This window comes from Hypomesus transpacificus, chromosome 11 (genome assembly GCF_021917145.1).
Source record: "Hypomesus transpacificus isolate Combined female chromosome 11, fHypTra1, whole genome shotgun sequence".
Taxonomy (NCBI): Eukaryota; Metazoa; Chordata; class Actinopteri; order Osmeriformes; family Osmeridae; genus Hypomesus; species Hypomesus transpacificus.
In genome coordinates, this window is record NC_061070.1 from 4,023,214 (window position 1) to 4,130,677 (window position 107,464).

At 46.6% G+C, this 107,464-nt stretch overlaps 7 protein-coding genes, 1 long non-coding RNA gene and 1 other non-coding gene across 16 annotated transcripts; 6 read left to right on the forward strand and 3 right to left on the reverse strand.

The window, feature by feature from the left end:
* Positions 1 to 15,287: 15,287 nt before the first annotated feature.
* Positions 15,288 to 21,119, forward strand: LOC124474201 (Hermansky-Pudlak syndrome 6 protein homolog). The gene has a single exon (XM_047030143.1). The coding sequence runs from the start codon at positions 15,686 to 15,688 to the stop codon at positions 18,527 to 18,529; it is 2,844 nt and encodes a 947-aa protein (XP_046886099.1). The 5' UTR covers positions 15,288 to 15,685; the 3' UTR covers positions 18,530 to 21,119.
* Positions 21,120 to 22,853: 1,734 nt separating this feature from the next.
* On the reverse strand, positions 22,854 to 43,146 carry prom2 (prominin 2). Its single transcript, XM_047030145.1, has 26 exons — positions 42,895 to 43,146; positions 39,305 to 39,380; positions 38,893 to 39,161; positions 37,218 to 37,586; positions 34,352 to 34,413; positions 33,777 to 33,982; positions 33,228 to 33,348; positions 31,165 to 31,228; positions 30,668 to 30,757; positions 30,276 to 30,472; positions 28,983 to 29,057; positions 28,097 to 28,160; positions 27,779 to 27,935; positions 27,455 to 27,607; positions 27,041 to 27,164; positions 26,700 to 26,788; positions 26,440 to 26,524; positions 26,146 to 26,289; positions 25,918 to 25,986; positions 25,633 to 25,725; positions 25,246 to 25,299; positions 24,962 to 25,042; positions 24,373 to 24,441; positions 24,151 to 24,240; positions 23,795 to 23,907; positions 22,854 to 23,618 (listed from the first exon to the last, which is right to left on the reverse strand). Exons 4-26 carry the CDS (start codon positions 37,480 to 37,482, stop codon positions 23,567 to 23,569), a joined length of 2,517 nt encoding a protein of 838 aa, XP_046886101.1. The 5' UTR covers positions 37,483 to 37,586; positions 38,893 to 39,161; positions 39,305 to 39,380; positions 42,895 to 43,146; the 3' UTR covers positions 22,854 to 23,566.
* Positions 43,147 to 43,863: 717 nt separating this feature from the next.
* Positions 43,864 to 64,932, reverse strand: ldb1a (LIM domain binding 1a). 6 transcript variants are annotated; one of them, XM_047030155.1, is made up of 12 exons: positions 64,840 to 64,932; positions 61,934 to 62,041; positions 52,232 to 52,334; positions 51,682 to 51,726; positions 51,492 to 51,567; positions 51,114 to 51,216; positions 50,501 to 50,673; positions 50,117 to 50,239; positions 49,893 to 49,970; positions 49,312 to 49,435; positions 48,903 to 49,045; positions 46,105 to 47,081 (listed from the first exon to the last, which is right to left on the reverse strand). In XM_047030155.1, the coding sequence occupies exons 2-12, from the start codon at positions 61,959 to 61,961 to the stop codon at positions 46,848 to 46,850; spliced, it is 1,230 nt and encodes a 409-aa protein (XP_046886111.1). In that variant the 5' UTR covers positions 61,962 to 62,041; positions 64,840 to 64,932; the 3' UTR covers positions 46,105 to 46,847. The 6 variants fall into 6 exon arrangements, with proteins under 6 accessions (XP_046886114.1, XP_046886115.1, XP_046886111.1 ...); XM_047030158.1 differs by lacking the exons at positions 46,105 to 47,081; positions 64,840 to 64,932 and adding an exon at positions 43,864 to 46,098 and having other exon boundaries at positions 61,934 to 62,119; XM_047030159.1 differs by lacking the exons at positions 46,105 to 47,081; positions 64,840 to 64,932 and adding an exon at positions 43,864 to 46,098 and having other exon boundaries at positions 48,909 to 49,045; positions 61,934 to 62,117.
* Positions 59,277 to 64,946, forward strand: LOC124474214. The gene is made up of 4 exons (XR_006956795.1): positions 59,277 to 60,267; positions 63,347 to 63,499; positions 64,267 to 64,408; positions 64,865 to 64,946. It is a non-coding gene; the product is annotated as an uncharacterized LOC124474214 (long non-coding RNA).
* A 1,175-nt stretch (positions 64,947 to 66,121) lies between these two features.
* pprc1 (PPARG related coactivator 1) lies at positions 66,122 to 79,745 on the forward strand. Its single transcript, XM_047030142.1, has 14 exons — positions 66,122 to 66,279; positions 69,856 to 69,981; positions 70,304 to 70,453; positions 70,828 to 70,908; positions 71,093 to 73,160; positions 73,264 to 73,317; positions 74,722 to 74,782; positions 75,032 to 75,099; positions 75,210 to 75,939; positions 76,114 to 76,287; positions 77,829 to 77,907; positions 78,024 to 78,145; positions 78,677 to 78,828; positions 79,206 to 79,745. The coding sequence occupies exons 1-14, from the start codon at positions 66,199 to 66,201 to the stop codon at positions 79,304 to 79,306; spliced, it is 4,047 nt and encodes a 1,348-aa protein (XP_046886098.1). The 5' UTR covers positions 66,122 to 66,198; the 3' UTR covers positions 79,307 to 79,745.
* Positions 78,321 to 78,460, forward strand: LOC124474320. Its single transcript, XR_006956808.1, has one exon. It is a non-coding gene; the product is annotated as a small nucleolar RNA SNORA50 (small nucleolar RNA).
* An 875-nt stretch (positions 79,746 to 80,620) lies between the features above and the next one.
* Positions 80,621 to 95,940, forward strand: oga (O-GlcNAcase). Its single transcript, XM_047030144.1, has 18 exons — positions 80,621 to 81,210; positions 81,648 to 81,699; positions 82,051 to 82,148; positions 82,574 to 82,704; positions 82,912 to 83,083; positions 83,234 to 83,332; positions 83,642 to 83,926; positions 84,506 to 84,664; positions 84,823 to 85,016; positions 85,232 to 85,486; positions 85,775 to 85,978; positions 86,650 to 86,824; positions 90,428 to 90,513; positions 91,727 to 91,831; positions 92,410 to 92,501; positions 92,605 to 92,797; positions 93,082 to 93,241; positions 93,405 to 95,940. The coding sequence occupies exons 1-18, from the start codon at positions 81,042 to 81,044 to the stop codon at positions 93,539 to 93,541; spliced, it is 2,766 nt and encodes a 921-aa protein (XP_046886100.1). The 5' UTR covers positions 80,621 to 81,041; the 3' UTR covers positions 93,542 to 95,940.
* Positions 95,941 to 96,678: 738 nt separating this feature from the next.
* Positions 96,679 to 99,055, forward strand: npm3 (nucleophosmin/nucleoplasmin, 3). The gene is made up of 5 exons (XM_047030169.1): positions 96,679 to 96,849; positions 97,119 to 97,204; positions 97,361 to 97,480; positions 97,663 to 97,756; positions 98,074 to 99,055. Exons 1-5 carry the CDS (start codon positions 96,777 to 96,779, stop codon positions 98,172 to 98,174), a joined length of 474 nt encoding a protein of 157 aa, XP_046886125.1. The 5' UTR covers positions 96,679 to 96,776; the 3' UTR covers positions 98,175 to 99,055.
* LOC124474210 (sideroflexin-2-like) lies at positions 99,051 to 104,190 on the reverse strand. Of its 3 annotated transcripts, XM_047030163.1 has the most exons (13): positions 103,839 to 104,190; positions 103,567 to 103,612; positions 103,304 to 103,468; positions 102,904 to 103,074; positions 102,635 to 102,733; positions 102,371 to 102,446; positions 101,831 to 101,916; positions 101,691 to 101,751; positions 101,461 to 101,527; positions 101,318 to 101,367; positions 100,263 to 100,312; positions 100,089 to 100,136; positions 99,054 to 99,993 (listed from the first exon to the last, which is right to left on the reverse strand). In XM_047030163.1, exons 3-13 carry the CDS (start codon positions 103,456 to 103,458, stop codon positions 99,894 to 99,896), a joined length of 963 nt encoding a protein of 320 aa, XP_046886119.1. In that variant the 5' UTR covers positions 103,459 to 103,468; positions 103,567 to 103,612; positions 103,839 to 104,190; the 3' UTR covers positions 99,054 to 99,893. The 3 variants fall into 3 exon arrangements, with proteins under 3 accessions (XP_046886120.1, XP_046886119.1, XP_046886117.1); XM_047030164.1 differs by lacking the exon at positions 103,567 to 103,612 and having other exon boundaries at positions 99,051 to 99,993; XM_047030161.1 differs by lacking the exon at positions 103,567 to 103,612 and having other exon boundaries at positions 103,304 to 103,463.
* Between the last annotated feature and the right edge of the window lie 3,274 nt (positions 104,191 to 107,464).

Consider the following 107,464-nt stretch of genomic DNA (forward strand, 5'->3'; position numbering starts at 1 on the left):
TGAATGGTCCAATTCCAGGGCCGTGGCCTCTCGCCGGAGGTCTTCAAAGGTCAAGTTTGGATCATGACGAAGCTGCAGTCGCAAGCTCTGGCGGATGTTGGTGTTACAGAGCCCCATGAGGAACTGGTCCCGCAACAGGGTGTCTCCACCGCCAAGGCCATGGTTGCGCCGTCCTTGTAGCCGGGTGAACAGCTCGCGCATCTGTAACACAAAAGAACGGAGTGATTGTCTGGGCCCTTGCCTACATGTGAAAAACTGGGCCCTCAGAGTGGCCACCGGGGTGTGGTCGCCATAGAGCCCGGCCAAGAAGTCGAACACAGCATTTGAGTTGTTGCGTCGGTCTTCTGGTGCTGCTTGGACTTCACGTTTGGCCTCGCCCTCGAGAGACCCCAGTACAAACTGCAACCTCTGATGTTCACTCAGCCCCTGCAAGCCGGCCAGGTATTCAGTCTGGGACTTCCATTCTTGCAGACTTAGTTCCGACCCTTTTCCTCCAAACCTCTGTGCCCATGGTGCTCCCATGAAGACAGGCATCACTTGGGGGCGTGCTGCGGGTGCCTCGTCATCCACCATTTTGGAGGGTTACGGTTGCTCAACTCAAAGGAGATCCTGCCGACTACGCCAGTGGGACCGGATGCCCTTTGGCCTCTGCAACGCCCCAGCAACCTTCCAGCGGCTGATGCAGCGATGTCTGGGCGGGCAGTTGGTCGACTCCACCCTGGTATACCTGGATGATGTCATAGTGTTCTCCCCAGATTTCTCCTCCCACCTGAACCATCTGGAACAAGTGCTGCAGGCCATGGAGAAGTACGGCCTAAAACTACGGCCGGAGAAGTGCCAGCTGTTCCAGAAGGAGGTTAAGTTCCTGGGCCATCGCGTCAGTTCCAAAGGAATCTCCCCCGACCCAGAAAAACTATCGGCGGTACAAGACTGGGAACCTCCTAAGACCATCCGACAGGTGAGGTCCTTCCTGGGCTTTGTGGGATAATACAGGCGCTTCATTAAGGATTTTTCTAAAATCGCTAAACCCCTGAATGGACTCTTGGTAGGCACAGGACGCTCTCGTGGTCGGGGATCCCCCTCCGTGGCCTGGAACCCCGAGTGCGATACAGCTTTTCAAAGACTCAAGCAAGAGCTGTTGCAGTCCCCCATCCTTGCATATGCAGACTTCTCACAACCCTTTATCCTCTATACTGATGCCAGTAACGCAGGGTTGGGCGCCGTACTGGCCCAGCAGCAACAAGGAGTAGAGCGGGTCATCGCATATGCAAGCCGAAGTCTCCATCCAGCTGAGCGGAACGACTCCCGCTACAGCTCTTTTAATATAGAACTCCTAGCCATGAAGTGGGCCTTAAGTGAAAAGTTTAAAGATTACTTATGGGGCGCAAAGGTCAAGGTGGTGACTGATAATAACCCCCTTGTCCACCTACAGACAGCCAAACTTGGGGCCGTAGAACAGCGGTGGGTGGCCCAACTGGCCAACTACGACTACCAGATCCACTATCGACCGGGTAAGGAACACACTAATGCTGATGTGCTTTCTAGGCTCCCGGTTACGGGTGGGACTGATCCAGCCACAACCACTCCCGTTGAGCCTGAAGACGGGCTACTGGTAGGAGTGGTAGAGGCACCAGGATCAAGCCGCGAGTTGGTCCCCGCCAGTTGGGGTTGGGACCCAAACCGATGGGAGGAGCTGCAGGGGAAAGATGACGACATGGTGGCAGTTCGGACCTACCTGAACCAGAACTCCTTACCCTCGGCGGCAGAGAGGAAGGCCCAAACTCCAACTGTGAGGCAACTCCTAAGTCACTGGAGCAAACTCAGTGTGCGTGAAGGGGTGGTTTGTCGTTCTGTTCATGACTCTGTAACCCACGACACCATGTTTCAGGTAGTAGTGCCACAGACCCAGGTACAATCCCTCCTACAAGCCTACCACACACAGATGGGTCACCAAGGCCAGGAAAGGACCTTGTCCCTGCTGAGGAGGAACTTTTACTGGCCGAAGATGGAGGAGTCCGTGGAGGCATTCATTCGGGGCTGTCCACGCTGTATGCTTTTCAAAGCAAGACCAAACACCAAAGCCCCCTTAGTCCCCATACTGTCTCAGGCTCCCCTCCACACCGTGAGTATGGACTTTCTAACACTGAGTCGGCCAACGGATCGTTACCAGAACATCCTGGTGGTGACCGACTTGTTTACCAAGTACGCTTGGGCCATCCCCACCACCGACCAGACCGCCACCACCACTGCCAGGGTCCTTTGGGGCGCGGTGTTCCAACCTTTTGGTTGTCCAGAGATCCTCCACTCTGACCAGGGTCCGAATTTCGAATCCAAAGTAATCCGAGAGCTGTGTCAGCTTTATGGCTGCCGAAAGACCCATACCACACCATATCACTCCCAGGGTAACGGAGGATGCGAGAGGTTCAACCAGACCCTGCTGAGCCTTTTGGGAACCTTGGAAGTGGAACAACACAGTAGGTGGGTGGACCATCTCCCTTTCCTAATGCAGGCCTATAACAACAGTGTACATAGTACCACAGGCTATGCCCCCGCCTACCTGATGTTTGGGAGGCATGTGCGCCTACCCGTTGACCTGCTCCTTGGGACGGCGCCAAGGGACGGACCCCAGAGTACAACAGAATGGGTGAGTAAACACCATCAACAGCTTCATGATGCCTACAGACGGGTCGCTGAGCATTTAGGTGCTGCGGCTGTCAAGAACAAACGCCTGTACGACCGGACAGCCCAAGACGCTCCCCTGCTGTCGGGCGAGCGTGTGCTGGTTCGGGACTGCCGACGACAAGGGAAAGGCAAGTTGAGCGACCGGTGGGAGGCCATGCCCTATGTGGTATGTAACCAACGACCTGACCGCCCTGTCTACACGGTGCGGCCTGAAGGAAGGCCAGGCCCTGACCGGGTATTACATCGTAACCTGCTGCGTCCCTGTCCAAATTACCCAGCACCGAGGCAAGATACACCCGTGAGACCAGCAACCCCGAGACCACCTGGGATGGGGTGGGCCGTGGTACCAGCAAGACCTAGACCGACCACAGACGAAGCGGATCCCCCACCACAGGCCAGACGCTCCCAACGGGACACACAGGGACAGCCCCCTGCGAGGTACGGCAACTGGGTCTCATAAGATGGGGTCTAGGGACTAGAACCCAATAGTGGGGGAGGATGTCACGGGGACCATATTCAGTACCGTATTAAACCAACTAGCTGCAGGTGTGCAGCAGGGAAGCACCCAGCTGGTCGCAATTAACCGGGGGATTGGGAGGGTTTTTAAACTCAGATCACCGTCAATCAAGGAGCGTTGGGGACTGGAAGGAGAACTGAAACTGGAGGCGGAGAGAGGACTGGAAGCGGAGAGAAGGACTGGAAGCAGAGAGAGAGGACTGGAAGCAGAGAGAGAGGACTGGAAGCAGAGAGAGAGGACTGGGGGAGCAAGGGACTGCAACACAGCGCGCACAGAGACGGACTTTCGCCGAAGCTGAGTACCGTGAATTCTACGCAGTCAAGCTTGTGGAACGTGCTGCCCGGACTGCTCGGCCTATTGATACACCTGAGTTTGAGGTTTTATCCACAGTTGTGTTACGCTTGCACACGTGAGTTTGATGTGTGGTGTGCCCATGTTCCACTGTTTTACAGATTTTGCCGTTCATGCACTAGTTGGAGCACCCTGCAGTCCCGGGTGGGCGATAGGATTATGTCCAGTGTGCGCAGAATAATCAATCGGACTATTCCAGCAGTCTCCGGATAACCCCCCTTCCCCCTGCTGGAGGAGGCCAGTATCAGCGGCCACCAGAGGAACCAGGCTACCTTATCTCCTGCCAGAGCCTCTTGAGGCGATCAACAACAAGGACTTCCTTTTCTTTTTTATTTCTTTTACCAATAAACCTAATACATTTTATACCTCGATTCTACGAGTTTTGGCATCTTTTGAGTGGGAGATACGTTTTGCTCCTCAGAGTAAGAGTAGACTAAGTGGAGGCACCAGCGCTCCCACCTGTGACATTTACATTTATTCATTTAGCAGACGCTTTTATCTAAAGCGACTTCCAAGAGAGAGCTTTACAAAGTGCATAGGTCACTGATAATAACAACAAGATAGCCCCACAGCATTGCGGGTAGTCAAAAACAAGAAGTACATTTTCTGAACAACCAAAAAATAGTGCTAAAGGGAAGAAACCATAAGAGCATGTAGTTAAACAAGTTAAATTACACAACATTAATCTCTAAGTGCAGGTGTACCTGTAGGAAAGCAATAAAAATAGGATTAACTAAAATAGAATACAACAGTTTAAACCAGCTACCACTAACCAACAAGAGCAACAGTCTAAGCAAGAGTCATTGTGATCCTTGAGGAAACTAGCGTTGGGTTCAGCAAACCATTCCTAAGTACCATTGTACTCCCGGAACAAGTGCGTGCCTTTACTGTGTCGTGAATCCTTCGGCCTGCCTTCCTTCAGAATAACCCTCCCTATCACCCATTTATGTAAACACATCCCTTCACTATCCTGAGGCTACTGAAACAAAATGTTGTTCTTATCTTACTGTAAAGTGAAATTTAATGACAATAAAGGTGACTGAATTGAACTGAAACAGCTGATTCTGACTTACTTTGGTCTTCCAATAAAAAGGGACACTGACTGGTGAGTCTATTCTCTTTCTCTCTGTCTTTCTTTTTCTGTCTCTCACTTGCTGTCTGTGTTTTTCTGTCCTCTTCTATCTGTCCTTAAATGCCTCATTCCCTTGACTCACACCTGTCCCCTATCTCCCTATCTTCTCTTTTCCCCTTCTCACTCCCTCTCCCTTTCTCTCTCCATCTCTCCTTCTTTCCCTCTCACCCTACATCTCTCTCACTCCCTGTCTCCCTCTCTTCCTCCTTCCCCTTTCTCCCTCCCTTTCTCCCTCTTTCCCTCCCTCTTTTTCTCTCCCCATCCCTCCCTCTAAGTGCTCTAGGGTGAGATCCACAGGCCTTAGGCATCGATTGTGTTCAGAGGACTAATGGCCATGACACAGGCTGAACAGGGAGATAGAGGAAGGAGAGAGAAGGGAGAGAGAGAGAAGGGAGAGAGAGATTGAAGGAGTGGAGGAGAATGAGGGGAGAGAGGAACAGAACATATTAAAAGAGAAGAGAAAGTGAGGAGAACATTGAGTTAGACAGAAAGAGAGGGAAAGGCTTTAGTTAAACACCCAAGGTAAAGTGGGAACAGAGGAGAGAGATTACATAAGAAGACGAGAGCGAGAGAGAGAGATGTAGGGGATGGTTCATTTACTGTAGGAACTCCCAGAGCAGAACGTAATGGTTATCAAAATCCCCTTCATGCACTTACTCAAACACACAGGAAGGAAGTATGGCTGGATGTTGAGACCTGTCTAGAGGCTCGAGAATCTGTCTTTATCTCCGCTACGTAAACATCTCCCAGGGACGTCTTCTTTGTTATCCTCTCTCTTTATGTTTCTATCTTCCTCCTTCCCACCCACTTCAGCCCTCTTCCTCCCCCTCCTCTCTTACTCCCACCCTCCGCTCTTTCTCCCCTCTACCTCCCACTCTCTTCTCTTCCTCCCCTCTACCTTCGACCCTCTCCTCTTTTCCTCCCCCTTCCTCTCTCCCTCCACCGTCTTCTCTTCCTCCCACTCTCCTCTCTTCCCTCCTCCCTCCCTCACTCCACCCCCCCCCCCCTTTTCTTCTGATCCAGACAAGTTACCGCCCACAGGAAACAACTCCACTCCACCAGTAAGCATGCTTCACCCGCTCTCTCCTACCTGTGCTCTTCAACCAATTAGGAGGGGTTCAGTTTCAGTCAGTCCCCCACATAGAACAACCCCTCTTCAGCCCTAAACCTACACTGTGCGTGTGTCTGTGTTTGTGTGTGCTTGTATGTATGTGCATAGGTGGTTTCAGATACTGGCCATTCAATTAATGAGTTCTGAAATCATTAAATGTTTGTCCAGAATTAGAACAATAACTAACTCTCGTTCTATAATCTAGATGGAATATGGTTCTAATGATGTAGAACCAGTCCCTCAGTATAAATATCTCCCACCCACACCATTGTAATGTATTTTCTATGGCTGACTGGCTAAAGCAATTTTTCAAGTGCTTATCACTTCAAGTGCTTATCACTTCAGTTTTGCATTAATGAGTTTAAGTACCCTAAAAAACCACAGACAGGGTGGAGTGGGTGAAGGGGGGACAAAACTGATGTGTATGACCTCTCTTTCTCTCTTTTTCTTTCTCTCTTATGTCTTTCTGTCGCTCCACTCTCACTCCCCTCCCCTCTTTCCCTCTCTCCCTCATCCTCTCTCTCTCACCACCTTTTCATTTTTTCCTTCTCGCCCTCTCTCTCCCCTCCCTCTCTTTCCCTCTCTCCCTCATCTTCTCTCTCTCCCCTCCCTCTCTTTCCCTCCCTCCCCTTCCTCTCTCTCTCTCTCTCTCTCTTTCTCTCTAAGACCGTGCAAATTAGCAGGGGTCCCACACTCTCCAGAGGGCCCCTGGCTACAGCACATGGAACACAGTGTGTAGAACAACACCTGGGGAGCCCATTCATCATGTAAAGGCCAGGTGTGTCAGAGGCAACAGCACGCGTTACAGAGCGACCTCCACCGTTAACAGGCAGACCAGCTCCCAGCAAGCCTCCTTCCCCTCTCCCTCTGTCTGATGAGGTCATAAGAGTGAGACGACACTGCCACTGGGGTCTGGATGGAAGGATAATACAAGATGGCAGCTCCTCTAACGGCTGCGATACAATGATTTATCTTTATTTAATAGGATGTGAATATTGCATGGTGCCATAGAGGGCTAAACTTGATCCTTGACAGGCGATGAGTGTGTGTGTGTGTGTGTGTGCACGGTTGTGAGCACGTGTCTGCTTGCGTGCAAAGCTCTATGTGTGTGTGTGTGTCAGAATAATAAAGCATTCTGTTTGCAGCTGAGCAGTATGAAGCAGCTAACGCTATGTCTTCAGAAATAGAAGTGTTTAGGCAGAGGGCCTGTACTGGGGAGAGGAGAGACTCATGCTCCCCTCTAAACTGTTCCACCATCCTCATCATTCTTCGTCACTACGTAATTCTCTTAAACTCTTTCCTCTCGCTCCAACTCATGCTTTTCCCTCCATTCTCTCCTCCCCCCTTCACTCGCTCATGTTACTTCATTAGACTCTACAATTTTCTAAAGGCTTCTCTGGATCGTTAAATCTTTCAGCAGCTTGAAAACACAGATGATCATGAAAAATGGATGTTGACTTAAACAGCTCTCCCCCCAAAAAATGTCTTGGTCAAAGCAGAGCTACTAAACTTTTTAAAAACTCAATTTGCCCTTCCTCTTCGGGGGTCTGAAGGTAGGATTTTATGCATGGTGGACCTTTGCCAGGGAGGTGGATGGTGGAGGGTTGGACAGTGGAGATGGATGAAGGTCATCACAGGGTCACATTACGTGAAAAAACGCAGATGTATTGTGGTCTGAGTGATGGAGGAGAGAAGAGGAGAAGAGAGGGGAGAAGAGAAGAGGGGAGAAGGGAGCGGAGGGATCTATGTGAGGACATGGAGATGTTACAGTAACCTCTTCATCTACTTGACCTCTGATCAGCCTAGTGGCTGGGTGTGCACGTGTTGTCTATGTTGTCTACCACTCCAGGCAGACAGTGGGTTTACCTGGAGGCTCCTTGACAACCACATAATACTGTTCTATCAACAGGACTGGATAAGAGAGAGGAGAGTGGGACAGAGAGAGAGAGAGGAGAGAGAGAGAGAGAATGAGAGAGAAAGAGAAACAGCTGTTGGTTGACCGTGTTTCCATCTCAAACACACAGCCTCATTTCACATTATGGGATTTAATGTTTAAAAGTGTAACAGCATCCAAGCAACACGTATTACACACACCACTGAGGAGTGTGCGAAATACCCGTCCATATTTGGGGGAGTCCCCATCTCACGATTGTTGCACAATACCGATCAAAATTTTCTCAATATGCAGTAGGCAAGGACAGACTGGGAGTAAAAATAGGCCCTGGACTTTGATTCCAGACTGGCCCACCAGAACCGGCCCCCTTATACGCCACCACAGTACCCTGCTAATGCATGTACATTCTGGGTTTGATGTGATGCTAGTAGGGAGTTCCACAGTTAATGCGAGCAAAATATTTTGGCTGATTTCAGCGAAAAATAGTTTTTGGAGCTTTATGTAAAATATACATGGCGCTACCGATGGCCAGTCCGCTACTGGGCGTAGGTATAAAATAGTACCTATTTCAAGGATGCATGCCAAGACTATTACCTAGTACATGACAACACACACATGCACACCCTTTTTTTATAATCTGATATGCTATTATTCTAGTATTCTAGTATTATTCTATATGGTAATCTATATTCGTAAAGCAACACTGACATAAGAGGTTGCATTAGCTAAAGTTGTTTGGATGCACGTTGTTTTATAACAAGGAGGCAAAGTTGTGCATTAGAATGCAGACATGACAAATAATTGGCACCAACCTGGCGCATTTACAAGAGCAATTAACTGAATAAATGCCAGGTATAGCCTATCGGAGACAGTTGCGGTCTTTCCATGCGTCCACGTGCTTTGTTGACCAACCAGCCGGCAAGTCACTTGTGCTAGCAGTAGTAGCAGCTAACGTTACCTCAGCACCTGCTGCATCTTCGGAACACTCGGCCTCAACTAAACGTTGTTCTTCTGTGGAATCACTGGGTGGGAGATGATCCTTTGTTCTGGTAGTGAGTGCTAGCTGCAACAGCATTTTTATTCGGTACCTCTTCTTCATCTCTTAGTGCCAACTTTTTGGATGTGAACCCAAAGTGTGTGAATGATACACTCTGCTTTCGATTGCTGGCCTTTGACTTCTCAAGCTTTGATTTGGCGCACATCGCTAACTATACGTACACAGGACTGGCTGGCTCCGCTTGGCCCAAAAAATTGTACTGGACATGGTGAGATTAAAAACATTTTTGTGACCATTAGTGACAATATTAATTTATTACGAAAAAAATTGAGACCCCCTTCAAATTTTGCTTTTGAGGCTTTCAGGGGGGCTCATGGGGTAATCAGGGGGGTCGAGCCCCCCCCCCCCGTATTTCGCACAATGCCACTGAGGTTCAACAGTGTGATCCTACCTAATGAACCATCAATAAGAATGTTGCACACAGAGAGGAGGATCCAGACCATAATGTGCTGTCTGTCACACAAGTTTGTTGCGTCACCACTCTCCAGGTGGAATATAGGGCAGGCTTAAATCGTATCCATGGTAGCAATGATCAACACTTTGATCGTACAAATACATGCACACACACCTTGTTTTCAGACAAGCTTTGAGCTCCTGTCACAGTCTGAATTCAACAGCAAGCCTGAAAGGCTTGAGTGACAGCACCAAGGTGCTTTGCAGAACAGCTGCGGTGAGGTGAAGCAGTAGGCATAGAGGGAAGCCAAACCAGGCTCTCTTGCGGAGGGGAAACAGATGCGATTTCACACCTGAAGAAGAGAAACCTTATCGGATGGGTTTATCTGCAATTATGGCTGAACCTGATGAGGAGAGGGGAAGGTGAGGGGGATTGGTGTGCTGGCGGGGGCATAGAATGAGAGAGAGAGAGAGAGAGAGAGAGAGAGAGAGGGGCAGACAGCATTGCTTGTGTCTGCAGCTCTCTGAAGGAAAGAGACAGAGAGGTGGGATGAGCAGGGAATCCTCAAGAGACAAAATCCTGTCCTTTGATCTTAGGTGAGGCTCCAGGTCTGGATAACACACACACACTTACTAGCATGCACACACAAACAGAAACACACACATACACATAGACACACACCCTCACACACACAAACATACACCCACACTAAGGATGCCAAGCTCCACACACTGCTCCACACTGTCCAGTACACTGCTAACTTCAGGGATGGCAGAATCCGCTGGTAAAGATTACATACATCAGACCTACAGACACCCCTGTGTACGCTGTGATCACAGCTTGTATTAAAGACTGAGTGTTATTGTCCTTATCTCCCCTGTGAGTGTACTGCCCACCTGTGGATGTTGGGGGTATTACACTGTGTTTGTGCGACTGGGTGTGCACCGTGTGAATGGGGATACAGACAGACAACAGCATCTGAAAACAGCCGTGTGTTAAGGGCCATGAAGCGGATTAATAAAGCGGTGTAATGTGAGAGCTAATTCTGTTTACTCTGGGAAGTACTGTTTGGGTCATTGAGACAGACATTACAGCTAAATGGACTGGGGCAGGAGCAGCCAATGGTAAATGATCTGCTGGGAGCTCAGGCCAGTGAAGCAGGACGACCATTACGAGAAGGCCAATCAGAGTTCAGAGTCAGACTAATGTCATGACAGCTGCGACAGCCTGTCAATTATTTTCTCTAATGACATCAAATGCTTCCCAGAATAATCGGAATAATTTGATTCTCTGTAGGTTAGGGATGGGTTAAGGTGTGGATATAACTTTCTGTTCAACATGTCAGTTTAACCTATTTTTTCTTTACCAATTTAAATTGATCCTTTTCTCCTCTCCCCTTTGCTTTTCTTTTCTCCTCTCTTCTCCTCTGCTCTTCTCCCCCTTCACTCTCCTCCTCCCTCTTTTCACTTCCCCTTTCCTTCCTTCTCCTATTCTCTTTTTTTCTCTTCCCCCCTCCCCTCTCATCTGCTCTCTATTCCTCTCCATCTTCTCTCTTCTTTAGACCACCAGTATTGAGACAGCTTGAGAACCACTACACTACCATTCTAACTCATAATACAGTGCCATTCTAACTTATTATACACTCATTATACATACACTCAGTCTTTAGACATGAGCGCAGTGACAGTAACTCGCACACTCACGCACACATAAACAACAAGTGCAGAGTAAACTTCAGGGCTTTGTCAATATCCCCACCATCGTCTGTAATTACACAGCCCGGCAACACACTCAGATGCATACCCACACACATACAGATGAATGCACACAGTCGCTCACTCACAAACAGATGCATGCACACACACACACACTCTCACACAGAGACACAGACACCCACAGTCAACACTAATTGCATTGAATCTGTTTAAGTGTGAGGTCATTCATCACAATAATGTATCTGTAAATAATCCAGACCTATTATTCTAAAACCCATTTCACACTCAGGGGCCAGTTATTGAGTACTAAATATAGAGCAATTAGTACCTCAGACATCATCTATGACACCACTTGCTCCTGAATAAAATCTGAATAAAAAATGTGCACAAACACTTTCATACTTTTAAATGCACACAAAAAAGTTGAAGAGAAATCGTTAGTTACGACACTAACATAAGTGAAGATTTCTATCTGAAATGTCTATTTCTTTGTAAATTCATAATGACAAGGACATAGTGGAAGTTGGTAGGGAGAGGGTGTGGGGGGTGGTTTGAGAAAAACACCCTCAATGCGCCACTGAGCACTTTCCATTGAAACCAAAGGGGTGCCATCTTGAAACAGCTTTGATTCTTGGTATACTTAATAGGTCTGTCTATGCCTCCTTCTCTTCGTCTTCCACCACCTCCTGTGCACCAGTAAGATGCTGGAAAGATGTGGTGACTAAAGAAAGCTCAATGTTGCCCTCTTCTGGCAAAACCTTTTCTATAATATTGAATGATCTGTGTTGTGGAAGTCATACACTTGTTTGCCACCAGTTGGAACAATACACACCTCTTTACACACACAGACACACACACACCTTGTCTCAAACATTTCATTGTCCAGATGTCACTGCCACTCTGAATATTGGATTTTCTTTTTTTGGATGACATACACACACATGCACATACTTACATATCACAGAATACCAATAAGGAAATGTAATACGTTTTTCATGAAACCATGATTGACATTGACTTAATTTACATGTGGGGGTTGGATATGATTGCTACAAACCAGTGTTCCTATAGAGAATGTGTGCAGTGCCTTTTGTGTTATGTGTTCTGTTTTTATTATTGTTTCTAGTCTTAGTCAGTTACTGAACATCTCTTTATTAGTGCAAATTTTGTTTATTTTATTAATCAAATAAAATTCTCTCTCAATTTTCAATTAAATTCTATCCTTTTTTGGCATGAGTTAGTGAACATTGTTGCTAAATCCATATAAGATTGAACATATCAAAATGATAATACATTTAGGTTTGTTAAAATAAAGACAAATAATAGTAATTATAACAGCAATTAATTACAACTCCCACTGTTGCTACATTTTCACCCAAAATGCTGCATGTCTTTGCCTTGTCAAATTAATTAAACCCTATAATTTTAGAAGCAAATTGTGGGAAGTAACATTTTATAGTATTTTTTTACATTTTGGCAATGTAGGAGTTTCAATTTCATCTGAACTACAGTGTCTACACATCCTTTGTTCTTCAGCCAACCGTGTCTTTTTTGGTGACCTTTGTCTATTGCCAGGGTATGGGCACTGACTCTGTACATCGTTAAGATATTTATTTTCTTGAAGTTTTTACGTTTAAGTAGCCTGACGTTGTCATACTCATAATTCTAGTCAGAATATGAGTCTGAATATGAGTCTGAGTCTGATGTGACTACGGGGCGTGTTTCAACCGAACTCGTAAAACAAATGCCTCTTTGCTCAATTGGATAGACCTACAACCATATCAGAGCAACGTAATATGTTGTTTGTTGAAAACAAATTTAACCTAAGGGCTCTTTCGTGACGTTGTTGATTACGTTCCTGTTGATCATTTGTCCATCATCGTATAAAGTCCGCCCTGGCAATTTCATTGGTCCGTCCAGATCTTAGTAGGTCTATCCAATTGAGCGAAGAGGCATTTGTTTTACGAGTTCGGTTGAAACACGCCCCGTAGTCACATCCCAACGGAGAGTTTTCAGACTCATATTCTGACTAGAATTATGAGTATGACAACGTCAGGCTACTCCAGACGCAACTTCCCGACCCAATTTTTTTGTGGGCGGGGAGAAGTTGGGCTGGCAGCCAGGCTAACATTTAAGATGTTCAGCTAATTAAATTTATATATTTTGGGGGGCATTTCTGGGTAGGCCAAGTACAGTGTTACAAAATTCTAAATGTAAAATTTCAGTTGGACTTTTGTCCCATGCTATAGGAAGTGTATAGGGCCCTCACAATTTCACTGCCATTGAGTCAAATATTTTAGTCACAAATCTGAGGGAAGGATTATAAATACATATAGATTTCTTAATAGCATAGAATGCTCTTCTTTAAAGGGGCAATTGACTGCAAAACCGATTTTACCTTGTCATAGTTGAATAACGACAGTTCGGTGGGTAAACTGAACATACCGTGAATATCAAAGTCCATTGACACCTCTTTCCTATTCAAATCTCAAAAAGAAAAAATGTGGCTGTAAAACGCTAGCTTTTCAACAAAGCCACCGGTCCTACGTAGGACCGGTGATCGCCCTCTTATTGGCTCTTGTCTGTACCTTTGTCACGCCCCAGAATTTACATCCAGACCAGCCCGAGGTAGCGTCTATCTCCGATACTAGTTCAGCTGCGAGCTGCTCTGTGTAGGCTACTTATAAGGAATTACAAAGAAGAAAGTTTTGAATTATAACAAGGATATCGAAAATGGACCACGGTCGTAAATGCTGTGTTCCAGGCTGTACAGGGAAGGCTAACACTCACAGTCTTCCCAAGGAGCCAAACATTCAACAGGCATGGCTGCTGTTGTCTATGAGAAGATCCTGGCGAAGTTCGACACTCAATCATTCATTTGCTCTGAACATTTCACCCAAGACAGTTTTGACAACCTTGGACAATTTCAAGCAGGATTTGTTAGGAAGCTGAACCTGGAAAGAGGTGCTGTTCCGACCGTATGCTCATTGCAACCGCAAGCTATAAAGACAGTATGATGTTGTGCTAACAGTTATTAGCAATGCTAACGTTTCCTGTGTATAGCATACCAGGTAGAATGCTAAATACGTTTCTACACACATCAAATGACTCTAGCTAGACTAGCTGTAGTAGTCGGCATTAGAAGGGAAGCTTCCGAAAAAATAGCCAGAAAACGAACAGCAATCTGGCTTATTGCTAACGCCTGTCTAAATAATCTATTTGAAAGAACTGGAGAAAGGCAGGTTATAGATACAGGATACATTAGCATTGCTAGTAACTGTTACTAGTAACACCTAGACTCTAAGCATGTAAACAAGTTTAGCTTGCTAGTTAACGCAAGAGCATAGGTAGAATGTGTGATAATTTAGCCTAGTTTATTGGCAATGGGGCTTACGTTGATTCATGTTCCTGACTGTGTTTCATTCAAATAAATAACCTGTGTAATGAAAATCTACAATCCAAGATGCATGTTTGTCCAGATCTTTGTCATGTTATTTTACAGCAAGATATCTAGAGCTAGCCTAGCTAGCTAACTGAAGCCGAGTAGAATCACGATATGGGTTGGTTGCTAAGCTGTAGCCTAACGTTCTACCCACCTAACCTAAGTCAATCCAGTTTGCTTCAACAACAGAAGTGGAAACAAGTAATGTTATCATTTCAAATGATATATAGTCAATCTGTTGAAAACAGTGTTGTGTAGAAACAATAGATTTATTTGCGCGTTTTTATTTCAAGTCTCCAACTTCGGTGTTTCAGCGAGTGCTGCTGTTGGCCGTGTTGCGTTTTTGCTCCCAGCTTCACTCGTTGATAACCAACCAATCAGCGCGCAGCTTATCTAAATATTAATGAGCATACCATAAAAGGAGAAAAGCTTTAGTTTTTTCCCGGGAACATTTCAGAGGATCTGTCAGAGGGCATAGAACAGCACCCGGGCCATTTTCAACCCAACCAATGTTACATACCCTATTCGGAGACCTTAAGGAACAGTGTGAAATACGACCCCAAAAACCCAGTCAATTGCCCCTTTAAGTACTCTCTCACTTACTCACTCTTTCTCTCAATTCAATTCAATGTGCTTTATTGGCATGAATCTTCAGGTGGCACATTGTTTTGGCAACAATGTTCCCAAAGCGGTCCACAGTAAAGGTACAACATATGAATTTATAAACATATCATCAAACTTAATATCATAAATCACAAACAAGCAGTATATAATAATGCCAATTACATTGGCATCTCTCTCCCTCTCTCAAAGCCAGTTCTGGACAGCTACAATCTGTTACAACAATGTAATGAAATTAGACAATAGAAGCTCTTTCTACCCCACTTACGTTATTGGGATCACAAGTTTGCATCAAATGAATTGAAGCTGAAAACGGGAAAAAGCGACACCAGCACTTTTGCCTTCGTGAAAACAAAACCACGCCCTTTCTACAAACCCCTCCCCTTTCAAATTCTCGGTATCCGGAAATTAGCAAACTCGTGATGTCAGGAGTCTTCTTTACCAAGTAGCTATGGGGATGACCAAATTGTATTCCAAAACTGAAAATATAACTGAAAGTATCTCTACTTTGTCAGCTAGCTTTATAGCAAGTTTTTAATCGACAGATATGGAACCTGCAACACGGACGGTGATTTTGACAGCCAGCATGGATTACTAAACCTGCTTTTGGGGCGCTGGAGATGCCAGCGGTCCAGCTCCTTTCCGAGGTCCGAGTTGAGATTCGCCCCTAGGCTAGATACGCTAACGGTAGCTATGTTTCCTTAGCTAGCGAACGGATGGTATTTTGCTATCATCTGTTTGCTTATCACATCTACCAAGCTTTGTAGACATGACGCAACTTGTGTTAGAGCAGGTGACTGACTTTGGGGACTTTACAAGAGGAACGGATTTAACCGAGTTCCTAAAACCAACTAAATCTAATGGTTGTTGGAATAACAGTCTGTCAGATGTTCGTGTCAGCCCTGACGGACGTCACATTCACATCATCCTCCGGAGACCTAAAGTCGGTCTCATGACTTACGACAAGTATCAAAGACCTCAGCTGATCCAGAGCCAAAAGCATTTGGATTTAGGCCTTACACGGACTTCGCCGATTGTGGATGTTGTGTATTTGGACTACAGCAGAAAGAGAGACGGGGGAGTTGTAGCAGTGGTCTTCGAGAATGGAAAAGCGGACTTCTGGAAATTCCTGGAGTGCAAAGGGGGCTGGCATCTCCTGCAGACATCGGACTTGTGCAACAGCCCCCGGGCTAAAGTGGTGTCAGTCTCCGCCTGCTCTAACTTCATCGTCTGGTGCGAAGAGAGGCCCCCTTCGGAAAGCTCTTCGACCTTCAACGCCACAAGGAGCAACTTCAGGTACTGCATATGTAAACGTTCTTACGAGGTGGATGAAGGTGCTGTAAATTTGGGGGGGGTGAAAATTTCTCTTCATAACAACCCGTGTTACCAGTTGGTCAGCACCAATGACAATGTATACCTGCTTCCGAACTGCACGGCGAAATGCACTGCTCCCAGCATCTCGAAATTCTTCCTGTCTTGGTTCCCACAACATGACACGTTTAGGGTTAGCACCACGTGCAAAGGAACACTTCTGAGAAAAGACTGTCCTTTACCAAAAGAATCAGACTTCAAGAGATTGATAATGGACTGTGTCGGCTATTTATCGTCTCTCAACCCGCCCGAGATCTATGGCTTCTCTCCTACCGGTTGTGGGGGATTGTTGCTGTTGCTCAGCACTGGCAGGGTTTGCCTGCTCCAGAGAGATGGGGTTATGAGGGAAGTCTATAAACTAGCAGACAACTGCCTGGCCAATAGTGACACCCACAACAGCCTAAACCTCTACCAGGACACGCTGGCTCTCACGGTAGGCAGGACCCTGTATTTGATTGACACAAAGTGTGGCAGGGAGTTGGAGAAGATCGCACTGAGGAGGGAGGGGCTACTGTACATCAACCAGGGAGACAAGCATGCCCCACACTTCCTATCGGAGACTGGGCTGTTTGTAGTGATGCTCCGGGAGTCGAACCCCCCCAAGGGTCCTGACGCCGACCCTAGGCAGAGGCCCTCTTCCCTGGGTGCGGTGGAGAGCATCCGCCCCGGGGCCCTCCTGGTGGAGGCCGTGTTTGAGGAGGCCTGTAGCTACTATCAGCAAAGGAGTCTTGGCAGCACCCAGCTGACCGTAGAAAAGCTGAAGAAAGGTGGCATGTTTCAGGCGCCCACCTCCCTGGCTTCCATCCTCAGGGACTACCTCCATGGAGGGGCTGGAGGCGGGGGCCAGGAGGCAGCAGAGGCACCCTGGGGGACTGGAGGAGTAGGCGGAGGAGGGCAGGACAAGCTGCGTGTCTCCCTGGACGCAGAGCTCAAGGCTCTGGTCTCCCTGGAGGAGGTGAAGAGGAGCGTGGTGAGGGGCAGCGAGGAGGAGGTCGAGGTGCTGTTGGAGACCCTGGTGCAGCAGGAGGTGGGGAGACTGCTCTCCTCCCCGGAGCTGGACAGAGACGCTCTCCTCTACCTCAACTCCATCTTCAGCCTGTTCCCACGCCAGGCCTGGAAGGCCACGCAGTCCGCCCTGCAGCTATGCTGCAACGGAGAGGGCTCTCTGTCCTGTAGGGCGCCCCCGGAGGTCTGGAAGACCATGCTAACCCCCCTCCAGAACCCCAGCACACCTGCCAACCTGCCCTGTGCCAACGGCCAGCCAGGTCTTAAACCCAACCTCTCTCGCTCAAACCTTAAACTGAGCCCCAGCCCTAAGCCTCCCGCAGCCAACCTCACCCTGGCCGTGTTCGAGCTCCTGTGCCGGTCGGTCTTCCTCTTCCAGCCCAGCTGGCTCCCCAGGTTCCTGGAGCTGGCCTTGCAGCAGCAGGGCTCCGCCGGGCTGGGCCTGGGCCTGGCCTCCTCCTCCTGGAGCTACTCAGGAGCTGGGAGAGGGGCAGAGAGCGGGGAGAGCGTGCCCCTCTACAAACGGGCCCTGTCGGTGCTGCCCTCCTCTGAGAAAGACCAGGACCTGGAGGTGGACCTGCTCCTGGTCAGCGGGCGTCCCAACGCCGTCCTCCAGGCCCTGCGGATCCTGATGGGCCGGCGCCAGTGGGAGCGCGTCACCCAGGTGGCCCAGAGGTTCTGCCGGCAGAGCCCACTGCTCAACAAGGAGATCTTTTGTATCCTGCTGTGTGAGGTGGCCCAGCATCGAGACCTGGACCCCTACCTGGACCTGCTCTGGGCCCTGTGTCCTGAGGACCTCACGGTCACCTCCATCCTCAACATGGTCCTGAAGAACATCCCTTCTTCCTCCTCCTCGACCTCCACCCCTTTCTCCTCCTCCTCCTCCACCACCCCTCCCCCCCTCTCCTCCCCCGCCCCCGCCCAGAGCAGCCAGGTGACCGTGGGGCTGTTGAAGCCCCTGCTCTCCAGGGTTCTCCAGAGAGAGACCAAGCCCAGTCAGAGGTACGCGGACATCCTCCAGTCCCCCAGCTTCCCCCCGCCCCCGCCCCCCCGCCAGGAGAAGGGGCAACCCAGGGCCACTACGATGCCTGCGTTGCTGGACCAGCCGCAGCCTCAGGAACCTCACGATGATCTGTACAGCAACATGCCTGCTGCCCTGCTGGACCTGCCGTCTGATCCCCCCACACACAGGACCATGGTGGGGGGGAGGATGACGTCACCGCCTAACCCTGTCTAGCACACATGCACACAGACACACACACACACACGGACATAATATACACACATAATGCGCACACAGATAGACCTATCATCAGACCACGGACCTATCATCTACACACAGAAACACACTCATAATATCAGAGTGATGATGTGTCCAGAATGCAGAAACGGTAGTTCCATGTGACCCTGGGCATTGTTTGCTAGAGACAGTAGGACTGGAAGATACTGTGATTGATGTGAAGTGCTAAAGCTATTAACAACCAAAGCACAAAGAGAAAATAATGTACATTTGTTGTTCTTTATCGACAGGAGTTGGGATTTGTAACATAGTAAAAATTGTAATAACAGAGCTACAATAATATAATCTGCATTAATGCAAGTTTTTGAACATGGTTATTAATTAGTCTTGTATAAGCATACCTTACCAGAAAACTCAATGAAAACAGAAGACTCCTGCTAATGGCTGTAGAGTGACTACTAAAGTTTCCATCATTGTACATACCATACAGCAGTCCACAGTAATTTTTTATTGGACCTCCTATTGTGTAAACATGGGATGGTATTTAAGTATTAGTCTATGGCCAGGAATGACATAAAATATAGGTTGTGTGTTTGTGTCAAAGATAATCTAACAGATTGACAGACAGTGAGGATAATATATGTAACAATTATTGTGCATGGGCTAAATCTAGCTATCTATTGGTAGCAACATAATGTCCTTCATCCTATACAGGTTCTTCATGTGGTGTATTATGTGTTCTGTTGGCCAGCTCTGAACCTAGAGTGGTTCCTCTTGGGAGGTTCTTCCCTGCTGTAAGAGGAAGTACGTCCAAGGGCTGCTGTAATAGGATGATATGGCCTTTTCCTGTGTCTGTTCCTGTAAGCAGCATTTCATAGGTAGCCAGCTAACTGGGTTGCCTGGACTCCTTGGTAAAGAATAGCTTTTATTATCTGCCTGCTACCTTGCAAACCTTTAGGTATCTTCAAAGTCGTCTGGGAAGTTAGCTGGCTAACCCTAACCCTTTGTTTTGAAGGCAGTAGAGGCCTATTTGAACCCTTTGTTTGTTGGAGGGGTTAAATATTTACACCTATCGAGGCCACTTCTGGTTTTTGTGTTCCTCATAAAAGCCATTCAGTCGTCAAGATCCAATATTAACCCCCCTCCTTCCCTCCCAACTACCCTTGTCGCTATGAACACAGCCTTGGTACATTACCATGCAGAGACTTATGTTTAGCAGTGGTGCTTGGGAAAGAAGTGTGTGTGTGTGTGTGTGTGTAATGTGTTGTTAAATGTAAAAGAAGTGTTCAAGTGTGAAACCAGTTAATCATTAGTTTTTTGGTTGTGGAGGAATGTCAGCAGTCCCAAACTCAACAGTGTATACCTTTACATGTTCTTCTTATCTGCCTCCTCCTCTCCTATTCTCTCCATCCCGCTATCTCAAGCTCTCATATCTCCCTCTTTACTTTTTGTATCCCTCACCTCTTCTTCCCTTCTTGCTCTTCCTATATGTAGCCTCTCCTCCATTTCTCCTCAGTCCCACCCAGGACATTCCTACCAAACTCCCAAGCGAAGGTGACTCACAGTCCTTCTCCAAATCGAATTCAGGACTAATTCTGTTAGATCCTCATAGGGAGGGGGAAGGGGTGAGGTAGGCAGACTGGCCTTAACCAGACCACGATGCCTCAACTCTTTGTCTCTCTCTTGCACACGGACTCCTCCACACGCACACACACACACTCAAACACATACATACAGCCAGGCACGCTGTAGCAGGTCAGTCTCCCTGCGTGGTCCTGGTGAAGGTAATGACATTAGGGATGTGAGCCTCTCTGTGGTCCTACTCTCTCCATGCCCCTGTGCTCCATGTCCCGGCCCCAGAGAGAAACCACCAAATACAGATCGACCTGGGTAGTTAAGTGTCACCACGTCCTCGCATGATCGGACGGATGACCTTGAGCTTTGATCGCGATGTCTCAGTATTATTTATAGGTGCCTCGGTTGAAAGGCTTCCGCTTTTGTTTGCGAACGTTTCGCTGATGGTTTTATTTCTCTCTCCCTTTATTGATTAATGCCTCGTGTTTTGTACCATAGCAAACCGTTCATCTAATTTATTCCCTCTCATATTTCAGATTGAGATGGTATTTATGGAAAGTCTGTGTCATGAGACCTGGTACTGTCACATAGAGGCCTAAAATGTCACACAACAGCTTGTCATTTACAGACAGGCATGACATTACTGAAGTTGGCAGGCTGTCTATGTGTGTTGAAAGACTGCTTGGGTGTGTGTTTGTGGGGACATCATGTTGGCTCTGAAACAGCTGAATGACAAAGTTTGATATGTCGGTGTCATCTATGTCCCAATATCTCAGTGCCTGCTCACTTGTCCTTAAATACAAACTACTTGCTGTGGTGAATGTGTTCTTAAGAGAAAAGCTAAACTATGTCCCTCCCTGTTCAGTCAGATCTCTTCTTTTGAAGATCCTTTGCCTGGTTTGACAGTGTTGCTGCAGCATGGCCTATCACATTTGGGATATTTATGACTTACAGCATATTATGTAAATACAGCATATTATGTATTAATAAAAATCGCAAAAGTTAAACCTCACTATGGTCCCAGAGTCTTTTTAAACATGAGTCATCTTCTCGGAACTCTAGTGACTCAGTGGGTTATTTCCTTACCAAGGAGTTGGTCATCCGTTTTAGGGTGTTGACAACCAGTGAGAAGTGCATCATTTCATCGTTGCTCTGCATGTGACTGCGCCTCTCCTACACACAGCAGCAATGCTGGTGATTCCAGCTCCACCACAGTCAGCAGATCCCGACTCTGTTACTCATGTGTTCACGGTGTGTGACGACTTCATGGATACGGTGCTTGCATCAGTAGAACACAAAAATACTTGTATAGATTGTATGTAGGTGGTAGGTTATTTTGAATAGTCTCCGACCGAGCTGGAAGACAGTTTTGCTGACTTTCAGGATCCAGCTGAAACACAGACTTTCCCAGACAGACCCATATGAGCCACTGCCCTGGTTGTTACACAGACTTAGCCTAAATCATACATTAACCCAACCATGGGCAAATCCACTTATAGCTACTCACAAAACTGTGTGTGTTTGAGAGAAAGAGTTCCAGTGAAATGATTAGTGTGTGTATGAATGCACTGGCAGTACAGAGCCTGTTGTGCTGTGCTGTGTGTGTGTGTGTGTGTGTGTGTGTCAGAGAACTATGAGAAGAATGTTCAGGTCCTACCCAGGCCACAGAGTAGAGGCAGCATGTTACCCTGATGGCTTCTGGGACGTCAGTGTCACAGGACCTGGGGTGGGGCCGGGCAGGGGGCTGTGTGAGTGTTGGCTTCATGTTGAACAGATGGGTTTCTCAGAGAGGTGTGAGGGTTACAGGAACACAGCTGTGACAAATGAAGGAGGCAATAAGGATAATCCAAGGAAGAGAGAGAGGTAGGGAGAGAGAAAAAAGGGGGGGAAGAAAAAGGTAGTAAGAGAAAGGTGGAGAGAGAAAGGGAGGTAGAAAAAGGGAGCGGGAGGGAGGGAGGGAGAAATATAAGGGGGAGAGGAAGGGAGGGATAGAGAGAAGGAAGGAATGAGAGAGAGAAAGGGGGAAGAAAAAGGGAGAAAGAGCGAGAGAGAAGGAGGCATAGAAAGCGCAAGAGAGAGAAGGAAAAAGGGGGGAGAGAAAGGGCAAGTCAAATCTGCAGTGTCCTGCTGTCGTCAGTGTCAGATTCCATGCTGATAGCCATCTTCCTCCTCTGCATCTCTCTCCCTGTTACACTTCAGCCCCTTCACAGCCATCTGTGCTAAGCAGAAGTGTCTTTGCCAGCATGAAACATCATCCACCATCCAATACCCAAATCAGCTTCTCTTTCCACATCTATCTCTCTCTCTTTCTCTCTCGCTGACTCTCTCTCTATCTCTCTCGCACACACACGCACGCACACACACACATACACACACACAGACACACACATCTTTGCTGTGGAGTGTACAGATTCTTCCACTCATCTTCCGGAGGTCTGTGATGCAGGTGTTGTCGAAATGGCATCCATCGACCTCGTCCGTTTTTAGACTGCAGTCCTGTAAACAATAATCAATCTCAATGAACCACACTGAGCCTTGATCCGGCAAACTAGCCCTTTAATGAAGCTGTGACCTTGGCACACGAATGTGAACTCCAGGCAGACAGGACTGAAATAGGATAGTCACACTATGACACTGCAAAAGTGATGGGACAGCCCAAAGGCTTATTTTTTTAGATCATGTTTTTTTTTGTCCCTTTGTCTTTATAGGTGTCATGATAATAGAATCATCTCATATTTCACACAGGTTTCACAAGTCTTCAGTAGCACATTTTATTCACGGTAGTTTGACCACCAACAGCTTTCATGAATGTTTCATCATGAACTGCAATCCGCATAAAGACCCAATAAAGTGCTTTGTAACACATATACAAACATATTCTATGGTATATTCATTGTCAAGTACAAAATGTAATCATCTTTAAATCAGTCTTTGAATATTATTAAATATCATTACTTACAAAAATATTTGTTTAGAAAAAACATTCAAAAAGAAAAACTCTGATCAAGTTTGTATTCAAATACAACTGGGAAATCAGGGGGAAGCCAGTGAGACACACACATACACACACACACACACATACACACACACACACACACAACAGTCAATCCACACACACATAACATGAAATGGAAAACGGTACATTGGGTTTGGAACTTCAAACTGACCAGAGACGAACGTCGATCAGGTGACCAGAAGAAGGGACAGTTAAGTAAAACAAACTAGTGCCGTGACTAGACAATACATTCCCTGCTAACTCCACCCCTGTGCCACATCTCATAGGAATTTCAATCATTTCAAGTGAATAGTGCTTGTGTGTGTGTCTGCGTATGTGTTTGTTAGTTCATATTCATCAGTCAGTGGATACCACTGTCCTTGCCGGACTGTACCATGTCAGGGAGGGGGGTTTATAGTATTCTTTGAAAATAGTGCCAGCTATTCTCAGTCCTCGTGCCACCTTCAGTATGGTTTGACCTGGGCCCGGGGGATGTGGTTCATGGCTATGTCGTTCCTGGGAGGACAGACACACATGGTCATCAGTCAAACAGTCAGGTCAAACAGTGTTTGTGAATATGAGTGCATGTGTGTGTAATCATTTGTGTGTATGTGTGTGTGTGTGAGTCCATGTATGAGTGTATGTGTAGGTGCATGTGTGTTTGTATGAGAGTATGTTTGTATGTCACTCACTCAAAAATGTCACCTTGGTCCATCTTCCTGTAGTACTTGGCCAGTTTGATGGAGAAAATGATGCTGGGGATGAAGAAAAGCATGCACCATCCCAGGCTGAACCAGAACGCATTCTACACACACACACACACACACACACACACACACACAATAACAACAACTTAAAATACATATAGATACTGAGTGACACACCTCAATCTCACTGAGTAGCACATGTGATTGCTGGTGAATCAATATATGGTTCTGAGGCTAATGAAGATGAGGACATGTGGAGGAGGAGCAGGGGAGGCAGATGGGGGAAGAGGAGGAACAGGAGAAGCAGATGGGGGAAGAGGCGGAGGGTGAAGACGTCTTACCAGAGACTCCACCATGTAAGAGCAAACAATGACCTCTGCTGTGTCCACAGCTTGTGCAACGGGTCCACAGCGACCCACCTGCTGTGTGATCTGCAGAAAACACACACACCCAAACACACATTCAAAAACAGATACACAAAATGTGCTATAGACTATATAGTACACAAACAATACACAAACTCCAACACCAAAATGTTGGTCTACAAGCTGGCAATGACTCACCGTCATGTTGGCCCAGTCTGCGTAGGTTATAAAGTACCCCATCTGACAGTCCACAAACCTTCTACTCTCCTGGGAGAGGAAAAGGAAGGAGAGAGATGTGTGAGAGGAAAAGATAGAGAAAGATAGAGACAGGAGAGATGAAAGAAAGGGGGATAAAGTGAGTAGAGGTAAGTAATAGCAAGAGAGGGTAAATTCCTCACATTCTCTAACGACTCAAACTGAAAAATCATGAGTCACGGTAAATCAATCACCGGTCACATTTCCCTCTAGCATTCTGGGTATTGTAGTATCTGGAGAACGCACACAACACATGCAGACACAGATACATACAAGACACACACACAAAAAACATGCATACAAGCACAGATACACACACAAACACAGTTATACCCTGTAGGACTGTAGCTAGGTACAGCTAGGGCTAGTAGGCCTACATTACCAACCCTTCCCCTTTGATGGGATTTAGCTGCCACACCTTCCACAAAGGAACCAAACCATTTGACCTTAACGTACGATGCATATTATATAAATATGACATATCAGTGCAGCAGTTGTTTCCCCATGTATGCAGCTGGTACTGAGAACTCACATTCTTAATGATGAGTGAGGTGTTTGTGTTGAGGAAGTCCTGAGCAGTCCCTACTTTCCTCAGCACATTCTCCACTGTGCCCTGGAGGGTAGAACCAAAGAGACGGAGAAAGAGAAACAGCAAGTGAGAAACAGAGAGAGGGAGATGGAGCACGAGAGAGTAAGGGAGAAAGGTGGAGAGAAACAGAGAGAGCGTGAGTGAGAGTTGATGAGTGGAGTAGGAGAGCTAAATGTGCTACTTCAAGTGTGTCAGTGCTGCTGACATGGATTCAGTGTGTCACCTACATTAACTTGTGTTGCTATTGCATGGAGGGCCTGGATGGTAGAGTTCAGATTCTCCTGGAAGAGAAGATGTAATCAGGTTTAGGGTTCACACAGCCCGGAGAGACAACCATCAGTTGAACAAAGTCATGATAGGCTTCGCTAAAAGAGGCTTAGCCATGCTAATATGTGTTTGTCTAGGCTAGGCTAAACTATGCTAGCCTGGGCTGGCATAGACTAGGCTAAAATAGGATACAATTTATTAGGAAGGATTAGGATAGGATAGACTAGGATTAGAATGGATATGCTATGTATGAATAGGATTAGACTAGTTAGGCTAGGCTTGGAAAGGTTAGGCTAGGCTAAAATAGGCTAATCTAAGATAACATAAGCTTGGCTAAGTAGACTCACCAATTGTGGGATGATGGTTGTATCTATATCATTCTGGATCCTCCTCAGATCTGCTGCCTCAGTCCTCAGCTCTGCCTGTATGGTGAGGTTAGGCTACAAGACAGAGGAACACACCACATTAGCGTCCTAGATCATAGACATGACAATGGAGACATACAGTATGTCAACAATACTGCAGGACATTGTGTTTGAGGCTAATGAGAATATACCGGAATAGTCACTAATTCCAAAAAGAATCAACTTGAATATACTGTAGTCTTTGTTAGAAGCAGACCAACCAAGTACCTGCGGTGTGGCCAGAGAGTCCAGATTGTCAGCTGTTGTGTTAATGTTGATCCTAGACATGTTGTTGATCTGCAAGATATGTAAACATGCTTGAACATTTGTCGTAAACATGTTATGGTGATATAAACACACACACATACCAACATATATAGGCTGTAAATACACATTCACGCACACATGGACAATCACACATGTACAGTAAATACATACACACACACCCTCTGTTACCTGCTGAGTGACAACAAAGAAGTCTATGTCCTTGGCCATGGATGAGAAACTGCTGAGCTGAGATCTTGTCTCTGGGGTCAGCAGAGTGATGGTGGGCAGGTTGATGTCATTACCCTCAAAGTTCTGCTGGATTTGCTCTGTGTACTGTAGGAGGAGAGGAGAGGGGAGGTGAGGAGAGGTGAAGAGGATAGTTGGCCGGGTATGTTATCTTTGAGGGGTTCCATTCTATTCTATCTGTCTCACCTCACCTCTGTAGTATAAAGTATCTTGTGTTGGTGGAACAACTTGTCTTACCTTGGACACGTTGAGCAAATCGTTGAGGTTTATGAGCTCGTACAAGTGAAGGGTCGACCACAGGGGCATGTCCTGCTCACAGTCCCTACACACACACACACACACACACACACACACACACACACAAACACATATACACAAAGGAGGGGATGTCAGGCTACATGTAGATGTCTTTTCTATCAGACAATATAGATGCATTCCTGTCAATATAGATGTGTGAGTGCGCATGTGTGTGTGTGCGCGTGTGTCTTTCTACCTACTTGTAAACCTCAGTGAGAGTGAGGTTAGATTTGAGACCCAGTGTCTCTGACAGATTAAACCCAGGGATCAGGCCTGGAGTGTCAACCAGCTGTGGGGGAAACACACAGGTTACTAATGCATCTATGTCCATGTGTGTATGTGTCTGTGTGTGTGATGTGCGTGTGTGTACATGTATAATTGAGCAATATGTTCGAACAGATAGGGTAGCGGTTCAGTTTCATGTCCATGTTGCCATCTCTCTTATCAGTAAACTGTCTCTGGAATTGGAAACCTTTCTCTGGATCTTGTCCATGTTAAATTGTTGGTTTGCCAAGAACACATCTGTGTGTGTGTGTGTTACCTGCAGCAGCTTCCCGTTGTGCCAGGGCTGACAGACCAGGGTGTAGACATTGCCGCCCAGCAGGAAAAGAACCAGCACCAAGAGCATGAACAGCCAGGAGAACAGGAAGCTCAACCCTGCACCTCTGCAACCACATCCAGGTCAAGGGTCACAGGATAAAAGGTCAGTCATGAGACTTCAACAGGCCTAAACATAGTTTTATGTTTTTTAAAGTTTTTAGCAAAACTATCCAAGGAATGGAAAGTAAATAGAAAAAGCTTTTTTCATTCATTTTGATTCTATCATCCTGTATTATATTCCATGCTATCATAGTATATTAGAGTAAAACAATATAATAGTATATTATGTTATATTTCATTTTACTCTACTCAACTATATTCTATATTAAATTAATTAGTATAATTCAGGACTCACATCATGAAGAAGGAGCCCCCACATTCTGAAGTTCCGGAGCGTTCCATCGGGTCAGCCTTGGGCCTCAGACCCACTGGGCCCAGAATTAGCCCCATCAGGTTACACACCACCACCAGCAACACCAAACAACACAGGACCAAAAACACACTCCCCCTGGAGGGCACACACACACAAACAGACAAACACAGACAGACACACACACACACAGACTCTGAGTGACTAAGCATTTCTTCGCAAAATATCAGGAACTGTGAGTGTCAAACAGTAATTATTATTTCACTTGTTTTACTGTTCAACTTGATAATCCTTGTTGTTGATGTTTACCTGATGTGTTCAGCTCTCTCAGTCTCAGGTTTGTACTGGCCAACGTACTTCATTGCCTGTCCCAGTTCTTCAGCCAGGTTGTTCAGGGTGGACACAGGGATGTCACTAGTCACCTTGGAGATCTGGCTTTTAATATCCTCCAGTTGCTTTTTTACACCTGGCACACACACATACATTAGTTTGTAACACAGTACTGCATACAACAACAACAACATTTTACAATTAGTAGAGATACACAGTTCACTAAGGCAGTATTGTCAATGAAGTATTAAACATGTTGTACAGAACTACTAGATCCTGTCTCTGCAGCATACTCACTTTTGACAGCATCCTTGGTGTCATTGGTCACTCTCTGGGGAATGTTCTGGAAGAAAGTTTCTCCCTGTAACAGTAGGACAATCAGCTCTGGTCTGTACTGACGGCCTACAGACAGCTAAATCCCCCAACAGCTAACCCCCCAGACAGAAAGCTAGTCCTACAGACAGCTAACACTAAACACAGACAGCAAGTCCTAAAGACAGCTAACTCTAGACACAGAAAGCTAGTCCTACAGACAACTAACACTACAGACAGCCAAACCCCAGACAGATAGCTAGGTCCACTGACAGACAGCTAACACTACAGACAGTTAATTTTAACCCCGCAAACAGACAGCTAACCCTATAGACAGACAGCTAGGCCAACAGACAGCTAACCCCAGCCAAGCCCTACAGACATGTCATTCAGAATATTCATTACTACGTGTTCCTGTACTACAGTTTTCTGTGTGTATGCTCTGGATAAGAGCGTCTGCTAAATGACTAAATGTAAATGTATGGCCTCACTCTCTCCCTCTGGTACATATATGACAATATGGACCTTGTAGTCTTCAGCTTAAAGGTTATCAGTCCATCTGGTTTTCTTTCTATTTTTCCTCAAAGAGAAAAGCCAATCGATTGAGCATGCAGGTTCCAGCTGTTATTGGCTAATCAGTGGTTACACACATGGGCTGACCTTCTCTCTACACTGTTTATCTCTGGGTCTCATTCTGGAATGTAGGGTGATAGTGGGCGGAGGAAGAGGAGGTTATATTACATGATGCTGTGGTTATTTTAGAAAAGGAAAAATGAGATATTACGGGATTCGATACTAAGAAGACCAGTGTTTGTGTGTATGTGTGTGTGTGTGCTGAGTATGTGTGAGTGTTGTTATCAGACTCACTCACCTCCTTCACTTTAGAGTTGAGATCAGCTTTATTGACCTTATCCACAGCAGACTGCAGCTCACCTATATTAGGGGTCTGGGGCCATTCACACGCACACACACACAAACACACACACACACGCGCACACACGAACGTTACAGCTCACTTTCAATCCTGCATGTAATGTCTTTAAACTGGCAACAGGGGGCAGCAAATTCAACCTTCACCCCCCCCCTCACCACTGCACTGATTATATTCCATCCTAGTTACAGAGCTGAAAGCACAGTTACAGAGCTGAATGCACTGTCAACAATGCACCTCAGGATTTCCTGTCTTCTAAACCGTTAGTAGTTAATTGTTTCCATTCAGTAATCCAGCAGACCTATCAGATGTCTGGTCCTTCTTTGTTGGTTAGCTGTTCGACCCGTTTGACCGAGACAGGACAGTTGAGCTATTGTTTAACACAAGAGGCGGTTCCTAGCAATTTGTCATACTGTGTGTGTGTGTGTGTGTAAGTGTCTAAATGTCTGCCTGTGTGTTTGTTCATAGTTGTGGTTTTGCTGAAACAAAATCCCACCACAGTGGATATTGGTGGGGTTTTAGTTAGAGTAGGACCTAATTTGACCTCAATGAAGTAAAGTCATACTTTACTTAATACTTTACGCAATTAGGTAAAATCATACTTTACTTAATTGTATAAGGAGAGGAGTTTCCTAATTTCGTCCTTCCCATATACCTGTGTTAAATATGATCCGAAATGCTTGAAGGATGTTTAATATTACAGCCATTTCCTGCAAAATAAACACTTATATAAACTCATAAACGCAATGACCCATGAAGTAGTAGTTCTATAAAAAAATGATGGCTTGGTAGTCTCTAAGACAATGTTTATGACAGCATTATGGGTACCATGGGGGTCAGATGGCTAAGCGGTTAGGGAGTCGGGCTATTAATCAGAAGGTTGTTGGTTCAACTCCCAGCCGTGCTAAATGACCTTGTGTCCTTGGGCAAGGCACTTCACCCTACTTGCCTCGGGGAGAATGTCCCTGTACTTACTGTAAGTCGCCTTGGATAAGAGCGTCTGCTAAATAATTTAAATGTAAATGTAACTAGTATAGTACATTATAGTATAGTGTACATTATAGTATGGTATGGTATGGTATTTAGCACAGTACCACACAGCTCAATACAGTATAGATAGTATATAATGTGGTATGGTATGTAATGGGTTGGGATGGGATAGCACGCAGTAAAGTATACAGTATAGTATAGGGCATAGTGTGGTACAGTGGGGTACATGTCAGTGTTACTCACTGCCAGGGAGGTGTCCAGGTTGAGTCTCTCCAGTTCTGGCTGCGCCTCAGCACAACCAACACAGTCAGGGTTCGACAAGGTTCTGTTTAAGCGTTCCTTCACTGCGCTAACATTAGCCTGGACCACCGCCACTCTGCTCATAACCGCAGACAGAGACAAGTTCAACTGGCCCAGGAGGACGTTGGTGCTGTTGGCCACTGCACGCATACACACGCGCGCACACACACAAACAAACAAACACATGAACACACACACCGACACAAACACACACACAGAGACACTATTTAGGACAGACGTAGAGAAAAATACAGTTGACTGAAACTGAACACTATATTTATCCACCCCCCCCCCCCCCCCCCCCCCCCTTCACACACGCACACAGTGTGGCATACCTTGGGCCACATCTCTGACTGACTGCAGCGCTGCATTCAGCGGTCCCTCCAACGCTTTCTGGATCTCTTTACCAAGGAGTGGACCAATGGCTGATGGACAGATGAGAGAGCATCACTACAGTACAGTATAGTACATGCAGTATAGGACAGTACAGTACAGTATAGTACAGTACAGTATAGTATCGTATAGTATAGTATAATACAGTACGGTATAGTACAGTACAGTATAGAACAGAACAGTATAGTACAGTACAGTATAGTATTATACAGTACAGTATGGTACAGTATAGTACAGTACAGTACAGTACAGAACAGAACAGTACAGTACAGTACAGTACAGTACAGTACAGTACAGTTTATTATAGTATGGTAGAGTGTAGTATAGCTTATTATAGTATTGTATACTAAAGCATACAGTAGTGTAGTTCAGTTCATTATAGTAGAGTATGCAGACAGATAGACAGACGGTCAGACAGACAGGCCGACAGACAGCTTACCATTCAGGCTATTGGACACCTCATCAACCGTCTTGTAGCTCTCATTCAGAACATGGTCAACTTCCTGTGTAGAAAACCAGGATTATACACACACACTTAGAAGAACACACACCACGGAGCACGCAGGTGTTTAATAACACAACCCACCTCAGAGATGAATGATTGACTCACCTTTCTAATCATTCACCATGAACCCGGCGGAGAAGAGAAACTCTCTCACTCTCTCTCTCTCTTTCTCTCTGTCTTTTTCTCTCTCTCTGTCTCTCTGTTTCTCTGTCTCTCTGTCTCTCTGTCTCTCTCTCTCTCTCTCTCTCTCTCTCTCTCCCTGACTCAGTGTTCCATGTAAGATGTAAGTGAGTGTGTAGACACAGGGTGCTTCAGTGACAAGTCTTTATAAGGAAGCTGGGTGGAGGGCTGGGCTGTGTCGGGACTCTGTGGTCTCCTTCAGTACATGACTGTGCACTGGGGTGGACAGTAACGGTGTTACTGGTGGAATGCCTTTCTAAAGAACTTATTCTCGGAAGTGTACTGTTTTACATGACATCCATCCATTACTCAACTATTACAAAAAAAAGTGTCACTCTTTGTGTGTTTGTATGGGTGTGTTTTTGTGTGTATGCATGTGTGCGTGTGTGTGTGTGTGAGTGTGTATGTGTGGTTGTATATTTGTGTATTTGTCTGTGGGTGCGAAAGTGTGGTTGTGTGCTTGTCTCTTTGTGTGTGTCTGAGTGTGTAGTTGTGTATTTGTATGTGTATGTGTGCATGTGAATGTACTGTAGCATAGAGTCAAACCTTCAACACGGATAACTTCCTTTCCTGTTATGATAAAGGCCAAATTATACTTCTGCATTTTTACGGACACGCACACAGGGAGCGCCCTCTCCGTCAAGAAACTCCATGCCCTCTCCGAACCCCTCGCAGAGCTCTGCGTGCACCTCCTGATTTTCCTGACTATCCGTTCGTCCGTCATTTTACGGATACCCCTTGGCTGTGATTGGTCCGTATTAAGAACTGCTTGAGTCAGGGGCGGGGTTGCCGTGACCAACAAGAGAACAGAATCCTTTGACCGGCATTGTTGTACATTTTTACAATTCATATTTCAGCTAAACAGTAGGCTACATGTAAATCAGCATCTGAATTAAAATGTGACGAGAAATGGGCAGTGTAGTTGCTGAAAATTGACTTATTTCATTGATGAAACGGCTAATTTGTAAATTTAGCATATGTCGGCCTTCCCAACAACAAATAATCACTCGCTGAGTCCATTGATGCAGCAAGTCCAGACAACGGATAGGCCTTCAAGAAGGATCTCTCCAAGCTCCTGAGATTCAACATTATAGTGATTGCAACACTTTCTGGACGATTCTGCAGAAGTAACCATAAACGCAATTCAAATTGAGACTGAGATAACCAAACTCAGTCTCACCCCGGATTTAAAGGAATACTTTAATAAAATAACTTTTTGATCGGATTACACAGATTCGTTTACTACAGCCAAGATTTAAACAGACTCCGCTTTCGACCCACAACTTCAACACACCAGCGAACGTAAATGCGACGAGCCAAATTTCTGACTGGTAATATTGGCATGAAGTAATTGATATTGTATGTGTTTTGATTAGACCTACACGTAAAACGAACTCCCGTTAGTTCACCACTAGACATTCACGTTATTAGACAAAGGCCATGATTATTTCTTTTCCCCCTTCTTTCCATCTGACCCACTGTAGGCTATGTTTTGTTTCATGTGTTAGGCCATCAAACTCTTACTAAAACCAACAACATATTTCTATTACTGTTCATTACATTTCCATTTATTCCAATAAATCATTGTGTTTCATTTTAACTCGCGTGTTCTGATCCGTCATTTTATTTGGGATCTGCTCTACACTTAGAACAAATTCATTCCTTAAGATGGGACAAATTATTACATGTTAAACATAGGATCCCTTAATGTCCTAAAACCAATATTAAGGTGGTGCCCCATACAGGATACTTTCTAATAATAAATAAATTATTTCTATCTTAAACGAGTAGACCCCGCTATAGTACCTGTACCTTACCTTGGGAAGAGTGATGAGGTAGGTATGGAGGTTGTCCAGTGTGTTATTTATCTCGACTGTAACGTGATCCACACTGACTTTGAGGGACTCGTTGCTCCTGAACATGCAAATATTCCCAGCACTGCACACACACACAAACATACACACACATACACAAAAGAAAATAAGTTAATGAGTGCCTAACATAGTAAAATACAACATAAATTATTCATCTTTGATTTTTCTCCCACATACCCTCTCATTCTCACTCTCTCTCCCACGCCCACTCAATGTCTCTCACTTTTTCACTCTCTCTCACCCCGTGTCCCTCATTCTCTCTTCCTCGGACCCACTCTCTCCCTCTCAATTTCATTCACACACTCATTCTCGCTCCCTCTCCCTCTCCCTCTCCCTCTCCCTCTCCCTCTCCCTCTCCCTCTCCCTCTCTCCTCTCTCCCTCTCTCTCTCTCTCCCTCTCTCCCTCTCTCCCTCTCTCCCTCTCCCCCTCTCTCTCTCTCTCTCTCTCTCTCTCTCTCTCTCTCTCTCTCTCCCTTCTCTCCCCACTCTTACAGTAGGATCAGTGTAGTGATGAAGGTGCAGCAGTAGAGTCCTCGTCTGTGACAGTGGAGGCTGGATGTCTGCTGTTGGTACATGCGCCCACCACAGTTGCCACAGCAACGGCAGCATGCCATGATGAATCCAACCAGGGGCATGAGGACAATGTAGAGGATCCCGATGGCAGCACACACCAGGAAGCCCACCTCGTAGACCAGGAACTGGACACACACATGAAAAAGACAAGCCATCACAATGAGTCAGTTGTCTAGTCACACATAACACAATAGGTAGACAATGTCAAAGTCTATTCTAGGGCCAAGACATGAGTTGTGACCACAGATACTTGACACCTCTCAGGTTCACTACAGGCAGCTAGACAATAGGGAATGGGATAAACCACTGCTGGCCACCATAAACAGGGACATACACACACATGCCAGACAAAAACCCACATTCCCACAGAATGAGGATATGTTACATGGCATTTTCTCAAGTTACTTCTGTGACCTTCACACACTCACACACACACACACATACTCACACACACTGAAACAGACATACACACTGAACAACACACACACACACACCTCTTTGATGGTTTCCTGGTCAGATAAGGTGTTGGGATCCTGAACAGCTTTCAACACCAGATCTGGTAGAGAGGAGAGGGAAGGGGCGCTGTGAGATTACTTCTTCTTTGTTGTTTATCAACAACTGAACAAAGGATTAGCTGATGGTAAGGTAGAGTACACACATACAACATGTCATAAAAAGGACTGACATCATACTCTGAAGATCTGGTGTCACATTTGACATCTTCCTTCTGAACTCTTTCTCTCTCTTCCCGGTTGCTCCTCTCCCTCCCTCTCTACTTTTCCTTATCTCTCCCCCTCTCTCTTATCCCTTTCCTCTCACTCTTTCTCTTCTCTCCTCAATTTCTCTCTGCGTCTCCCTCTCTTGTTCTTCCTCTCACACTATCTCCTTATCTCCTCCATTCTACCAGCGGTCCCATCTCACGCTACAGTCCCCCGTGTCAACGTCACACCTCTACACACTCAACACCAAACACTTTACAACACTGCAGGCCTCCAACGGTTGTGGTCCATTGTTGCAATAAGGAAGTCTGCTAGTCAAGGCTATTGTTGTGGCCACCCAGGTGGTTACTGTAATTGCGTAGGGGGAAGCAACTGGTTGCTACCTCGTCAGGTTTCAGAGAAGGAGAAGCAGAAGAGAAGGCTTCTCTGTCAGATTTCTCTCCACCCTACAGTCTCATTCTCTTCCAATAACTCTCTCCATCTCTCCACTAGCAGGCTCCTTCTATGCTAATTGCATTAGAGGTGTCACTGTACTCTTCTGTGTTTACCATCACCAAACTCTCAGGACACTACTCCACACATACACAAACAAGGGTGTAGTTTATGGGGGGGGGAAGTAACCCCCACCCCCCAATATTCAAACAACAACAATGTTTAAATATTATTCATGTTGTGTTATGTTACTTCAACATCCCCACTGTTCAAACCAAATCTACTCAATCTACCTTGTACACACACCTTATATGCATACCCTCCACTCAATGGCCTCTGTTTGTGTCTCTCTCATACACACTCATGCAGTCTTTTTCCATCACACACTCCCTCACTCTCTCTCCCCCTATCTCTCTCCCACTCGCTCCTTTTCTCTCCCTACCCCTCCCTCTCTTTCTCTTCTTCCTCCTCCCCCCTCTCTCCCTCTTTCCCCCTCCTGAAGAGGGTCTTACACAGGTCACATAGAGGTGTGACACATGGGGTGTGGCCAGATACTGTGACCTGATCTGCTGTCCACCCCGAAGGACGTGGAACATCTGTAGTCCAGACAGGATCATCACGATCTAACAATCAGCAGCCTGAACTACATATCCCATCAGTCATTATTGGGTGTCATGGCATTGACTGCTGCTTGTTAATTACTGACCAAGATAAGCAAAGTTGCTTGTTTATAAATACAAAGTGTACACAAGACTTCCCAGAGACGATAGATACAATCCCAGAGATAATAGGAGGCGTTTGGGGAGATGACATCACGGTGAAGGTGAACAGAGACGGGAAGGAGGTAGACATGCTGGCAGGTTACACATGCAGGTGGCATGCAGTCTTGCTAATAAGGAAAATCAAAATCCAGTCCTCAGAACTGCTACCAGGGCAAAACGCCAGGAAGAGGGAGTGAGAAAGAGATAGATAGCAAAGAGAGAGAGAGAGGGAGAGAGAGAGAGAGAGAGAGAGAGAGAGAGAGAGAGAGAGAGAGAGAGAGAGAGAGAGAGAGAGAGAGAGAGAGAGAGAGAGAGAAAGAGAGAGAGGGGGAGACAGCAAAGAAAGAGAAGGAGAGAGAGGGGGAGAGGGAAAAGAGAAGGAGAGAAAGGAAGAGAGAAGCTTGGTAGATTTAAAACGAAGGCGTCTCTAAGTGGATCAGCTTGTACACCAACACAGGACAGAACATTTAAACAACTGTTGATAAGCTGCCACTAGCCATGAACACGAGGACTATGCTTTTAAGAAAACCTTTAACACACACAAAAAACTGTTTAGATCGGTCTAATGTGCCGGAGTCCAACCTAGGAGTGTGTTTACTCCAAATAAAGGTGTGTGTATGTGCCTGCCTAAAGGTCCTTCTCTCTTGTTTTTCCGCTTAGATCAATACCAACCAGTAAGACTCAAAGAAAAAGAAAATACTTTGTGTAACAAATACTCTGACACTTATCACATTTCTATGGACTGTTTGGGTGTTGGATATGGACACAAAATCCTGAGATATGCACTTATTCAGCACCTTAGAAAGGTGCATACCAAGTTAACCATTGACAAAGTATTTCTGTGTACACACAGTCTGCGTTAAGTCTTACACTTGGTTTCTGTTTGCGGAAAAGAATCAATTAGGTGAACTAACAGTTGACCTTTGACCCGAGGGATGGTAAACACAAGCTTGGTATTTGTCAGTGATTTACATTATGACCACAGAGTTAACCAGAGGGAAACTTTGTGAATGCTTGGACCTGCCCAGTCCCCTGTTTGCATGCAGTCAACAATCTGCACGTCATAAGTTCATAAATGGTTAGCGTTAGGGTAAGGATATATGCATGATAATAATGTGTGTAATGTTAACCTATCAACATCTTTTAATAAATACAATTCCATCTACAAGTGGACTACTCAATTAAAGGGTTATAAATTGTGGGCCTATGATTCCCATTGTAAGGGTAGAACTCTCTTTGGTTACTGTTGAATTCTTGACTCGTGATTGAACTGTGCTAGAACCATACAAATCAATTTAAGTTTCCACCTAAAAAAAGAATGTGGTTTTCCGCAAAACCTTTGGATTTTTCTTTAAAACCTTTGGTACCTTTAGAACGTTCTCGGAAACCTACGGAATCTTGTACAACCCTTTTGCCTAGGAGTAGACCAGGAGAAGAACATCACTGACCTTTAGGGAAGGGGTTGGGCTGGACGGTGTGAAGGAAGGACTGGACCACCCCCGACATGAAGCCCAAGTCTGTGTCTAGCTTCGGGGTGTCCTGGTACTGGGCATGGTTGAGGCCCATGGGGCTGGATCCGCTTGGACATGGCACTGGGCTAGGGGCAGGTTGGGCAATGCTGAGCCCCAGGAGGAGCACTCCTAGCCAGGCCTGAAACATCCTGGCGCTGGCCTCTAGCCTCCAGGACCTCCATAGATTCCTGTGCAGTCCCATGACTGCCTCTGTGGCTGGGGTGATGAGACACACTGGGGAGATGTGAGCAGGGTTGAAGAGATGCAGAGAGATCACTTCATGGCACTACCTCTTCCTGGCTGGGCCTGTAGACAGACAGACACACACACACACACAGTAGTAGTGAATGGGGTGTGGCTACTAAGTAAATCATTTGTTGAAGAGAGAGAACAGGTAAAGCTTGGTAATGTTGGTAATGTAAACAAATGTATAGTGAATGACTAAATATCAGAATGGTTGGTTCAGAGCCTGAATATAGCAGCAAAACATCCACAAACAATAAACGACCATAAAGAGTTCTGTGGTCAAGCCTGTGCCCTGGACATCTGTGAGTAAACGCCTAATATTTACAGTCAGAGACATTGCTGCAACCTTTTAGTCACGTATTTCACACTTGCCTTTTAACAGGACAGCTGACTAAGGCCCAATCAATTTACTGTAACTCAAACATTGTTTACTATCAGTACATGGGGTTGTGGGTGTATGTGAGTTTCTGGGTGGCCACAGGTACCACCATCTACTTTGTGACGAGACTAAGTCAGTCTTTTAGCTGAAACCATAACCTTGTCTGTTTATTAAGGACATGATGACACTGAGAATTCTCCCTTGGTTAGATGATAAGGTTTTTTTTTTCACTGTTATCACCACAAACAGTCTTCCCACTGACTCCCACTATCTGTAAGATATTATGCTCGGGAAATGACAGTTCTTTGTTATCCATGTATTCATAAGCAAATAAAGTTGCATTAAGAGAGAGAGGGAGAGAGAGAAAGGAACAGGGCGAGAGCGTAAAAGATAAACTATGAGCTGAAGACAACACCCCACTGCTTTGTACAGTATAAACAGACACTCAGAGAGACTTAAAAACAGAGAGAGAGAAGCAGAGGGAAGCAGACAGAAGCAGATACAGTCAGAGTCAGACACAGAGGCAGGGCAGAGAGTCAAAGATAAACTTTGAGAAGACAACAACCCACTGTTTTTTACAATATAAAACAGACACTCAGAGAGTGACTGAGGCCGAAAGAGGCAGACAGAGGCAGATCCAGTCAAAGGCAGAGGCAATGTCCAATGTAGTCTCTATCTTTGTCACAGAAAACAAACCCTCAGACGCTTCCCAGTTCCAACCTCACACAAGCAGCCCTTACCCTGGGGGTGTTTACCTAGCTAGCTAGCCCCCTCCCCTATCCACTCAATCCCTGAGAGTTTCCAACACAGGAGGAGATTAGGAAGAGAGGAGAAGAAAGAGCTGAGGGGGTAGAGAGCAGACACGTGGGAATAGAAAGGTGAGGACTCAAAACAAGGTAAGGGAAGAAGAGAAGGGTTGGGAGAGGAGTGGAAAGGTGAAAAAGAGGGAAGTACAATAAGAGGGAGAGGCAGGATAGAGAACTTTACCTTTTCTTCCTGGGGTGCAGCTGGTACAGGTGAGGCTCTGCAGTTGGAAGAGTAGAGGATAGATGCCAGGTGTGTGATTCGGCTTTCTGGTCTAGTCTGCTTCTGTGTGTGCGAGTGTGTGCGAGTGTGTGCGAGTGTGTGCGTGTATGGGTGTGCGTGGTCTAAAAAAAGTGAGTGAGGAGGATGTTGGTCCCAGGAAAAACCCCACAGGCTGTTCTATCTCTGGGAAGCTGAAATGGACTGGCTCCGTGCTTGGTGAAACACAGCCACTATGAGAAAGAGGGAGGGAACGAGGGATCAGAAGAGGGAGGTGGGAGGGTCTTAACGGAACAGAGAGAAAGAGAGAGAGAGTCATGGGAAGAGTGGAGAGAGGGAGTGGAAACTAAACAAATGAGTTGGTGCGGGTACTTACCTCGGAGAGCACTGAAGCGTACGGAAACAGCTGTCTTTTTTCTTAAATCAGCACAGTCAGAAAAGAGAGGACGGCACTGTCATACAAAAACGAAATCAGGCATTTAGAACTTTCTATTAAGTCAAAGGGTTGTCCAGCACTGTCCTTCACCATGTATTCAACACAAGGGAAGTTACATATTTTGAAACAAATGTGGCAAGAATGACAGCTCATGCTCATAGTTCCAGAAAAATTCTCATACAGTATGACCTGAGTGGTGTAGGTTTTAAGTAATCATGTTCTCATCAGGTACATTCTTTCCAACCTCGCACAGCCTTCTTCTTAGCTATGGCAATGTGTAAACATGTAAACACATAGCAAATATGCAGCACTAAATGTGTTCCAATCACTGACAGCACAGGAAGGGGGTGAAGAGGACTGGGGACTGTGTCAACTTCTGATTCCAGCAAAAACAACCATTCTGACCAAATCAAATCAAAATGTACTTGTATAGCCTTTTTTACAAGCAATGTCACAGAGGGCTTAACATATGCCGATGAAACTGCCCTTCAACCAACCCAAACCCTCAAGGAAGACAAAGAAAAACTCCCAGAAAAACTCACTAGAGGAGAAAAAATTGAAAAAACCTTGAGAGGAGAAATTCAGTGAGTGATCCCCTCCTCTAGAAACGGTTGGCGAAAGAGAGGTGCAGAACACAGGCATAACATAGTAATAATCAGGCTGACCATCAGGACAACCCTCGTCTGGACAATAATAATAATAAAAAATGTATTCACTTTGTAGACTTTTTTATCAGAAGAAACACACCTGTGTGTGTGTGTGTGGGGGGGGGGGGGTAAACCTGAGAGCCATATAAATCTACAGGGACATGCTCTACCACTGAGCTACACCCATTAACAGAACACCATGACTGAAATAACATCCAAATCTAAAATTAAAGAAACCATACACTTAAATCCAGACTGCTATGGTTCTGAGTGGGCCCAAACCATGGCCTGATTTGAGATTATATTGTAGAACACATCAATCTCCCCAGCCTCTGTCTGTTAGTTCATCGAATTGATTCTTTTCCACAAACAAAAACCAAATGAAAGACTTGACGCAGACTGTGTGTACAGAGAAATACTTAGTCAATGGTTAACTTGGTAGGCACCTTTTTAAGGTGCTAAATAAGTGCATGACTCAGAACTTCCCAGCAACTTAAAGTCAACAGGGTAGACAACCTCCCTTAGGAATATACAGCCGTCGCCAAAAGTATTGGGAGCAAACATACATTTTGTGTTTGCAAAGCTCTCTGGGCCTTAGCATAAAATGACTGCTAACATAATTTCAGTAAGTCATATCATCAGCCAGGGGAAAGTGTGAGCTAGTTCTAGCCAGGTGTAATCACTCTATCATTCTGATTGGATTTTAAGAGCAAATTGACTTCTGTAAAAGAGGGGACTAGTTGTATATATTGAAAGTTTTCGCCCCCAAAAAAGTGTAAAAAAAATTATATGTGCCTTATTGTACTCCAGTATTTTATAGAAACATGTGAATACATTTTCCTCAAATACTGAACCAGCAAACTTAACATTTGTCATTTCCAAAACTTATGGCCACGACTGTACATACAGCTCTGGAAAAAATTTAGAGATCACTCCAACTTTTCCATTCATTAAAAAAAAAAGTTGACATGGACAATTTTGAGTGAGGAACAGAAGGGTAAAATTTAAGATGCCACAGAACCCTTCTTCACTCCTTCTCAACTTAAAAAAAAAAGAAAAAAAAGGGCGCAGTGGTCTCTCCATTTTTCTCCAGAGCTGCACAGCAAGACCACAACAACAAAAAATAGTTTCACACACGCCGGACACATCTTTCCAATCCCATTACAGCGACCAGGTGCTGGGCTGGGTGAAGGCAGGCAGAGCAGCAGGAGCCTCTGCTACAGCGTGCCAACACCCAGATCAGCAGCAGATTAACTCACAGCTCAACCTCTCTGGTCAGGTCTGGTCAGCCAATACACCTGGCACAGCGCCTACTCCCCGCATCCTCCCCTGTATGTCGCTACGTGGAACTCTTGGATATATAGATATATATATATAAAATTACTTAATGCAGAACGTTCCTTGATCAGCTTTGAATGGTTGGAGTAGAAGACTGGTATCTAACGATTACATTTAGTTTAGTTTCAAATACATTGATTAAAGGTGCTGTAAAGCAAATTCCATGATTTGTTTCTCTGTACATTATATACGTGTGAAATAAGTTGCTGAAAGCATGTGCAAAGCTCTAAAACTTTGTAGCACTGAAATGTGGAGTTAGACCGTTGGACAGTTTTTCACCCGTTTTCAGCTCAGGTTTTGTTTAGGCGGGGCAGAACCCATCCTAGCTACGTCACAGCCACCTATCTACGTCAGGTCACAGACGGTTTATATAATCTGCATTCTGTTACTCAGCTGGTACGATGCAAAGTAATTAACACATACAGCACTCAGAGACTGCAGGTAGGTCTGTTCTGATATCTGCAGACATCCCAGCCTGCAGAGACCCCCCCCCCCCCTAGCATTTGCAGGTATCCGGGAGCCGCTATTGAAATGCGGGAGACTCCCGGAACTTCCGGAAGACTTGGAATGTCTGTATCCAACCCAGTCTCATCCCAACTCGTCAAATATTTGGGCTCTGCCCAAGCGTCAATATTTGACGAGTTGGGATGAGACTGGGTTGCTGTATCAGCCATTGATTTAGCTAGTTGTTGCTTCAATACATTCGAGGGGGCGGAGCTTCAGCTCTTTCAGGCGACACACACCCCCAGTATCAAGCAGAGAAGACTGATGATTTTCTCACTAATTCAAAGCCTAATTTAACATACTTGTCTTTGTGTTTTTTCATTCGAATTTGGATGTGTAGTTAACAACACATTCTTCTGTGGTGTGATGAACTTGATGTGACAAAATCATTTTCAGTTCTGCTTTACAGCCACTTTAAATGGTATATACATAAAAATGATCATCATGTTCAGAGAGACCGGTATATCTCAGCGTTGGAAGAGAGTGAATCCTCCAGTTGTAACCCTCTTTCTGGCTGCTCTGGTCCCTGTTGCCTGAAGGGCTGTAGGAAACGTGAGACAACAACAGCGTTGTCCATGGAGAGATCATTACAACCTGCAAGACAGGCCTTGACAGGCAAACAACAGCCTGTTATGGGGAGCAGAGCAATCAAAGGGTGCCTGGCAACTGGAGCTCGACATAACACTTGCTACTTCTAGTGCTCAGAATGATATTGTTGTTGTTGATGATGATGGGCAGGGTCATCGTAGGGTATTCTCTCTTGTTAGGTTGAGAGCCAGCATGTAATGGTATGATGATAAAATACAAAGACAAAGTTGTGACATTAAGACCAAAATATGTCTGGCAAATCTCATGCAACACCCTAGAAAGGTGCATTCAGACAGTATGTTTCTTTGTAAACACAAACATTATACTGTGACAGTAGGTTGGTGAACTCCACAATCATTTGCATCACTTTGCATACTCTTTCACAGCTCCAACTGGGATTAATCAAGCCAGCTTTCTCAGGCTGAAGTGTAGCGGTATGACCTCTGTACTCACCTTCAATTTTTTGTCTCCTCTTATAAATGTCTTCTCTGTCTTCCTCTCTTCTACTCAGTTCTCATCTTGTTTTCTTCTCCACCACTCAAGCTTTTCCTGCTAGTCTTCTGAAGCTGCTAGTAATCAGCCTATCACTTCAGCCCTATTTTACCTCGCCAGCCCAGTTACATCAATTAAATGCTTAACCTTTAATCTGCCCTGACACCAACTCTGCAGTGAATCTAGTGATCACTGACTACTTCTCCTCCCCTCAGACTGACTGACCGACCAATCTGACAGAATGGATATCTCTGTGAATGAACTCTGGCTTCCATCTGTCAATAATGACAAAGCAAACACTACTTCTAAAAAGGGAGCAGCAAACTCCAAGTATTCAAATGATACTGGTGATGGTGGTGTGCATGTGACATTGGATCTAAATTGAGGCCTAAGAGTTGTTTTACACGTCAGCAAAACTCTGACGTTTAAAACAACTGCTGCCATTTGGCAAAACTAGCACATGAATCACAAATTTGGGAAAGCGCTTCCTTCCTCTCACAAGCAATGCTTCAACTGTCAGATTTAGCAACACCCACCTTCCTGTCAGCTATCCTCGTCTTTGTAACCAGGGAATAGATCATCACTGTAGCAAAGTTATCAATTGTGGCTTCACGGCCATTGTCGCAGCTGTCATGCTCCTCTTTGGCGTCGTTTCATCAGCTTCGCCCACATCACATTTGCTGAGTTCCATTAATAGTCTTGACATTCAGCATTGATTTCAGTGGTTGAAATGTATTGGGTGTCATCTTGGAGAGTTAAGAAAATATATTGCGTATGGACCACTTGGGAGAAAATCCTATAATTTAAATCACATTCTGCTCTTAACAAGATTAAGGTCAATCCTATAATTCAAAGGGCTTGTAGGCAACACAGTACCCAATATCACATTTATTAAAACGCAACAACAACAAAAAACACAAACTCAGTAAATCTTTGTATATGTGAAAATTTGTCTTTATTGATACCTCACATGAATAACCAATAACAGAAAACTATCAGCAAAATAGATAAATCACTCCCTATATGGGTGATACAGGGAAATGTTATACATCTCAAACAACACCCTCAAAAGAGGGTCCAGGTGGCCATGTTGGAGTTCTGACCAGTATCCTGAAGTGCTGTGCCTCAACCGCAGAGGGAGGGAACAGACAACAACGATGGTTCAAAACAACATACAGCAGTGTGTAGGTTCAACGAGACACTCGAGGTTTAGAATGTGCATGACTCCATGACAGAGGCGATGACGATGGGCTGCTCAGTGTTCCGTGCTGCGGAGGGCGACGCCCGGTGGTAAGGCTGCGTAACTGCAGGGCCTGAATAACTGCTCTGGAAAAACGCTTTGAAAACCAAATGGAATGTTTCATCGATGTCTAACTAAAAAAACGGGGCCTAAATGATTTAAGGATATATGATGATGATTCTTTGACATCAACATGTTCTTAATATCCAAGGGTTCTGACCATGGTGATAATGAACCAGTTGTATAGAACACCAAGTCAGTGCTTGCCATTGTGTCCACCTCAGAATACTGAACAACCCAGCAGCACCTCTCCTTGTGACAAAGACATCAAGGAGACTGTACACAGGAAAAAGGGAGTGAAGACTATAGAAAAATAAATACATTGTATGTTTAACCAAAGACGAGCTTCTCTCTCCTGACCTGTGATTGTACCCTTAAAATCATCAAAACCAAAAAGATGTGTTAATTTCATATTTATACATGAGACAGGAGTGTCATGGCTGGCGGCAAAAACAAGGCTACAGAACAGGGCAGTCGAACAGAAACTACAACCTCAAATATACAAGCACAGACACAAATGTGGGGAACGGGGTGGGGCAAGCCCGGGTAAAATAATTCTGTATAGAAAACATTTAGACATACTGCCTGCGTCGCACAAAGATTCTTGGTCTGTAGCTTCTCTAAACTGTGATTAAAAACGTTATCCTTGGAAACTTAAGTTAATATAAAAGTTTTTTTTTTGTTTAGTTTTTTTTACTCTTCCCATTTTATATCTTACAACAATGCTGTCAAAATGTATTTTCAAAACTTTCAGGAGTAGCAAATTGGAAACAGGGAGACCGAGAGACAGAGAGAGCAGAAGGGCCTGCGGGTCTGGATGGAGGTGAGAGATCAGACATGTAGTCAGCCAGGGAGGGGGAGCTCAGCGAAGCACAGTGCAGCTGCAGGCCAAGGGGAGCAGTACAAGATCCCCTGCACACCTTTGTAACACCTTATTAACACCCTCTCCATTTTAGTCGGCAAAATTGACGACAAGCTTTCCAACAATTGGTTTTTGTTGTTTTTCATATTGTATTCACCCAAAAACATTGATCGTCAGCACAAGTGCTTTCTGAATCCCCTCTCCTTGGTCATTAGAGCGTTTGTTTAAAGAGCCTTCTCTATATAGCAGCTCACACTCTCTCTCCCCCAACCCTGATTCAGCATTACATTAACAAAGGGTGGACTGTCCCTTTAAGAAGCGAATCTGAATCATACATCGTCTGACGTTGACAGATGACATATCAAGCATAGACGTACATGGAAGCTGGAAGCATCATAACAATAATAATATGCATCATCATCAGTGTACAAATGATCTTAACAGTAATATTTATACAACATACATAATACCGTAGATTCTCATCTCCAATGACATGTTCCAAATGTTTAGATATTTCATTCTTATATCAGCGATAATAGAAAAAACAAAATATGTCTTCAATTTATAATAAAAATAGAATGAAGATAAGAGTGGAAAACAGTGCAAAGAATATTTGGGGGGTGTTTATCATCTTGTTTAGCTTGTTTGCTTGCTTGTCTGTTTATTCCTTAAGAAATTGTTATAAAAATAAAAACATTGAAAGTAAAATTAAGAACATAGAAAGTAATCAACCCACTTCAGTAGCGTCTGGTGCTGAGGTCCAGACGCGCCGAGAACACCCTCTCCAGTATCTCAATGCCTTACGCTGTGTGTGTGTGTGTGTGTGTATGCATGTAGGTAAGGGTTTCTGTTTCCAAGTGTTGTGTGCAAGTGTATGCATGTGTGAATGTGTGTGTGATGTCTGTGTGTGTGTGTGTCAGTGTGTTTTTAATGTTTAGCGTAGTGGTTCTCAACTCCGGTCCTCAAGCTCCGGCACTGTACAGGTTTTTGTTCCAACCAGGTCCTACAAAACAAATAATTTAGTTTTTAAAAACTTGAGCGTTGGATTTATATGCTGTGGTGCACACAATACTGGAATTGTTGTTGTAGAGGTTTTAGTATCTAGTGACTGAGAGTTGACTCGACCTAAAGAAGCATTTCTCTTCCCTGTGAGACGAGCACAACACAAACAAGAGGTGCGTTGTCAAGGAAACGCACACAGAGACCCGAGGTTGGAACAAGAACCGCCAACATGGCCGCCAAGGCTCGCACTCGGATCACTGGCTAGACCGAGCTCTGAGACAGACACAGAGACGGACAGTCTGTCTGTCTCACACACACACACACATGCACGCACACACACAGAATTGGGGAGTGCAAGGAGCCATGGAACGAGAGCCGGGGCTGAGTACCACTGAGCATGTGCGAGAGTGAGAGAGGGAGCAGGTGATTATGAGTATGTTGCCGAAAACGGGCTGAAACTGTCGTCCCAGCGACCACACAATCTCTACCATGTGGTCATCCTTCCCCCATCCTACCCTCTTCCTTCAAAACAAAACAAAACGTCCGACCCACCCCCTCCTATCTGCCCCACCCTCTCCTCCACGCTCCAGTCAGTCTAGGGTGGGTGGAAGAACAGTCCGGTACAGGTCCAGCACAACCACGAACAGAAGAGTGAGCCACCAATGAGCTTGTCTACTGTACTAGGGCTGTGGGCTGTACCGAGACAGCAGGCTGGGGGGGGAGGGGGCAGGGGGCGGGGCTAAGCGGGGCCTACTGAGAGGCCTGGGAGCCGGGGTTGTCGTTCTTGCTCTCCTGGCTGTTGGGGTTCTTGTTGTTCCAGGGGGAGTGGCCCCCGCCGAGGGCGGGCGAGCTGTTGAAACTGTCCTCGTCCTCCAGCCCGTTGGCCGTGTCAAACTGCGTGTTCTCCAGACGCGTGATCAGACGCTCGTCCTCGTCACCAAACTCCCCTCCCATCAAGGTGGGCTCTCCCACCATCATCACGTCCTAAAGGGGACGACAGCAAGGGCCGGCACACATTATCCCCAGGAAAGGGGGGGTGGAGGGGCAGAGGGCCCGGGGCGAGGCCTGACTTTCTGTCTATGTGTCTGTCTGTCATGGCGGACTGAGACAGGCGATTGGCTGGAACTACCAAGGATGCATGTTGGGATGTTGAGGGTACTGGACCCGAGTGATGTAGGTGGGACCTTTGACTAAATGTCAGGCAGAATCTGCCTTCCCAAAATCTTACTGATGGGAGGATGTCAATTCCGCTATGTACATAAAACACAATCGTTCAACTAAAGGTCTGGGTCTGGCACTAATGTAAAGGAGATTTATTAAGAAGTCAGTTTCATCCATGCTCAGCCCACTCACAACAACACACAGCTCTAGCTCACAGGCACCTTGCAGGCGCCCAGCCCCCCAAACTACAATACCCCAAACCCAATGCCCCAACCCTCCAATTCCCCAAACCCAGCACCCCAACATGACAATACCCCCCGACCCAACGTTCAACTCCCCCCATACACCCAGCCCCCCAAAGTAACCACTAACACCCAGCCCATCCCAAACTAACCCCCCAAACACCTATCTCCCCCCCCCAAACTAACCACCTTGATACCCCAACCTTTCAATACCCCAAACCCAACCCATAACATCTAACCCCCAAAACTAATCACCTAATACCCAGCCCTCAAGACCTAATCCCCCCAATGCTCAACACCCCAAACCCTGACCATTAAAGAGTGTACATTTCAGTAGCCAACCACAACCTCTGCTTCAAGGTTAAGGGTTGTATTGCCCATTCCTATTGGATGGTACCTGCAACAGGGTTTTTTTGCCCCATTTCTGATTAGCAGGCATTGAGTCCCTGATCCTTCAGTGCTGCATCATGGGGTTTTCATTCCACCTCGGGTCTCATTCGCTCGCTCACTCAACCAACCAACGGCTGCTGTGCTGCATGTGACTTGTGTGCTCTGATAGGCTCAGTGGTTACAGGCTGGAAGTTCTAACACAACGGAGGAAGGCAGGCTAGGATTCTTTCTAGACAACAGTCCAGGAACAGGTTCCTCGAACCCATCCTCTCATGGACAAGGTTACTCAACCCCGTCCAATCCTAAACCAGGTTGCTGCACCCCATCCATGAATTCCTTACCTTAACATGAAAACTTGAGTAAATTACACTATCCTTAAAAAGGATCAATCCTTCCGTCCCTTCCTTCCTTCCTCCCTTCCTGATATCCATGATCTGACATGACTGAATTGGTAACAGGAAGGCAGCACTGTTCAACTATCCAGCCAGGTTACAGAAGGAGGAAAGTAAGGCAGAAAAGATTGAAAGAAGAAGAGTAGGAAATGAAAGGAAGGATGGGCCCTTTGTGTGGTTAAGAGCTCTGTCCTCAACCTGTCCCAAGACAGACTGCAGACTTGAGGGGACCTGGACTACCCCGGTCAACATCTACCCCCAGAGCCTGCCTACCGATCTGCTACGTCTACTTCCAGATCCCAATTTATGGATCAGGTGTGTCCATCTCTGTAAATCTTTGGCTACTGATCCGGTCTGTCCATCGCTACAGATCCTGTTATAGATATGGTTCTCCCCTCTCTACAGGTATAGAGATCTGGTACGTCTCTCCCTTGACATGCAGATGGGTTACGTCTATCTGTATACATCTAGATGGAATGTCTATTTTGATACATCTAGACTCTGCCATCTGGTCTCTCTGTATACGTGCAGATCTGGTATGTGTCCCTCTCTAGATCTGCCGTGACAAAGCAGCCGGGGGTCTGGGGTGAATGTAAAGGTGATGAAGATGGTCTGCTTACAGGTACCTGGGTGGAGAGCGCAAAGGTGTTGGCGGGGCTCTTCTTCTTGCTGTTGGCGTTGTTGCCCCCTCCTCCGCTCATGGTGCTGCCGCCGGAAACCTTCCTTTTCCTCCTCTTGTTCGGGGCCTGGCGGGCTGGCTCGGCTGGAGCGGCCGGGGTGGGGGGTGGGGTTTAAACACAGACACGGCAGGTGTGGTTTGTGTGTGTGCGTGGACAAGCGGCTGTGTGGGTGTGTCATCGTGTGTTTGCGTTTGTGTGTGTGTGTGTGTGTGTGTGTGTGCGTGGACAGGTAAAGCTCAGTGGTAGGGCATTTGACTGCATATCAATAGGCTGCAGGTTCAAATCACCCCCCCCCACCCTCCCCGGTACGTCGCTTTTGAAGAAAGCGTCTGCTATATGATTATTCTACCTGGGGGGGCCACCATCCTCTGCCACTTCTGGAAGAGGCAGGTCTTGAGGCAGTCCCGGGGGCTGAGACTATAGGTCTTGTGTCTGGACATCAACTCCTGCATGGGCTCCAGGATCACACACAGCTGGAGGAAGGGAGAGACAGAGGGAGGGAAGGACATAGGGAGGAGGAGAGACAGAGGGATAGGGAGAGACAGAGGGAGGGAGGGGGAGACAGAGTAGGGGAGGGACAGAGTGGGGGAGAGATTTAGAAGGAGAGGGAGGGAGAGACAAAGGGAGGAAGAGAGAGGGGATACAGGAAGGGAGGAACAGAGGGAGAGAGGTAATGAGGGGAAAAAGGGAGGGGGAAAAGGAGAGAAGGAACATAAAGGGTTGGGTATAGGAAAAGAGGGAGATGGGAGAAGGACGAAAAAGGGAAAAAGAAACCCGGAACACAGTTAGACGCCTACTTGTGCCTTTTGCACCACTATAAACATGTTTAACTACCATCCCAGTTCATACACACTGTACATCCCAGGGCCTCGCCCCTGTTAACAACCATTCAGGAGAACACACAGTCTGGCTCCAGTTTCCTGGACTTACCCGGAGGTAGTTGAGTGTGGAGTTGGACAGACCACATCTGGTGATGTTCTTAGCCAGCTGGTCCAGCATCTGAGGGTCCTGGAGGTGAGAGGATGAACAGCACGGCAGTGTCATAATGTGCTTGTGTGTGACACCGTGTGTGACACCGTGTGTGTGCATGTGTGTGGGCTGGTGTGTGTGTAAGTTGAGTGTGTAGGCTATAAATGAGTGTGTGTGAGACTCACGTGCATGGCCAGAATGCTCCTGGGGAGCACCTCTCGGTGCTGTCTGATGCTGAAGTGCCAGGTCTTGATCCTCATCATGTCGTCAAACATGAACTCCAGGTACAGACGGCCCTCCACACACACCTGGGGGAAGAGGTCAGGGGTCACACTCAGCCGGTATGATTTATCCGGCATGTATTTAAGGCTAGACATCAGTGCGATATCAGATGCAAGTGCATATAGTTGAACAGTACATTTCCAGAGTATAGTGTGTATGTATTAGTAACCAGAGTGTATAGCGTGTATGTGGTCGTAACATAGTGCATGTGTATTAGTAACGAAGAGTGTATGGTGAATATATTAGTAACAGAGAATATGGTGTGTATTAGAATCCAGACAGTGTACCTGTGTAAACATGGGCTTGCCGTTCTGGGTGACCATGGTGCACTGGTCACAGTCCAAGGACACAAAGTTACTGTGGAAGGACTCCTTGGGGTGCTTGAGCACGTAGAACAGCTCAGTGGCGCCCCCTTCAAAGATACTCCGGAAGTAGCGCGGGATCAGGGTCCGGCCAATGGCTGCGCAGAACACAACATGGGTTCAGCATCCAATTCATCACACTAGGCCATAGACCAACACATGAACTGGCTCTACTGTTTGGTTTTAAGTCTGTACATTTATTTTAGGCTGTCATTTATAAATGATTTTTCTATCAACAAGGCATGAACCACCCCTGTGTCTATCTAGGTGCAGTAAACAGCTAGTGTGGATGAGAATGTGTGGTGTGCGTTGGCAGTTAGCTTAGTATCGAAATGGGAGACATGCAAAGTTTAGCTACAACTGGTTTTGTGTTCGTCGTGTTTCGTACGTCACTCAGACGTAAACCTGTCAAATGTTTCGAACTACCGTATTGGAACTGAAGTTTCAAAAAGAAATATTGAATTCCTAAAACTTTTGCATTATTACCTATTAGCCCTGGAGTCTTACTGTACGACTCGGTGTGTGTGTGTGTTCTTACTGTAGCGCTTTGGACCATCCTCCAGACAGAAGGTGATGGTGAGCATGGCATCATCCTCAAAGAACTCTGTAGTGAAGGCATCCCACCACAAGTTGTCACAGTCCTGGAAGGAATCAACCAATTAACCAACCAACCAATTGAGCAATTAACCAATCAACTGTGTAATTAACCCATCAATCAACCCCAATCAACCCATCCGTCACTGGCTCACATAATTGGAAAAATGTGCTTGCTCATTAGACTAAGCTTTGTGAGTGTTTTATGCTCATAAACTCCATCAGGGGAAGAGTCCTCAGCTTTCTGTCAGATGAACCGGAAGTGATGTCACGCAGCAGTGCCGGCGTCTCAGAAATGACCTGTACCAAAGTACCGTCTCACCTCCGTCCAGTTCTGTAGTCGCTTGTTGAGCTCAAATATCCTGTAGTCTGTCTGGTTTCCATATGGCGTATGTCTCCTGTAACACATTCACAACACCATCCATCAACAAAGTCAGCTTTCTTGTCCGACAACAGTTCCAATTTGGTTTCCTGAGCCAGACAGACATACTGGGGAGGGCAGGTGTACTCACCCCATTCCTGGCTCCATGTATGAAGGAGGGTACATGGGCGTCGGCCTGACAAAACAAACATGGTGAAGAGAATCGTTGAATATCATCGAATCGGAACTGAACTTAGGCTCAACCAGCAGGAATCATGCATGGCCATGAAGCGTTTCTGGCTCCCACTCACTGCTGTACTCTGGTATGGGAGTGTTATTCCAAACAACTCTGTCCACCATGCAGCCAGGAGCTATTCTACCATTTTCAACTGTCTTCTACTCTGTGCTACTACGTTATTTTCTGTTCTATTAAATTCTACTGTTTTATTGTATTCTACTATATTCTACTCTAGGTTCAGGAGGTAACCCACATCTGTCCAGAGTTATCCCTTGAGCTATTCTACTCTATTATAGTGTATTCTACTATACCATGTCCTACTGTATTCTGTTCTATGCTGTGCTACTCTAGCCAGAGGATGGTCCAAGAACCTAACCCACATCTTTATACTATTCTACTCTATTATATTGTTTTCTGACATTCTATTGTGTTGTGTTGCGGTCCTCCACTCAGGGGCACCTACCCCACGTCTCTGTCCAGCATGCTGCCTGGATGGAAGGGGGGGAAGGCACTGCCGTTGGGGGGCTCCTTGGGGGAGTACAGCTTGAACGACTTAGACGAACAGCCTGCACACAGAGACATAAACACATTCCCATCAATTATTTATTGTCAAATGAGTCATGGTCCATTTCTCCATTTCAAAGTAGGGAGCTTTTAATGATGTTGTTATTGTTACTGGGGGAAATATTTTATTCCATCCAAATTATTTACATGTTCCCCTTATGGGCAGTGTATCTAGCAATTAGCTGTCTAAAGCAAATACATTAAATAATCTTATTTTGTGTGGGGAAAACCCCCTGTTCTAATTTTCATAACTAGGGACTGAGAGAATCCTGTATTTACTGTTTCCTCTTTGTTTCAATCTCACTCCTCATTATAGCTAACCTTTACTCTGTCTCCCTATGCATTTCTCTCTCTCTCTCTCTCCCCCCCTCTCTCTCTCCCCCCCCCCCTCTCCCTCTCCATCTTTTTCTCTCTCTACCCCCCCGCCCTCCCTCTCCATCTCTCTCTCACTTGGTCTTTCATGTGATCGTGCAACACAACATACAGAGTTCTCCTCTGTGTGCCTGTCTCTCTCTTGCTCTCTTCCTCTCCCCCCTCTGGTCGCCTCCTCTGCCCATCCCCCTCTCCCTCTATCAGGCTGCTGTTGTTAACCCATAGCACCCGGCTGAGGCATTAAGGCTTCAGCGACACACAGCGTGCTGACCAACACCCCTCTGGCCCCATTCTCCCAATCAGCTGAAGGAGACCGCACAATCACAGGCCCTGTTCAGGGAGGGGGAGAAAGGGAGGAATAGGGAGAAGGAGAGAGAGATAGAGAGAGGGAGGAATAGGGAGAAAGAGAGAGAGAGATAAAGAGAGAGGGAGGAATAGGGAGAGAGAGAGATAAAGAAAGAGAGAGAGATAAAGAGATAAGCTCGGTTATTTGCACTGTGCTGCGGATCTGCCCTCCTTTCCACCAATTGGAACAGTGAGAGGTCCTCACTGGTCGTGGTCTGGATGTCACCAGGACAGGTGGCCACAGAACCAACCCTCAACAACCCCACCTGGTACGAAGCACGTTCACACGTTAACTTAAAAAGGTAGCAGCAAGCCCAGGAGCTGCACAAGAGTCCCATCCTCCCTGTCACCTCAAGATCTCAACAGGAAGTCAACCCCCTATACACAGTATACACACACACCCATATTTAACACTCACACTTATTTCTTAAAGCAGACTTTTTCGTACTCAAAGTTCAGCCACACAGACATGCATCTGCCCACTTAAACCATATTCCTGCTTAATCATCTTTCCAATTCTCTCTCTCGTTTCAGAGTCCACTGAGGAACCCTCCCCCTGACTCCTTACTGAGGAGGTGACCCCCCCAATATGTGGGTAGACTACCACATGCATGTCCTGAGTAAAGCAACAGAGTGTGCCATTTTCAACTGATCCATTATGTTGCTGTCAATGTGGTTTGGACTGGGAGGGCCATCAACATGTATTTATTTTTTTATCTCACAACATCTACCTTAGAAAGTGTGAGATGCCTAGTCATTAAGTGTGGCTAGATTGGGTCACCAAATAGTAAGTTGCAACATCATACTCTACAGAAACTCCTGAATCTGAAAACAGAAGACTGGCCCATCTCGTCTGGCCGCAAGGTCCTATACTACATTATGTCCACGTTCTTACCTACCTTGGTGTATTTTAAAGACCCGCTCATTAAGATGTCTGCACCACCCAACCCATCTATCTATCCATCTGTTCAAGGGTATCTGGGGTGCCCGGTGAAAGAGTTGTCCGTGGCCCATAGGCCTACTAGTTGGAACTTAATACAGGGCGATCACTGTTTCGAAAATCTGTCCCTCAATCAGAAATAGAGCATAACTGGAGAATTCAGCCACAGTAGGAAGCTGGCTATTCCTGCAACAACACAGCAGCTTTATTGGAAGCTAACATTATAAACAATTTGGCTTGTTGGATAGGCCAAGCTTTAAAATAATCCATCAAAATCTGACTTGTAACAAAAGCAGAAAATGCGAAGGCCGCAACAATATCTGGAGAACAAGCTTGATTGCCATCCTCATCTGCGGACCTAGACTGCTGCCGCCAAGCAAACTAGCATGAGTGTTCATGGACGTAGACTCGACAAGTTACCTACCATCAGCAAGCAAAAATTCAAACACCGAAGTGAACGTGTACTGATGCATCCTGTAAACCAATACCGTACCTGCCGAGAAGTGTTCGCCGAAGCGCGGGGTTCCAATAGCACCGATGCGCGGTGCTTTAACACCGCCACTCGGTAAATCCTAGCTCGCTGGCTATCCTAATTTTCAGAACCTTCTGCACCGTCGTCAGTTTAGTTATCCTTTCCAAACTGAACAAAAAGCATCGTTAAGTGAAGCAGATCGATACTCTCCAGGTTTTTGTAATATTTATCTTTATACAACTATTAGTTTTCTAAATCTACGTAGAGATTTAAAGTAAGGGAGGACGCCAGTTAGCGATGGAAGCAAGCCCCCTTTGTTCCTCGCTAGACTCGAACAATGGCCCCCGTCTCCGATCAAGCTTCCCCCTCGTTCTGTTTTCCTGTCGGTATAAATCCCAGATACTGCCAGTGCACCCCCAACAATGTTCAATCTCTCCGTAATCCGCAGTCACTGGCGAGCCAGCTACACCCTTCCCCCAACCGCATCACTACTAACAAGAACTCAAGTCACAGCAACCTAGTCACCAAGAAATACTATATTAGAAGAAGAAGAATGAATCATTCATTCAGAGACTTTGGCTACAGCTGCATTTTACTGACCATGTCAAATAAGGGTAAAATAAACAATTCAGTGGCCTACACAGACTGAACCTTTTCATATTCACATGTTCATAAAGCATATAGATTATTTTCTACAACTGTGTGTGTTCCGTCTAGTCATTATCTGTGAAGTGAAGTCAATAGAGAGGAAAAATATACCACAAAATAGCAGACCAGCTTTACCCAGCAATATTGTAGAAATCCTCTTTTTGTGGACACATTGAAATAATGAAATAACAATAATATGGATGTCAAATTAAAAGAAAAGGGGGGGGAACAAAACAGAACATAAATGAAAAGCCCCCCAAAAGAAAATGAAACTAAAAAAGAACAAATACAGAGTAAAAACAAGAGGCTATTTTTGAGTGCTTGGAATGGACAGGACTGAACAGGACTTCCAATTGACTAATTCCAGGCCTGCTGTCTGCCCCATTGTGAGGGGCATGTGATAGGTCACGGTTGGGCTGATGTACGGGAAATACACAGTACAGCAGCAACCTCTGCTGTCCAAAGATACAAACTACTTCTGCACTCATGTCACTTGTTCATGCTCTCCAAAGTGGGTCAAGCCATTTGTACACAAATGTTTTACTTTCACCAAAAGTATGGTACATTTCGAAGGGTTTTCAATACATACAGTTACTATATATGTTTTTTGTAGGTATGTGATGACAAATCAAACTAAATCATGCCATGGGTACCATGGGTATCATTTGCAGTCAGTGAATGTCAAACTCATCACACACACACACACACACACACACACACACACACACACACACACACACACACACACACACACACACACACACACACACACACACTGCTTTCAGCAATAAGGCTGCCAGAGTGAGATAACACTGAGCTAGCAGACACTGTGTGCCAGTCATGTTAACTAGGTTCATTCTCTATATGATACTTTGTAAACTCTATCCAACCCTAACCCAATTCTCGGATCAACAAAGTCTAGCCCCAACCAGTACCGGTCCTAGCACATCTGGTGCCCTAGGCAAAATGTTTCAACAGCACCCCCCCCCCCCCCCCCCACACACCCATACACCCCCCCCCCCCCCCCCCCCTGGGAGCGCAAATTGACCTGTGCCCCCCCCCCCCACCGTGCCGACCCACTAAACATAACACGGAGATACGACGTGGCGCGGTTGGCGCCCTCTGCTGGATGTGCGGGAGGCTTAATTACTGGATGCACTTGGAAAAATGCCGCCCCCCTGTTAATGCCGCCCTAGGCTGCTGCCTATGTCGCCTGTAGGAAGGAACGGCCCTGGCCCCAACCCAAATCTTTCTCTTACAATCTCTAACCAGGTCTAACCCCATGTCTAATCATCTCTAACCAGGTCTCATCATCTCTAACCAAGTCCAACCATCTGTAACCAGGTCCAACCATCTCTAACCAGGTCTAATCATCTCTAACCAGGTCTCATCATCTCTAACCAGGTCTCACCATCTCTAACCAGCTCTAACTATCTCTAACCAGGTCTCACCATCTCTAACCAGGTCTAATCATCTCTAACCAGGTCTAACCATCTTTTACCAGGTCTAACCCCATCTCTAGCCATCGTTAATTACGTCTAACCAGGTCTAACTCTAACCCTATCCAACCTTTGGTCTCATCTTTTTTAACCCTAACCAACCCCATGTAACCCTCTTCAGTGCTGCCTCCCTGACAGGTATGCCAGGTTTGTTCAGACACCGAGAGCTGTGTTTGTTCTTCTCTCTGCTTCCTTGTTGCCATCACGACCAGCAGGCTGCCATGACCCTGCCATGACTCGTTGTTTCGGCACTGGCCAAAATCAACCGTTACCAAGCCCATGCTCCAACATCAGTAAGTACCTGTTCCATTCAACCTTCCTTTCCTCCTTCTCTCCTCATACCCATCTGTGGTGTCAGTATGGAGTTAGATTAGTTTCATAATTCAAACAAACAAACGCAACACGATTCAAACAAATTTAACACGATCCAAACAAACGTAACACGATTCATACAAACATAACACGATTCAAACAAACAAACGTAACACGATTCAAACAAATGTAACACGATTCACAAATGTATTTCGTGATTCACAATTGTAACGCGATTCACAAATAAATGACCCTATTACATTCGTTTGCAACCTGACAAACACAAGTTACAAATCCCTGCATTCGTTGGTGTGAATCCTTGCATTCGTTCGTGTGGATTTTTGGAACTTTCCTGACGCGCTTTGATCCACATATGCATTTTTTCTAAAAGATATCCTCAGCAGCCTATCAGATCGTCTCTTCCAATTTTAGCCAATCACATTAACGTGTCTATGTGGACTTCAACAACCTGCCATAATGACGGACATCGTCTCCTTCAGATCATGAGCAATGTCGTCTGGTTGCATGTAGGTGAAATATTGCTTGTTAATCTTATTAAACCGATGATCATACCTGATTAAATATTGTTGAGAATGGCAGGATTCATGTTTAGTCATTTTCCGTGTTTCCTAGGCTAACGCAGAGCCCGTCTACCCATATTAGACATTCTCCGGTGATTGGCTAAAATTGGAAGAGACGACCTGATAGGCTGCTGAGGATATCTTTTAGAAAAAATGCATTTGTGGATCAAAGCGCGTCAGGAAAGTACCAAAAATCCACACGAACGAATGCAAGGATTCACACCAACGAATGCAGGGATTTGTAACTTGTGTTTGTCAGGTTGCAAACGAATGTAATAGGGTCATTTATTTGTGAATCGCGTTACATTTGTGAATCACGAAATACATTTGTGAATCGTGTTACGTTTGTTTGAATCGTGTTACGTTTGTTTGTTTGAATCGTGTTATGTTTGTATGAATCGTGTTACGTTTGTTTGGATCGTGTTGCGTTTGTTTGTTTGAATTATGAAACTAATCTAACTCTATATGTCAGTGGCACCTATAGACAGACCAGTGATCTGACTGCATCTATAAAACAAGAGCAGTGTGTGTGTGTGTGTGTGTGCAGCCTCGGGTCTTCGTGGGGAGTGAATTGTCTAATCGGAGTGGGTGGGTTTAACATTTTGAAAGTTCACCTCAACCTCTTATCTTGTTGGTTTCCTGTGTAAATAAATGGTTAGCCAATGTCAATTTCGCCGGCTTGAACAGAGTCAGTTACTCCAGGAAGTAGACTGAAATTCATTTGAAACATTGTCTGTTTAGCTTGTGTCAACCATATGCTTTAGAGTTTACAGTTAAGTTTTGAAATATGTGTCTAGCTAACACACAAACACCCCATGTGCCATCCTTTAGCCCTGAAACTGAGCTGTGAAGAGGTCTGTCATTAACCACTGATCAATTAACAAAAAATAAAGATTACAACCAATGATTACTTTATTATTTGTATACAGTTTTTGATGTTCTGAATATAATAAACAAGGTTTGATATACATACCCTGTTATATTGGTTCATGAGAACATGACCCTTGGTGATGTGTATTAGACACCTGCACCTTACAGATCTGTAATAAATACTTAGATTTTGCCTTGAACTTGTATTTGGCAACTGACTTCATTGACTTGGTACTTTTACAACTTTTAATACAGTAGACAAGAGACTTCTTCAGGTGACCTCACTCAGGCAATGATTCCAGTCCTTTCTTTCGCTCTCTTCCCCCCCCCCCCCCTCTCTGTGTTTTTCCTTATCCCCGTCTCCCTGCCTCCCACACATCTCTCTCCCATGGGGTCTCTTTATTCACTCTTTCATTACAGAAAGCCATTTCAATCTGGCTTTGAGAGGCTAGCAGGAAAGGAAGAGAGAAGAGAGAGGAGGGGAAGGATGATGAACAGACAGAGGGAAGAGTTAGAGTCTGTCTTTCTTCTCTAACTCTCTCTCTCTCTCTCTGCTATTGCGTAACAGCAGAGCAGTTTTGTTGTACGGATGCCATCTTGGCTTTGCTGTGACTCTGATTCTGCTCCAATCAGCAGCCATGTGACTTTCTGCATGAGGCAGCCCCATCACCGCTGCTGCTACTGCACACTGCACTATGGAGGGATGGGGGGTGCGGGGGTGGCAGAGAAAGGGAGGGGGAGAGAAGGAGAGGGAGGAAGGAAGTGGGGTAGGCAGGAGCTGCAAGAGAAAGCCGTTGGATAGAGAATGTGTGTGTGTGTGTGAGAGAGAGAGAGAGAGAGAGAGAGAGAGAGAGAGAGAGAGAGAGAGAGAGAGAGAGAGAGACAGAAAGAGAGAGTGGCAGAAAGAGGGGGAGGGAAAAGAGTGAGAAGCAAAGGGAGGGCTTCACTGAGTGTGTGTGTGAGGGAGGGAGGGAGTTAGGTGCTTGACTTTAACTTGGAGGCAATACTTTAGTCTCCATAAGCAATGAACTGTGTACGGGAGGATCTTTTTCAATCTGACCCAAACCCAAGACCAACGGAGACTTGCCGACGCACAGCCACATGCAGACACACAAACGCATGCACGCACACACAGACACATGCAAACACAAACAAATACACACACACAAATACACACAAACACACAAAGAAAAGGATTCCTCTGTCCCACATCATACAGGAATGTAAACAAACCTGCCCCAATTTACATCAGCTCAGTATGTGTGTTTGTTCTTTGTGACTCATCTCGCTCCCTCTTTCATTCTCTTCTCTTTTTCTTCCCCTCTCTCACATTCTTCTCCTTCTCTAAAATAATGTTGTTGGAAATTTCCATAACTGTGCTTAAGCATGCATCATTGTAAACGGCAGGGTTTGATACAAACTCGTACCAAACTCATGCTGGTTGGTGTGTTTGAAGCAGCTGGAGAGATACTCACAGTGTTCATTCTGAAAGAAGCATCACACACACATACCGCTATACACACACACATACCGCTACAAACACACACACATCCTTACACACATCACTTACACACACAGCAATGTGCTGTGGGCTCAGTGGAGCTCCACCAGTTCAAACTTGCCCAAGCAAGTTTTTCTTGGAATATATGTTAGAATACTTTACCGTATTCAACACCATGTAGCCTGGTTGTGTGTGTGTTGCAGCAGGAGAGCAAACTGTGAACCTGGTGCTCGTCTTGAATGTTTCTTCCTTGTGGATTGTGCTAGAACTTTACAAGTATGCTAAATGCCCAGTCAAACCAAGGAGGGAGAGACAGAGGAGAAAGACAAGGGAAAAGGGGAGTGAAAGAAGAGACAACAACAGAAGAGAAGGAAATAGAGGAATCCCTGCTGAAGGTAATCACTCCTCCACTTCTCTACAGACCATCCCCCTCTCCGGCTACAAATGCCTCCTTGGTGTTTGGATCTCTGTCACAGTGAAGCGTCGACACCACCACCCACAGCTCCTGTGAACTAGCCTGGACTCGGTCAGGGCGATACTGGGGTCGAAATCGAATCATCTCTCTCTGGGGCTCCAAGGACGGATGTTGTGATTAGATCTCTGTGTGACGCTGCTTCCCTCTGTGCTCTTTAGCAGAGAACAAGCTACATGACTTCAACACGAATTTTGTGTCTACATGTGTCTACATAATCTTTCTCTACATGTGCCTGGGACTGCTCTGTAGCCTGAAGAATCGCCCACAAACACGCAGTCTTTCTCTTTCTCTCCATCACTCACCCCTCTCTCCCTCCCTCTTCTTAGTCCAAGGTCTATTTCTCATATCCACATTACCAGGTACCAAACCATATTTAAACATTATATGGATGTGTCTTACAAGCATCTACTGTGTAAAACTACTGAATGTCTATGTACTGTAACTGCATGAGAGTTGACTTTCCATGCTAAGAAACCACCTTGCCTGGTTGAACTCATAAAAGACCCATCATGAGGTGCGAGTGACTGCACTGATGTGGAGGATGAAGCAGGAGGAATAAGAGAGACTAGCTAACCAGCAGACTCAGAGCATTGAGGTAGCAGGAGAGAGAGACTAGCTAACCAGCAGAGTCAGAGCAGTGAAGTAGCAGGAGAGAGAGACTAGCTAACCAGCAGAGTCAGAGCAGTGAAGTAGCAGGAGAGAGAGACTAGCTAACCAGCAGAGTCAGAGCAGTGAAGTAGCAGGAGAGAGAGACTAGCTAACCAGCAGAGTCAGAGCAGTGAAGTAGCAGGAGAGAGAGACTAGCTAACCAGCAGAGTCAGAGCAGTGAAGTAGCAGGAGAGAGAGACTAGCTAACCAGCAGAGTCAGAGCAGTGAAGTAGCAGGAGAGAGAGACTAGCTAACCAGCAGAGTCAGAGCAGTGAAGTAGCAGGAGAGAGAGACTAGCTAACCAGCAGAGTCAGAGCAGTGAAGTAGCAGGAGAGAGAGACTAGCTAACCAGCAGAGTCAGAGCAGTGAAGTAGCAGGAGAGAGAGACTAGCTAACCAGCAGAGTCAGAGCAGTGAAGTAGCAGGAGAGAGAGACTAGCTAACCAGCAGAGTCAGAGCAGTGAAGTAGCAGGAGAGAGAGACTAGCTAACCAGCAGAGTCAGAGCAGTGAAGTAGCAGGAGAGAGAGACTAGCTAACCAGCAGAGTCAGAGCAGTGAAGTAGCAGGAGAGAGAGACTAGCTAACCAGCAGAGTCAGTCACTAGGACCCTTAGCATGACGCCTGGAGCCTGGACGTGTTCTGTTCCCTGGCAAGCAACTCCATTCCTCTCTGTCTTTGTCATCTGTTTCGGTCTCTCTTTTTCTTTCTCGCTCTCCCTCTCACCATCTCTCATCTCTCACTGACAGATTCAGACAGGTCACTCAGGCACAAAACACAAGCACACACAAATACCCTTGGGCGATGCTGTACCCAGCCCCTGTAAACACCTTTACACAAGTCAACTTGTTGACAACAAGGTTTTGAGAGACAAAAAGAAAGTGAAAGAGTAAGAAAACCAGTGAACAGATTGAGATAAAGAGAGGGAGAGGGGCTACTCACCAGGGCAAGCACAGCCTCCAACAGACATCTTCTCACATGTTGGGTTCTGCTCTGCACGAAACAGCTGCCTTCACTCCACACAGCACTCACTGTAGCTTCAACACGGCACTACCCATGGAGAGAGGGAGACAAGAGGGAGGAGAGTAAGAGGGAGGGGTTAACCAGGGAATAGGAAACAGAACGAGAGCACTCTCACTCTGCCTCTCTGAAGCAGGAAACAGGAACTACTGCTTCATTAACATGCAAATTGTGACACTGGTGGGAGGAGAGAAGAAGAGTGGAGCGAGGGAAGAGGGGAGGGCAAGAGTTGGGGTGAAAGATGGGAGGCGGGAGACAATTAGAGCGAGGAGAGAGAGATGAAAGAAAAAAAAGAGACTGAGATGTGTGTGACCACTGAGACACGTGTGTGTGTGTGTGGGTATGTTGCAGAGACGCAGCATCTATTTTTGCCCGCTGCTAAGGGAGATAAACACACTCAGTAGGAGCCCAGAGGCAGAGGGTCATTACTGCACATAAACACACACACAGACACATGCGCAGAGACGCACGCACACACACACGCACACACTTTGCTTCTTGCATGACTGATCTCTCCCCTCCTCCTGCCTTCATCTCAGTCATCCATCTCTCTTTCTGTCTCTCTCTCTCCCTCCATCTCACTCCCTCTGTTGCCAGGAGAAAAGAACCAGGGTGTTAATCACTACAGACAGTATCGATTAAAAATGCAAAGCCCACCTGGAGCGCGCAGGGACACAAGACATTCTCTTTCTCTCTCTCGCACTTACACACGCGTGCACACACACACACTCACTCACAGGATCACCGTAGAAGCGGCATGTAAACAGAATGACTTTGCTGCAGCCTGTCGGTCAGCCCACTCCTCATTCTCTCTCTAAATGTATTTCTCTTGCTCTCTCTCTTTACCTCTGTCTTTTATTTCTTGCTCTGTTTTCATCGCTTTGCCCTCTTTTCACCTTCACCTTTTGACACCCCACTACACAAGCACACACATACTCCCATACCCTAGTACACACACACAACTACGTTGTACTCACACAACTCCTCACTCACACACACAAACAACTTCATTTACACATTCTCATGCACACACACACAGGTTCATACACACACCACTAAGGTATACTAACACACACATACATGCCATTACACTCACTCACACATGGTTATGTAGACACACAACTATACACATACACGCACAACTATACACACACATGCACATGTCCACACACACACACAGTCCTCAGCACTATGAGAGGTCCGTCCGGGTTTACTGAGTGACTCTGGAGTGGAGCTCTGGAACGAAGCAAAAATCCTCTTGATCTCTCCCAAACACACACGCACCCAGTCACCCAGTGGGTCTCAATGCCAACTCCTTGTTATTGCTTCATACAGGATCCCCCCCAGTAAGACTCAACAGGAAGCCCTCAGTGAGGTGTGACAACTGCGGTCCCCACACGCCAGCGCAGGGACAGACGCTGTTCAGGCGAGTGTCGTACATGCTGTCAGACAACAGACTGATGGCTTAGCAGCTAGGAAACCCATTAGGTCTGTCATCTCTCTCTCTCTCTCTCTCTCTCTGTCTCTGTCTCTGTCTCTCTCTCTGAGTTATTTATGCCACCCTCTATGTATTTTTTTCATCTCTATTGTATTCTTTTTCTATGATTCCATCTCTACGAGTCTTTATCATACTCTGTCGTTCTCTCTATCATGTTTTCTCTATCATGTTCCCTCTATCATTCTCTCTCTCTTCATTGTCTGTCACTCTCTGTCTTCGTTTTATCTGTTCCCTTATTGTGACTCCTACACACCTTGTGATGCATATCGAGGATCTCTGGCTTTTTAAAATGGCGAACTGTGAACAAAGGCAGACATGAGTAGAAAGCCACAGAGTGTGTTGCGTGTGTAGTGTGTCTGTGCCTGTTTATGTGAGTGTGTGTGTATTTGTGTGTAGGAGTGAGTGTTTGCGTGTGATTTAGGAAATGGCTTGCTTTTTCCAGTGCCAGATATTGGGCTTTGAAGCTGTGAGCCTAAGGGAATGTGCTTCTCTACTGGCTACACAATCAACCTCTCTCTGCCCACAGTCTCTCAGTCTCTTTCTCTTTCCCTCCGTCTCTCTCTCCCTCTACCGCTCTCCTCTCTGCTTCTTTCTCTCTCTCAGCCCCACTCCCTAACCCTCTCTCTCTCTCTCCCACTTTCTCTCTGTCTGTCTCTCTCTCTGACTCTCTCACCCTCACTGTCTCTGACTCTCTCGCCCTCACTCTCGGTCTTTGTCATCTTCAATCTTTCTCTCCCTCCCTCTTTCTCTTCTACAGGAACATACACAGTCAGATCTTGTTCTCTGAGTCAGACGCCTCAGTGAAAATAAAGATGGTCTCTCTCCGTGTCTCTCCTGGTCTGAGGGAGACACGCCGTAATAGTTGGACAGAAAAGCATTCCAAGTGCACACATACACAGGTATGGACACACACGCATTCGCACAAACCAATGCTGACATATGGCTGAGAATGTTTCACCTCGAAAATGCAGAAAAATTACTGACAAATCAACCCCTTTCCGCCAAACACACACTCCTCTGACAAGGGTTGCATATCACCTCTGAAAACACATCATCAACCAAACACAGACACCACTGCCTGGACCTTTACTTGTCCAGACATACGTAAACAACAACAGCATGGTCACCTTGTGGTGTAGTCTGAGAAGCACTGGTAGATCCACCTCAAAAGCTCTACTTACCTGTCTCACCCTGGCTTTTGTCTTTATGGATCCTCTACACATCACACGCACACGCACACCAAAACAAACAGACGCACATAAACAATCGGGGGGACACAGGCGCACACACACACGCATCAAACACGCACTCCAGATCCCTCTGTGCTTACCTCCTTTCTGTTTCTGTCCACACAGCCTCTAAGACACCCGAGGTCGTCCACACAGCCCAGCAGGATCGACCACGGACAATACGCTGGACACCTGGAGAAAAGAGGTGAAGAGAGGGATGAAGAGAAACAAACACAGTGGACGGAGTGGCGTGCAGAGTGAGAAGAAAAAGGGGAGGAGGTGGAGGGGGCAGCTCTCCCAGATCTAGGGGTATAAATATGACGCAGAGGCAGCAGTCTGAACCACTACTCTCCTCTCTCCCTCTCCTCCTCTCTCCCTCTCTTCAGCCCCATCCCTCTGTACCCACAGAGAGAAGGGGCACTGTATCCATGGCAACGCCAGAACAGCAGTAGGTAGCTGTTAGAGAGCTTGCTGGGGCACAGCAGCGTCTCTCCTCATGCACACACACACACACACATGCATGCGCGCACACACACACACACACTGCCAATCAGTCTCTAGCTCCCACGGACATGCCTCAGGCTGCTGTTGCCAGGAGAACATAGCAACAAGGCATTAGACAGCACTGCAGCAAACACAGACAGGTCAAAATAAGCAAATAAACAGGAGGTATTTGTTGTGGATGCGTAGGTATTTTAATAAACAAGTACTGACTTAAAGACAGATGTGTGTGTGTGTGTGTTTGTGTATGTGTGTGTCTGTGTCATCTTGCATTCTGCCTTTGATACAAGCATGCAAAATGTTCTCTGCTGGCAGCAGTGGTCCTTCTAATGAGCAGGGACACAACCACAAGGTGACCCAATTCAGTCTCTCTTTTTTCCTCTCCCTCCATCACTGCAGCTTTTTCCTCCTACTCACCATAAGCCATCAATATTTGCAGTAACAAAAATGGGTCTACTGATGGATCATATTGTAATAATTTCTTGATTAACACAGTTTGGTGCTAAGGTTTATGCAGAAGTGTGTAACTGATTTTTTATTCTTCTCTAGCATTTTAGTAATAGATAATGATATAACATTTTGCTAAAGAAACACCCATGGCCAGGTCTGGAACTTTTTGTTCGATATTTGCCCAATCTTAAATTGCTCGTCCTATCATTCCATCCGCATCCACCTTCTATAACAATATGAGACAATTCCCAATGTTTAGACAATTGATAAACTTCAGAGAGCATCTGCACTGCTTGAATATAGGAGACGTTTGGTCATACCAGCGTACGGCAACGTTCTAGTTCCCACCAATACGCCCCTCCCCAACCTGGTCAAGACGATCGGGCGGGGCTGAACTCCGACCCTGTGTGCATCACTTTGCCGGGAATGCAAGCACCACGTGTGTCCACGCCGGTCTGTTCCTCCTGTGAACGATTCACAGTTTCACCGAGCTGCAGGATAGTTGTAAGATGGCGGCGCGGTGGGGAGCAGGCGAGGAGATTTTAAGTGCCTGCAATATGGAATTGTTCTCTACAAATACACTAGACGAGGTAAAATACATCTATTTGAATTGTCATTGTTACTTTTTTTTAAGAGCGTCATGTACATATGCACCTTGTGTGGTCCTGGCCATGTGTTTTACATGCTTGCTAGGATGGGACTCGAGAAGTGACACGTGGATACATCCATGCAGTTCTGAATCTGGTAGGACTTTTAACAGACAGTAAGAGTAGTTTGAACCTTATAAACTGCAGCACTTTATACGTACTAGTGAGTGCTTGACGTTAAGCTTTTGGTGAATAATGTAACTACAACAGCACCTGGATAACTATCACCTAATTGTGTGCAACGTGTTAGCAGCCTAGCTGGTGCGCTACCAATGCACCAAACATCAAGTTAGCTAGCCAGTTAATAAATAAATGGCAAATTTGAGTGATGTGCCCACCCAGCTTGCATGATACTTTAGGAATGTTTTCTTGCGTTCTCCAATCGCTGTCAAGAATACGTTGTTCCAGGACAGGCAAATTGTTTACCAATATCAATTCCGTAATGCGTTTCAAATTTGCCGTCCACTATCGTTTGAATTTTGTCCGGTGTGTTCGGTAAATGACAACTACCCAGTCAGATATTACTACTACTTTATTATATGCCGATGAGTATAGTTCCGTTTTTAGGTGGAATCTATCCTTCATTTATTCATCTTAATTTCATGCTGGAGTGATTGAATTCTTTGGGGCCTGTGACTATGAGACTGATTCACACACGTGGTGGTGAAGTATGACGCATTCAGGATGCAAGTTATTCCATTAAATATGAAACATTAACAACTAAATGCACATGTCTATGTTTTAGTTCAATAATATATTTTGGTGCCAATTAGACAACTATCCGGAGCAATGTCAACAATTTCGAGTTCGTATTGAATCTTGACAGCTTTCAACAACACGTAAACTTGTTTGATTGCGTTTGTGGTAGATGTGTGACTGTTGGTGTGTGGCTGTTATCAAAGTAAAATATAGAAAATGTTGGATATATTATCACTTCAATTGTTGAATACAAAATCATAGTGCATACACGTGCTATTTGTATGTTGGTGAATCACAAGTTGGTTTGTGGTTTGAAACAGCTGACGAGCGCATAATCCTTATCATGAATGTTGTCAAATGTGACAAAGTTCTGCATACTGAGAATCTGCTAAATGCCAACCATGTATAAACATGAAAAGTTGTATTATGTTCAGCGTCTTTCTGTGGTGTCCACGAGGTACCATAGGACTTCCTGCCATGTTCCACGAGCTGAGTTTGTTGTAGTGCAGCACGTGGGCTCGGGATTTCCTATGGGCAAGGACGAGGCGCATTGGGTGCGGAATAAAAATGTCCGCGCAGGGTCCGGTTCAAATGTGCGTTGACGACACGTGGTTTACTTGGATTTTAAGAGCGTATTTGTACGATCATGAACAGTTTTATAAGCATGAATATACATTTTAAGAATATGTCCAATCTATGTTCATAGTCAGATTCAAAATAAAAGTACATCTCAAACAGCCATTTATCAATGTCCCACTCGTCCATGGGGTAAAATTATTACCCAAAATTAATGTAGGTGTATATTTTTACATCAAAATCATTGTATTATCAATAGTAAGGAAACGTAATCAATGTAGTGCACACCTTATTTTACTTTTTTGGTAATCTGCAGCTGGATTGCGCATTTCATTAGCTAGCTGCTTTGCTGATTATTTCAGGCTATTTCACCCCAGGCTTTTGTGCTGAGGTTGAGGCCATTAAACATGATGAAACGCACACTGTGCCTCCATTCACTAGACTTTTCTAATTAAAGAGACCGTTGGTTCCTCCAGGCACCCTGTATCATTTGTTCTGATTAAATGTGGTGTGAGCCAGTAAAAGTTCACTGTGTGCTGGAATCATGTGGGATGGTTTGGTCTGGGATAAGGGGCCAGGCATGGTCATGTGATGCTGTTGTTAGTTTGGGGAACACAGCCTGTTGCACTCTCAACTGGAATTGGGAATTAGCTTGAAGCCCTTAGGGGTACCTTCTCAACAATCTTTCCAGTAGAGGAAACACACTGGAACCGCCTGAACTGGCTCTGACAACCCTTTTACAGTTATGTATGGTGTCAGTTTGTCAAAAGTCGATAGCACGTAGATTATTTCACTTTCGCAGTTACAACTTTTCACTCGCAAAATAGAAGTACTCCTGCACAAACAGAGTTGTAAGGTAGCTGCGAGCGAGCGCCTGACTAGCACTTATTGGTTAACTGCTCGAGCAGTGACATTTTGCTCGCACGAGTCTAGGTACCTTTTGATAATTTGGGGGCGGACACCTATGGAGGCACTGACCCTCTTATGATTGGTTGCTTTCAACGCGATCACCACCACAGGGACACCCTTGTACCTTGATGGACAGCTTGCATAACAAGAAGCACTGAGTGATATTACACCACATAAACATCTGTTGGCCAATGTTAACTACTTGCATGTTCCAACCAAATTTCAGAGTAAATTATTGGCTTGTTGGATGAGATCCCCCATCATCTATCAATATCACTTAGGCCTACATGTAAATCTTCAGGTGTCGCTGCCATTGATCCATCCACCAGGGCTCAAGTTTTATCAAAAGTTTGACATCTTGGTCGCCACAGTCTTCGTCCTCTGGGTTTTCTTTATCGGACGAAATTCTACAGAAACACAGCCCAGGCTTGTCTCCTCTTCGATTACTGCATCCGACAGAACAACAACTATCGGGCATTTTGGGAACACAAAAACAAAACTCCAAGAAAATGTATGACTTGGGGAAAAGTATTTTTTGCCCTCCAAGGGGGGCGTGCCCCTTGGAACGTGGCGTCACGTGAACTATGAATTGTATATAGCGGGACAAGTTTTCCCTTCTCAGCGTGAGAAATGGCTGAAGTGCGTGAGACTTGAGAGCCCTGCATCCCCACTGTCTGGTGTAGTATCATCTCAGAGCAACATGTCCCCGTGCGAGCAGAGCTAAAGCAATGCGGGCGTGCCAAGCGCTCGCAGCTGCCTGTACAAGTCTTGGCTGTTGAATTTGTGCGCGAGTACTTGTATTTTGCGAGTGAAAAGTTCATATCTGTGCGTTATGGCATTCTACTGTAACCTTTCCAACAGCAGTAGGCGTGTCACCCATCTGTGTTGCTCCCTTCCACACCGCGATGCGAGCTCAGGTTCTCTGGCACTATGATCGCAACAACACCCTTTGTAAATACGCGTGGAAACCAGCTACAAAAGCTAACTCTTCGAAGGCGCAGTTGGGTGCCTTTTATCCCGATTAGGAAGTTCAACTTGGTTACACCTACGTGAACTGTTATGACAGATGGTTAATTTGCATCACAATTCACTTCTCAAGAGGATGGGTCAGTTTTAGCCGGCTCCACAGGTCCCAGTTCATACCAAATCCTCATTAACCTGACTAGTGAAAACAACCCACACCAGATTTAGACAAGGCCTCAACCTTTAAGTTGTTCTCTGACCCCTTCTCTACCACCCCTCCCCACACACTCCCTCTCCTACCCCCCCATCTCTCCCATCTATTTCCACTGTGTCCTTCTCTCCTCCTCCATCCTTCCCTCTCCGCCCCTGCAGGAGGTGGATGCACCCAGGGACAGTATGGGGGATCTGGGGCTGGATGCAGCAGAGGCCCTGGGCACCCTCCAGGGGTGCCTGGACCCCTCCATCCTCTCCCTCTTTGAAGATGTTCCCACAGGGGAGGTGAGGCTCGCTGATGCATCTCAGCAGAGCTGGATGACAAATAGATACAACAATATTTGTAACAAGATTCAACAAGTCTATATTGTGTGTAGAAACGCATGCATATATACACACACACACACCCCAGATGTTGATAGATACAAAATAAAAATATTTTTAGTCAGAAGTTGCCTTTTAATAACAACCTGTTTGCAACTCCTTTACTGAGAGAGGAATCCTATTAAGCCTTGCCACAGCCAAAGTTCCCCCTCTCCTCCTGCTGTAACCTGAGGCTGCCAGACAGGGAGGGGGCATGTTGTTAACACTATGTTTGTGTGTCCAGGGTAAAGGCCTGGACGAGGAGAGCGAGGCGACCCTGCTAACTGCTCTAACAGAGATTCTGGACAACGTGGATGATGACAACCTGTCGCCGTTTGACACCCTGCCTGACTCAGACTTGCTCTCTGCTCAGAAGGGCCGGGAACACTCTCCGGTCAGTCTCCCTACAGTTGCTACACACACACACACACACACACACTAGGAACTCACACCCCACGCACTCTCACACACCCATGCACACACACTTCCACGAGGAGATGTTATTGTCTTGTCGAGTGTGTTATTGTAGCTTTAATTTACGTCGACCAAATATGTACCATGTTTTGCTTTATGGTCCAGTTTCCCAGACATGGACTAAGTTGAACCCCTTTGTAAGAAAGAGAAATTCAATGAAGATCTCCATTGAAAAAGCTTTTAGGCTAGGACCAGGCTTAATCCATAACTGGGAAAATGGGCCTGGATGTGTTGTCCTGTCTTTGATAGTGATGGTTTGTAATGTTGTTGTTGTTGTTGTTGTGCTCCCTGTAGCTGAGGAGACTGCTGTGTCTGTCTCGCTCACCTCCAGAGAAGAGCTCTTTCTGCAACAGCAGACAGTTCTCCACTGGGAAGGTACTGAGAGCCCTGTGCTGTCTTACTGGCTTCACTTCTAATTGTTAAGTTTCTAGATAAACGTAGACACGGTGTGGAGGAATGAAAGCGATCCTGTGGGTGTCCCGTGTCTGTGGGTCTAATCTCGGATCGCCGACTCTGGTGACGGTAGTCTTACCAGAAGTACTCTCTCTGTTCCCCTCAGAGCCTGCCTAGGAGCCTGCCTGGCTCGCTCCAGCGGAGCGATGGCGAGGAGGAGGAGGACGGGGAAGCTGGCTCCCTCACCCTCAGCCCAGCCAGCCAGCAGTCCTCCCCAGGAGAGGAGCAGCTGAGCTGGGCAGGACTGAGCCTCCCCTTCCCCATAGCCCTGGAGGAAGAGGACGGGGACGGTTTGTCCTTGAGCCTGGGGGACCTGGTCAGACACATGCACCCCTACTGCATGACTCTGTGCATGGAGGAGGGCAAGGAGGAGTTGCTCCCAGAGGGAGGCATCCTTCTGGAAGTAGTGGACCAGGGGGAACATGGAGAACCCATCCTGGCTATTCCAGACCTGTGTCTCCCCATCTCCCTGGCCCAGATCCACGGCTCCTCAGAAGCTGAGCTGAGGGTTCCGGAAGAGCCAGCCATCTTGGAGAGGCCAGAGCTTGACGAGGCCATAACCGACGAGGCCGCTGTTGAGAAGGCGAGTCCCGTGACCCAGAGGTCGGAGGTCAGGGGCGAGAAGGTTGTCGCAAGGAGACCCAAGGAGGAGACGGCGGACAAGAGCCCGTCTCGGAGGAAAAAGAAACGTAAAGAGAAGGAGGCAAAGGCGGGCCTCTCTGAGAAGGCGGTGGCGCCCGTGGGAGGACGTGTTCTCCGCAGCACCTCTGCCCGCCGAGCAGCCCACGACTTGCCCCCCAAACCCGCTGTGGAGAGGAGCAAACCAGAGACAAAGAAGAAAAAAAGTGTCTCTTCTCTAGCTGTTGTCTCAGCCCCCAGAGCCGACCAGGCTAAACCCCGTTTAGCGGTCAGCACCTCAACACTATCCTCTCCCCCCAGCCTTAAGGTCGCCATGCCTCCGGTGTCCAAACCTGACAGGTTGCCCACGGCAACAGCCCCTGAGAAGCTGCCCCAGCCTGTTCGTCTTCCCCCAGCTGCCCATGCAGCGCCCCTCCCCCAGTCCCATTCTACTGATGCCTTATCAATGACTGCTGTCTCTCTGACGGAGCCCCTACCCCCCACCGGCCCCCAGGCACCAAGGGACTCCACCACCCCTTCACCCAGCGAAGACCCTCCCACCACCACCCCCGAAGCCTCCGCCTCAACCACAACCCCTGAGGCAGCCCCAGAGCCAAAGCCCAAGCCTCTCAACCTCCAGCAGTACCGGCTCCTCCGCCAGCAGAAGAGGCCAGTGCAGAGGCTCGAGGACCACAGCACCAGGTGGCCCAGCCTCCCCAAAGCCCCCAAAGAGCTGTGTCCCATCCCCTGTCTCCCTAACCCTGACCCCCGGGACCCCCGCCGCCCCCTCCTCCCCCAGCCTGGGAAGAATGAAGAGGTGGAGGTGAAGCCTGCCTGGCAGCCCATGGGTCCTTGTGCCCCACCCACCCCCGAGGCTTTGCTTGCCCCCCCTGCCTACATGGTGGCCTCCTCTAAGGCTAGCTCTGCTGCCTCCACCCTGGTGAAGCATGGGTCCTCCCCACCCACGCAAGCTGTGCCAAACTCAGCCGCCCCCTCCCAGCCTCGTACAGCTCCTGCCTCGGCACCCAGTCCCATCAAGGCTCCACAGCCGACCCCAGCCACTCCGGCCCTGCTCGGCGCACCCAACGCCAAGCCTTCGGCCCGCGTGCAGACCCATAGTCCTACGAACAACAAGCCTGCGGCGCCACAGAACAACACCTGGTCAAAAACGGAAACCTTGAAGGCCTCCGCTGTCCAGCCAGCTGCCCAGACTCACCCCAGGGGTGGGACCCATTCTCGGCCTGGGGCCTCGGCCCCTGTGGTCCCCAGCGCTGCCCCATTCAAAACCACTACAGCCCCCCCCACCCCTACCGCTGCTTTGTCTTCACACACCCCTCCCAGCGCCACTGCTGCTATCCTGCCTGCCTGGAAGCCTTCCGCCACCCCAGCCTTGGCCCCCAGGGCCCTGGCCCGGGCGGCCTGCCCCTTGGCCCACTCTCCTGGCTCTATGCCTATGAAGCCTGGGGCTCCATTTAAGGCCACCCCAGCCCAGCAGGCTCCTCCTAAGGCCAAGGGCCCCACTCAGGAGCTGATTGAGTCCTTTACCACTGAGATTGGTGAGCAGAGCCGAGGTTGAGGGTCTGAAGAAATCCTGTTGATTTGTTGGTTTAAAGTAGTATTAGTCCAGCCTCTGCATGATGGTGATGGTTTGGGTTGCAGGTATTGAAGCGATGGATCTGACCAGTCTGTTGGAGCAGTTTGAGGAGACCCAAGGTGAGCTCTTAACACACACACATTTAACACACACACATTCAAACTCACACACGCACTGAATACAATATTATACACACACACCGGTCTCCAGATCAGTCAATTCACCTCAGTCATAAAACAACTTGACGTCGAAAAAGCATTTGGTTACTTGGTTCCCCTCATTGCCGGCTTTCCAGAAGGCTTCCAGGCGTGGCTGTTGTATCCATGGGGGTGGTACTGAGGGCTTGCCCGGGGGGCCACCGTGTCTGCTGCCAGCTACATTTGGAGTCAGAGGATCGTGGGGGGGGGGGCATGTTGTATGTACCCGTTTTTGTACCCATCTTGACTGCGTGGTCACATTAGGCCACGTCCATCCATGTGCGCATCTCTGGATAAGAAGAGCCTCTTGGTGCTCTGGTTCTGGCCTGTATGCTCTGGTCATGCAGAGCCGGGACTGGAGGTGATGGTGGACTTCCATCCAAAGACGACTAGGGCTCGTCAGTTGCTCCCCTAGATATGTCTGCTGGCCAGCAGCTTCAGCCAGCGACCAGGCACAGAGCGAAGGTTGTGCTTATCTGTGCCTATCTTCCTCTGACCGAAGGGCCCAGATAGGTTTTTATCTTTTCAAAAGGTGCGATTGAACACTTGTCTTAACTATCTTGTCCTCCTGATTCCGAGTTGAATGTTCAAAAGTCACAGGTTGGAATGCGGGGGACTCTTCTAGAAGGAGGGTTCTAGAATCCTAGCTTGCTTCCCCTCTTGAGCGGGTCTCTGTTCTGTCAAGTTAACGATTGGTGTAAGCTTGGGGTTCCTCAGCTCAGTGATTCTCAGAGAGTAGACTTGCAGGGCCTTGTTTATCAGGGTCAGAGACTAGTGTGTGTTTGTGTGTGGCCCTTTAAGAGTGCTAGGTCAGCTGCTTTGTACCCATGTGGCTTAGCAGCTGGAATTTTGCCCTGTCCGCAAATCAATTTAACTCTCACTCTGCTGACTAGTACAGGCCCCAACAAAGCAGGCGCCCAGACCTGTGTGTGTGAGACAGAGAGTTGAGACTGCGTGCGTGTGTGTGTGTCCCTGACATCCAATAGGTGCTTTGTGTTGGCCAGCTTTAATGGCTGGGCCATGTTTACACCTCTGCTTTTAGTTTAGTGAACTGCAATACTAATGAAGTGTAGGCGTGTTGAAACGTTCCTCCAATTCACAAAGTAATTCTCTACTAATTAAGTGTCCCTGATGGGGCATGATTTCCCCCATCTGTGCGTGATGGAGGATTTGTCCTTAAGAAGCAAAGCCAGGCCTATCCTTCCCTGCCATCCTCATCTGCGTCCCCTCGCTCTCATCCTCTCCCTCCCTCCCTCCCTCCCGCTGTCCCTCGTTCCTCCCTGCCCTATCCCCCACTCACCCGCTCTCTTCCATCTCTCCCCCCAGCCAAAGAGGAGCAGTGTGTTCCGGAGGTCTCTGGTAGAGCAGCCGCTGTAGGAAACTCTAGGTGAGTTACCCTACAGCCACCATGCTGCTCTGGGTGTGTGTGAGAGTGAGCTAGCTGTGTGTGTGCGTGTGTGGTTACATCCACCAAGACCTGCCGCAAAACAAGCCATTGCAGCATGCGGGTTGGCTCTGGGCACAAACCCAGCTCTGTCCTGCAGTGCTAGCGGGCCCCGGCTCGGTGCTTTCTGCGTCACACCCAGCACGGCAGACGGGCATGGAGGCGTCGCGCTGACAGGTGTTTGTGTTGCAGGGTGCAGCCAGTTCTTGACAGGACTGCTGTGGAGCGCGTGAGAGCCGAGGACCTGGCCAGCACCGCAGGTGAGACAAGGACGACGGCACAGATGGACAGGTCGCCTGTACCGTACCATGTTCTCAGAACAAATCTAACTGGGCTTTTCCCTCTCTGCTCCCGCCCCCTCCCTACACAGTCTTGACTCCTCCAGCCACCCCCCCTCACCAGATGTGGAAGCCCCTGGCTGCTGTGGCCCTCCTGGGGAAGAGCAGGGCCTCCGAGGGCCCCAAGCCTTCCTCCTCCAAGGCCATCCAGATTGACGCGCGGCCCCTGCCCTCCAACAAGCACCGTGGCAAGGCCCCGGCCAACTCCCCTGCCCCCTGGGTGGATCACACCCTGGCCTGCCTGGACCACGATTACTGCCTGCCCAGGGAGCCCACGAGTGGGGAGTCCATGAGCGGGGAGCCAGGCAAGCGCTGGAACGTCAAACAGCAGCCCTCCATCAACATCAAGACCATCGAGCTCCACAGCCATACCACCACCACCGCTATCCATCCCCCCGAGGCCCGCCCTGCCTGCTCTCCTTCACCACCCGTGGGCATGAGGACCCCCCCGCAGCCCCCCCAGAGCCAGCCCTTGGATGACAGGACTGAGCAGGCTCTGGGAAGCTCTGTGCTGGAGACCCCCGATGCGTCTCCCACCAGGCTGGAGGTGGAGGCTTCTCCCATGGAGAGCAGCCCCAGGAGAGGGCCCTCGGGGCGGGCACACCGGGGCTATGCCGCTGCCTCCCACTCCCCCAGCCCCAGGGAGAGGAAGAGAGGCAGGTCGCGGAGGAGAGGGAACAATCGCTCCCCCAGTCCTGCTTCCAGCGGCTCAGAGTCCAACTACTCTGAGGAGTCTAGATCACGTTCCCCCCCTAAAAAGAGGTTAGACACACTTTCTCTTCTCACTATTCTTCCATCAACACTACAGCGCCTGCATATATACTTCTGTCCACTAGGCGGGTTCTTAACACATATCCGCCATCTCAGACTTTGTCCTTCAGTGGCATGCTGGGATACATCTGTCTACATGTTGCTGACTCCTCCTCCTCTGCTCAGGTACCGCCCTCGTCACTCCGAGAGCAGCTCCAGCTCCTCCTCCTGCTCCTCCTCACGCTCCTCGGCCTCCCGCTCTCCCCCCAGGAAAAGGAGGCACTCCTACTCCTCCTCTCGTTCTGGCTCCTGGAGCCGCTCGCGCTCCCCGCCTTGGGGCAGGCAGAGCCGACCTCACAGGTAAAGCACCACGCACCAGTGGGACGTGTACAGGCTGTTTTTGTGAGAATCAGCCGTTAAACCGTCAATCCGTTTTTCATGGTGATGTGTATTAAACAGCACAACCATTATATCAACGACCATATTTGACACACAAACATAAGACAATAACACAAACCACTTGGCCATGAATCAGATGGGATCAGAAGTAGCGCACCCCTAAACGGCGTCTCACATGTTCGGATCTCCATCCAGCTTTATCTAGCATAACACAAAGACAATTCCATACAACTCCATCTAGCATTCTAGAGTGGAACCACAGAATCCATCATACACCAGTACATCCAATCTGATGGCCCTGAACTACAAAGAACATCCTTCAACACACCATTTTATAGTACACAGTTCTCAAATGTCATTGGTTACAACGACTGCTCCATTGATCAATTAACGCTTAAAACCTCAACTTTGCTTAATTGTCCAACCCCCTCATCCTGTAAGCAGCAACAGTTAGTCACAGGATGTCTTTAAACAATGGCAGTGTTTCCCATACATAGACTAATTTGTGGCGGTGCGCCACAGAATCAACACCGGCCGCCACACATTGCGTTTCGTAAAATATTTTTTTTTAGCGCTATTTAGGTTAAAACACGCAGCGTATTCGTTCAGCTGCATTTCCTTTCCCCTGCTCTCCCTCCGTCTCTCTGTCACTCATGCGTCTTTCTCACATATGCACAGTCACAACGTCAGCACACGTTAGCAACAATGCATACATATGCCGTTCTAGTAAGACCGACAGCTATATCAGCGAGCCTTCAGCATTAGTGCCGTAGCTAAAAGTCGAGGAAAGTTGAGGCTACTTTTCGCTAGGTACCTTACTCTCATTTACATTTAGTCATTTAGCAGACGCTCTTATCCAGAGCGACTTACAGTAGCCTACTCGAAGTTTCACCTTCGCTCTTTTGGTGAGAAGTCTCAAGATCTAGCTTACCCGGCGTCATGGAGCCGACCAGTTAAATAGTTGTTTAGCACTAGCGTTGCTACATGCATAATGCAGAAATGATATGTTAGTTGTTGTTAATTTTGTGAAGGTGTGAATCATTTTGGATTAATATTTAATGTAACAAATTACTAACAAATTAACTGTAAAGAATTATTAACGAAGGAATTATTACGCCCCCCCCGGTCTGACAACCCCCACCCCTCCCCGCCACAATTAGATTTCTAATCTGTGGGAAACACTGAATGGACACTGAAGCCTTACAGATCACATCACACTTAAAACACATTCATTTTACATACAACATACATTTCCAAATCAGATGCCTTCCAGATGGGCTGAAGGCATTCTCTATTGAGATTCCGGGTTCATTAACATTGCGTTGTATAAAGTCAGCATATTCTCTGGATTGACTGAATTTGAAAGAAGGGTTTGGGGATAGGTCCTGAGGTGTGAGATCTGGAATATTGTTTTACAACTGTCCGTCCCTCCCTCTTCCCCTCCCTTTTCCCCTACTCCCATCTCTCTGTCTCTTTCCCAATCTCCCTATCCGTCCCTCCAGCCCCTCTTACAGACCAGGCTACAGGCATACCTCCGCAGAGAATAGCGAAGAGGTGAAGAGGAAGAAGCAGAAGGCGATTGTGAGTAACGCCCCCGTCTCACATAGACTGTAGCAGAAGTACGCCAGTGCAGCTGTGTGTGTTTCAGGTGTCTTCATTTTGATATTGTGTCTCCCTTCACACACACACACACACAGGAGGAACGAAGGGTTGTGTACGTGGGCCGCATCCAAGGAACCATGACCAGGAAGGAGCTGAAGGAGCGCTTCTGTCTGTATGGAGAGATAGAGGAGTGCACACTACACTTCAGAGACCACGGGTAAGATATGTCTGGACAGGTGTAGCCACATGCCACACAGCCTGTCATCCATCTCTTAGAGTCAGATCTGGGTTTCCTGGGGAAAGCAGGAAAATAGATGGACATGTGAGCATCTGAGCCACTGTAGTGCAGCTGTGGGACTAGGGAGGCGATTTCAGGTGGTGACCGTGACTCGGTGCACTGACTTTGAACCTGTGAGGCCCCTTCCGTGGCATTTCAGGCCAAGCTTCAGTGCTATAGCAACTCCAGGTTTGCTTATAACTGGGGCCTCCAGGCTACTTCTCCTGGTCGCTCTTTTAAAAGCAACTCACATGCCGTCCATGTTAACGACCTACAGGGCTTCTGAACTACAACGTCTTTCATACTGTACCATGTTTCTCTCTGGGGTCAGAAGTGCAAAACACTAGTAAAATGATCGAAGTAAAGCACACATTCAAAGCGACCCGCAGTAATAAATGTTGAACCTTTCTGATTATCATGTTCTCCAAGTTCCCTCGTTCTAAGTTCCCTTTTTCTTTCTCTCCTTCCCAGTGATAACTATGGGTTTGTGACTTACTACGACACAAAGGATGCCTTCACGGCCATTGAAAATGGGGGCAAGCTACGCAAACCCAACGAGCTGCCCTTTGACCTGTGCTTCGGAGGCCGCAGGCAGTTTTGCAGAACGAGCTATGCTGACCTTGGTACATGTTTATATCCATAAAGGGATAGGAGGATACTTTTCAGTTATAAATGAATGTTATGCAACATTTTATTAATTACTCACATCATGTTCCCATTACTCTTTTATATAGTTATATACTATATAAGGGTCTAATGACTTGGTATAACAGTGTTGTCACAGTTCAGTACGTTTTCAATACAGCAACAAAGCATGCCAGGGAAATCAATTTCTTCAAATTCTTTGGATTGTGGCAATATGGTGCAGAATGTAGCTGACCTTTTAGCATCTCCTCTTCCCAGCTTAAGAATGTCCATTGGCATCTAACGTTTATTTCTACCTGTCCACTAGTTCACCAATGTCATTAGAAATATTAACCATCTCTCTCCATTTTTCTAGATTCGAATCGAGAGTATGAACCTCTGCCTGTGAAGGGCAAGTGTGATGCACTAGACTTTGACACTTTACTGAAGCAAGCCCAGAAGAGTCTGAAGAGGTAACAAAAGGGTGGACTCCACCATCAGACAGACAGGTGGGCAGACGGCCGAATGAATTTACGGACCGTTGCGCCTAACTTACCTCAGAGCCGTTGGTTGGCTCCCTACCTTCAAAGCTGCCTTTACATTTAACTGTCACCGTTTTTGGTTGTTTTTATTTTTGTTTGTATTGTTTTGTTTCTGCAAGCTAACACCTTCTATTGAAGTGAAGATTTGTATGAAAAGAGAAAGTTGGAAAGAAAAAAAAGTTAATAAATAAAAAATATAATTTTTTTTAAGAAGAATTTATTTAACTGTATAATCAGATTTGCCATTATGTATGGAAAAGAAACGTTTTAAAAATGGGAAAATAAGTTGAATTGAATATTCCCTGTAATGTTTGGGAAAAGGTTGAATTGCATTGAAGAAATGTACTGCAAGCCTGAATAAACCAAAAACTTGAATCGAGTAACTTGTCTTGGCTCTTCTTACAGGCACATTTTGTATTTTGAAATCAAGCAAAAATGATAAACGTATATGGGGATGTAACCGTAAATGTGGTGTTGTGCAAGGTGTCAGCGGGTAGTTCAGAGATGGGGGGTGCCTGAGTTGGTAGTGACTTCGAAATGGTAATTTAATTATGTAGGCCTACTGTATCCCCTTAAAGAGATGTTTTAATGTTGAAATGACATGGAAGGGCTACTGAAACTAGATGGAGACAGAAAAAGGGAATTCCACACAAACTAACGTTTTGATAGTTTGTGTGGAACTATACGCTTCTATTGGTCTTTTCTTTTTGAGCTTTTTACCACATTTTACAAAGTAGTAAACCCATATGAAATTTTACAAAAATATCGTTCGTCTACTTGACAAAATGTCAGTAGCTTGTCAACATAGCAAGGGGCTATACAAGATCAGAGCCATTTGTATTAGTAGATATGGCAATCCTGTCTGATGAATCGTCCATACTTGTACATAACTCTTACTAGTGCCATTATAATGCAACAGTAAATACATTCAAAGGTTGTAGTCGGATGAGCTAACATGGAGTACATGTCCTTATATGTCCAGAGATGTGTGCAGGGAGTTGAGATGTTCAACTTCCCAAAATACCGTCGAAAAGAATCCTCTGTCTGAAGCATACGTGACCACAAAATAAACCGTATAGCTATTCCTTTACACAGAATCGAACTGTGAAGGTGTCTTGATCAGAAACAGACACTTCAGATGTCCATAAAGCTGTCTTAACGTGTTGTCATTTCTGAGACCATACAACATCTCGTTGAAACATCATCATCTTTAAAGTATTTTGTCAGTGAAATCCGGTTGTTACTGGTTGAATCTAGTTTCATGGGCATGCGCAGTAGGTGTAAACAGGAAGAAGCTGAAAGAAAACTACGGCAAATAGAACGGGAAGACAAATTAACATCTACCGAAAAACTGAATATTGTTCTTATTTTGTGTATGAGTGCGTCAACGGAAATTATGTAGCATATTGCTTGATATTTATTAGAATCGAGACGCTGAGCATTTTTTGGGAATTCTGTCGATAACATTTGCTAGCTGTAGCTGTTACTAGCTTCGGCAGCCAGGGTTATCAAACGAGCTACAATTCACCTCCTTCTTGCAGCTCGACCAGATGGTCCACTAACCCCCTAACTTGGGTATCGGGTCAGGATTTTCTTGTAAGAATCGTTTTGGTCTCCATCACCAGCTGTATCCAATAGTATTGCTAGCAGCTCTAGGATTTCATTAGAAAATGGTTCAGAAAGACAAGAAGTTGGAGCCGAGTCAGGTCGAGGGCGAGCCAAATCCAAGTCCCGTCCCTAACGATGCTTGTGCCGAAGCTCCCGGACCTGTCGAAGAGCCGAGCAATGCTCGAGTTGAGCTGACTGGTCAAAGAAAATTCATCAGTGGAGTGGTGGAAGGTGATGCATCTTGCAAATAATTAATGTAATTCAGTCAATGATGTCGTTTTGCTACCCGACATTGTCAACCATTGTCAATAATGTTTACGCCAGGATGGTCGTATGACCATTTTACAGCTATTAAAATAATAAAAACAAAATATTATCGAATTAAGTCGTGCGCTATTACCTAACATAATGTATTCACTAAGGCCCTGTGTGGTCTGCAGATGGAATTATGTCATATTACATGATTAAATTAATTTTGTTATAATAGTAGGGTTTGTTGCCGAGTGCAACAACCATCGTCGCAGAGAGGAACAGCAGACAGTCACCCTTACCCCAGGGGAAAAGGGGTGCAGTGAATTGTAAACCGAGCTAAGGGGTTGCCTCAAGCGCCTAAAATTTGCAGCATTGAAAATCTGAACACATTTGTCTCCGTTTTTTGTCTGAAACAGGTTTCTATGGTCGTCCATGGACAATGGAACAAAGAAAAGAGCTGTTTAGAAGGTAATTCAACGTGTCAGTTCTCCACATCTGTCTCTGTCATTTAACTAATCTGTTAAATGAAACTAATGTATTTCCCCCAATTATGCCATCTGGGTGGGACCCCCATCTTTCATCATCAATATTTAATTAGATTGGAATGCTGTTCTTGCACAGTATAATAGATGACATCAGTGGTGTAGGCTAGCATGAAGTTCCAACCTTCCCCATACCGTCCCTCCACCCATGCATAACTGCTTATTTTATAGTGGACATAAGGTTTGTGCCCTTGTATCAAGTAGACTACATCACTGGATCATATGCTAGCCAGCCTTGGCCTTCCTGTTCTAACCATAGCACATGCTGTGTCCCCAGGCAACAGAAATGGGGTCTGAACACCTACCTCTATGCCCCTAAAGACGACTACAAACACAGAATGTTCTGGAGGGAGATGTACTCCGTAGAAGAAGCAGGTGAGAGACACTACTTCCATTATACTTCCCATATGCTCCCCTCCCCATCCCTTATGTTCAGGATTGCCTTTTCAGTCAGTTTGAATCTGCATTAGTCAAATCCTTTATCCGTCTGGCCAGTTCTTAACTGAACTGGAGAGAGTGTCTGGTACGCAGGTTGGTATTCAAACCGCTATGTTAAATCTATCCTAACAACTATTTAAGCTATTGGATGTCCTGGTGATACAGCTATTTCTCACAAGGTCGGTCACAAGGCCCTTCTAGGTCACATTCCCTACCATGTATTAATGTGTGTTCAAAGTGTTCCCCACAAAGCGTATTCATTAGTGTGCAATACTACGTACGTGCCTCCTCCAAATGTACCCCCTTTATGTTTCTCTCTTTCCTTCAACCCCTCCCTTTTTCTCTCCTCCCTCATCTCCCAGAACAACTCATGACCCTGATCAGTGCCGCTAAGGAGTATGGGATAGAGTTCATATACGCCATCTCGCCCGGTTTAGACATCACCTTCTCCAACCTGAAGGAGGTTTCCACGCTGAAGAGAAAGCTGGATCAGGTAAGACTGCTTATTATGTCACCTCTAGCTGAGTAGCAGAGACACAGGCTTTGTTCATGCCACACGGCTTAAGGCTGGTCCATCAGTAGAGATTCTCCATGAAACATTCATCTCAGATTATTCTAGATGAGTCCTTAATCTGTGTCCAGATTACCACATGACAGGGCTTTATATCTGACACCACCAATGGCCGTCTCCTCCCCGCAGGTCTCTCATTTTGGCTGCAAGTCCTTCGCCTTACTGTTTGACGACATCGACCATAACATGTGCCCAGCCGACAAGGAAGTGTTCAGCTCCTTTGCACATGCTCAGGTGTCGCTCACCAACGAGATCTTCCAGTACCTTTCTGAGCCAGAGACCTTTCTCTTCTGCCCCACAGGTAACTAACCCAACCCCCTTTTGCCCGACCCCACACACACACACACACAAAATGCACGATAGACGCTAATTGTTTCCAAGTCTGGTGTTGCATAGCCGTGAGTTGATTTCTCTGGTGTGTTGTGCTTGTCCGTTTGTCCGTCCTAACCAGAGTACTGTGGAACCTTCTGCTACCCTAACGTCTCTCAGTCGCCCTACCTCCACACCGTGGGAGAGAAGCTCCTCCCAGGGATAGAGGTGCTCTGGACAGGTGGGTGGGCTCCAGGCCCTGCTATGGGAGGTTCCCATACCTCCACACAGCCTCTCGATCATGCGACAACACATCTACACCTTAGACCACGTGTTTCCCTTTGAGCGGAGGTAACCCTGAATTCAGAGTCAACCACACCCCGGTCTAGTTCTTGTATTCGGGAATCCTGAACACGATCACATTAAGCAGTCCTATGCATTGAACTATTGAAGCCCGGTCGACAAACTTTATTCCCAAAGATATCTAGTAGGAGAGAGTCCCTTCACTCATGATGTGCCTGAACCTCTGATGTCCTCCCTCTCTCGGCAGGACCCAAGGTGGTGTCGAAGGACATCACGGTGGAGTCCATCGAGGAGGTGTCGAAGATCCTGAGGCGGGCGCCCGTGATCTGGGACAACATCCACGCCAACGACTACGACCAGAAGAGGCTGTTCCTGGGGCCCTACAAGGGCCGCTCCACGGAGCTCATCCCCAGGCTCAAGGGAGTCCTCACCAACCCCAACTGCGAGTTTGAGTCCAACTTTGTGGCCATCCACACACTGGCCACCTGGTACAAGTCCAACATGAACGGCGTGCGGAAGGACGTGGTCATGAGTAAGTCTAGGCTCTGACTCTTGAAGGGAAATGTGCCTCAGTGTTCAATATGCTTCTTGAGCATAGATTTATTTAGCCTAAAATGTTAAAATTGGCATAATCTCTGCTCAACAGAGATGTACACTTCCTGTTTGCAGGAGCAGTATGCTACACAAACTGTCACACATGCTTGTTAATCCATGTGTGAGGGATGTTAAGAGCCGGCTGTCTATTTCAAGTCCTGCAGGACTGTTTGTTTTGAATTGGTTAGCTCAGTCCCACCTACCTGACAGGGTTAGCTGAGGTTAGCAGGTGGTAAGGGGTCAGCTTTGGAAATAGATCAAAATCAAAACAATCATTTGACATGTTGCTATAATTATCTCTTTGTGTCACACACACCCCTCTCTTTGTGTGTCACTTTCACATTCTCCTCCCTCGCCTCTCCCTCCCTCCCTCTCTCGCTCGTTCACTCCCCGCTTCCCCTCCTCCATCGAATTTCTCCTCTTATCTCCTTTCCTTCCTCCCTCCCTCCTTCTCTTTCCTCATCTCTCCCTCCATCCTCCTCTCTCCTGTCCTCCCTGCCTCCCCCCTCTCGTCCAGCTGACGGAGAGGACAGCACCGTGTCCATCCAGATCAAGCTGGAGAACGAGGGCAGTGACGAGGAGCTGGAGACCGACATGCTGTACAGCCCACAGCTGGCCCTCAAGCTTGCCCTCAACGAGTGGCTGGGAGAGTTCGGCGTGCCTCACCAGTTCAACAGTAAGACCTGGCTAACCGCCCTGCACAATTAACCCGACACTTCAGCTTCGGTCATTGTAGCCTAGGAACATGTCCTTAACGTTTCAGACAGAGGAGCTAATGATGACGCCAATGTGTTGATCGTGTCAAGTCATTTCCTTATGTGGCGCTTCTCACAGGTCGCCAGGTGCCTCACAGCGGAGCCAAGAGCTCAGCCATCGACGTGACCTCCATGGGCGCCCCCTCCCTCTGCTCCGCCACCACGGTGACCACCGTGTTCCAGCAGCCCATAATGTCCCCTGTGGCCCCCTTGCTCTGCCCCGACCCACACTCCCACCCTTTGACCAAGCCCCGGGCGGAGGAGGTGGAGGAGGTGGGTGCTGCTGTAGACATCGATCCAACAAATAATCAAACGATTTACCGTTAAATCTCAATGAAAGTCGTTGAAGGAGAGAAAAAAAGAATCGGATCAGTGTTTTGACCCTGTAGGTCCAGAACCGTCCTCGTCTCGGGACGACGGTTCGTGCTAGCGCTAGGGGCACCTGCTCTGTGTTTGAGTTGAGAGACATGTGGCCTCCGTTCCTCCAGGTGGAGGTCGAGAAGAAGGACTCAGATGAGGAGCCCATGGAGATGGCCGTGGAGAAACAGGAAGAGGCCGGGGCAGAGGCCGACTCCGAGGCCAAGACCTCCAGCCCCCTGCTGTCTGAGAAGATGTCTGAGGACCTGAGGCCCATGGACACAGACAAGGAGAGCCTGGCCGAGGCCAAGTCCCTGGAGGAGTGCCTACAGGAAGACTCGGGCAGCGACGTGGCTCCCATGCAGACCGATGAGCAGCTCAAACAGGTGGGGCCGGGAGGATTGTTTTCTATTCACTTTTCATTTCACAGAAGTTTTTTAAAATCCATAGCGGCATACAAACAGTGCAGCAGAAGAAGAGGGAGCAGATCTAAAAGTATTTCGGTGGTCAGAGTCACGGAGTGGTGGTTTCACCAGGCACAGTGTAAAATAACATCTCAGCTACCAGGCATCGTTTGGTGTCATCTGATCTGTGCAATGCTTCTTAAACACAATGCCTGGGCTAGATTAAGTCCAGTCCGCGCCGCCCTGACCCACCCCTCTCCTCCCCCACAGGAGGTGTTTGTGCCTGGGCCGGGAGAGAAGGTTCTCTTCATGGTGGAGCCCCTGTCCCTGGAGGACCTCAGCCTGCTGGCTGAGATGTTCTACCTGCCCTACGAGCACGGGCCCAAGGCCATGCTCATGCTCAAGGAGTTCAACTGGCTCCGGGCCAACAGCAACAGCGTCAGCGTCAACTGCAAGGGCGAGGAGCCGGACAAGGTAGGAGGAAGGGAGGATGGAAGGAGGGTGGGGATAGACAGACAAGGAGACAGAGATGGTAAGGGGAGGGAGAAAGGAGGGATAGATAGATAGGCAAGAAGACAGAAGGTAGGGGGAGGGAAGGATGGATGTAATTAGATAGATGGAGCAGTGTACCGAAGGAGTAATAGGGAAGGATGGATAGTGATGAATGGATAGAGAGACTGATGGATGGAAGTTTCTAGTTAGAGAGAGTGATGATAATAGATCTGTGGGTATAACAGTGTTACAGCCCTCTCTTTGGTAGTAGTGGCCCAGGGAGAGAGAAGGGCCTAACAAATATAAGAAGTTCCGAGCTTGTAAATGCGGTCAAGTTTGGTGGTGATCCTGGGAACTCCCAACTTAACAAAATGGTGGATATGCAGCACTATTGGGTTGGTACAAGCAGTACCATTTGCTGCCATGGGGTGGTGGTGTTTGTTCTCACTGCTAAATGGACACGGTTCTCACCACAAGTTCATTAGAGCTCAGGGTTCTATCTTTATTCGTATGATGTTGGGAGAAACCCGATTTTTAGATGCTTTTTTTAAGTCTCTCTCTCTCCCTTTCTCTTTGTCTGTCCCTCTCTCTCTTTGTCTCTCTCGCTCTCCTCCACCCCCTCCCTCCCTCTCCATTCCTGCCCTGTCCTGCAGGTGGCAGAGTGGCGCACCAGGGCCGAGACGTTTGAGGAGATGTGCTGCTCCGTGAACCAGATGTTCACCCGTCTGTCCAACTCTGTCAACCGCACCATCCTGTACGACCTGTACCCATACATCTGGGACATCAAGAGCATCGTCTCCATGGTCAAGTCTTTCGTCCAGTGGCTAGGTACGCAGCTGTGGATCACCAGACAAGGGAGCCCCCCTCCTCACCCCCACACACAGCAGTAGAGATATCAACCGGAGAGACCACACAGAGACAGCTATGGTCACCTCTGGTGGTGAAGACACCTAGAGGAGAGCTCAGAGCTCTTATGTAGCAGGAACACAACACAGGCTGATAGCTTAGATCCGGTCACCACCAGGACGGCCTAAGTCTGTCTTATCTCCCTGCGTGGTAGATGGAGATATCCACACAACCATATTCAGCTTTAGAACAGTGTGACTGAAGACCCTGCCTGATGGATAGCGGAGTGAGGGTGGATTCGCGAAAAGACAAAGAAAAGATGATCAGAATTAGCTTTATTTGCCACTTAAGTTTGCGCAAACAAGGAATTTACTGTGGCAAGAAGAAATGTAGCTCGCTAAGCCATTCACTGTCTGCTTAACAGACGTGAAAAACCTTCATTTTAGACCTAGTCGCACCACTATGACTAGCCAAGGTCATGATAGTATAGTCGCTGTGATGCTTCTTTTTTCCATTTGTTTGTGTATTTGTTTACTTGTTTACTACTGACTGAATGCTGATTGCATCGCTACCATCCCCCCCCTCCAGTTAGCTGTGTTGACTGAGGTCTGACCTCTGTGTGGAAGGACGTTCAGCTGGGTTAATGCTGCTTGCTGTGTGTCACATCACTGCTGCGTAAACACACACACACTCCCCTCCATGCCCTAGCGCGCACGCGAGCTTGGAGAGACAGGTGACTGACTGGGGAAGGTAAGACCATTCTGGTGCAATAGCAAACGACTAAGCCTGAACTTTTACCTTCGGGATACGTATTGTGGAACTGTAGAAGCGCCACTGTGGAGTCCTGTGAAGGGAACATTCTGGAATAGACGATCAGAGATCTAGAAGCTCTCCTGGAAGGTTCCTTCTAGCTGCATCAGAGCTGAGCTGGGGTAGCACCTCATCTCCTGTTTCTGTAAACGCTGATCTCACTCATGCATTCTTCAGCTGAACACACACATTCTGTCTCACACACACACACACGCACACAGAGTCTTTCTCACACGCCGTCTTCCCCCTACCACCACCACACAGAAGCACTCTGTCTCTCTTACAACCACACACACACACACACACACACGGAGGCGATAGGTGTGCCCTGATCCAGCTAGAAGACCAGACCCAGAGAGGCTGCCTTGATGGAGTGTGAAGCACCAGCATGGTCTGTAGGCTTCTCCCCGTAACCCAGTTTCATCCACAGGTTTCTGTCCTGTCCTTGTCTAGACGGACAAGCTGAGGACCCTAAACAGCTCTACCACACAGCAGGCAGCAAGCCCACACTGGCAGCTCCACCTCCACACCAAAGTCACAGACAAAATGGACCCGTTTTGTACAAGCCCCAACCATACGCTAACGATTGTAGGGGGAAAGAAACGACAAAAATCCATTGATCAAAAAGACGGTAGATTTGTTTTCAGTCCCACTGACACAATAATGTGGTTCTGACACATTCGAGTGTGTTGATGGCCATGTGTCCACACAGGAAATTGAAATGTCTCCTTTCCCATGGTCCTCGTCCTCCCCTGATGCCCTGCAGCTGGCATTCAGTCCCCTCCTCCCTGGTGTTGAACTGAGAACAGTTATTAATGAATATCTTTTATTGTTTCTCCCCTCGCCATGTGCAGATGGACGCATCCACTCCCAACACTTTCTACCGCTATTGGATCGCCAGTGGCCAATGTACTCACTATGTAGTCCTTGTCACGTTAGGGCTAGGATCCCCATTCTCGTAACGACAAAACGTTACGATAGCGGAAAAGGAAAAAACCCAAACTTCTGATTGGGATTGAGACGGAAAGGGATGAAGCAGCCCTCCGGATGAAGTCACATTTTTGCGCAGCGATGTTTTTAGTGTCCGTGTTAAGACATGTTAACGCCAACATCTCTTTCTCTGACAGCTTCTCTCTGACGTGGTTTCGTCTCCGTCAGCTGTCCTGTAGAGAAGGCCCTCCAGCGCCAGAGGCACCTGTTAACGGACTCATCCCTGGCTCTCACTTTCATCCCACATCATGTTCCCTGTATCGTTAGGCCCGTAGACCCACTAGAACCACAGGCCCAAATGTCGGCCTCAAACCACTTCTGATTGGTTGGGTAACACAACACCAGAGAGTCTTTGTGACTCCTTATGGAGCCTGCTTGCAGGTAAATGGTCAAAAGTGAAGTAATAAGCTCATTTGGTGGCCATGGCTGCTCCTGAAATCTTGGAGCATTAACACGTGGGGTTTACAAGTGAAAGCCAGCTATGAGGCCCCTCCCTCTGCGGGTGCATCTGTGCGCTGATTGGTGCCCATTCCTCACAGGAAGTGCTCTTAAGGGTCAGGGTGAGGTTCAGAGGTCATAGCAAGGGTGTTTACTGCCCTGACCCCCGCGCACTGCATTGGTCTCGTCACATGACATGGCGATGTGGCTTGCCACTAGGTATAGTCCAAACGTCATGTCCACCCCTTTCAAGGTTCAAGTTTTTGAAAGCTTTATTGTCCTTTTGCTGCATGTGCGCAGAGCATGACAAATAGGTCAGACATCTTTAGAAGTAAAGTGTAGACTTCCCTTGTTTTGTAAATGTTCCAGAAGTTGACAGGGCAGGCAGCATAGAGTTTCAGGAGTGCTGAAAACCTTCTGGCACCTGCTCCCCCTCCTTTCCCCCTAGTTCAGCATCTCTCTGCAGAGCTTCTCTGCTAGGACTCTTGGCCTTCAGAATAGACCTTATCTGACACAAACTTAGGCGCTTAGAAGGAGCTATCCCTCCTCTTTCTCCTCTCTGTCTCTCCCTCTCTCCTCTATCTCCCTTCCTGGTTGGATGAGGCCCGCTCCCCGGTCATGTGACGAGGCAGATAGGAGGAGAATGTGACTTCAGACGAGGAGCTGAGATGAGAACAGTGGGGTGATGGCAGCTGAAGCTTACAGACCAGACCAATGAGGCACCCAGACCCTGGACCGAGGGAACGTTCTTAATGGTTTCTCCATGTTAGGTTCAAGGAATGTGTTGAGGTTGAGCTGATCTCAGAGGCCCAGTTAGAACTTCCCTCTCACGTATTGACCTGTGTGAAACTGCGAGGCCACACGCTGCCGTTATAAAGACTTAAAGAGAGAAGGGCTTGTGCCGAGAGGATTCACATTCTCCTGCATGACAAACTAGACCAGTAGTAGTTGACGCAACGTTAAAGGGCCCAGTTACAGGGATCTCCGAGATGTTTGTGGTGTGTCCACCTGAGGAGATGAATAAGAAGGACTTCTCAGTTAGACCTCAAATGATGCATTTTTTTCACGAAGGATTTCCACTTCCAGAAGTAAGCTTTGGTTGCTTGATCCCCAGTAGGCCAACACCCCCCCCCCCCCCCCCCCCCCCCCCCACAATTTTTATTTTTGTTTTTGTATTTTATAAATCCTTTACATGGAACCAAAACACGAAATAACATTTATAAATATTTGTTGTCTTTGGATAATGATAACGGACGCCGATATACCCGCTCCCCCATTCCCTCCATCTCCGTTGGAGCGCCCTGTCACTATGGTAACCTGATGTCCGCTTGGCTGTGCTCCTAACAGGGTGTCGTAGTCAGACCTCAGCACAGTTCCTTAGTGGAGACCAAGAGGCCTGGGCCTTTAGGGGCGGTCTAGCAGGAGAGTTCCAGGTATCCCTCATACTGACTTCACAGCTGAAAAAAATGAGTTTGTATCGAATGTTAGAATGTGTGTTCAGTGTTGCGCGCACGCTTATATGAAAAGATGCAAGGGTTTGGTCTGGGAAAGGGGAGCTGATATCTGACGATAGACTTTTGGATTCTTTGGATGGTGGATTCACCCCATTCCTTCTACTTCTTAACAGACACCCTCGTCTTTGGCTTCGAGGTGAGCGTTTGTTATGCTTTTGGGAAATTATTTAATTGGAAGAAATTGACCTCATGGGGGAACGAAAGCTTGTTCTGCTCAAACAGGCATTACATTGTTTTGAACAATCTCTAAATTCGAAATTCTTTCAGCGACTGCCCAAAGGAGATGCTGCTCTTCCCAGGCGCATGCGGCCGCTAGCGAGCATGGCTAGGGTTTTTATTTCCATGACATCTCATTTCTTTGCAGGACAACACAGCCCCCCCCAAATTACCCCCCTCTCCCTCTCCCCCCCCCTTTTTTTGCACGCGCTCGCATTTTAAAGCATCGCAGCGCCAGCGAGAACGCAAGCGAAGCCACCCGCGAGACTCAACAACAAAAACTCCACGACAAAAAAACTCCAACTTAACTGCTCTAGTCGCGCGCCGTCTCAGGCTTTGCAAACAGCAAAGAGCCTGCATGGCACGTAGTCTTAGCGAACAACTTACGACTAGGTAGTATGGTCGTGTTTATCCTCGGGCAGCTCTTGCCAGTGTTGTTTTGTTCCTGGAGTTTTGCCTGTCTCTCCCCTGCGCCTGCATCACAACCTTTCTCAACAGGAGGGCCCTCTGCGCAGCGACAGCGAGTACTTGCGATGCCTTTAGACACATGGGAAAAGGAGCGTCTCCTCTAGCCAGTAACCCCTCTCCTCAGACCAAGTCAACACCCTCAGGCTCTGTTTTCTCTTTCTCTCTCTCTTCCAAAAAATATTATATGCATTGCTTTTTATGGAGTAATGCTCTTGTAGTGATAGAAAAGTTCAGCTATTGTTGCCATCAAGTTTGTCCTTTACTGTGGTCTTCCACTGTCCCTCCAGAATGAGCCTCTGAATGAGTCCATGTTGTCCGTCTAGGCAAGGCTCGTGTTGAGGCCTCGCTCATTGTGGAGGGGCAGTGATTCAGCTGCAGCAAATGATAGGCAGCCAACTCTGTATCAGAGTCCCAGATCCCCTAAACACATCTGTTTTGATACCCACAGAGATTGTTGCCTATAGAAGGGGCAAACGATCTTTTCTACCAGCCTCCACCTTCAATGCCGACCTCCAAAATGTATTCCATAAGGCCTTACTATCCCAAGGATGAGGTGAGGAGAAAATTACACCTTTTGGATAACTGTGTGTGTGTAATTGGGTTTCAAAGCATAGCCGTGGGAACATATTTTATTAGGGGGGGGCTTAATGTTGCGGGACTGACCGGGAGTAAAAATAGGCCCTGGACTTTGATCCAGACCGGACCACCAGAACCGTCCCCCGTGTATACGCCACCACATCCGCCCTGCTAATGCATTCACTTTCTGTGTCTGATGTGATGCTAGTTTGGGAGTTCGATACTTAATGCGTGCGTGCGAAATTTTTCAATGGGTAAAACCTTGCCAAGTGAAGGTGATCTGAATTTTTCAGCCCCACCCTTACGTTTCTTAGCCTGGTTTTCCATTGTTATTCTTCTCCCGGTGCTCCTGATGGCCAGTCCAATACTGCGGGGCTGTGCCGCGGTGGTGGATTTTAAAGTCATATTATTTTAAATTCTCATGCTGTCAGGGGGTGCTGCATCACCCTCAGCACCCCTAGTTCCCGCGGCCGTGTTTCAAAGTGTTAATCATGCATGTAGTGCACCCCATCCCACCCCTGTGTAACTGTGTGTGTGTGTGTGGGTGTTTTGCAGCCTGCGGTCTATAAGATTTGCAAGGAGATGTATTCGGAAGGGATAGAGGAGGTTCCATTCTCCGAACAGGAGCCAGACCTCATAGGAGACAGGTAGGACCTGGAGAACACGTATGGTTCTCCACCGATAACTTGAGGGATGGAAGGCTCCACTTGCCATGGTACGGTCTGACCAAAGATGTGTGCGTGCGTGCAGGCTGGTGGGAGGATTCCTGACCCACAGCCCAGACTACGGCTTTGTCCTGGAGGATGACGAGGGGATCTGTGGCTACGCCCTGGGCTCCCTGGACGTCAAGCCCTTCGTCAAGACGTGCAAGATGAGCTGGATCCCCTCCATGCAGGAGAAGTACAACAAGCCCGACTGCCAGAAGGACCTGTCCGATGCCGAGGTAGGAGGCCCGGCCTGGTTCCTCAGCACCTCGCTGGGGGTCCCACTTTCAAGTCTCCCCTTGTACCTCTACCGGGGTAAAAACATCTGCTGAAAAGGCAGAAAACGTACCATCCAAATAGCTTCAAGCTCTCCTCCCGTTTTCATAATGTGTTCATTTAGCAGATGCTTTTATCCAAAGCGATGTACAGGGGGGTGTTGAAAGTCGGACTTTTGATTAGCTTGATTTGCTCTACCGTTGAGGTGTACCCATCCCTCCCTCATCTTATCTCCGTTCCTCTGCAGAAGATGATGCTGAGTTTCCATGAGGAAGTGGAGGGCCTTCCGGAGACCTTCCTCTCCAACTTCCCCTCCCTCATCAAGGTCGACGTCCACGCCAAGGTCACTGACCCCAGCGTGGCCAAGAGCATGATGGGATGCCTGCTCTCGTCAATCAAGGCCAATGGTGGGTGGTGTCCATGACGTGGGGAAACCAGCCCGGCGTTAAGGGCATTGAAAAGGAGGGACGGGTTCTGATCTTCCCACTCTCTCTCTCTTTCCCACTCCTCTATCTCCACCCTTTGCGCTGTCTTCCCCCCCGTCCCTCCTTTCTCTATCTCCCTCCCCAGGCTCCCACGGCGCGTTCTGCGAGGTGCGCCAGACAGATAAGCGGATGCTGGACTTCTATAGTAAACTGGGCTGCTTCGAGGTGGCCAAGATGGAGGGCTTCCCAAAAGACGTGATCATCATGGGTCGCAGCCTCTGAGAGTGCCCCCTAGTGGAACTGATGGAGTGTACAGAGAAAGAAACGGCGAGAGGGGGAGGGAGGGGGGGGGAGGGTGCGCGCTCGCCTGCCACCCGTACCATCCACAAGGGTTTTTCTACCACATGACCATCAGGGCCAGCCCGAGGGTGGCCAGGTTTTCGAAGCTTGGTCATCTCTCAAGGCCCAAGGTGCTGTCCATAGATGTTCTGGAGCTCCTCTCTGTCCAGAAACCCAGGTGTTCATCTGCAGCAGGCTGTCAATAAGTCCTGTCTTTGCGTGTATGTGTATTTGTGTGTTGGGGATTGGAGCCGATATGGAGGACAGTCTCCCTCCGCGATTGGGCGTTAGAATGGAGCAGGAGGCGACTAGTCCCCCATGCGGCTCCAGGTAGCAGGAGCTGGCCTAGGCTCCTCCGGCTCCTTTAGCCTTCAACCCCTTCACCTTCCCTCCCTCCACCAGCCCATCTACACCACACCACAGGGAACCAAGAAATTGATAGAAAGGCCGGCCTATAGTCTCCAACGAGCGCTTACCACTCCCCTACCTGACACACTGCTGTTCCCCAGCTTCTCACATCGGAGCCAGCCCTGCAGCACTCTAGTTGGGGGCGCAGGGCTGTGTGGGGAGGGAGGGAAGACCCATAGTGCAACACTGCAGGACAGCAGCAGGAAGGACATTTCTGAACTTGATTACTGGCACTGATGTTCCTTCAGTTCATCCGTGGGGGGAGGGGTGTAAAAACAAAAACAAACATCTTTGGTTTTCCAGGAGATCCGCACGCCTGTAGAAGGAAGTGTTAGTGGAGATGACTGACGACCAGAGGACCATGCCTCTGGGTCCATCTCCACCTGGATAGAAGTAGCTTAGTTCATGGATCTACACGGTTCTCAGCTTTTTTTGTTTGTGTATTTGTTTTGTGTATTGCTTTTCAGTTGACATATACTGTATATTTATATACTAGACATATATTGCCTTTTGGTTCATTGCCTTGCATGTGTGTAACTAGAGAGCCTGGTGTTACTCTTTCTTGTCTGTCAGACAGTCAGCTGGAGGTTTGACTGCAGACAGTCAGCTGGAGGTTTGACTGCAGACAGTCAGCTGGAGGTTTGACTGCAGACAGTCAGCTGGAGTTAGGGGTAAGGCTGCTCTGTGTCTGCTCCTACTCTGAAGAGTGTCTCAATGTCCAACCTCCTCGACAGCCTTTAGTACACTGTAGCATGCAAATCAAAACAGCAACCGATATCCCAACTTAATGCACAGGTAATGAATCCCTTGGTTTGGTTGAGCTTCAACCAGAGACACTGAGTAATATTAGCCTCCCCGGATCCATCTCCATAGTTTCAACACTAGCTTCTCTCCACCATAGCCTACCAGCTCATCTTCCCGACCTTTCTTGGCCAAGGATGAGGGGAACGTCCTGCTACTAGCCCCAGAAGGTCCCTGGGTGCCTGTGCTGGATCCAGTATACAGCATGTCTACAATCCAGCTAGATAAACAGCACACAGAGAGAGCATTCCCTTACCATGCTGAGTAAAGACGGTTATCTGTTCTGGACATTTCTATTTCTACCTGTTACTTGTGAGTAGATGTCCTTATTCTGGTGTATAGCAACATACCTCTGTGCTTAGGTCACGTCCGCCTATCACCAAAGTGGCACCGACCTGCAGGGGTGTGTGGAGGGGGCTTTTTGTATCTTAATTGTTCAATGTTTTGTACTCAAAACGTGTGTTCTCCTCGCTTTTGCTTTGTTTGTTTTTTGTAAATCTTGAAGAGAGTAAAAAGCACTTTGACGAGGCTGATGATGACAGGAATGTTGTTGTTTGTTACCTGAGAGGCTGCCCTGCCGTGTCCTCTATGTACAGTCGCTGCCTGACAATGTGATGTATTTGATACTGTAGCCCAGAGTCCTCCATACATGAGGACTGTGCCAATGAGTAGTCCATTCTTCTGTTTTTTTGTTTTCAATTTGTTCACTGTTTAGTTTCCTGTGTTTTTTGAAGCTTCACTAAGGAACTCTTGTTTGGTGTAACATTCTCGAAGGAATGCTTGCTTTGTTTCATATTCTAAAAAGAACAGTTTGATCCTCCAGTGCTTTCATCGTCACCTCTTCATAGAGAGGTGTGGAACGTCTGCCTATATGCTCATGGTATGCACAATGACAGTTTGTTTAAAAGAATAAAGTCATTTTACTCCACATAGGGGGAATTAGAAGTATGGTTGTCAACCTCTAAGCCACAATGCCTGTGTGCTCCATAATTTTTTATTTATTTACAAAAATACAATACATTTACTCAACCATGTTTGTTTTTTTTATTCCTGAATTTGCCTTCCACTTTTTGAGTTACTCAGAGCACAAACGGTTTTTATTTTTTACAGTTTTTACAGTAACACCCCCCCCCCCCCCCCCCCCCCCCCCCCCCCCCCCCCCCAAAAAAAAAGTTTGTAACATGAGAAGACAGTTCTGATTACAGATGTTCCATTAAGAACCATTTCAGGTCTAAGATAATTGTTTGAGGTTCCAAACATCTCCTTCCTGGTCTGAAAATTGTTGTAACTTGGTGTTCTGTATTATTACTATGGTTTCTAAAGACATCATCCATAGTGGATTACAAGTAGATATAGGATGTCTATAGAGAGCAAAACAATGTGTTATACAATCTCGACATTGTGGCCAGATTCTCTGGCCTCTTTATTGCTCCACTAAGGATAAAGATAGTAACCATATCCTCTTGGACAGTTTACTGCATTGCTTGTGCTTAATTGACATATTGGCTTCTTCATTCTGGTGACTGTGAAGTTGTGATGGAAGGGGTGTCATTTGTACAGTTGATTATGCTTGACTATACCTTTTGCGGATGGGAAGGGGCATTTTGATTCATACACATGTAACTACAACTTCTGTAAGATTTGTATGTAAAAGAAGATGATTCATATTAATAAACCATGATTACAACATTCTGGTGAGGGTGCTATTGTGATATATATATTGCGGGTTGAAAAAATGTCAGCCCGCACCATAAATGTTCATATTTAAATTGTTTACGCATTTAAAGTAGGGTTCGGTCACACCCACTCTTAGGAGTAAACGAGGCCAGACGGAGAGGGAGGCAGGTTATGGTATGGAACGTGGCCTCAGGACGCAGATTAATGACGTAGTCAACGTTGCGACGAGTTTTATTTCAGACTGAAGTGAAGGAGTGATTTGATCTCGGCAGCTGAATTTACGAATACAACAATGTCATACGCAGAAGACGAATCCTCGGAGTGTGGCAGTGGGGGACCATCCAAACTGGAAAGCTACGTTTTCAGTAAGATCGCGGCTTATGAAATGTGATATTAATTTTAAAAAAACTTTTGGTTAGCACACGTGGGGAATCGCTGTGGCACTGCCAATAGCACGTTTATGAAGTAATGACACCAGCCTGAAAAATACCTAAACAAATTAGCGATGTCTGTATTTAGTTTCCGTTGTAGATACATGTAATGAGGTTAATTGTAGTTTGCCAAGTTAAAGCGACTTCTTAAAAGGACATTGAACGACAAACACGTGTAACAAAATGGCATCGTATCTTCTTAGGCTGTGAACTTTCTTCCAAAGTACCATTCTACACCTTTCAAGGAGATGAAGAGGAGGATTTGGAGCACTTTCTTGAACTACGAACGGTAGCAGATTTAATATGGTTACCGATTAAATGTTTTTATGAACCAGATATTTATCTGCACTCGGATCAATCGCTCTTCTGTAATCTCGTAGCGTTGCATTCCGCGTGTGGGTCAGTAGCCTAAATTCGTGTTTTTTTCTGTCTGGGGGTATTTTAGGTATGTCTTGGAGAGGGAGCAAAAGAGGAGAGTAACGTGGTTGAGGTAACGGCCATGAACCACAAAGGCAAGACCATCTCTGTGCCTGTGGCAAACCTCCACCTCAACTGCCTGCCTATGGTACACTAGTCTTTTAAAATGTTTACATTACAAAACAAAACATTGCCTCCCTGAGGGAGGAGATGGTGACTAATTTGAAGGACGAATAGATATCAGTCTAGTCAGACAGTCCTAATGCCAGTTCTGCCGTGGTGTCTAATCAGTGGCCTGGGTTTCTGTCTCATCCCTGCTGTGTTTCTCAGGTGAGTCTGGGGGAGTTCGAGCTGAAGGCTCCGGTGACCATCCGTCTGAGATCTGGAACAGGGCCTGTGACTGTTAGTGGGCTTCACCTCATAGGTGAGATTGTTAACATGCGCAGTACTGTACACAATGAGGGAAGAATGGCTATACTCATTGATAGTCCACACACACACTTCTTTCTTTAAAGTATAATCACTTTTTTCTGATAGTGTGACACTCATCTGAGCTTCACGTCAGACTTTCACAGCTTCCCACATGCTAGGAAATCAATTCTTACTGGGAGTGTGATGTCAGACAAACTGGGTTACCCTGCTTGGAATGTCCGGTTACTGTGACAACCGCCTGGGCTTCCAATGGATGCTGCCTCAGGGTCCTTGTCCGTTGTAACCCCAGTATCTGTTCTCGTCCCGTAGCCTCAGACGAGCTTGGGTCGGATCTGTCCGATGAGGAGGACCTGGAGATGGATGAGGAGATTGTCCCCATCAAACCGGCCAAGAAGAAGCAGAAGTTGTAGAAGACAACCTGTCAGAGCCTGCTTCATTTGGACTTTTTAAAAGAAAATTAAAGGGATGTTTATTAATCCTATTAGATACATTTTATATCGACTTCCGTTTTGCTGCTCTAAGATGACACCCATAGGTGTTGGTCATGCTGAACGTGGTGTGGTTGAGAGGGGTGCCATGTGGAGCTGACCTACCTTTTGTTTGTGAGGGTGGAGATGGCTGGAGGGGGTTTGCCCTTAGAGACTGAATGAATTTGGTTTTATTACAAAACGCTGCGTTCCTTTCTTAACACAATCTGGATTTTGAATAGGATTGATCAAAAAAAGTGTGTGTGGAACTTGAGCTTCAAAGAAAATGTGATTTTTTTCACACACAACACCAGCAGTTGACTGTGTAATGACTTCAAACCCTTAAAGGTTTAAGAGTTTGAACACATGATTTGTATTTGTTTGCATGCTTTGCCAATTGAAACCTCTTTTTAGCCTGGGAGCCAGACTAATCTGCCAGCCCCTGCTTTATTTTCACTGGCAGATTAGTCTGGTTCCCATTCGAACAGATTTCCCTCCGACCAGATTCGGCTCGGGCCAGTAAGAACGGTTTCCCTGACATGGGGTTGGTTTAAGGGACTATACAGAAGAGTGTAGTTGAGGCATGGTAACCAACTATGATGGCGCTTCATTGTTCTGATTGGTTGTATATACATTTGCGTCCAGAGCCATTTAAGTTCCTTTGGAACAAAAAAATGAACGGAGGTTCCATGGATTACCAAATGAATATACCATTTTGAATGGTGTCATGTCATGCTGTTCTATGAAATGTGTCTTTCTGAAGTGTTATTTTTTTGTATGTTTACAAATTGTTGAAATAAAGTGGAATTCTTGTGATAAGAGTATAAACTTGTTTATTCGGTTTCTTAGGAACAGAATGTCCATTTGCACTGTAGTATTTGCATTGCTGTCTAGGGAGTCCACAAGCGCACTGATGGCTTCACTGACTCCCTGCAGTTCAGTCTTTTTCTATTGCATCTTAATGTGAGAATGCCTTCTGATCACTAACATACCCAATGCTTTCCCACAGAGACAAGTTGACAACTTTCCATGTGTATTAATGTATGCTGAAGTCCCATAACTTTGTATATTTTGTATTATGCCTGTATATGCACTTGTAACAGTGCAAATTCACCCCCAGGGAACCATACATATTCCTCTGCTCTCCCCTCCTGGGTGACGTGAAACAATGAGGACAATCCATGGAGGGGGGCGGGGGGGACTTGGTATGACCTGGTGTAACAATAAGCCTGCTGCTGGTAGTCATGACCACTAGGGGGCAGCTGCTCGGAAAAGTTTGTATTTGGATGACATGTTCTTATCCTGAACATTATGGAAAGACACATCTGCCTTGAACTACAGTTGGGTTTTCTCCCAGCCATAGTCTGGACTGAATGATAAACAAGGCTTGCCAGGTAAACTTGTAAGCAATGAATGCGGTTCTGTCACTATTCTTTCAGTATCAAATGACCTCTTCACACCATACACCAAAGAAATCTCATGATTGAATGTCACATTCATGATTAATGAGTTGATAGCTTAAAAACATAAAAAGGAGAAAGTTCTATCAATACAATTACAAAGCCTGGGTTTGGAGGAGTTCAAAATATGTTTTCAACGGTGGTTGTTAGCAGGGTAGCCACTACAGGCAGACTGATGATCAGCTCTGTCCACCATTCTTACTCAGAGCCCCTTGTTGAAGTAGACATGATGTATGCCATCTCTATACTGAGCCACAATGGACTCCCTCAGCTCTGGCTCCAGCTTGGACACAGCAATGGAACTGGAGTAAAAAACACGTACACTGTTAATGAGTACTGAAGTCCCACTTCAGGTAAAGCACAAGGTCTGTTGGGATTTAGAGTCTGGGTTTCTTACCAACTCTGAGGAAAAAGGGAGCAGGCTGCTGGTACCATGAAGACGAGGCTAGGAGAGGGGAGGAGCAAGGATTAGAGGGGAGGAGTTACAAAAAGCAGCAGGAGAGCTGTTCCCCAGATGATTCCTTCCAGCTGATGACAGTTGTATGAGGCAGAGAAGTTAGCCTGGACTTACAACACTCCCACCATCATCACTTGCAGGGGCCCATGGAAAAATGTGATTTTCTGGAACACAGTGAAGAGGTCTGTCATTAATTATTGTTAATTGATCCGTGGTTAAAGATTTCAACTAGTGATTACTTTATAACTGTTATACCGTTTTGAATGTTCTGAATATAATAAACAATGTTTGATCTATGCCCTGCTATATTAGCTCATGAGAACATGACCCGTGGTCATGCTCAGGAGAGAAATATGCCTATATATGAATTATGTTGCTTGTAGCATTGATAAATGGTCATTATGCTGTTTGCTAAAGCTTGCTTGTGCCTGCATAGTCTTAAGTCCTTTATTTGTAAGATGCGACTAGGGAATGTCTATAACACTAGATTATAGGTCTGAAGTCACAATGTTACCAAAGTGTATAATGCCATGCAACTTTGAATGAGGAAAATAGGAGGAACGTCGAGGCTATCTAGGAGCCCTATCTAAAGACTAAACAAAAGCTATCTAGCATCATGAATGAGGCGTCTTCTTTCTGTGCTTGCAAAGCTATGTTGATTGTCACCCCTCTCCCATATTGTGATACTATTTAACTGCCCTTCATTCCTGTATTCATTGTCCATTCTTCTGAGATGCTCAGCTTGATTGTATCAGACACCTGCACCTTAGAGATCTGTAATAAATACTTAGATTTTGCCTTGAACTTGTATTTGCCAATGGACTTCGTTGACTTGGTACTTTACAGCAATAGAGTAGAACAAGAGACTTCTTCAACAGCATAGTGCACAATAACTACATCTTCCTTCTTTATATCTCCCTTTTATCTTTGACTGTCTCCCTCTCACCCACCACACTGTCTTTTGATCACACTCGTCACATGTCAGTCATTGGGTTGTTCGTCAGCACAACTTCCCTCCCTCTCTTACCCCCAACAGGGTTTGAACTCAGGGCACTCCTGGCTGACCAACCCTCATAAACATGGCTCTAGCTACTTTTTCTATGGGGCAGGTGAGGAGGAGTTTAACCAATTAAACATGGCTGCGCTTGCACACAAGCACACACACTTACTTGCATGAACTTGTATTTCTCCAATCTCTGCATGACAATTGGCAGAATGACTGTGGGGGAAAAGGAGAACAGATGTATGAAGAGAGTGCTGTGAGAGGTTGTTTGAATTAATACAAATGTAGTGCATTCAAACGCATTCTTACTCATGCCCGGGGCTGCCATGGTAACGCGAGAGATCACCACCTGAGTGATGCCCTTAATGGCGGCTTTCTGAGAAAGAGAAGGAGAGCAAGAGCGAAGGGGAGAGAGGGACGAAGAGGAGAGAAATAGAGAAGGAGCAAGAGAGGAATAGAGGAGAGAGAAGGGGAGCAAGCGAGGGGGAGTGAGTGAGCAGTCTTGTGTGTGAATGCGATGCCATCGGCCCAGTACTCACTCGAGAGTGGCCGAGCTTGTTGCCGTTCTCATCTGTGACTGCAATGCCATTGAGAATCTCTCTGTAGACACACACATACACACGATCAGTACCACACACACGCCTGTGTAATCAAACACACACACACAAGTTATACTTACTGTTGTCTCATCATGGGGATGTTGACACAGTTAGCTGCTGCCACAGCTGCAAATGGCACCCAGCGGGCGACTAAGGGAGGGGCTCTCTGGAGGTGGGGGGGAGGGGTTAGATGATGGTGAGACAGTTTGCGGCCAGACACACAGTCTGTTAAAGCCGGGAATGTTGCTTTGCAGTTCTATAAAAACAGGTACGGACGCAGCATGGTGGGGTCGTCGTTGTACCGGCAATAAGCCGGCACAACGACGAACAGGTAGTCACTGAGCCGAATCAACGTCTGTTTAAAAGGAAGAGCCGGCATTGCGGGACTACACATGCTACGACGCTGACGTCTAACATCACACAAAGTGACGGCATTATGCCGGCTGTTTGGTTCAGTGTAAACAAGCGAAGCCGGCACAATGGCAGGTTATCTTTTGCAGGATCGCTGTATAAAAGTGGCTATTGATTAAAATTCCATTGTTTCAAGGCCGATAAGAAATGTGTTTGTGTGCATACCACAGTCAACTTGTCTGAGACTGGTTTGCTGATGGAGAAGGTACCTTGGTGTAGAGGTTCAGACCCACAGCTGTGGCCAGAGCAGTGCTAGTGGCAGTGATGTACGCCACTCCAATCTGCCTGGCAACACAAACAAACACACACAGAAAGTTGTCTCTGACGGAACTCTTTAGAGACATAAACAGGATGAACCCTCTTTCTACTGGTTCTCCCCCTCATAGTCCCCCTCATTTGTCAAAGCTAACATTAGGTCAGATGATTTGCCCAGGGTTTGATGGTTCAGGACCTGGCCCAGTTTGATGGCTTACTTTTTGGAGATGGGTGAGGCGGCATTGCGGTTGGTGTAGTTGACCAGGGCATTGAAAGACTGGTTCACCCACTGCCAGAACACTACAGCCGGAACTGATCTGTAGCCGCACACACACGAGCACACACACACATTTAACCAACAACCGCAAATGGTTTCTGAGTCCAGCACGGTTTCATACAACCTTCCACATATCCCATAATTCACTGAAATGCAATGCACTCACATAAATATATGATTGTGTGGATGTTTGCGACAACCCTGGCCCACCTGTAAAACTGCAGCATGAAGCCTGTGATTGCCATTCCCCCCGGAACCTGGAAGGACATTCGGCCAATCAGATTCATGCGGTCGCCCGTGTCAGGGTGAAAGGCGGAGTCATAGAGCTTCTTGGCGTAGAGCAGCTGCTCCTCGGTGGTGCCTGGAGGAACGCTGCCCGCTCTGACACACACACACACACACAATGACCTACCACATTCTAGTGGGATTCCTCTTAGCATTTGTTAATGGAAACATTAATTCAATTTCCCCTCCCTCACTTCTCTCCCCTTTCTCATCTCCCCTCCCTCACTTCTTCTCTCCCCTTAACTTCCCTCCCTCACCTCCTCACTTCTTCTCTCCCCTTTCTCAACTCCCCTTTACTCCCTTCCTCCTCCCCCCCCACATCCACCTGCAGCTGTCCACCAGCTCTCGAGCCTGATCCAGAGTGGAGTCGGGTAGCAGGGCCGTGCGGAAGTCTGTGATGTTGAAAAAGTGTTTCAAACGGCCCATGAAGGTGCTCTGGTCCCAGCGGGGAGAGTCGATGTCAAACCGACTCTGGTCCATCCTGGCTTCACTAGCGGGAAAGAGGAAGCACAGGGTTTTTGAAATTATACAAAATGATCCTAACAAAAAACTAGTGTCAAACTCATCGCAGGCTCCTTAAGTACTGACCACCAATCCGAATCTGTGAAGCGCAAACCGTTGACGCTTCCTGTATCTTCAATCAAAGATGTGAAATAACGAAACGTTTATAAACGTAACTTCTGATCTAGCGAACTCTAGCAATTTAGCTTGTTTATCAGCAAGGCAGTCCTGGGCTGATATAGGCTACATATGTCACTGGGTTTCACCCCACTGGATAACACTATTCTAGCAAACAGCAAGGTAGGTACACGTGTTTATATGTATGCCGCTAAAGAATATATGATCGATTAACTACATACCTTGATAGGTCAGAATACGCGTGGGAACTCAAACTCTAAATTATACTGGAAGTAGTTTGAGTTCAATTTAAGTGTTTTTAAATTCTATAGAAGCTAAACCGAAGGAGGGGTTCACGTGGCAGCACGTCTTCCAATGAGGTTCGAGGGCAGCTCAGTCCCTCTGTTCTCTTCACAATCCTCTCTTTCAACCGAAAATTACAATTAATGGCCACCAGCACATGTAATCAATTGCATATTGCAGTATTTATTAAAATGCAGTATTTGTTTGCTAGTTAGCTAAAGCGGCAAACAGTGTGCAAAGGGTTGTTTGCACTGTCTCTTTAAATCCACCACCCCACTTCCTCTTTTGTCACTAAAGGGCTACGTTCGAATACTTGTTTATGCTTCCTTGACTTCTTCACTTGACGATCTGCTATGAGTGAGTGAGTGAGTGAGTGAATGACTGAGTGAGTGAGTGAGTGACAGGTTTATGGACGAATTTCAGAAACACCGAGCCCAGTTGTTAAAAAAAGTTGAATCTGAATCTATTTGGATTTTGAAATCCCATGTTTTGTTATCCAGGATCAAGTAATCAATTTTACTTTTGTGCTGGTTTTTTCAAAGCAACATTGGATTGGATCACCCTGATCCAGATGCAAACTTTTCAAAATTACCAAATTCGGATTCCCAGCTTTATAAATGGGACTACATATAGGACAGGACAGGTTAAATAGCCAGCATGGGGGTCACTTTTAAGTGTTTTGATTTGAAGCATAAATCAATCCAAACTGTCAGAGCCATCATCCGACCCACAAACAAATAAAAACAAACGGAATATTTTGAACATGTGTTTCAAAATGAGAAAAATGCTAAAATAATTAACTAAATAAAATAACTTTCAGATTTCGTCTTTGGTTGTGGAGAGACCCGCTTTTTGAAGCTCCTTTTAGGAGGCGGATCTCAAGTCTGGTCTTGGTTTGCTGAAGTTGGGAAAGTGGGATTTGTTCCTTTACCAAACTAATCTGTACTTCTGGTCTTTCATATAAATAAATGTATATGATACAAATTAAATTTTAATTGACCAAGTTTTATTACATGTTGTTCCTAAAATCCATCCTGAATCCACCCTTCTGCTGGGATCAGTATGATCTCGATTTTTTTGATCAAAGGTTGAAGGTTGGATCCAAGGTTGAAGGTTGGATCCAGATCAAAACCAAGACTGGATTACATGATCTAATCCAATTTCAATCCTTTTTTTTATTTTGAACAACCTACTTTTAAGATTTGATCCAATCCAATAGCCGAAATCTGATCAGATCACTTCTGAACAACTGGCCCAAGGTGTGAGTGTGAAAGACAGGATTACACAGTGTGTGTGTGTGTGTGTGTGTGCACATTCCAAACCCATTAGAACATTACATAAATACTGGAGATATTGTTTGTTTCCATAGTCACCTCAGTGAATTAATATGAAAAAAATGTTTTCATGTTTGATCTTTGGCCTCATTACTGTGCCAAAAACGGCTCCTTGTGTTCCCACAACATTTTGCAGCTCTAGTGTGTTGAAAACACAGTCTGTGTAAAGCTGTATGTGTCTGTAATAGGCTCCTAAAACACATTTAAAATGTGATGTGTCTATGTATAGTTACAATGTGGTTGTGCCAAATATCCACGGGTAGCAATACCTTTATTTTTTCTGGATGTTTCTGAGCTGATTGATTAAACAGACACACACACACATGCATGCACACTCATATATACACACGCAGGATGAATGCTGGAAACCTTTGTTAGGTTAATGAAAATCACCAGACAGACCTCAGGCCAGACAAAAACAGGATATTGTTACAATCTATCACACACTTGATTAACTTCTGTGTGGAAGAACTGATACTGTGTGTTTGTGTGTGTGAGTGTGTGAGTGTGTGAGTGTGTGAGTGTGTGAGTGTGTGAGTGAGTGAGTGAGTGAGTGAGTGAGTGAGTGAGTGAGTGAGAGAGATAGATAGAAAGCATGAGAAAAGATACACTTGTTTATAAAATAGGAAGTGGGTGGCAATTTGGTGAATGTCTTCAATTATGCAAGGCAACATTAAAGGTGTGTGTGTGTGTGTTAGTGTGTTTGGGTCAAAGTGTGTTCATTGCAGCTCCTACAAACCTCCAGGGTAAAACACACAAACAGCAGCTGCACAACAGCTGACAGCTCCCCGGTACAGAGCTATATAGTGAAACACACACACCCTCTCTTTCCCTCTCTCTCTGTGTGTGTCTATCTTTCACACACACACAGTTACACAACTCTAACAGGCATAGGCCCCAAAGGCAAGGGTGTGTACATACTCATCTTCTCTCTCTCTCTTTCTCTGCGCACCTGCCATAGTACATCACAGCTGTGTGGCACATAAGTCTTTACCCAAACACACACATTTACCACACACACACGCACACAGCACACAACTCAAGTCACACCATTTCATAGGCAAACACACACCGACATGATGATTGTTCAGCGACACCTGAGCACACATTCTCCCACACAGCATGAAACCACTCCCACTAACCTCCAAGAAGTACAAACACACTCAAACACACCATTCCAAATAGCACCCAGCATATCAGTACAGGGTCGATATTGTATCCTGTACTTTCCTGCTGAATTCCCCATATGCTGTCATGATGACCCAGTAACACACACACACATACAGGGGGAGAGAGAGGGAGAAAGAAACAGTAAGAGTAGAGAGGGGGGAAAGAGAGTGATGATAGAGGGGAAAGAAAGTGAAAGAGAAAAGGTGGCGAGAGAGAGAAAAAAAGATTGGTTAGTGGAGAGAGAAATAGAAAGCCGAAGAAGAGAGATAGGAGAGATAGAATAGATCGTGTTGTTTTGCCTCTCCAACAGTATTCCACCACCAGATGTCCAGATTATTTCTAGACAGACATGAGTGAGGATTGGCAGTAGATTTTAAAGTGCATTACACAGCCTTAGCTCTACTGGATCATCACATACAACAACCAGTGAGAGCTCTTCTATTTACAGTTTGGTCAAATTCAATCTGGGACTGAAGATCTAGCAGCACACTTAGATTGAGCAGTGCACCCCTAACACAGTCTGTGAAGAGGAGAGAGGACCAGCCTATTAAAGAGCCCCCTCTAAACAGCCGGCTCATGTTTTATTAATCAAGCATAGAGACAGAGAGAGAGAGAGAGAGAGGAAGGGGGGGGGGGGGGGGGGGGGGCAGTATAGTTGAGCATGGGGAATTATGACAAGCTGCCACATACATGTCACTTCCCCTACATACACATGAACACACTCGCATGCACACACATATGCACACACACACAAACACATGCAATACTGAGGCCTGGAAAATGGCAAACACTCTAACTAAACCTAGCCCCTCTTTTCCTTCCCCTTCCATCTCAGGGACAGGGTCTTAAAGGGCACACAGTCAAATGAAGCTACAAAAAAGCTAAATATGCTCTATATACACACACACACTAGCAGGACTTAGTTTAGGGGGTGTGGAGAGGAGGGCAAGAGGAGGGAGAAGACAGAACATTGTTATAAGACGTGCAGGTTCATGACGAAGTTCCATCATTCTCATGCCCCTCTTCCTTCTTCACACGTACCATTCCTTTTTCCTCTCCTC

Excerpts from the sequence above, each read along its gene's own strand:
- ldb1a (XM_047030155.1), bottom strand. The coding sequence starts at position 61,961 with ATGTCTGTTGGAGGCTGTGCTTGCCCTG. Across the intron at positions 51,568-51,681 it reads TACATGGAGCCAGGAATGGG|GAGACATACGCCATATGGAA; the intron begins GTGAGTACACCT and ends AATGTGTTACAG. Across the intron at positions 51,217-51,491 it reads GACTACAGAACTGGACGGAG|GACTGTGACAACTTGTGGTG; the intron begins GTGAGACGGTAC and ends GATTCCTTCCAG.
- prom2 (XM_047030145.1), bottom strand. The coding sequence starts at position 37,482 with ATGGGACTGCACAGGAATCTATGGAGGTCCTGGAGGCTAGAGGCCAGC. Across the intron at positions 30,473-30,667 it reads AGTCAGAGATGTGGCCCAAG|TGGCCAACAGCACCAACGTC; the intron begins GTATGCCACACT and ends GTATGCGTGCAG. Across the intron at positions 28,161-28,982 it reads TCAACTCTAAAGTGAAGGAG|GGAGAAACTTTCTTCCAGAA; the intron begins GTGAGTGAGTCT and ends CTACTGTTACAG.
- LOC124474210 (XM_047030164.1), bottom strand. The coding sequence starts at position 103,458 with ATGGACCAGAGTCGGTTTGACATCGACTCTCCCCGCTGGGACCAGAGC. Across the intron at positions 103,075-103,303 it reads GAGCTGGTGGACAGCTGCAG|AGCGGGCAGCGTTCCTCCAG; the intron begins GTGGATGTGGGG and ends TGTGTGTGTCAG. Across the intron at positions 100,313-101,317 it reads AGAAATACAAGTTCATGCAA|AAAATCACATTTTTCCATGG; the intron begins GTAAGTGTGTGT and ends ACTGTGTTCCAG.
- LOC124474201 (XM_047030143.1), top strand. The coding sequence starts at position 15,686 with ATGACGCAACTTGTGTTAGAGCAGGTGACTGACTTTGGGGACTTTACA.
- npm3 (XM_047030169.1), top strand. The coding sequence starts at position 96,777 with ATGTCATACGCAGAAGACGAATCCTCGGAGTGTGGCAGTGGGGGACCA. Across the intron at positions 96,850-97,118 it reads ACTGGAAAGCTACGTTTTCA|GCTGTGAACTTTCTTCCAAA; the intron begins GTAAGATCGCGG and ends GTATCTTCTTAG. Across the intron at positions 97,205-97,360 it reads ACTTTCTTGAACTACGAACG|GTATGTCTTGGAGAGGGAGC; the intron begins GTAGCAGATTTA and ends GGGGTATTTTAG.
- pprc1 (XM_047030142.1), top strand. The coding sequence starts at position 66,199 with ATGGCGGCGCGGTGGGGAGCAGGCGAGGAGATTTTAAGTGCCTGCAAT. Across the intron at positions 70,454-70,827 it reads AGGGCCGGGAACACTCTCCG|CTGAGGAGACTGCTGTGTCT; the intron begins GTCAGTCTCCCT and ends TGCTCCCTGTAG. Across the intron at positions 78,829-79,205 it reads AACGAGCTATGCTGACCTTG|ATTCGAATCGAGAGTATGAA; the intron begins GTACATGTTTAT and ends CCATTTTTCTAG.
- oga (XM_047030144.1), top strand. The coding sequence starts at position 81,042 with ATGGTTCAGAAAGACAAGAAGTTGGAGCCGAGTCAGGTCGAGGGCGAG. Across the intron at positions 82,705-82,911 it reads TGAAGAGAAAGCTGGATCAG|GTCTCTCATTTTGGCTGCAA; the intron begins GTAAGACTGCTT and ends TCCTCCCCGCAG. Across the intron at positions 92,502-92,604 it reads CCAGACCTCATAGGAGACAG|GCTGGTGGGAGGATTCCTGA; the intron begins GTAGGACCTGGA and ends GCGTGCGTGCAG.